This window comes from Eptesicus fuscus, chromosome 9, assembly GCF_027574615.1.
Source record: "Eptesicus fuscus isolate TK198812 chromosome 9, DD_ASM_mEF_20220401, whole genome shotgun sequence".
NCBI classification, from domain to species: Eukaryota; Metazoa; Chordata; class Mammalia; order Chiroptera; family Vespertilionidae; genus Eptesicus; species Eptesicus fuscus.
The window spans coordinates 81,332,589-81,476,767 of record NC_072481.1 but is presented as its reverse complement, the minus strand read 5'-3'; the positions used below and the strand labels follow the sequence as shown (position 1 = coordinate 81,476,767).

Genomic DNA, 144,179 nt, shown 5'->3' with positions numbered 1-144,179 from the left:
GAAAACTGTCCAGTATTGATCAAGATAAGATAATGGAAGTGAATTTGTATGGCAGTAGTTTCCCCTTATCCACAGTTGCACTTTCCAAGCTTTTAGTTTTCCACAGTCAACAATGGCCTGAAAATATAAAATGGAAAATTACAGAAAAAAGCAATTCATAAGTTTTAAATTGCAAGCCATTCTGAGTAGTGTGATGAAATCCTGCCCAGGATGAGAATCATCCCTTTGTTCTGTGTAGTCACACTGTACCGCTCCCCCATCCATTAGTCACTGAGTGGCCATCTCAGTTATCGAACACAGAGAGAGACCATATTCACATAACTTCTATTACAGTATATTGTTATAATTATTCTATTTTACTAGTAGTTATTATCATTAATCTCTTACTGTGCCTAATTCATAAATTAAACTTTATCATAGGTATGTGTATATAGGAAAAAACACAGTACATATAGGGTTCGGCATTATCTGTAGTTTCAGGCATTCACTAGGGGTCTTGGAAAGTATCTCTCACAGATAAGGGGGACGACTATAGCTGGACTTTCCAATGAGAGCTCTGACTTCCCACTCCTAAAAGGTAGATTCCTATTAGAGCAATTCCTACACTAAGGTTGTGAATTAGGCTAACACATAGATGATACTACATTGTCTGTGCTAAAGTACTTTAAAGCAAATTATAGACATCGTAACAGTTTATAAGGTGACCTGATCTATATTTGATTTCTGACATGCATGAATAATTTATTTCATCAGTATGTCTTCAAAATTGTGTTCTGTTAATTGGATGGAGGGTTTTTTGACAAAGCACAAATTGTTGGGGTGGGTGGTCTGTGAAGTTATAGAACATAAAAGGGCTTTTTATCCCCCCAGCAGATGGAGTCCCCCAAGGATAAAAGAGACTTGAGAGCCACTTAAATGGGCCTCGGGGCCATTTAGATTGAAGCTAAGTGCTAGCTGTGATTAAATTTATGTAAAGTATCTAACACAGTGCCTGGCCCAGAGTAGCTGCCAGAAAACTGTTAGATGTTTTATCCTCTAGAGTTGAGTGTGAGTAGTTAAGGAAATCACTACACTAAGATACCTGGTACCATCTCCAAGCAGATGTGAGCTTTGTTAAGTGACTCTTCCTGAATTTGTATTGATAAATCATTGATGAAGCTAAGAATAGAATCCAGGGTCTCTGTGTTTAATTTCCAATCAATGCCTCTCTTTCTGTGATGCCTGCCCTCCTTCTTCACAAGCACATTTGCCAAAGAGAATGAGATTCTTAAAACCACTCAAGTTCTCCGGTAGTTTTCAAACAGCCACTTCTTCTTGCCTCCTCTCTAAATATACTTTGCTTTCATATTTGCAGTGTCAAAGTTCCCTTCTTTTTTTCCTTCCTTTCTTCCTTCCTTCCATCCTTCCTTCCTTTTAAGCCTATCACCTCCATTATCACTCTGGGGTGATAAAAAAGGAAAGACAGCCTTAGCTGGTTTGGCTCAGTGTATAGAGCGTTGGCCTATGGACTCAAGGGTCCCGGGTTCGACTCCAGGTCAAGGGCACATGCTCGGATTGTGGGCTCGGTCCCCAGTAGGGGGCGTGCAGGAGGCAGCTAATCAATGATTCCTTCTCATCATTGATGTTTCTATCTCTGTCTTCCTCTCCCTTCCTCTCTGAAATCAATAAAAATACTTTTTATGTTTTTTAAAAAAGGAAAAACAGTAGAGGGGAGAAAAAAAATTACTTTTCCTCTACCCTTCTAATATCTTAGCTGAGGCCCCTGTAATAGAAGACAGATTAACAAGAGAAAAACAAACAGAAGTTTATTAACATGGATAACTCATGTAATATGGGAGATACCAAGGGGAAAATGAGTATTTCTTTTAATGGCTTAGAATTCAGGCTTGAATACCATTTAAATAGGGAAATGGGAGGAGGACTGGAGGCCTCTTAAGGAAGAGTAAATGACTTTCAGGAAAGATGAATGGGTGAGGTATGAGCGTTTGTGACAGTTTGTCTGGGTGTGGTGTTGACTTCTAGCCTCCCTGGTTGATTTTCCCTGCTTAATGGAACTGCTAGGAGGGGAGGAATGGAGACTTAAGACAATTGATTCCATTTGGAGGCTCCATCTTTAGGCAGATAAGGGGAGTTCAGAGAAAGCCTCTCCCTGCCGTTGCTGTTTTTCAAGTGCCAGCATCTGAAATCATCATTATACCAAAGCAGCACATTTGGGGGTGGCTTGTCCTGAACTCCCACAGTCACATTTTGGGGTGGCATGTTCTGCTCACCTTCGAAAAAAAAGGTAAAAAAAACCCTGCCCACTGTTTTGCATTACGTGTGTTGGAGCCACAAAGGTGGAATGAGTTGGGGCCTATAGCAGGAGGGGCTCCGACTCATCTGGTGCTAAAATAATAGAAAACTCTGAAAAATGATGGCAGGGCATTGTTCTCCTTTCTTAGGAAGTCACTGTAGGGGAGGAAAAAAATTTTCCTTGACTTTAAAAAAATATATATTTTTATTGATTTCAGAGAGGAAGAGAGAGATAGAAACATCAATGATGAGAGAGAATTGTTTATCGGTTGCCTGCTGCACATCCCACACTGGGGATGGAGCCAGCAACTTGGGCATGTTCCTTGACCGGGAATCGAACCATGACCTCCTGGTTCATAGGTTGATGCTCAACCACTGAGCCAAGCCGGCCCGGCTTCCTTGACTCTTTTAAGGTCCTTGGCTGGGTCTGAGAATTAAACTGACAAAGAGAAATTAATAGGAGCAAAGCATAAACATTCATTTATATAAGTTTTATATGATGCAGGAGACTTTATAAGGAGATGAAGACCAGAAGAAACAGTTAGACCTGAATATCGTTATATGAAATTGGATGGAGAGTGAGCAGTGGTGGATAAGTGGTGGGACAGAGGGTCAGAGGTGCGCACAGTGGGCTGGGGGAGAGATACAAGGCCCATGTGTCTGGGGACAAGGGTGATCCTCTCCTCCAGGTATGGGGAGGGTCTCATGACCTCTTTCAGGGGAGAAGGGTATGAGAAGGTCAGAGTGACCTTCTGCCTCTGCTGTTTCTTGAAGCTCCTTCAGCTTAAAATATTCAACACGGCAAGTTGCCATACTTTGAGATAGCACATCCCGAACCCCAACTGCACCCTTATTTGACCAGATGATTAAGAGACCTGATGACTTTGCTTTCTCTGGCCACACTCTCCTGAATTGTCAAGACAAGAACCATGGTGGAGATAGGCTTTACATTCACAAATCCAGTTTTCCCAGTAGGTCAAGGCCAACGCTGCTTTCTAACAGCTGCCAGACCCACAGCTAACATTTCCTCATGCTTTGCCTTGGCCCACAGCCTAAAATGTTAAGAGTAACATTGCCCTTTCTCCCAGCTCCTGTTCCCTCCTTTGCTTCACAGCTTCCCTCCCTAAAGAAAGGAAACTTCTGGTTTGCTCAGAAGTCTCTCCAAAGCTACAGTGCAAATCACCCTAATTGTTTGCTAGTCGAACAATGATCACTCTAACCTCCTAATTAACATTGTTAAAATCTGCTAACAAAGGACATTCAACAATATCTTAATTAAGAAGGATTTCCAATTTGTGATATAGAGCATGTTAGACAATCAGGGCACAATTCTCCCTTTGTTCCTGGGCTCAGCAGCCAGAGAGATCACTTGATATGACACAACATGTTCTGCGTTTGCCATTTATCATTCTATATCCTTTACACATTTACGCTTTGTAATTAGTGCCTTGGCTAATTGTACCTGTGTTATTGTTTGCACTGTAATTTGGATAGAATAGAGTGGGTGATGCTGGGTGATTGAGAATGGGGCAGGCATCTGGCTCTCTCTCTGAATGACATGGCTCCCAAACACCTTCAGGAAAAGACCCCGACTAGCAAACAGACAAATGTGGAGGGGCCTCCAGTTATGGGTAATGGGGTACAAGATGCAGTCTTTTTCAGTTGTTCCAAATAAATATGTGAATGACTAACCGTAGTAGTCTCCATTCCTTTTCCAAGCTCTTACAGCTTTTTTAATAAACACACACACACACACACACACACACACACACACACACACGCACACACACACACACTCCTAGTATCTATAATTTAATTATTAAAAAGTGTCTACTCTGTTTTTATAAATTATCTATGTGTTAGAGATATTGGCATATGAGAGAAAGTCATGGGGAAAAGGGAGTCTCCAAAGCCAGTTTATCCCAGCTAGGAATATTTTAGAATATAATGGGACCCTTAAATTATTCCATACTGGACCTTTAAAAATGTGTGTGTGTGCGTGTGTTTGGTCAGGGGTGGGAGAAGGAAGGGTTAGAATTGCTAATGATCCCTATTTCATTATTCTCATCTATTTGCAAGGACATTCTTGTTGTTGGGTTCCTTTCCATGTATCTTAACTTCTTTATCCTGAAGACAGGAGAAATGCTTGGAAGAAATTATTAACACCAAATGTTATTTGGAATTACCATTTATATAAACTACATCATCTAAACTAAATGAGAAAACATAAAATAAAAGCTTAATAGCATGCCTGGCACGTAGTTAATACTCAATAAATTTTAGCTGCAATAAATTATGTCATATTATAAAGCTGTATATAATAAAGAACAACACTTAGGTGCATTACACAGTTGATGGTGCTGTATATAATACATAATGTATTGCATAGAATATGTAATCAAATGTTGGGAGCTCTTTCTAGATTCTTGTCTGAGTCACTACATGGTCTCCTCCATGAAAATACATCAGAGAATAGGTCAGAGGTGCAGCTGTCCTCCTCCCAACTTGTTGGATACAACTACCAAGAATTGTTCAGTGAGATAGAAAACAAAATTAAACAAAGAAAAAAATTCTTTATAATTAAACTAGAGGCCTGGTGCATGAAATTAGTGCATGGGTAGGGTCCCTAGGCCTGGCTGGCTAACAGGGCCGATTTGGATCTTCCGGCTGCCGGCCAGGACCTTCCTTCTCCAGCTGCCGGCTGTTCGCCGGGGCCTTTCCTTTGTTCTGCGCTGCCCCCTGGTGGTCAGTGCACATCATAATGAGCGATTGATCTCCTGGTCGAACTACTGTGGGGACAATTTGCATATTAGGCTTTTATATATATATACTAGTGAGCCGGCATGCGAAATTGTGCGGCCCCACCCACCCGCACATGTGCCGCCCTGCCTTGACACCCTAACCTCTCCACTCAGAGCTCAAGTGCGCCTGGCCCTGCCCCGACCCTTCCAGCCTTCTCTGTTCACTTCAAGCCCAACCCTCGGTCCCACGAGTCGCCTCTGGCTGGTCCCACCTCCTCCAGGCACCTCCCTGCTTCTGCCCTGTCTCCACAGCAACGCAGCGGCCCTGCCCCATCATGGCACCAGAGGAGAGCATGGAAGCCTTCTGCCTGCTGCTCCTTCCCCTGGCAGGTGGGTGGTGGGGCACTCTGAGTGCGAGCGGTGGGAGGTGAAGGACTGGTGAGGGGGGCGCTACAGGCTCTCACCCCCGCCCTCCCTGCCATGGTCCCTTCTCCTCCTGGCGCCTCCCCACTTCTGCCCCGTCTCTGGAGCAACGTGGTGGCTCCGCCCTACCACACACACACACACGTGCACACACACACACACACGCATGCAGCCTCCTGCTGATTGGTTATCATGGCATGCGGGCATCATGACCATTAGCATATTAGGTCTTTATTATATATATAGATAGCTGTGGCCTGAGTCTGTACTGAAATATTGCTGCTCTTGAATTGCCATGAATTCCTCTCTCCCTCTTCACCTCTCAACCCCCCTCAAAAAACTAGCCCATGCCGTGCTTCCACACTTACTGGAGGACAGAAGGGCTATACTTTCAAGGATGCTGTGGAAAGATTCCCGATGGAGATAACAACCATGCTGAGTGAGCCTTCTCTCACTGAGCTCCCTCATAAAAATGATTGTTTAAAGAAAAATACTACTCCTAGCTTAATCCCCTTTCCCACTTCTGTAACCTACACGCACACACAAATGTCAAGAAGAAAAAACAAACAAAACGTTTTCCTCTCCCCTCATGTTCTATTATTAGGGCTCTGCCAATTAAACCATCAAGACAGATCAACAAGGGGAAAGACAGATTTTTATTCACATACATACATACATGGGAGTTTACAGAAGAATGTGACTCAAAGAGGTGATTAGAATTTGGAGGTTATGTATTATTTTAATAGGAGAAGGAAGGGGAAAGGGTGCTTATGAGAAAACAAATAATTATTTGGAAAAGTAAATGGGCCCTTAGGAGAACAGATGTGGTATATAGTAGCTATGTGACTGAGTCTGTCTGAGTGTGGTGCCCACTTTACATCTTCTAGAAAAGAATATTAGAATCACCCCCAGCAAGGGGATTTATGACAACTGAGTTCTTTTGGGAGGAACTGAAATGCCTTCTACTTAAAATAATGGGCCAAAGTGGCACATTTTGGGCTGACATTTCCCCTTCAACAGCATGCACCAACTTGGCCTAATATAGTACCGCTGGGCCATATATGGGATATGTTAACATTTTTGAGTTGGAAGAGGCCTTAGAAACCATCCTCTGTTTTATTTTATAAATTAAGAGAAAGAAGGGAGGCTCCCAGAGGAAAAGTAACTGCCTAAGATCTCATGTCAGTAGGGAGCCAAGTCGGAAACCCATAGAGCCCGAAGATCCCTGGGGTCTGCTCCCCTGAAGGCAACCGCTGAACACACGTCGTTTTCAAAGAGAGACCAGGAAAAAAGATACTGAAAGAAGAAGCATAAAGATCTAACTCCTAAGGCTCATCAAGCTTCGTTGGTTGCTGCTCACTTCTGAAAGGGTAGAAAACCTGAGATGATAGCAGTTCTCCTGTAAAAGGGGGAGAGGGGGGAGGAGAGAGGAAACGAAAGGAATTATTTAAATTGGCATGCTCTCTTGTGATTGCTTGCAAAAACAATCACTTTTTGATGATACAGCAGCCTTATCAGGAGAAGAGATTTATAGATGCCATTTCAAAGGCGGGGGGTGGGGTGGGAGGGTGGGAGGGTGGGAGGACCCTACAAAACCTAACAGCACAGAAATGCAGACAGAAATATTGCTTAGAAAAAATAAAACAATAAACTTGTCCTGGGCTTTATATGTTGAAAAGGTTTGACTGTAAATCCTGACTTTGACATTCATCCCAGATCCATTTTAGAGGCAGGCCACAGACTCAACAGGGCGAGAGAAAACACTAAATCATAATTACCCCATAAAGCCAAGCCTGTTTCTCCAAATGCTTGAGAACTGGCAGAGCTTCTCAAAATATCATAAATCTATTGTGTTCTCTCCTGTTTTACTTAACAGCCAATTAATGTTACTGTTTAAAAGAATTAAAGCCAGGGCCTAGAAGAGGGTGAGAGTAGGGGGAAAATAAAGGTCTTTAAACTTTGACTAGCACACAGATACGTGTGCACATCTAGCCCTCATTACAGAACAGCTCATTAGAAGACAGCCACAGAAAAATCCTGCCACGACTCACATCCATTTGATATCATCTTGTTCTTATTAGCATACTGGAAAGGAAAACATTTTTCAACACAATCTTGAATCAGTTTTAATATCCTACACGGTGACATCGGACATGATGGCAGGAGACCTTGCTCCTCTCTGGGAAGTCCTCCTGCAAGTGAAGGGTTTGGGCCACCCACGTGCCAGTGCAGTTAGTGAGGGCAGTAGGATGGATCAAAACAAAGCAGACGCACCGCCCCTAAAGGGGTCCTGATGTCATCGGTGACTCTGGATCCCGCACGGCATTATGACTATGGCACATATTTCTGAATAAAGACAATCAAATTCTCATTTGTTCTCACAGGATTCGCCTGCAACTGATCATTCTCACAAAGAGAGTTTCATCAGTTGTCACCCTAAATTCTCAGCAAAGACCGAGGCAGCTGGCTGTGGGAACTCCAGGACTGTGCATAGAAATCAGCATAAGGCAATGCAGTCAGGAGCATTCAGGTCCGGACCTTACCTCCTTATGGCCGTGGGCAAGGCATGCCCTTTGGACCTCAGTTCATGGCTCTGGAAAATGAAGATATCAGTGACTGCCAATGGCTCATGTAGCAAAAACATTGTAAAATTACTTAGAATATTGCTTCTGTCATATATGGATTTCTCTACAGTCTTGTGAGAGGTATGGCCAGAGTAATATTCAAAATATATAACAGTCAGTAAAGTGTAGGTACCAGGAGGGATGTCTGACCAATTGAAATGGCGGTGCAGTCATGGAGTAAGTGAAAGCCCAAAATAACCAGAATGGCAGTACCTGTGTGGGCTACTGAACATGCCCTGGTCCCTGGTGATTGTCAAAATAGTTCTGAACTGAGGCTTTAGAGACAAAGAAGAGAGATGATGCAGACAGCCAGGAGATGACCACAGGGTAAATGACCATTTGAAACTGAGACTCAAGGAGAGAACTGAGCTGGATTTGGGCAGAGTAGGAAGAACATGTGCTGTGGAACCAAGACTGACTTGGCTCAGATCTCATCTCAGTCTGAGATGCCTGGCCTGAGGCAAGTTACTTAACTTCTTCAAACCTCAATTTTCCCCTCTGTAAAATGGAGGTAGAGTCTCACATATCACACAAAATGAAACACATGAGGCAGCATATAGCACATATCAAAATTTATTCTTGATAATGCTGCAAAATGCCTGCAAAGTTTCTCTCCCAAATTATCTCTCAGTGGGTCTAACACAGCCAGATTTTTCTCCAACCGTAAAACAGATGAAATTCTTGGCCTCAGTTTATGGACCATTTTGGATGGGGGAAAAATTGTGTTGTAAATTTAATCACCAGAATCATTTTCAGTGCTAATATGATGGGAGGTACGATGGGAACAGAGATAGCTTGAGGGAGCTTATAACTCCTGTGTATTCTGGGGTATAAGTTTACTGAGTGGAATTGGGAGCAAAATCATTGTACCCATTATATTAAATTTATTCTCTCTCTTTCTCCTGTACCCCTCCCTCTGTGAAGTATACATTGATTGAATGAGTCAAATGCATGCATCATGCAACTCCATTGCAATTGCATACACACCTCACATGATTGTTGTAAGGAGTGAGAGGGTTAGTGCTTTTCTAGGGCCCAGGATAAGATGTGGTATGCATGCAATCAGTATAAAACACTATTTTTCTTCCTCACATTTGAAGAAGCCCAATTTATGACTATTTTTTTAAAAAATCAGACAAATCACACTGTCTGGAAACCCTACCCTCATCCAACATCTTTATCCTTGAATGACCTTGAAGGTGATTGCTACAGACTGTTTGTGTCCCACAGAATTTATATGTTGAAAGTCTAACCCCAATGTGTTATTAGAAGATGGGCTCTTTGGAGGCGATTAGGTCGTGAGGGTGGAGCCCTTATGAATGGGACCAATTCCCTTGTAAAAGAGACTTCAGAGAGCTCCCTTACCTCATCCATCAAGCGAGGACACAATGAAAGACAGCTGTCCACGAACCAAGCAGACTCTCACAGACAGGGAATCTGCCGGTGTCTTGATGTTGGACTTCCCAGTCTCCAGAACTGTGAGAAATAATTTCTATTGTTTAAAAAACATCCAGTCTATGGTAGTTTATTATAGCAGTGTGATTGGATTAAGACAGTGACAAAAAGTTAGAAAAGAGGGAAGAAGGGAGTAAGGGAGGGAGGAAAGAAGGAAAAAGGGAGACACAGAAGAACATCTGTCAGTGGAGAAGGTTTCAATAATGATGATATTGATGGCTGGCATAGCTGGGGAGATGTTACCGGCTGATTCTATGTGTCTATCAGCTAATATTAATAAATGTTTGCCCTGTGTTTCTCAGTGGTTAGAGCTTTGGCCCTCACATCGAAGGGTCTAAGTTTGATTCCCAAGCTAGGTCACCTAGCACGGTTGCAGGCTCCATCCCCAGTGCATGCAGGAGGCAACCAGTCAATGTGTCTCTCTCACACTAATGTTTCTCTCTCCCCCTCCCTTCCACTCTCTCTAAAAAATGTCAATGGAAAAAATATTCTCACGTTCGGATTTAAATCAATCAATCAATCAATCAATAAATAAATATATTTTAAAATAAATCACCTTCCTTACTCTGGACCAGGCACTGTACTAGGCCTTTTCATGTATGACAGAAAAAAAAATAAGCAGTAATTATTCATAGCCTCGTCCCTTTTCCATCTGTCCAAAAGGATTTTGTGCTGCTCCTTTGGCCCATGAGTCTGTGCAGAATCGGGATGTGGGGCAGAACTGAGAGAAACCAAGACTGGCTGGAGCGATGTGTGTGTTAGGAAGGGCCTTTCTAGTGCGATAGAATTTAGCAAGGAGGTGAGAAAAGGAGTGAGGTAGCAGGCCTAGGCTGAGCAGTAACTGAGCTTGAGCTATTTGAGGACTTGGGGAAAAGAGAAGCTATATGGGTTGGTTGTGAGGGAGTCTTATTGGGAGAGTGAGAGAGAAAAATAGTTTGCCACATATTAGGAATGAAATCCCACTTGAAGGGAGTGAAGTTTTAATTAGCCTTTAAATAAATTTTAACCAACATTCTTCCTTACCTTAGTATCTTACTTAAAAAATATTTTTGTACTATTATAATTCTTTTGTTCACCATCATGATTTCTGCTCCATCTTTAACCTAAGATCTTGTCACCCTTTTCTCCCTTTTTGTTTCACATTAATAACCAGTGAAATAATTGCTCAGGTCACTCTCTAAAATGTCAATTTTTTAAAATCCATAGAAAATTGCTGTAATTAATCAGACCCTTCAAATTTAGCCGTATACAGAACGTCTCTTAATCCTTTTCCACACGCCAAAGTGGGAGAACATATAGATGCTTCCGGATGACTCCTCCAAGTAAATCTGAAGAAGCTGTCATTTTCCCAGCCTGAGTTATTTTGGGCACGGCTGCTCTCAACAGAGAACTTGTGACAGAAAACCAGTCAAAGCAGGCTTATTCAACAATTTACACTCAAAGGGGCCTGTGCTGCCTCCTGGGTGTGTCATACTTCTAGAGGCGTGAAGACAGAGGTGTGTCTAATAGCCCTGAAGGAGCATGTGAGACCCTGGAAGGGACAAGTGGGACAGGGCACAGTCAGAGAAATGGGGCTGGGCTGCAAATGAAACAGCCAGTCTGCAGAGACCTGAGTCACCACCAGGCATTGAAATCATTAATACCCACTCCTGCTACATCCCTGGAATTTGCAAGACAGTGCCTCACCAGCCAAAACTGAGTTTTCCAGCTAATGACTTTACCAGGACTGAGAAAGGTGTGAATAACAAGAGAATCAGTCAGGGTCTGTCCCAGGGAGCCCGTCTCAGCTGCTCATTGCCTTCTTTTTGAAAGTGAGTGTGACACCTGACACCAAGTCATCCAAGAATCTTAGGACATCTGGCAAGCTAGTGAGTTGAAATTTCATTGTCAAGTCAGCTTGTTTGGTTGTTTTCATAATTAATAACTTGCAAATGCACCTTTATGAAATCTTGGATTTAACTTTCTTATTATGCCAATGTCTTCGGGTTGAGTGAAAATCTTTCTCCAATCATAAATAACCCTTTTATTTTATAGGATTTTAATACATCTTCTGGGTCCATTAAAATTAACATGAAATATAACTGTATTTCTGATTTTTTTTCTCTTTACAAATATTTACTACCACTGGGACCTGGGACTGCAAGGCTAGACACAGATATGATATATCAACATGACACCTGAACTCAGAGGAAAAGGAACTTGGAAAATGGACAAGCAGACAGTGGATCAGGTCCTGTTCTCCTGTTAGGGACACTGTCCAAGTACTAAGGATTAGGCTAGGAATGCCTATTAGTACCATCTCAGTCACTTTGCATATGAGTATGTATCTTATCACAACCCCATCACAGGAGTTTCCACTTCCTATATCACTTCCCCACTGCCACCAGCTTCAAATTCCTTCTCTAATAAGACAAAAAGGTGAAACAGGGGGTGGCATTAATTATCATGTTTCAGATATTTATTGAAGCATATTAAGAGATTAGGACATTATATGAACCCAAAGTCTTTTTATTAATTAACTAGAGGCCCGGTGCATGAAATTTGTGTATGGGGGGGGGGGTGTCCCTCAGCCCAGCCTGCACCCTCTCCAATCTGGGACCCCTCGAGGGATGTCTGACTGCCCGTTTAGGCCCGATGAGGATCGGGCCTAAACGGGCAGTCAGACATCCCTCTCACAATCCAGGACTGCTGGCTCCCAATCGCTCGCCTGCCTGCTTGATTGCCCCTAACCACTTTTGCCTGCCAGCCTGATCACCCCCTAACCACTCCCCTGCCAGCCTGATCGATGCCTAACTGCTCCCCTGCCAGCCCAATTGCTCCTAACTGCCCTCCCCTGCCGACCTGATCCCCCCCAACTGCCCTCCCCTGCAGGCCTGGTTGCCCCAAACTGCCCTTCCCTGCAAGCTGGTCCCCCCTACTGCCCTCCCCTGCAGGCCATCTTGTGGTGGCCATCTTGTGTCCACATGGGGGCCATTTTGACCACATGGGGGCAGCCATCTTGTGCGTTGGAGTGATGATCAATTTGCATATTTCCTCTTTATTATATAGGATTTTTACCATGAAATTCTTTTTATAAAAATGTGTGTTTTTTTGTCACAGCAAAAATTATGTATTTACTAGTATAAGACTGTCAGAAGGAATAGGCTATTTTCAACATTATGCCGTTTTTTTTTTATGGAGCCTCCAGAAGAGAAATTTATCACCCAAGATTTCATTCCACTGAAAGGTTCGTAAGAAAATTGTTGCCTCTACAGAGTACTGTAAGTTTCCGGCAGACTTTTCTAGAGCTGGTAGCTGTCTAACTCCAGGTGTTTGAATAAAGACAATAGCATCTTACTGTTCCTTTTATATCTGTGCTCTTAGAAACAGGGTACCCCTCTCCCTGGAGTAAAATGTTGCTTCTTAGGTCTACAAGAATCCAGGTTGTACAAGGGCCACTTTCCTGAATTCTTTTGTGTGGGTCTTAGGGCACTGCATCTCACACCAGCTGATGGGATCCATCTGGACACCTGATTCACCGTGGCCACCACCACCCCTTGTTCATTTTTGGCAGTGGTTAGGAGGTAGTTGTACTGTGTTTCACCTAGAGAGGTCACTTTGCCTAAGACAATGTCACCTATGCGAAAATCCTTATAAATTTCAACCTTGTCTTTTTCAGTAGCTCGGATATCTTCCTTGAGGCTAGTTCCTTGAAAAGAGTTCTTAAGTTGTGTGGATCCCACAGAGAGGGTGTGTACTTTGGCAAAGCATGATTGATGCTACAGACCTTGCAGGTGATAGTAGGCCCCACATCTGTCAGTTATTGGGACTTTGTTTTCCTCATCACAGACACAATAGGAAGCGCCCATTCTTGCTGTGAGGAAAAGATGTAGCCCTGCTGGGTGCAGGTCCAGCTACCTGGGCTGCCCTCCTCCACGTTACACGGATGTTTGCCAGGGATGCAGGTCCTTACAGGTTGGCGCCATGATTGCCACTGTCCCAAGCCTCTTAATTTTTAAATTATAATTGACATACTTATATTAGTTTCAGGTGTACAGCATAGTGATTTGACGTTTATATACCTACTAGAGGCCCATTGCACAATATTTGTGCAAGAATAGGCCTTCCTTCCCCTGGCTTTGCTCCCGGCTGCCCGGGAGCCTACAAGTCCTTGCTCCCGGATTGTCCGGGAGCCTGCAAGTCCTCGCTCCCGGCTGGAGCACTGCTCTTGTAGCTCCCTCCGCCACCCTCCTCCCCCTCATAGCAGGCACCCTGCCCCTCCCAGCAGCTCTGTGCCTGCATATGCAAATTAACCCGCTAAAGATGGGTTAAATTGCATACTCACTCCTGATTGGCTGTGGGTGTAGCAGAGGTACAGTCAATTTACATGTTTGTCTATTATTAGGTAAGATGAAGTGCTCACCACAATAAGCTTAGTAACTATCTGTCACCATATAAAGTTATGAGGATATTATTGACTACTAGTATATTCCCTGTGCTATATATGACATCCCTGTGACTCATTTTTTAACTGGCAGCTTGTGCTTCTCATTCCCCTTCACCTTTTCTGCCCAACCTCCCACCCTTACCCTCTGGCAACCATTGATTTGTTCTCTGTATCCATGAGTGTGTTGCTGTTTTATTTTATTCATTTTTTAAAGTTCACATGTAAGTGAAGTCACACAGTATTTATTTTTCTCTGTCTGACTTATTGTTCACTTAGCGTAATACACATTGTCATGGCCAAAGTGACCTACCTCCTTAGGTGACACACAGTCCAACAACTTCCTGACCACTGCCGAAAATGAAGTAGGGGTGGTGGCAACCCACAGTGAATACATATTAAGTGAAATAGTTTTATACTAAGTGAAATAAGTTGGACACCCCAAAGTATTTTTATTTAAAAAATTTTTAATTTAATTTTTTAAATTAAATTTGACATTCAATATTACATTAGTTTCAGGTTGTACAGCATAGTGTTTAGACATTTATATAACTTATGAAGTGATCTGCCTAAGTCTAGCATCCACATTACATCGCACATAGTTATTATGATATTATTGACTATATTTCCTATGCTGAACTTTTCAACCCATGACTGATTTGTAACTGCCAATTTGTACTTTTTAATCTCTTCGCCTTTTTCACCCATCCCATAACCCCCCTACCCTATCTGAGAAGAGTTTGTTCTCTATTTATGAGTTTGTTTCTATTTTGTTTGTTCACTTATTTGTTTCTAAGGTGCCACATATATGAGAAATCATATAGTATTTGTCTTTGTCTGACTGATTTCACTTAGCATAATATACTCTGAGTCCATCCATGTTGTCACAAAGGGTAAGATTTCATTCTTTTTTATGGCTGAGTAATATTCCATTGTAGATATGGAACACATCTTCTTTATCCATTCATCTTTTGATTGGGACATTTAATCCATATGCATTTAAAATAATTGTTGATAGGTATGAAGTCATTGCTATTTTATCAGTCATTTCCTGATTGTTTTTATAGTTCTTTTTTGTTCCTTTCTTCTTTTCTTACTCTCTTCTTTTGTATGCTGGTAACTTTCTATAGCAGTGGTTCTCAACCTTTCTAATGCCACGACTCTTTAATACAGTTCCTTATGTTGTGGTGACCACCAACCATAAAATTATTTTCGTTGCTACTTCATAACTGTAATTTTGCTACTGTTATGAGTCATAATGTAAATATCTGTGTTTTCTGATGGTCTCAGGCTCTACAGAGAACCACTAGTAGGGTTGCCTAAGACCATCGGAAAACACAGATATTTACATTACGATTTATAACAGTAGCAAAATTACAGTTATGAAGTAGCAATAAAAATAATTTTATGGTTTGGGATCACCACAACATGAGGAACTGTATTAAAGGGTCATGGCATTAGAAAGGTTGAGAACCACTGTTCAATAGTGATGTTTTTGGATTCCTTTCTCTTTATTTCTTGTATATCTCTTGCAGATTTTTGGCTTGTGGTTACTATGTGCTTCATTTATACCAAGTCATGTTTATAACAGTCTATTTTAAGATGATGGTCATTTAAGTTTGAACACATTGTAAAATCCCCAGCATTTTTTTGACTCACCCCCTCCATGTTTAGGTTTTCGTTATAATTTTTTTTTTACTTTGTGTGTGTGTGTGTGTGTGTGTGTGTGTGTGTGTGTGTGTGTGTGTATCCCTTAATTTACTATTGTAATTGCACACAATCTTACTACTTTTGCCTTTTAATCTTTGTACTAACTTTAGTGTTGGTTGATCCACTTCTTTTATTATGTGTTTGCTTTTGTCAGTGAGACTTTTTTCTTTGTTATGTTTTCTTATGCATATTTTTTTCTTTTTCTTAAGGAAGTTCCTTTAACAATTCTTGTAATGCTGGTTTGATGATGATGCACTCCTTCAGGTCTCTCTTGTCTGGGAAACTCTTTATTGCTCCTTTGATCCTAAATTATAGTTTTACTGGGTAGAGGAATCTTGATTGTAGGTCCTGGCTTTTCATTACTTTGAATATTTTGTTCCAGTCCCTTCTAGCCTGAAAAGTTTCTGTTGAGAAATGAGCTGACAGTCTTTTGGGAGCCTCCTTGTAGGTAACTAACTACTTTTATTTTGCTGCTTTTAAGATTCTCTCTGTCTTTAACCACTAGCATTTTAATTATGATGTGTCTTGGTGTGAGCCTATTGTTTGAGACTCTCCACACTTCTTGGACTTGTGTGTCTTTTTTTCTTCACCAAGTAAGGGAAGTTTTCAGTCATTATTTCTTTAAATAGGTTTTCAATCCCCTGCTCGCTTTCTCTTCTCCTGGTACCGCTATGAAATGAAGGTTGTAATGCTTGATATTGTCCCAGAAGTCCCTTAAACCACCCTCATTTTTTTGGATTCTTTTTGCTGTTCCTATTGGGTGTTTTATCCTAACTTGTCTGCCAAATTGCTGATTCTATCCTCTGCTTCACCCAATCTGTTATTGATTCCCTCTAATGTAATGTAATCTTCATTTCAGTTATTGTACTCTTCATTTCTAATTGATTCTTTGTTATGGTTTCCATGTCTCTTTTTTTAAATTTCCTATTTCTGTGTTGAAGTTCTCACTGAAATAAACTATTCTTTCTCTAAGTTCCTTGAGCATCCTTATAATCAGTGTTTTTAATGCTGTGTCGGATACATTATTTACCTCCATTTTGTTTATTTCTTTTTCTGGAGTTTTGTTTTATTTTTCTGTTTGTGACATGCTCTTTGTTTCCATTTTGGATTAATCCCCATTTGTTTCTATGTATTAGGTAGACCTACTATATCTCCTGGTCTTGGCAGAGTGGCCTCATGTTGTAGGTGTCCTATGGGGCCCAATGGCACAGTCTTTCTGTTCACATGAGCTGGGTGCTTCAGGAGTGTCCGTTTGGTAGGTTGTGTGTGCTCTCCTGTTATAGTCAAACCTTGATTGTTCCTGGCACATCAGTGGATGAGATTGACTTTTGGGCTGACTGGCTGTGAGGACTGGCCATGACTGTAGCAGACCCCACAGAGAAGGATTGGCTTTAGCCAGGCTCTGGTGTCTGCCAAGGCAATCCTTTATTTTTGTCATTTGTGGTGCTAATTGTGTGGTGGTCTGAAACTGGCCACCAGGTGTGTTGGTTCTGTGGTCTCTTGGGAGGTAACTCAGTGCAGGCCAAGGTCAGCCACTACCTGTGTCTGGCCCAGGGCCACCTGGTAGGATCTACCAGATATCTGCAGTTGGTAGATGCCTGTGCTGAGCTTAGAGGTATCCTGGAGTGGTTTTCCTGTCAACTGAGGCTGATTGCCACTATTGCCAGGCTTGAGGCAAGATGTACAGGGCATGGTGAGGCCAGTCATTGCTTGTTTGGAGTTTGTGTGCCTTTGAGAGATTTTAGAAAAGTCCACAGTATAGACCCAGGCCAGCTGCCTGTGTGGATTAGCCTCTGAAAGGGGCTCAGGTTCGGTGTGTGACTTGACTGGTGCAGGGTCTCAGAGTATCACTTGGTTGGGGCAAGAGCAGTGTTAGCCAGGTTAATGGAGACTCAGATTTGGCACCCACCTGTGCCTGCAGACTGTGGAGGAGGAGGGCTCAGCAAAGGAACAATGGAACCTACCAGATGGATGGAGAGAGGACTCAATAAATGAAAAATGACAACTGCCAGCACTTCAGTCCCAGAGAGAGCTGTTTCTCCAGCCCTTGCTCTGAAGCCAGACAATTCAGTTCCTGCCACAATGTCCCTTTTTGAGCTGTATTTCTTTTCTGGAGCGTAATGAAAGTGTGAGTGAATGAGTCTATGATTGGGCCCTTTAAGAGGATGCATGAGTCCTCCATCTCACCCAGGCTGAGTCCCTGCTGATTTTCACAGCTAGCTGTTGTGGGGACTCCTCTTTCTGACACTGGTCCTCTGGGTTGGAGAGTCTGGTGTGGGTCTGTGTCCCCTAGCTCTTCAGGGAATCCCCCCACAGTCGAGATATCCCTCCTAATTCTTAGCTGTCACAGTGGTTATGTGACTAGCCCATTTTATTTTTCTGTCCCTCCTACTAGTCTCAATGTGGTTTCTTTTTTATATCTTTAGTTACAGAAATTCTGTTCACCTAGTCTTCAAGAGGTTCTTAAGGGTGGTTTTCTATAATTTAGTTGTACTTTAAAAAAATATGTTTTTATTGATATTTTAGAGGGAGAGAAAAGGAGAGGGATAGAGAGATAGAAATATTAATGAGAGAGGAACATTATCGATTAGCTGCCTCCTGCACACCTCCCACCGGGAATCTAGCCACCAACCTGAGCATGACTGGGAAGCAACCTGCGACCTCTTGGTTCCTGCATCAAAGTTCAACTGCTGAGCCACAACTACATTCAAATTAATTGTAATGTGATTGTGGAAGGCCTGTTCTGCCATTTTGACTGGAAGTCCTAACGTTTTTTGTTGTGTTTTTTTTTAAGTGTTTTATCTTACTTCTAATTTCATGGACTTCAGTCACGGGACCATCCAGAAGCTGGGAATCTAATTGGATAGCAGGAGGGGCAGGAGCAGAGTACAGAAGAACACTCAGACCTGGTCAGGGAGCCAGCTGTGCAGTGTGAGCAGGTATTCCAAGTGACCATCATAGCACACATGTGGAAAGTGGTGTCCTCAGACTCCTCCCTACCCATATTCCTCCTTGATAAATTACCTTTAGCTTTCAACATATGGTGACACTTGATATTTTCTGAAATAATAACAGTGACCAGTAGTCATTTAGCCACCATTTTCTTCCTGGACTGTTCACTTAACATCTACTACCTCTGAGCTTTACAACTCTGCAAGGCCTAGAGAACCTCAAAGGTGTGTATCACCATTTCAGTTCTATTGACTCTACCACCTCACTCTCCCATGGTGTTTCTAAAGAGCTGCGGTTATTCTATCTTCCTTGTCAGGGAGAAAAGTAGTTCATCTCAGCTAAGAGATTCTTTACATCCCTGGAAATGATTTAGCCTTTTTTTTTTTTTCTCTTCTTCAGTGAATAATTCTATTCTCTCAACATTTACTCATGAACTTCTGGAACTTTCTTGTCATCATTTTGCTCTCCTTCTGTGCTTAAAAAATTGGACCATTGTTTTTCAAAGCCCATTCTGAAACACAATGATCTCATTTTGTTCTACATTTCTGATTAGTACAACATGTCTAGTAGACTCTAAATTCAACTTTAAAGTTGAATATAAAATTGTATTAACTGTGGTCATTTGATACAAAATTGTATTAATTTAATCTACATTACTGCCCCCATAGCTAATATTTTTCTGCTATAAAATTATAGCTAAAAGAATTAAAGATCTAATAAGCCAGTTCTCAAACCTCTAACCATTTAAAACTGAGAAACACACAGAGTTCTGTACAATATCCAGACTTCATTGTTCTAGTGTATATACTTTCTCTGTATGGTATAATAGGAAAATAAAATAAAACAAAATATTGGACTTGAGCCATTAATCCATTACTGTTGTCTTTACAACCTCAGGCAAGTCATTTGAGAACTCTGTTCCCATTTTCTCATTTGGTTGGATTATATCAAGTGAGTTTTCAAAAAAATTAAAAAAAAATTTTTTTTAGCATGGTAACCTTTCCTAATAAAAATTGTAGGCAGCAGCACAAAGCATATAACATGTGAAAGCAGACTTCTCTGGGTGAAGCCAGATATCAAGACCCTAATACTCACCCATTTAGACCCCCTCACACAACTGCTACCCGCCCCCACCTGGTTTTAACAATTTATAATGCATATACAAGCACCGCCTTGATACATATGAGCATTTACATCCATAGCACATCTTTGATAGGATATACATGTCAGTATATGCGTTTATGTGTGTTTGTATGAATATATAGAAGAAATTCAAATTTCCTCAAATGCCTTCAAATCCATGACTAAGAATGAGAGCAAATGTCCCTAGTTCTTCCAGTCATAAGCCTCACACAGAATGGCAGCCCCCAAGGCTTTCCTCCCCACCTCCCTACCCTACCTCTTCCCCCACCCCTTCCCAGCCCCCACCTTTACAACCCCTCCCCAGAGGGGGCCAGTAGGTGGTCTTATTTATATTCGTGCAGATACTACTGCGCTTCCCCTGCTGCTTCATTTGGCTCCATTGTCGCCTGCTGACACCAAAATCCCTGTTGCTGGCCATCACGTCTGCTGCTCCACCAGGCCATGTTGTCTCTTGCTGGTTGATGGTCCCACACCATCACTGTTCTGCCCAGCAGGTGGGTGGTACGGCTACTCCATTGTAAACAGCACTCCTGGAATTAGTGCTACTGCTCATGCCTGGGCAGCAGCATCCCCAGCACCATGAGCACTTGCCGAACCGAAGCCTTGCAGTTTGACAAAAAGAATGTCTTCTTCTATTTATAAACAGTGACACTTGGGTTTTAAGATTTTAAGAATTTCAAGAAACAGCTCTTTTTATTTTTACTTACACATATCCCCATTGCCACCTTCTCATAGGATGCAAACAAGTGGCCAGTAGGTATTGGAGCAGGAGACACATCTACATGACAGAGATCACATTACTGAGAGAACTGCCCCTTGCCTAGAATGATTAAGACTTTTTACTGAGTCAAATTCATTGTGCCTGGTTTATTTCTGCCTTAATGCTCTCCCAGGAGGCTACTCAGCCCCTGTGCAAATAAACTTCAGTTGTCTGGATGTGTCCCAGCAGGCCTGAACCCCAGCTGACCCATCCTGGGCTCATTCTGAGACTCTCTATACACTAGTGTGGATGAACCAGTGCCTGGTTACAGTATAAATCAAGAGCAGCTCCTTGTGAAGGGACTCGACAACTGAAGGATTCGGATCTTCTCCCACAGGTTTTCATTTCAGAGTGGAAACTCTGCAAATGTGAGAGGTAGATAGGAAACAGTTAATTCTTTAGCTGAAATTGAAGTGGGGACCTTGAGAACAATCACACTATGCGTAAGAGGAGGAGGGGTCTTCAGATCTGGGTAGGAAAAGTCTTACTTCACTCTGCAGTAATACTGCTGTGGTTTTTGGCAACTGGTTTCAGAAATAACACAAATAAGGCCTTTGACAAAAAAGAAAAAGATTCACAATTTAATGGAAGATCCAGAGCTACAAAAAGGCAATGAGACAATTTCAGTGACACTGAGGCCTCCTCACTAGCTCTCAGTTGCACACACCTCCTTCCTGCCTATCCCTTTGCAGGACTGATGCTGTAGCTCTCTGGCTGCTTATGGCTTTGTGAGCAGACATGATGCCCTCTGCCTTTCTCACTTCTATGGCACCGAATATGGTGACTGTGGACACAGTACATTCTCATCAAGTGTCTGATGACCGATTTTTGAGCCATGAATAGAAAACATAAATAAGATAGAGAATAAACACTGCAGTGTTTTGCAGTTTTAACAGTGGATGCTTTGTTTCTTCATGACCCAGATTTTTGTGCTGCGGGTGACCTGTAGGGGCAGAAAGCAGCAGTGGGGTATGTACCTGCTCTGGGTGGTGCAGGATAGGTAGCAGGGCAGCAGCAAACAGGCAAGTGTAGGAAGAGATTATCAGTTCCCCTGATGCCCCACCCTCCCTCTCAGGACACAGGCCAGTGTGTTTGATGGACCCTCAGCTACTGTGGACCTCAGAAGACTCACTTTCTAGGCACACATTCATCCCAGCAGGAGGGCTCCTCCAGACTAGATCCTGTTGAGGATGGCAAGGGGGGAGGTGGTAACACTTCTGTTTCTATAGGAATTTTTAACATAACAAGCACCAGCACTTGCTATTGTGCCTACCAACCATATGACAACCTGGCCACATAGTCAACTTGGGAATGCTGGTACTCATGGCTTGGTTTCACATAGAGAGGTGGTGGAGGCTACTGATTAGGCTTTGAGCTAAAAATACAATTGACCCTTGAACAACGGGGTGGGGGGGGGGGGTTAGGGGCACCAACCCCTGCACAGTCGAAAATCCACATATAACTTTTGATTCCCCAAAAAACTTAACTACCAATAGCCTACTGTTGACTAGAAGCCTTACCAGTAACATAACAGTCCATTAACACATTTTGTACGTTATATGTATTATATACTCTATTTTTACAATAAAGTGAGCTAGAAAAATAAACTGTTATTAAGCAAATCATAAGAAAGAGAAAATACTTTTACAGTAGTGTACCGTATTTATTGATACTGTAAGCTTACATTGTCTGTTTTAGGCTATGTGATTTGTTGACTGAAATAATTATAAGTGGACCCATGCAGTTCAAACCTGTGTTGTTCAAGGGTCAGCTAATCATTGGTTTAATATCTTTCTCTTGTTATCTGGGACAAATTACTTTATCCTTCTAGGCCTTAGTGTTTGCATCTATAAAATGCTATTAATTATGAGGATTGCAGTAGAGAATGTGTGTAAAGGGCCAGGCACCAACGAACGCTTCACAAATGGTAGCTGGTATTATTACCCTTTTCCCACGTGGGTTGTTTGCAGGGCCACGTTCCCTCTGGCCCACTGCACCACGTGGGCCTCTCAACTTCTGGAGGCTCCTGTGCTGACTAGAGTGAATCGGCTGGACTCCTTATGATGTCACCCTCAGGCGGTTAGGTCTGACTTTCCGTAGATCTACTAAGTGCCTTACCATTCCTCCATCTGTTTCTCATCTTCATATACTGTGGTTCCAGATTACAGATGTCTCCTGTCCTTAAAGAATACAGGGTTTGTGTTTTTGCTTCGTGTGTTCTCTTTGTTGTTTTGGAGTGATTCTTGAAAAAAGGAGGGTGGAAACAGCTTTGCTCTGCCATCTAAAAACCTGGTTATCTTTTCAGATAGATCAATAAGCACAACACATAACAGATATCTAAGAAATCAAAAGTTAAAACAGGTCATCCCCCTCTCTACTCCCTATTCCCTTAAATATAATAAAGTACACAATAGCACGCTTATTCCATTTCCCTGCCATCAGCACATTCCTCCAGCGCGTCCCACAGGCCCTGCTCACAGATGAAGCAGTCAAGGCTAGGCTTTGACTGACTTGTAGGAATGGAGGATGTACTGGGAGGGAGAAGAACATTACAACAAACCAGCTGCTCTTCAGAGGTTGATTTTCATTTTGGAAAATAGCAGGAGCAATTACCATCACTCATTAGAAGGCCTAACACACGGGCTGCAGAACTATATTTGGAAAACTGTATTCACTTAGCTCCACAGTGGTGAGAGGGTGTGAAAGGGTGGAAGGGAGGGCAAAAGACCGACCAGGGCCTGCCTGTTTTTAGACTTGAATTGACAAACAGGAGATTTGAACTGAATTCTGAGAATAAGAAACGAATGCAGCTGGGACCCCAGGACAAGCATGGGCCTGTGTCTTGATGCAGTGAACATTGGGAAGGTACAACCCTTCATAAAAACTGAGCTTCCTCATGAAAAGCCCTTTCTATGAAGTGAGAAGTGGGTAAAGAGGTAGTCTGTTGAACATGCCCTTCTGAGAAAGCTCAGCAACTACTTCACACTTCCATGGAGCTTTGTGTGCTTCTGTGGCCTCCCCTGAAGTTTGCCTTTAATTACATCAGGGCCCACGGGCTTTTGGAACAAGTGTCCATCATTATCTTTTCTGCTGTTGGTTCTACCTGGGAAGTTTTGACACCACAGGCTATTAACTCATGTCTTGTATTTGCTCACAACCAAAGGAAGCGTTCTGGGATGGGAAGGACATCCTTTGGGCAAGAAAGGCAAGGTTTAGGAAGTTGATGGGTTGGGACTATCCCAGAAAGAACTTGAAAAAAACCACCTCTGCTCTCTTTGGATGAATGAGAGCATGTGCAGCCCTTTATCCCAGTAACATTTCTGAGAGGAAGGGAGAGGGAGAGAGAGATAGAAACATCAATGATGAGAGAGAACCACTGATTGGCCACCTCCTGCATAGCCCCACAGGGGATGGAGCCTGCAACCCGGGCACATTCCCTGATCAGGAATCAAATAGATTGATGCTCAAGCACTGAGCCACGCCAGGTTGGCCCAGTAACATTTCTTATATAATTTGTGTGGTGGAGCTATTTAATTTGTAATTAACCCCCAATGTTGGTATGATGCTTTATATTTTATAAAGTACCTTTACCAGGGCTGTTAAGAGCTCCTTACTGGGGGAAAAAAAGGAAAAAAAGATTACGATTGTCCCAGCAAGGAGAGAGGTGGAGAAAACAGTCTTTATATTGCTTGTGTATTTATATTCAACACAGGATCCAGGTCCCTTGGGATTCCAGTCTCAGTAATTTGTATTAGCTTCCTCTTTCCTATTGATGGCCCTTGGCTTTCTCATAAACTATCTCATTTAAATATATTATTGTTTCTGTTTTACAGAGTTATAAAATGATGTTTAAGAAGTTTTTATGACTTTCCCAGGGTTACCCATCTGCATAATAACATGGCTGAGACATGAACTCAGGTTATTTTCATGTCATTTCTTCTTCACAAATGGCATTAGCCAGAAATGTTCCACCCTTAAAAGAAAACTTCAGTGACAATAATTGAAACACCTATGATTTATTTATCTAGAGTCTAAGGAATTTGCCCCAAGGAAGCAGGTTTCTACTGTCTTCTTGGTCTACCATCCTTACTTAGAATATGGCTTAGGTCCTCATAAGATGTCTGCTATTCCTCAAGGCAACGTAGCCTCATTCTAGGAAGTAAAAAGAGGGAGTTTCCTGGGGTTGCCATAACAAAGTACCACAAACTGGGAGGCTGAAAACAATATACATTTTTTCTCTCACAGTTCTGGAGGCTGGAAATCCAAAATCCAAGTGTGGGCAGGGCCATCCTCCCTCTGAAGTTTATAAAAAGTAATCCTTTCTTGCCTCTTCTAGCTTTTGGTCTTTCCAGCAATCCTTGGCATTCCTGAAGTAGATACATCACTCCAATCTTTGCCTCCATCTTCAAATGGCCTTCTCTCCTCTGTGTCTGCACTTCTGTGTCCAAATTTCCCTCTTCTTATAAGGACATTAATGATTTAGTGCCCATCCGAATCCAGTAGGATCTCATTTTATCTTAATTATATCTGCAAAGATCTTATTTCTAAATAAGGTCACATTTACAGGTAGACATGAATTATTTTGGGACACTCTTTAACATAGTACAAAAGGGTAGAGAAAAATACCAGCAGACTTCTCCTGTTTCATGTGGCCATCCTAGCTGCAAGGTAACCTGGAAAATCAAGGAGAGGTAAGGCAAAGGAGAAGGAAGTTGGACTGAAGGCTAGGCAAGTCTGATACAGACCGTTAGTGTTTAATCAACTTATTTGTCTAAGGTAAAAGGGAACTAGCATCTATTGAGATTATACAGTAGTCTTGGCACATATTATATTCATTTAAAAATATATTTTTATTGATTTCAGAGAGAGAAAGAGATAGAAACATCAACGATGAGAAAGAATCACTGATTGGCTGCCTCCTGCATGCCCCCTACTGGGGATGGAGCCTTCAACCTGGGCATATGTCCTGACTGGGAATTGAATTGTGACTTCCTGGTTCATAGGTCAATGCTCAATCACTGAGCCACTTTGGCTGGGCTATATTCTTAATATATATATTATCATATTTAATATTGTAGATCCTTTCCATGTGTATCCCTTATTGGATGCTCAGTTCAGTGAAAGGTTGTATCTTCTATTTCTTTTATACATTATACAAATTGGAGCTCAGGAAACATTATGTTGGATAAATAACTGCCCAGTCTTCCTCACTTCCTGTAGCCCATCCTTTCCCAAGAACCTCCAAATGTCAGCCATGGAAATTAGCCTGTCTGATGTTGTTTTTCTCCACTTCCTCCTGTTTTTCTTTTCCTTTCTCTCCTTCTCCTTCTTCATCTTTATTTTCCTTGGCTTTTTTTTTTTTATAAAGGAAATGAACAGCCGTTTTATTTCATAAGTCATTCAGTAAGCTGCTCTCATGTGACCCAGAAAAGAATAAATTCCTTTCTAGGTACAACTGCCTTGGAGGTAGTGTGATTGAGAAAGACTGTAGAATAAAGAATTATTATTTTGAGAAGCTAAATTCTAATCCTGAGATGAAATCTAGAATTACATGCTCTATGTTCTTTGTTACCACAGCTGGAATGTACCTCCTCAGTTTCCAGTTTTTAGAAACACTGTTACTTGTGGTGATGCGTAGTATGTCTGTAGATAGCAGAAAAGATAGACAGATTGATGGAAAGGTAGATAGGGCATCTAAAAGGATTCTATGGAATTCTGAGTGCTTGCCATGCTTTGCACCCAGGAATCTACTTCCCAGGAAGAGTGGATTGTAGTCATGAAGAAACTTTATTTCTTTAACCTGACCTTTTTTCTTTCTTTCCTTTTGATTCAAACTGGCCTTGTCTAGCGAGGAGCACCCTGACTCATTCACATCTCCTTTGCATGGCCACTCCTTTAATCATTAAGCCCTCTGAACAATGAGGTCTTGGTCAGCATCAAATAATCTTGGGAACAAAGCCCTGGTCTATTGACCACAGAAACAAAGTTTTACTCAAACTAAATATAACATCTAGGCCTCAGTTGTGTTTCAGCTCCAGACCCAGAAAAACAAATCACCCCACTGACCATGTCCTTGTGAAACCAGACAGAGCGATACCATGGCTGACATCAGGACCAGATGCAATGATCAACTACTCCCTACCCTAGTGCTAACCAATCAATAGAGACCATGAATCTAACCCCACCATGATGAATACTTTTCCCCTAGAAGCCATCAGAGAACCAGCTCTCCTATGACTCCTGGTTTGGTGCCATTTCCTTAAATAAACCTTTACTTTCTTTGCTGCAAACTCCTATTTGCGTTTCATTAGACAAACCCCTTTAGCTCGATAACATGATTGGATCAAGGCTGAGCACCTGGCCCAAAAGCAGTGTCTCTGGTCCAGAGGTGCACAGTAGAATCACTTGGGGAGTCTTTTCAAAAGACCAGATGCCCAATGCAACACCAGATGGAGGTTCTAATTAATTTCCTATCAATGGGTCCCTAGGAAGTCTACTTTGAAAACGCTATACAGTTGATTCTGATATGCTCCCTTTGTACTGGTATCAGGGCAATTTTGCCCTGAAGGGGTTCTGTATACTGGATAGTGATTAGGTAAACCAATCTAGCCTTTTTGGAGAAGTTTGACCTCAGACCCCACCTTGAGTGGTGATGCTGGGGAGTCCGACCAGGGCAAGTGGTGAGCAAGGGACTGTCTCACTGAAATGGCAGAGCCTGGAGCAGAGAGCAAGGTTACTTGATCAGAGTAACAGGAAGAGTAAATGCTGCATTGACAGAGGGGCTGCCAGGGTATAAAACTCTAACTGGATCCTCAGTGGTAATAGTCACCCTCCATTTCCCAGGAGAGCCTGCTTGTGGGCTTGGAAGAGTTTCCCAATCCCTTTCTTGCTTGTGTATTCCTTACAAATGCCCACTCTCTGAGGGCAGTATGTGTCTATTGCTTGCAAACAGAAAACACTCAACATAGAAAAATAGCTGGATAAAGTCGTTCAATACTCCGCAAACATTTGTTTTATAGAGAATATAAATGACATAAAGAATATAAATGACATAAAGAATATATATATTCTTCCCTAAAGAAGAAATTGTGTATAAGGTAGACTCTGTTCCTACTTGCATGAAGCTTGCATCCTAGTCAGTTAATGAAATAGCTATAAAGAAATCAACAAAATGTTTCAGATGATGGCAAGTCAGCTCAGGAAAGATGACTGAGGAGGTGGCACTAGGGCTACCTACTTACCTATCTATGTACTTACCACGATAATTGTGATTTTTGATGCTCAAAGGCCCCTAGAGATATTCTTTTGAATTATTTCTTTACAGGTTAGGAAACAGGCCAGAGAGGGACAGTGACTTGTCCATGATCACACAGCAAGTCTGTAGCAGTACGAAGGATTCCTGTCTTTTATTCAGTGCTCTGCCCACCATTCCTAGCTCACCCTCAGCAGAGGTGTCTTTGCATATCATAATTGCTCTTGCCATGGATTATATTTGTTACTTTAAGAATGAATGGCTTGAGGGGAGGGAGGTAGCAGAGGGCATAATGCTACTTCTCTTCTAATTATTGACAGCCTTCGTTCTTTTCATCACTCTGGGCCAGTTTCTTTCTTACCTGAAGGGCTTGCAGGATTGCGGCAAATGGTAAAGGGCCAGGCAAGTTTTGCAAATTACAAGGGATTCCTTGATGCAGAAGCATCCTGTACCAGTTGACAGCTGTCTGAATATCTATCTTCCCCTGAGATTGCAGGGGAGAGAAGGGAGAGAAAGGGGGAGGGAACATGGAGGAAAGAAAGGCAATTCTCCCCAATCAATTAGAATTGCTCCCAAATGAAAATAATGCTCTACTAAAGGCAGGTTCCTCTTGAGTCACCCTTAGATGCTTTTGATATTTCACTGTTTAATAGTCCTTTCCCCTTCTCCCTTTCTCTGACTGGGTTTCTCTCTTTCCTCTACCGCACCTCCTCCCCTAATTCTAGTTCCTTTCTTCCCTCCCTCTCCCTCACACCATGTTACCATTATTGTCAGTGGAATGAGCTGCATGCATGCCAAATCAGGTCATTGACAAATATAGAACAAACGTCTGTCACTACAGATTTACCACTATGACTAACGCATGGCCCTTCTGTCTGGGAAAAGTGTGCCCATTAGTTACGTGGGATCACAGCCCCCACAGCCTCTTAACCCTCTGCCTTAGCTTAACTGAGGGGGACTTCTTCTAATAAACATCCATGTGAGTATCTTTGAATGATGTTTTACAGTGGCTCCGTTTGTGTTTCTAAAGTCAAGACAAAGCCAGCCTTTCCATTTAACCACTCCCCCCGGACCCCCACCCCACCGGCACCATACATACAAAGCCATTTTCCAGAGTTTAGGACTTAACTATAAATATTTGTTTTGACTGAGAACTTCTAAAGGATACTTGCTAAAATGAGAGTACTGACAACACTCCAGGAAAGAAAATGAGCATGAACTTGAGAAAACTTTGCAAGAAAAAGAGCTAACTAAACATTAAACTCTATTTACATTGCTCAGAATTCTCTTTTGGACAAGCTGAATTCATATATACTTTTACATGGCTAGAATCAGATCAACTCTCCTTTCATCAGATATTACAATAGACTTGACCACAACTAAGAAAAATAAAAAAATAAAATATGACATGAGAAAAATAGTAAAGAGGGATACAAAAAGGTAAAATGAATTTTTAAAATACCTTTTTATCTTTGAAATGATCTTGCTTCTGAATGGTTTGGTCCATGTGAAAGCACAATCCACCCTGAGTTTTGCAGGTAACTAAAGCAATGTCAATGATGTGTAAGTATGAATGAGAAAACTGGGAATGATGATGATAATTCAAAACCAAACATAGCCCTAACCAGTTTGGCTCAGTGGATAGAGTGTCAGCCTGCATACTGAAGGGTTCCAGGTTTGATTCCAGTCAAGGGCATGTACCTTGGTTGTGGGCACATCCCCTATAGGGGGTGTGCAGGAGGCAGCTGATCGATGTTTCTCTCTCATCGATGTTTCTACCTCTCTATCCCTCTCCCTTCCTCTCTGTAAAAAATCAATAAAGTATATTAAAAAAAACAAACATAAAATTCCAAAAAGCAGGAGTCTTTTCTGGTCTAATAACTTCTGCAAAACACTCCAGACAAAGTTTAAAGGGCCTCCAAAACCCAATATGAAAAACATAAATAAAAACACAAACTACTATCTATTCAATTTTTTCTATTTTCATTGCGGAAATGTTTTTAAATGAAGGCAGAAACCAAAAATGTTAAAATGAGAATGTCAGATCTGTTATAACTGCCCCAGACAACTATATTAGCCAATTGACCCCTGTTACAAATGCGTTGCCAGTTAATTATTACACTATCATTATTGTTATCACCATTGTTATTATTTTGTTCTTTTCTTCGATCATTTGTTTGCTGGTTCAACCATCATACATGGTTATAATAAAAATTCATTACCTTGTGATGACTGTTGGGCTGCCTATGGGAAATGACTTGATCGTCTTGCAAACACTGAATCATGCAGTAAATTAACACTCATTTTCATGCACGTTTGCTTGCATGTTGATGACCTGGAAACACATGCTTACACTCCATATTTTTTCTTGTTACTCCTGATTTGTTTTTTCTGTGGTAGGAATAGAACAATATGGGCTTCCTCCAGGGGACAAAACAACACCTCACTCTGCAGCATGGAAGGGCGAGAGGAGCAGATGGATGCAAACTACACTTAGAGAGGGCCAACACGGCACACAGAGAGGAAAGGCAGCTACCTGGCATCACACCTGGGCACTGCCAACCATCTTGGCAGTCAGCTGTCTGGGAATGAAGGGGCCAGGAGGAGAGTAGGATCCAACAATGGCGCATAGAAAATAGTCCCTTAAGAGAAAATATTCTAGGTATCTTGCTTCTGGGGGACCTTAGGGCTCACCCGCCCCACATTAAAGAAGGGGGATGGGTATAAATAGATGCCATTTCTTCATCAAACAAATCCTGGCTTGCTACAGTCTTTTTTCCTTTAGTTGGCAATAAGACCAAAGAAAATAGTCTTATTCACTAGACATCTTTCATGGTCTTTAGAGTGAGACCAGTAACAACTATTTTCTACCATGCATGGGTTTTTGGCAGGTTATCAACACTTCCTCAGCAGTGCTAATAGAACTTTCTGTGGTGATGAAAATGTTCTATATCTACACTGTCCTACTGGAATAGCCACTAGCCATGTGTGCCTGTTGAGTACTTAAAATGAGATATTTTAACGGAGGAACTAAATTTCTAATTTTATATTATTTTAATAAATTTAAAATTCAATTCAATTCAAGTTTTGTTTTCCATATATATATATATATATATATATATATATATATACACACATACACACACACACACACACACACACACACACACACACACACTGAGTGGCCAGATTATTATGATCTCTGAATGCATAATAATCTGGCCACTCAATGTATATCCTATATAATAAAAGGCTAATATGCAAATTATTCCCTCGACCAGGAGTTCGACCAGCAGGCAGGCCGGCCAACCGCCCATGTCCCCTCCCCCTGGCCAGGCTGGCTGGACCCCACCCATGCACGAATTCATGCACTGGGCCTCCAATATATATATATATATATATATGCTAATATTAGACTAGGGCCGTCATGACCAGACAGATGACCGGTCCAGGTGGCAGCTCTGCATAGGCACACTGGGCCCACTGCCGGGCACAGGAAAATGGAGTCCAGGAGGGAGTGGCCTGAGCACGTGTGACCGGGCAGCCTTGGGGGCTGTGTAGATGGACGGACCACGCTGGACATACCACACTGGACGGTGCCAGCGGGCTGTGCAGAGGGCCACAGAGGTACAGAGCTGTTAGGGCAGTGGCCCGTGGGGTCAGCGAGGCTGGGGTGCCAGGTAGACCCCAGGTCCTCGGGTGCCGCTGGGCGAGCATGGCCCTCCAGAGTGGGAGAAAAAGCCCTTCTTTCTGGAAGAACATGGATGGTTTAAACGTGCATAGAGAAACTGCAGTGGTACCAACATGACTATGTCAGTTCCCTGAGCCTCCTGTTGGTGCCTGACCACAGGCTTCAGTGTGGGGCGTAGGCCCAGATGTGGGCCAGGACATGGCCTTGGCAGCCAAACTCACCCCCAGCATCACCTCAGAGTCACAACTGCACGATGTCACCTGCAAGTGGCCATCGCTGCTGGTCTGTGGGCCCCGGTGAGCCGGCACCGTGCGTGCTCAGGGCAGCACTCTCTGTGTTTCCATTGAAAGGACACCATATGTGATGGGTGCTGTTGATTCCTTAAGGTTGAAACGGGGCAGCCTGAACTTGCTTATGACATGATCTTTTCTCCGTATTTTATCACACAATCTTCTCGGGCTCAGGGAACCGGCAGCCATTGGAGTGTCAGCTTGGCCATCCCACACAGCCAGACACCACCAGGAAGCACAGAAATGCCAAAGCCCCCATGGAACCCGTCGCGAAACAGACCCCAGTTCACATACTGGAGCAGAAACAAGAAAACAGTGGCACCTGTTGGGCCTCAGCTGGGACTGTGCCCGCAGGCCTGTCTGCAGGGTTCCTGCACCCTGACCATGGCCCAATGGCCGAGGAAGCTCTGCAAGCCTTTATTCTGGAGTTACTGATCTTAGCAAGTAGGCAGGTGCACAGAGGTGGGGTCGAAAATAGCAAGGTTAGACTGTGTGTGAGTGTGTGCATTTATACACATATATGCCCATTTCCCCCAGTCTTTTTCTGAGCTGTTTGAGAGCATTGCTGTACACATGACAGGGTGCCTGGATACTCCCCTGTGTATTTCCCAATAGCAGGCACTCCTACATAACAATTCTCCACCCAACCACGTGAGGAAATCTCCATTCAAATGGTATTAACCTTTTGCACTTGGATGTTGAGTGTGACTCGACACGGTTAGCATCGGTAGCAGCTCTTTTTATACTCTTTGAATGTATCAATAATTTGAAATATAAAAAAATCCAAATAAATAAGTTTGTATGAAAAGAAACTCCAGTTTTTTATTCTACTGCTGCACTTTGTAAAATCTGGGGTATTTAAAAAATTAAATCCCGAGTAGAAAAAAGGAATCGAGAAAAAAGCAAGTGAGTACAAAGGGTTAAGGTTCAATCCACAGACCCCATTTGAATTCTGACAACTGAGTCAACAATGTTCTCCACTCCTCACCCCCAGGATCCCATCCACCTAGGATGGGTCCTCTGTCATTCCTGTCACTGACAGTTTTTCAGTTTTAATTAAAAATCATAGACTTTTGCCCTAAAAAATAATTAAATAAATAAAAATAAAGAAAGACTCCTGGCACTTCAAGTTAGGAGCCAGTGGTCCCAGATTGTGAGAGGGATGTCTGACTGCCAGTTTAGGCCAGATCGGGATTGGGCCTAAACTGGCAGTTGGACATCCCTGAGGGCAGTCCCAGATTGGAGAGGGTGCAGGCTGGGGGCTGAGCGACATCCCCCTCCCCATGCACGAATTTTGTGCACCAGGCCACTAGTATATATATATTTTAGAGAAAGAGGAAGGGAGAGAGGGAGAGAGAAATACCAATGTGAGAGAAACATGGATGGGCCGGCTGTCTCCTGGATGTGCCCTGACTAGGAATAGAACCCAGGATCCCTTGGTCTATGGTACCATGCTCCAATAAACTGAACTACACTGGCCAGGACCTTAAACTAAAAAAAAAAAAAATACTTGAGAACTTAGAGAAGTATATCCTAAAAGTATTAACTATTGCTTCTTTCTTTCAAGCTGAATCACGTGTGGCCATCGACCACATATTGGACAGCATAGATCTGAAGTACAACTCTCAGAGTTGGCTGCAGACTTCTCTGGCTGTTCCTGTGTCAACTCTCTCAGAGCAATGTACATGTTGAATTGCCTTAACCTATGCACAAAAGACAAGGATTCAGAACAATGCTATCACATGCAAGTATATGATTACTATCTATTATCTGATGACACACAAATTGACTTTCCTCCCCTGAGCTGATCTTTTAGATTCATGTAACACTTTATCTACCTGGCAGTGGGCCAAAACCTCACCCAATCTCTGAAGGGTCAGCTTAGCTTAGAAACGTACAGTTTTTATAGTCTTCTTAGGTGATTGTTATGCAAACAGTAAAACATTGAATCTTACCACTTCTGCATCCATTTCAGACTGGATGCATCACCACCAATTATGACAAAGTCTGAATATGACAAAGATCAAACTTCTCTATTTCCTTCTGGCTACTCCTACCCTTCCTAATTTGTCCAAATCCAGGAGGCAATGTCTTAATTTCAATGACATCTTGTATACCTTAGAGTCAACATCTGATTAAATGTACCATCTTCATTAATCCAATAATGTTTATAACTTAATCAAATTCATCCTGCAATAGTGCAGCCATCATCATCATCTTCAAGTTTCTCTTTGTATTAATACACAAATGAACTCTATCAAACAGAAATTATAATTCCCGTTTTATGGAAGATTAAATTTAAGGAAATTTACCCAGTATCATTCAGCTAGTAATTGTCAGATATGTGCATTTTTACCAAAGCTTATAAATTTTTTTACTAAGTGGAGCTAACTACTGGCTCTAGGCTCCCACTGTACCCTTTGGCAATCTTTATTTTCCTGAACCAAAGTAATCTTCTTTGTTCATCTTGTTGACCATGCCATGCCCATTGTGAGATAACAAAACCATCCATGATGCTAACATCACCAGGTAAAAGACTACCTAGAAAATTCACACAATCTCAGAATATGACACCACAGATGACTTACCAATAACCAAGGGGGAAGGTGGCAGGCACCACATTAACCAAATGGGAATAATGGGACAAACTGACATCATGTGTCCCCTCAGGTGATATTCTGAAAAACCACATCACCTGAATAGTATATCTGTCAGAAATGTTAAACTTGAATTTAATCATGAGGAAAATCAGACAAATCTAAATTGGGGTAGATTATGCAAAAAATGGCCTGGACTCCTCAAAAATGCCAATGTAATAAAAGACAAAAAAAGCTTAGTGAATGGTTCTAGATTAAAGAGGCTAAAAAGATATGACAATTAAATGTAACACCCAATTCTTGACTGGATTATGGTTTTTTTTTTAAAGCTAAAGGACATTTTTGGGACAATTGGGGAGAACTGAATATGAACCACTTATTAGAAAATAGAATTGTATCAGTATTAAATTTCATGAGTATGGTAATTTGTTATGACTATGTGGGACATTATATAGAGAAGTGTGTAGGGGTGAAGGTATAACTAATACTGAAATGATCCAGTAACAAAGAAACAAACCAATCACTCAGAGGGAGATAGAGTAAATGTGGTATATGTTAACAGCTGGTCAATTTAGGTAAAGAGTATATAATGTTCATTGTACTATTTTTTTGCAACTTTTAGATAGGTTTAAAATTTATTCAAAATAAAAAATTGGTTAAAAATGAATAATAGTAGCTAATGCTTATGTAGCACTTACTGTGTTCTACAGATAATCTTCTAAGCACTTTACACACATTCAATCCTCACAACACCCTATACAGTATATTATTATTAGTCAGATTTTACCTGTGAAACAATGGAAGCCCAGAGAGGTTAATGTCAATAGCTACCAAGGATTGGAGTTGAAATTCTAACCAGAGCCAATGCAATTCACTTCTCTGTTAAACAGTTTATTGGGGGGAGATGCTAGTTCTCATCACCTTTTGAGGGGTTTGAACAAGTTGTTCATTACACTTTATTGGTTCTAACACTTTAAAGTTCTTCATTGTATTCATTTAAAATTTATCCCCTGATGACTTTTATTCATTTGTTCTATTTCTACAGTGAATCCATCCAGAGAAAATCGGTTCCCCCCCTAACCCCCCACCCCCCGGCTAGATATAAGCTCCATAGAATTGGGAATCGATCATGTTTACTACTCTGTCCACAGGCTGGAAGAATGTTTCCTAGCACATGGCAGAACTCACATGGATGAATAAATAAGTGAACATCAGCTTTTCAAATATTTGAAGTCAACTTCTGGAAATTTCCTTCTCTCTTGAATACATTCCCATTCCCTTCAATTGTTCTATTAGTATTCTAGTCACTGTCCTGTAAAATAATTCCAGTTCTGCTAGTTTGAAAAGTTGTGGCCAGAACTGAAAATAGTCCTCCAGACTTCACTCACCACCATCATTTTCCTTATTTCAGATGGTTTCCTTCTGTTAATGGAGCCTAACAATCACAATTTCTTAAATGGCATTGCAGAAACTATAGAAGAGACTTACTGGCAAAGATGTTGGGCTGGACATACACATTAACTCTTGCTCTAGCCTAAACCCCACTAAAATAACAGTAAAGGGTATTTGTTGCTTGCATAAACCCAGAAAGACAAAGATAGTGAGAGAAGAAAACAGTAATAACATTTTGGAAGCTGGAAAGCATATGCACAAATGGTAACTGAGTTACCAGACCTAAGAAAGTGGAAATCTTTTTTTTTTCCTTAAAACTGCATCTTCTTTATTTTGCGTACTGTAATTTCAGAACAAAATGAACAACAACAACAACAAAAGACACCACAATACACAACATCCAAACCCAATGTCAAATGTGGGAAGAGAAGACTTGAAGCCCTTGCATCCTGCCTCAGGCAGAAAGGCAGGAGAGAAAAGACACACGACATCAGCAGAGGAAACCAGGTGGGCTAGGACCACTCAAGGTTACTGGGGGAGCCATGAAGATAATATACAGAGGGCACAAGATAAGAAATTCCTAATCTACTTCTTCCTTGTGAAAGGCATCCTCATCATGCTCAAGGAGGGTATCTCATCAGGAACAGTAAGTAGCACTGGGTCCTCCTGCTGTCACTTCATTGTCATCAGTGCCTGGGCCTGGCTGGATCATGAGGCAGATGTGGTTGGAGTGTGTCTGGGGAAACTCAAGTGAAAAGCCAGAAGAGAGCAGCACAGTCTCAAACAGCAGTACCACATGGTCCTTAACAGCATTGTCATTCTTGTCTACCTCTGCCTTTTGCCACAGAGACCCCACAACAGAGTGGACAGGGTTGATCTTCAGGTGCTTTTTGGCCATCATGTAGCCCATAGTAGACACAAGCCTATTGGAGATCATCACCTTAGTAACCTCCTTATCCAAGATTTCTTTCATGAGTTTGCAGAGGTTCTCCAACTTGACTTTGCTCTCCCATTTTCTTCTTCTCTTCATTCTCAAGTACCTCCAGGCCCTTCTTGGTAACTGAGACAAAGCTCTTCCCATCAAACCCCTTGAGCTGCTGCACTCAGTACTCATTGATATTCTCTGCCATAGGAACTACCTCGAAGCAACACCTCCACACTGGTTCCACAAAAGCAGAGTTGGCAACTTGCCCTTTGCTCTCACCAGTGATGTAATAGATGGACTTCTGGGCCTCCTTCATGGGAGAGAAGTCATCTCCAGACTGGGAGGTGTGATAGCTCAGAAGGGTGTTGCCAATTAGCAATCCTCATGGATTCCAAGCTTTAGGTTTTTAGAAAATGCCTCATGGAATTTCCTATGGTTCCTTGTCTTCCGCCAGTTCACAGAAGAGCTCAAGGCGCTTCTTAACAATGCTTTTATGAGTGACCTTCAAGATTTTGCTCTGCTGGAACATTTCTCAGGAGATGTTCAGGGGCAGGTCCTCAGAGTCAATCACACTACACATGACGTTGAAATACTCTGGTGTCAACTCATCACAGCTGTCCATGATGAACACAGGGCAGACCTAGAGTTTGAAGTTGTTGTTGTTCTTGTTCTCAAAGAAGTCAAAAGGAGCCACTGGGGATGAGCAGCAATACCCTGAATTCCAACTGGTCTTAGAGAAGTGCTTGATTGCCAAATGTTCTTCCTAGTCATTGGTAAGGATCTTAAAGAACTATCTGTCTTTGCCGGGTCGTCACATTTGGGATCAGCTCTCCCCGCCCCTGGACTGTGCCACAGTGCTGAGGTGGGAAGGAGATGGAGCCTCTCTGTTCACATAGTGTATCCCCGAGTACCACTGTCTGTCTCCATACAACCACTTGTATAGGGTGCATTGGCATTCTGCTGCTTTTGTATATGCTTGGGATGGAAACATCTTGGCAAATTTACCTTGGATCTCATATGCTGCATAGACAATTGGTGCATCCATTTCTCTCTGCAGTCTCTCCACTGTTGCAGCAGGGTGCTGGGGAGTCAGGTCTGGGTTGGTTCTTCTGAGACTCACAGACCTCAGTTTCTTCCCCCTCCCCCCACCTCCTCCCTGCAATATGAGGATGGTTCTTGTCTTGTAGAGAGAGGATAGGGAGGAAAAGCATTTACCTTTTAGCTCAAACCTCCCTCTGACCATCAATATTTGTCTATAATATTCTCCCCCTTTGGGGCTTAGGCTTATGAAAACAAAAGCCAGGAGGTATATCAGCCTATTTCCACTTTCAACCAGAGGGTGTTAACCTAAAGCAGTGATGGCGAACCTATGACACGCGTGTCAGCACTGACACGTGTAGCCATTTCTGATGACACGTGGCCGCTGAGGCGGCCGCATGCCGAGGATGAAACATTTGCTGCTCCTGAAACATTTGCGAAATAATGTTTTTGCTCAAAGTGACACACTACCCGAGTTATGCTCAGTTTTTTGGCGAAGTTTGACACACCAAGCTCAAAAGGTTGCCCATCACTGACCTAAAACATGTTCAATGGAGGGGGAGCCAAGAGAAGTAATCAAAATAATATCCTGCTTTACTTGTAAACCAATCAGCATCACACACACAGTAGAGTGTTTCTTGGTATTGTGAACTTGCTGGAGGCAGGGTAATGGCAGAGTTTCCTTTGTATTCTCTGAATCCTGAGTAGCACCTAATGTTTGGTAAATAATGACCACTTACTGAATGAATGGGTGGATAAGTGAATTGAGGCATCAGCAAGAGCTCTCCCTTGTTTAAAATGTTCAATGGCTTATCATCACTATATGATAAAATTACAACTGTTTAGCATGACAGTTAAGGGCTTCCGTTACTGCTCTTGGACCTGTTTTCTAGTCCCATCTAAACACTAATCTCTTTATTTGTGGTTTGACTTCTTCACTAAGTTGGGAAGCCCATGAAGACAGAGATAATATCATATTCCAATCCAAATGTAAATATAGCAAAATGTGCTCAGTAATGTTGCATTAATGCATTGTTTAAGCCAAACTCAGAGTATCCAATTAAAGTTTGGTCAAGATTCTAGTGTTCAGAGCAGGCAGACCTGGTAGGCATTAGCTCAAATAAAATGGTGCCTACCCAAGGCATAGATCTTTCTAAAACTTTCAAACACATCCATATGGTATTTAGTTTTGCCTGTTGGGTGAACATAAAAGGAAAGGAATCACAGTGTGAAACTGAGGATGAGTATACACCAAACTGAGCTGCTTCAGGCCAAGGGTAATAGTTATTTTTCTGTTTTCCCAGTAAGAGCACATTGAAAACAATATTTGCAAGACAATAAGCACATTATGATTTTTGAAATTAGTGTCAGTCTGTCAACTTTATAGTTTCTGGGTTTGTTTTCTTTGACTTTCCATATAAATTTTAGAACATTTTTATGCTTTTGTCATAATTAGCTAGTTATTAACATTAATCAAAGAAAAAAAGCAAAGGGAAGTCAGATATTGTAAGCATGGTCACCTTCGAAGCTTCACCAGGAAAATATAACTTCACATAGCATTGTTCCTCCAAGGGGATTAACACCCCTCCCTTCCCCCATCAGGTACTGAATTGTTGGGGGGCAACGAGGGGATAAAAGGGAAGATCAGCACAGGTGCAGTAGAAGTCAGGGTGGCACAGGGGAGGTGCTTGCCTCTCCGTCTAGCCTGGGGAACAATGGAAATCTTGGAAAGTAAATTCGTTAGTTTGAAGAAGATCCTGGTTAAAATCCCCAGACAAAGAGTTCCCTCTCTCTTGTTCTCTCTTGCTCTGTGACCCCTGTTGGCTCCTGTCTTCTCTCCTCATAGCCATGTGGCCTTAGCAGCTGCATGGCCCATGGCTCTGTGAACTACACACACAGGATGCTGGACTGGACTGGACTTTAATATGGAGCTGAAACTATGGGCAGTGGCTTTTATTCTGGCCATGCTGAAGACAGGGTTGGATTTTATCCATGACAAGATGAAGGGGAATGGGGCATTGGAAACCCAGGGATTTATTTCCATCCAAATAAATATCATTCATCCTCCCATGGGAGTCTGAGGAAATTCTTTTCCTTGAGACATCACAAGAATGCCACTTCCACCAATAACACTTTCAAACAAAATAAAACAAAATCTGCTGGAGATTACATTAATTCTAGATTAAGTGTGGAGGATTGACAGTTTACCTACATTGAGTCTTCTGTCCCATGAACATAGCATGGAAAAAGCCCTTTATAAAGTTAAGAAAGTTCTCTTCCTTTACTTCTTTGTTGAGAATTTTTGGATGTTGAGTTTTTTTCAAATAACTCTTCTACATAATCAATATGACAGTGTGGCTGTTCTTTGTTTTTTTCTTTTTTATCTATTGAATATAATTGATTGCATTGATTGGCTTCATAATATTATACAAGTCTTGGTTTACTCAGATAATCTATTTGAATATGTTGATTATGATTTATATGTATATTTAGGTTTGATTTGCTAGCATTTTTTGAGAATTTTTAAAATCCATGTTAATGAGGGATAGTCTTCCCCAGTGTCTTTTTTTTATTTTTTTAAACTGTCTTTATCTGTTTGTTTGGTATTTTTAACAGTAGGATATTGGTGACCTAAAAGAAAGGTTTGGAAATTAGGCTGCACTCTTTAATTTTCAGGAAAATTTATATAGAATTGGCATAATTTCATTTTTAAATGTTTGGTAGAATTAATGAGTAAAATCATATGGGTCTGGATATTTCTTTTATTGGAAAAATTTAAACTATGAACTCAATTTCTTTAATAAGTATAAAGCCATTGTGGGGGCTACAAAAATATTAATACTTTCCCTCCCACCTTCTAAGTTCTTCTGACTCAGCCAATAACCAAATTGACAGAGACAGATTAACAGGAGAAAATCAAAATTTAGCACATGTGCATGGAAATTCACAAAGGTACGATCATTCCATGAAAATTCCGAAGAGATTGAGGCAACATTGAGTATATAAGACATTTTGGACAAAAGAGAAAGGGTGGAGAATGGGGTCTTAGATCTCAGAAATGAGAATGGGAGGTTTACAGGTAGTTGAGGGAATGGAAGAACACACGTGGCAGGAAAGTCCTTGCTAGGTGACTCAGAAAACAATGGTCCACAGGGGCTATCTAGTAGCAGACAGCAGCCTGAAGCCCTTTTGTTTACCATCTTAGTTCAAATTAGGCTAAGGCAGCATCCTGAGATCTCCTTTTTGAAGCAGGTTTCTCTGAATCTTTTGGGCAGGAAAAGTGGGGCGGGGGGGGGGGGGAGAAGAGGGGGAGTTCAAAGGTTTTTTTCTGAGTTCTTTGTTTCTTAATAAACAACTTAAGATCAATATCCAAAAATGAAAAAAAAAAAAAAGCAACTTCAGGGGACAGAATTTTGGTCCCTTCATCCTTTAAGTTTCCTTTTCTTCTTGGGTGAGTTTGGTAGTTTGTGTATTTCAAATATTTGGTCCCTTTTATCAGAGTTGTTGAATTTAGTTTGTAAAGTTCTTTGTAATACCTCTTTATCTTTCTAATGTCTCTGGGGTTTGTAACTGTGTACCCTATTGTATTCCTGATAGCAGCAATTTGTGACTTCTCTCTTTCCTTTGTCATATTGGTTAGAAGGGTATTGATTTTATTGATTGTTTCAAAAAAATTTTATTTCATTAATTTTCTTTTTTAAATATATGAATTCCATCAATTTCTATTCTTATCCTTACCTTTATTGTATTTTTCTTTGTGTTTCCTTTAGATTTCTTTTCCTAGTTTTTGTTAGTTTGTTTGTTTTTACTTTTTTACTGAATTTATTGGGGTGACATTGGTCAATAAAATTATAGAGGTTTCAGGTGTACATTATGTGAGAATAAACAAGTAATCTTTTCTGTCAAAAAAGGGAGTTTAGGCAGCCTCCATTTTGGCTCATGTGACTTGCAGTTCCCCTGGGGGCCGCCATTTTGAAACAGCAAAGGTCAACCCCTCCCTTGTTCCTTTAAATTAGCCAATTGTGCAAGACTGTGAGCCTAAGCTCTTCCAATCAAGAGTGGGGGACATTTGACTGCATCAGGGATAAAGCCCCGAGCAGACCTCGGCTCAGTGCACATGCTGCCAGAAGCTGTGTGCGTGCGCACCCTCCTGCAGGAGTAAAGATATTTCCCTTGCTGTCTGGCTCCTGAGTATACTTTGTGTTCTGCCAGGAACCCTGGTTTTGGAGCTCGCCTTATTTCGCCTTATTTCTAACAATTCTATAACATATCATCTGTGTATTGTATTGTATGTTTACCACCCCAAATTGTTTCCTTCTAGTTTGTTAACAAAAGAAGTTAAATTTTTTTAATTGAAGTCTTTCTTCTTTTCTAATAAATAATTTAATGTCATGAATATTTCTCCAAGCATTGCTTCATCTTTATTCAACAAGTTTAGAAATGTTACATTTTTATTTTTGTTTAATTAAAAATATTTTCTAATTTTCCTAGAGACTGTAGCTAACAAGGTGAGCTGAGTTATCTAATCATAAATCTGAGTGGTCTTTAGGTATGGCTAACTGAGTAAAGTTAACCTTGCTTTCCTTCTCATTATAAATGAAGTAAGGTATTGTAAGAAAGATTTTAGGAAATAAAGCATGGCATAAACTGCTTACCTTGAATGGCTTAAATATAATTTAAACTTTAGCAATTTAATATAATAATTTCTCTGCAACTTAATTCTGGGAGTAATCTAGAACCAAAATCTTGAAATCTCAGAATCAGAAAACTTAGTTATACCCATAGCAACTCATCTTCCAGAAATATGCTATACATTGTTTTCCAAACTCTAGTTTGCATAAAGATCATTTTGTAAGTTTATTCAACAGAGATTTCTTGGCCCCCACCTCAAAAGATTCTGACTTAGTAGATCAGGAATTTGCACAAGAACATGCATTTCTAGCAATTTCCCAGGTGATACTTATACTGCTGGTCTAAGGACCACACTATGAATTTTATTATTCTATTGCACTAGGAAATATTGTCAAACAAGTTCTCTTGGACATGTCTTCATACATGATTCTCTATCCTTTTTCCTTTTTCACTTCTTTGAAATCTTCTTTGAAATCCTCTTCCTGCCCTCTGATATGGATATTTTCCAATATTACAACTTTGATTGTTATCTCTTCATCTTTCCTTCCATTTTACATTCGACAACTACTTATTGAGAATTTACTAATTGTTAAACTTGGCTCTAGGTACTATGTAAGGCAAAACTATGCCCTTTGCTTCAATATTATCTTGTCTGTGAAAGTTTTCTCAGAACTTTCTCACAAACATGATCATCTCTTCCTTTGCATTCCCATAGCTCTGTATTTGTTTCACTCATCTGGCTTTTATTTCATGCTATCTTGGTTGGGAATTCTCTAAAACAATATGCCAAAATCTTGATTGAAAACAGGATTTGGACTGGGCAAATGTATCTCAACCACCAATTTTAATTTTTGTCACCCATCTGTATTTACTCTTTCAAATTCAATATTTATATCAGCCTTGGAATTGATCAGAAAACTGTGACCACCTTTTTAACGCGATACCACTTTATACCAATACAAAATATATGTTGAAGTTATACAAATTTGGATTCATACTTGGAGATGTTGCAAGATGACAGAGAAAATGAAACAAAATTCTACTTCTAAAGCATATTGGCAGGAGAAAAATATGTATAACATTTATTTTTATCTAATTCAGTTCAATCAACATTATTGACAAATCACAATAAGCAAAACATATTGTACTTGCACGTATTTTTTTTTTTTGTCTACACTACATTATATCTCCCCAGATTTTGTGGGAGAGCTATAGATTGGCCTTGCTGTCTCTTTATGTGTGTGGCAACAGTCAATGAAAATAATGTTCATCTCTCTGAATGTCTATGTGTTTAAAAGGGAAGAAGAAAGAGCAGGGGGGAATATTTTCACATAAAGTCTGAGTAAACATTGGCCGAGACCTCTCTGAGATGTCTCTGTCCTGTCCTCCAGACTTCCTCCTCTGTGACATAAAGTGCCCATATAGGAAGTCCCAGGGTTGTAATGGAAATCCAAGCCTGACCTGCTTGACCAGGTTCTCAAATGTTGACTTTTCCTGGGCCAATAATTAGAATGGGATGCCATTTGGATAAGAGAAGTAATGGAGAGCCACAAGTAAACCCGTAGATCTTTGGAATCAAACTGATTTAACATAGAATGAATACCAGGCATTTCCTGGGGAAGGAGGAAAGTGTAATTCTGTCTGTCAACTAACCTTGTGACCATAAGAAAAATAACTTAGAATATCACAAATATTCTGCTTGGGTTCTCCAGGACCAGGAGAGACAGCTCCCATACCTTTTTGCATTACAGTGGAGATGTACCAAACTCACATTCAACTTACATACATCCAACACACATTCAACAACCACCACAACCATATTTATTGCACAGCATGGCCCTTATATGCACACCAACTACTTTATCTGGTGCTTAAGGAGAGAAATAGAGATGTGCTACAAAAATGGAAAAAAACTGTCTGTATTGGCTCCATTGAAAGATGGTTTGATACATGCAAAGCATAGATATAGTGGTATTTGTGGGTGGATTAAGGGATCTTCCTTGATAGAAGAAAGCTGATAGTTTGGTGCCCCTGGGGCTTTAATGGGCAGCTGTGGAATTAGGTCAGTGCATCCTAGTCACTGCTCTTCTAGATCAACAGCAGATGAGAGCATAAGGAGATCTGGGTATTTAAAGAAACCACCTTCCCCACCCTTTCGATCCTCCTGCAAACCCCTTCTTCTTTCTTCTTTTCCAATTCTCTTATCAGAGACTTTCCTCATTTCACAAGATGAGGCAGTAGAGATGGTTCAGTGAAGACTTCCTTGAAGGAAGAAGTTGGTGCTGTGCACCTTTGGTGAGAACTTTCACCCCAGATAAATTGTGTGAATCACCCATGGCTCATGGGTTTCAGTGGAATAAATAGCTACATCCAGCTAAGCATCACCACAGCTGGGTGGTTTTCTAAGCGTGTGAGTCCTTGGGTCGTCCTCACTATGAGATCAACTTTGGGATTATTGCTAGGCACGACACCGTATGGAGACCATTTCAACTTATACCAAGCTGTAGCTCTTCTTCTAGTCAACTGGTTATCAGGTTTTAAGAGGAAGGACATTAATTTTTCATTGCTACTATGAAGAATTATGAAGGAAATGTGTAATGAGAAGAAAAAAATCTGGATATACTGAAAGAAAATGGAAGGCAAAGCTAAGTGGGAACTTATGGTACCAGGATAAGTTGCTAATCCATCAGTGGGCAGTGTGATTGCTCCAGAGAAAGAAAGTTAGCAGGAAAACCTTTACTTAGAAACTAAATTAAGAATAAGGTCCCCATTGTTTGTCTTCCAGTGGCCAGAGTTCATGAGTGTCTTGCATTGTCCCGAGGGGCTCTGTTTCTGTACTCTAGGCTCTGATTGAGAGGAAGCCATATATCTTCTAAGTATATTTCTGTCATGTGCTGAACTCAGGAACATTAACAGAGGGAAATGAGGTTATGTGAACTTCCCATGGATATTTTGATGTGAGTGATTCAGCTGATACAAAGGATTCCCTGTGAAATACATCCAAATGAATAGAGTCAACTTGATTCTAATGATTCCCCTAGGTTTCACTAGCTCAGGAAAGGTGAAAGAATATCCTGAGAGACAGTGACTCCATAACTATATGCAGATGGCCAAAACACATGATAAGAAGTGCCCCCCCCAATCAAATAAATAAATGCAAAAAATTTCCACTACAAATGGATTACTTGTGGAATATATTTTAATGACTAAGTCAATTCTGATACAAGTAGCCATTATTTCATTTTCCAAATAAAAGATTTTTGTTGAGTAAGTAGTTCAAAACTTAGCTTATCTTCAAAATCTTCTAAAAAAGAATACTGAGGAAAATAAACTCTTAGGTAAAATAGTTTAGATTCATTCAGAATTAGCAAATGTGAAAATTATTACATAAGAAAAGAAACTTTGCAATTTAATTCTAGAAATACGCTTCCTACACTCCCCCATAAACACACACACACACACACACACACACACACACTTAGATTTTTGTTTTTGTTTTTCGGGAGGTGTTAATCATAGTCCCAAAGACAATGTTGAACCTTAGCATGGGATAAAAGCAAAACAAACTAACAAACAAAAAACTCACCTACCTAAACAGAGAATTCGAATAGAATACATGTTCCCATTTTTGGTGCTAAGGAAAAATCAATTTTCGTTTCCTCTCTGAAATATAAGTGAAACTTGAGTCTCTAGGGGGCAAGGTAGAACCATGTTGGAGCTGGATGGGAAGAAAGGAGAACAGCTGTCATTGAAATTGATCTGCACAGTCTATCTGCCTTTGGAACCACCTGAGACACAGAATCCTTCACTTCTCATCAGTCCTTATTCAAACAGTTACCTTTTTTTTTTATTCATCTACTTTTTAATAATTTTTTATTCATTGCCAGTGTAGTGAACCGATGCCTTTAAAATAGTAGGTATTCAGTAAATAATCCATGGATAAATGGATTTTTCTTATTCACTCCTAAATTTCAAATGCTTGTTTGGCTCTATCTCTCAAGAGATATCAGTGTGCATGCAATTCAGAAATAACACTATGGCAATTACCATAAGAATTACTTCTACTTCATTAACAGCCTGGGATTATATGCTGTAGTGGGTTACCAAAACCTGAAATTATTTACCTTAAAAATGTGAATTAAGATCAAATATGGATGGAAGAAGGGAAGATTTTAATTTCTGGACCAATCACAGAAATACTTTAGGCATCTTCCATGTCTTTCCCTCTTTCTTTCACAATTAGTGGCCAGTAAGTGTAAGGATAATTCAGACACAAAAGGAGGTAAAACTCTCAAAAAGACAATTAGAAGCTTTAGACAGGAAGCATGACTGTGAGGCAACTCTCTTGAGAGCATCTGCCACTTCTTTCAAAAAGCCACCAGCTTTTGTTTTCATCAATAATTGCTACAATGAGGTCTCTTGATACTAAAATAATTATGAATACAGAATTGGTAACAAAGGTACCATAGCACCTCTGGATCTGGTAAAATGAAAGGAAATTACCTTCCTTGATAGAAATGTTCCCACTAACAAAAGTAAAAGGAGAAAAAAAAATGCCTTGATACTATTTCCCCTGAATTTTCTACTTCCTGGCCTTGAAAGCAATCTATTGAAAATGTTCACAAAATGAAGGTTCTTCTCAACGTTTGGGAGAATGCAGGACCTAAGTTTATATTCTACAATAAACTGAGTTGACAATATCAATAAATACATTATATAAAAACAAACAAAAAATTGTTCAAGGATAGAATAAAAATAAAATCTCTGCTATTGAGAGATAAGACTAACGCACAATGTGGAACTCATCTGAATCTCCAAACTTGAGAGTAACAGCAAGTGGAGGGGATTGCAGGCCTGGGAGACTTACTTGACCAAAATGAGAAAGTAGCAAGTGTTGGATTACAAACTGAATAGACTTCAGAGCATTTGAAAGAAGACCAAGTGTAGTGATGCTGAGGCACCATGTATCAGCCTTGCCCAGTCAGATAAGTCCCAGGGCTTGTGTCATTGTTACATCACCTGAAGGTGTCCAAAATCAGCTTTGGGGACTTGTTCACAAACAATTTTCTCAGATGTTCCCAGTTCTCTTTTGTCTTATAGGGCCACTTCATCCCTTTCAACACATGGCAACAAAGAAATATGTCATGGCCTTCTTGAGTATTTCTTTTTATATTTTAATGACAAAAGACTTATTGTCATTATTGAATCTTTTCTTCTTCCATACAACATGTACCTAATATTCACTGTTCTGGACAAATCATTTTGTAAAGCACATCACAAGTGTATTCAGATGATGGGTAATATGGGTGTTTTTGAACCACTAGTTAGAGATGTGCATGCAATTCAGAAATACCCCTAGCTTTTGCTCTGTGAAGCAGCTATGCAGCCAGAATGTAGAATAAGTATTTTGGGACCATTGGACCCAGCCATGCTCATAAAACTCATCTCAGAAAATCCTTATAAGGCATGGAAATGGAGAAAAAGACTTGAAATATCCAGCCAAGATCTTAATCCTCAATATTGACTACAAAAAACAGCCATTAATTTTTATAAATTAGAAACTGACCATGGGACAAGTGGTGTAAAAGAGACTAGACCAGCTTGACTATTTGGGAAAGACAAATTAAAACCAGAACATAGTAGCTTGTGCTTTGGGCTCCCCTGTGGCTGGGTGGAGCCCTATGACTAGTTCTGGCTATTGAGTTGTGAGCAGAAATGACACATATCATGGCTAGAGTATATATAAGATCAATGATAAGTCATAATAATCCATAAGTCAAAGAAGACATTCCAATGGAATACAGAAAAACTTCAAATAAAGTAATAATACTATATGTCAAAACTTAATCATTATATTACAAATACAACATGTCAAATCTATAGCCATGCTTAAAAGAAAATGCATAGCTTCAAATACATATTAGGAAAGAAGAAAAGCTGGGATATCAATAAACTTTGAATCTTAGTTTAGATTTCACAGACATAGATCCCAAACCGAGGATTCAAGGGCAAACAGTTTATTAGGAGTGAATTAGCTTTTAAGGACTGTTCTAACAAAGTACCATAAACTGGATGGGTTAAACAACAGACATTTATTTCTTCATAGTTCTGGAGACTAGAAGTCTGAGATCAAGGTGTCAGCAGTGTTGGTTTCTTCTGAGACCTCTCTCCTTGCATTGTTGCTAATAGCCTTTTCCGTGTCCTCACATGATCTTCCTTCTGTGTGTGTGTGTCCTAATCTCCTCTTTTTGTAATGACAAGAATCATATTGGATTAAGGCACATCCCAACTACCTCATTTTAACATAATCACCTCCTTAAAAGCCCTATCTTCAAAAATACTTTCACCTTTTAAGGGTTAAGACTTCAACATATGAATGTTGCAGGGGGGGGGGAGGCACAATTTAGCTTATAACTGGAAGTTTCTGGGTAAAGAGATAGAAACTAAGACAGGGAAAGAAAGGGAGCTGATAAAAGATATGTTATTAAGGTGCCACAACATCAGGTGACTGCAGTTAGATTGCCAAGGAAAACTCTAGAAAACTATGTAAAATATGCTTCAGAATTATCTTGGACAAAGGACAAGAAGGTGTGTTGTTTATACCCTGACAGCCATTGATCTTTGGTTAAGGATTTCCCCAGAGATATGTTACTTCCTAGGCACATCTAGTCCACTGTGTTTATAAACTGAGTGTGTTCAGGCAGTTTGAGGGCAGCCCTCTGACAAAGAATCCCATGCTGGTCCTTGGAAGTCAGGCTGGTGTGCATAGGACCAGCAAGGGGATCCAGGGCCTATGGGCAGAGCATCAGCCTAACAGCCCTCTCTTGAAGTTACAGAAAGGGAATACAAACCCAAAGGGAATACAATAATTGAAAAAATGCAAATGTATAAATAGATAAGATCCCGAAAATGATAGATTGGTTCATTAAAATACTAATAAAATTTAGAATTACTGGTAAGGCTTATCAGTTAAAACAGAGAAGAAGCACAAGTAAACAATGCCAGGAATTTTAAAACAGGACATCATTATAGGTCCTGTAGACATGGATCACTGAGAGAAGAATTAGAAATAAAAGAGAGAGTAGCAACTCTACTCTTAGATATATATTGAAAAGAATTGAAAACAGGGGCTTACTTAAACAAATTCATGTACATACATGTTCATAGCAGCACTATTCATAAAGGCTGAAATGTGAAAACAACCCAAAATTTCATCAATGGACAAATGATGATATATCCATACAACAGAATATTATTCAGCCATGAAAAGGAATTAAGTACTGATACATGAAACAACATGCATGAACCTCAAAACATTATGCTGAGTGAAAGGAGCCAGATACAAAAGACTATGTATTGTATGATTTGATTTGTATGAAATATCCAGAGTAGATAAATTTGTGGCAGCAGAGAGAAGGTCATTGTTTGCAAGAGGAAAGAGGGAATGGAGAGTGTCTGCTTAGTGGGTACAGGCTTTCCTTTTGTTTTGTTTTGAATATATTTTTATTGATTTCAGAGAGAAAAGGAGAGAGAAATAGAAACATCAATGATGAAAGAGAATCACTGATGGGCTGCTTCCTGCACGCCCCCACCGGGGATCAAATCTGCAACCCTAGCATGTGCCCTGACCGGGAATCAAACCATGACTTCCGGGTTCATTGGTCGATGCTCAACTACTGAGCCATGCTGGCCAGGTGAGGCTTTCCTTTCGTAATGATAGAAATATTTTGGAACTAGACAGGGATATTATTGTACAATGTTGTAAAAGTACTAAATACTACTGAACTGTTTACTTTGAAATGGTTGTATTTATATTATGTGACTTCTACTTCAATTTAAAAGAAATAGAGAGAGGTTGAGAAAAGGAGTAGAAATACCTAGCAGTATCTAAGTGTGGAATGCAGACCATGTGCCAGATCTTCAATCACCACGCTCTGCCCATTTTTAATATTTGATGATCTCATTAAATATTCACTGTTGTCCCATAAGGTAGGGATTACTAATAATATTCATTTTTGCAGAAGAGAAAGGAGTCAAGGGAAAGAAACTGATCATTTCTCTGTCTTTGTGTCACTTGTGTTTTGCAGAGTTGATACGAACTGTCTCTCTCTCCTTTTTTTAAATAAATATATTTTTTATTGATTTCAGAGAGGAATGGAGAGGGAGAGAGATAGAAACATCAATGATGAGAGAGAGAATCATTGATTGGCTGCCTCCTGCATGCCCCCTACTGGGGATCAAGCCCAGAAACCCAGGCATGTGCCCTTGACCAGAATGGAGCCTGAGGCCCTTCAGTCCATAGGCTGATGCTCTATTCACTGAGCCAAATCAGCTAGGGTCGGAGCTGTCTCTTAAAAAGTAGAACCAAAAAACATAGATGAGGTTTCTTTAAGATTTGAAGATATCTCAGCTCAAGGAAGTGGGCCAGGGAGGAGTAAAGTGCTCTGACTTTCCAAATATAGCCTGTGGCTGGCCACTTAGGAGGATAGATTTGTTGCTAGCAACAAGTACTTAGGAGGCGTGTGATTTGGCATGTCTTGAGCTGTGAAGTAGATGTAGACGAAATGCAGGCAAAAATCGATGATATTATGGGGAGGGCTGTGTAGCGTGCTAATTGCCATCTGCAGTGCCTGCAGGTGGATGGAGAGGAGTGAAGAATCTCTTTTTAATAGATTTTCGGGATGGGAAAATCATATTGTGACCCTCAAGCATTTGGAAAAGATTGTACCTAAGACAGAAAGCACACCTAACATGAAGCTGGAAAAAGTGCACTTCCTGCAAACTCACTTTGCAGATTCCTGTTTGTCAGAAAGAAAAGTAAGAGGATTTCAATTGCCAGTGGCTCTCTTACTCTTTCCAGTCCTGTCTACTGAACCCCAAAGAGACAACAGACTAGCAAGTACCAATGCCTTTGGGACTTAAACCACAATCCGGGATTACCCCTGTGAGCTCTGGAAAAATAGGCAAAAGGAAAATGCTGGGTGAGATGGGAGCAGAGGGGAGATTTCAGCCTGAACCGCAACGTATGGGCATGTGGTGAAGCTAGTTCTTTGGCACAGTTTAGAATTTACATTAGAAGGTACACGTGTGAAATTTCTGAGAGCCATGTTTGTTATTCTCTACATCTATACTTGGAGAAGTAGGTTAATATTGAATCTTTATATTTTAATTTCGCCAAGAAGAAAATTATACTACAAATGTTAAAATAGAAGTGCACATTAGCATAGAATCATAAGACCAAACTACTGAAAAGAGAGAGAGAAGGGGAAGAAACATGAATGTAAAATTAAAAGCAGAAAACCTTAGGCTCACATTTACTTCTTAAAAGTCTAAAACTTTTGAGTTTTTACTCTCATCCAGCCAACAAATTGATTAGCATTTTCTATTGATTTAAACTCTGAATTCGAGGTGTTTCTGCCACCTATACACCTTATTCGGGCCTGGGTTACTTCTTTTCTTTTTTTATAATTATGTTTTATCATTGTGGTAAACATACATAACATAAAATTCACTATTTTAGCTTATTTTTAACTGTACATCTCAATGGCACAACGTTGTGCAACCATCACCACTACTGAGAGTGGTTCTAGAGGAACAGAATTTTAAGGATGAGTTTTCTGAATTGGTTCTGGGAATTGACTCTCTAATTTGATTAGATTTAAAGATGCTAGTGACTCTATTTTTAGTAGTAAAGACAGTACTGATACAGTCCATTACCTGATCTGGCAATAGAGATATGTAAAGTATCTCCATTGTATCCTCATAATCAACCATGTGTGAGAAGCAAGAAGATGGATGAGCAGGCATATGATATCTTTCAGCATTTTTGGTGAACTGCCAAACATAGTCAGGTACCATTCTGACAGATGTGTCACTAGGCACTAAAACCAAACTATTGAAACATTTATTTCTCACAGTTCTGGAGGTTGGGAGGTCCAATATCAAGGTGATGGCAGATTTGGTTGCTGGCACAAGCTCTCTTCTTTACTTATAGGTGGCTGCCTTCTTTCTGTGTCCTTACATGGCCTTTCCTGGATACATTCCCATGGAGAGAGCAAGATCTCTGTTTTCCTCTTCTTATAAGGGAATGAATCCCATCATAAGGGTTCCACCCTCATAACCTCATCTAAAGCTAATTATTTCTCAAAGGCCCCACCTCCAAATGCCATCCCACTGGGACTTCAACACACACATTTGGGGGCTATACAAACATTCAGTTCATAACAGTAAGCAATGTTAAATACTTATTTAAAAACATTAAAACGTGTAAACCTTTGTCAACACCCTCTAGGCACTGATCATCAGTATTTGACCATGTTGAGTTTAATGTTCATGGGAACCATGGAAAGGCATAGTAAGAGTTTCAGATACATCTTAGAATAGGATTTTGGCCTGTGGTTGGTGTTTGGGGGAGGATTTAAGAAAGTGAGGCTTTGCTTTGGATTGGATGTTGTTGGGAAGTAAGGGCAATTTATGAATAAATCTCATCTAGAAGGAGGAAAGAATAGAGTGAGGCTAAAGCTAGAATTGGTAAAGAAGCAACAGGTACTCATATTAACCAGGACAGGAACGTGTTTGATCAATATTGTGGTTTGGACAATGTTCCAATTTTGTCTGGGTACAGGCATGATTATGGAGTCATCTTGCTTTTGTCCTGATCCATTATGGACTCAGAGTGGCCTTGTCTGGTGTTCGGTGCTATAAAATTGTTTATGTTCCACTGGAGAACTGTAAGCACGAGGCCAGCTCCAGGATGTCCAGGACTGCTTTTCTCTTTCTTATCTTTCAACCTAAACACAATGCAAACTAGTCAGCTGGAGCTGCCATAATAAAATACCACAGACTGGGGGCCTTAAACAATAGACATTTATTTCTCATAGTTCTGGAGGCTGGAAGTCCAAGATCAAGATGTCAGCAGGGTTGGTTTCTGGTGAGACCTCTCTCCTTGGTTTGCAGATGGCTCCTTTCTTGCTGTGTCCTCACATGGCCTTTTCTCTGTGTGTGTGGGAGAGAGCGAGTGATATCTCTGGCATCTCTACCTCTTCTTATAAGGATACCAGTCCTATCAGATTAAGGGTTCTTCCATGCTATGATGGGCCACGCTAGGCTCATAGGTCCACCATGAACATTATAGCATGGAAGAACCCTCAGCTCCCTTATGATCTCATTTAACTTAATCACCCCCTATCTCCAAATGCAGTAACATTGGGGGCTGTGACTATACCATGAATCTGGGGGTGACATAATTCAGTCAATAACATTATGCATCAGAGTCCAAAATTTCTAGGCAGATCTTTCATAAAAGCTAAAAATAATGTATATGTTGTCGAGGTATTATCTTTAATAACAAAACTTAGAAATAGGCAAATTTCTAACAATGCAGGATAGAAAAGTCAGGCATAGCTCAGAGGACAAACAGGCTCAAGTCTGGCTCAGATAGTATTAGGGTGGTGGATTAATTGGTAACTGTTTTTAATTATTAATTGTTTCATGTTTCTATAATGTTGTTTTTTGCGACAATTAAGAAAAGTTGTTAAATAGGTTTAGACTTTTTCACCCTGTGGAGCAAGTGCTCTGTCAGCACATTTTGGTGTGCTTATGGGTAATATCATCACAAGAGGGAATCAACAGGACACTGAGGGGACCCCATGAAGCAGGGGACTTGGCAAAAGACCAGGGAGGACAACGAGGGAAAACCTGGAAAATCTACCACCTTCCTGCTGTGCCTATTGTCAGTCCTGCTGTATCATCAGCCATAAGGACCCAAATCATTTCTGCTTTCAGAACTGAGCCAGCTCCTGGGTGTCCCTGCTGCCACCCTCACAAGCAGATGGTAAAGAGGACAATGGAAAGAGCAATCCCCACCACATAACAGCCGCCCCCACCTGAAACACCCCTCCTCACAGCTAACATTTTCTTAGGTGTAGGATGATGCATGAGTCTTTTTGGTCTGTTATTGTTGTTGCTCTTATAGCTGTTCTTTTCATTTTTTACCTAAAAGAACTGCCCCCAACAGAAGGGATAGGTGGAGTGGAGACCTTTAGACTGCAGGTAGTGCTCAGGAGCGTGGAGACCACACTTAGTTCTGGGACTGATCATTTGGAAGAGAACATATTGTAACTTTCATTCTCAAAGTAGAATCCAATGCCACTATCTGGGCCAAATCTATTTTTAGGATAAAGGCTCCAAAATCTCCTAAGGACTGATTTCCACTAATCTTTATGGTGTATCCCAGAACACTCCTCGACTCAGTCCTACCCACTGACACCACCACACCGCATCCCACTCTTTCACACAGGGTCTCCTGGAGGTTAAAAGAGTTTATTTTGAAACGAAATGGCAATTGGGAAAAGCTTTTTAAAGCATTTCTCTCTCTTGATTAGTGTTCACGACAGCAGCCCGGAATGCTTTCTCCAGCCAATTTGTAGTTGATCTTATAAAACAGACCTCTCCCCTTGATCTGATTTCCTCCCCCTCCCTGTGCATTTGTTCTGCTTAAACATTTCAGCACATTTGTTAACTTGAGTGACATTGACAAAAATCGCCACCCCATTAACGTGGAGTCATGCAATCCCTGGGATGCGCATGATTCATTTAATTGGGATGGCTTGGTTCCCTCCCAGATGTTCCCTTTCAGCAGATACCATTGTGTTTTAAAACTTGGGATAATTATAGCTCTGTAAACCTAGAGTACAAGATTTGTTGGCTCCAGCCAGCTCCCCGCTCCTTATGTAATAGCTTCATTGTTTAGTAATTGCCCTATTCACAAAGCGAAGGGATCCGTGTCAGCCAAGACATCTATTCAAAGCGCTTCCCCGTGCTGGATAAACAGTAGCAGGAGCAGTCTACCAAGAAAACCAAAACACTAGCAAGAGACTTGGCCACAAGTGTGACCAGAGCAGCTTTTCCCTTCCCAAATTGAACCGTTCTTCAGAACTTTCTTCACCTTTCTTCAGTAACAAATCAGCCTCCAGGCAGAGTTGTTCCCTTTGCTGGTGAAATCCCTGCTAAATGCTGGGTCCCCTGAGTGGCTGCGGCTGGCCATGAGATGGTGTGGAAAATGCTATGGGACTGAGCAATGAGATAAGGAACTTGGGGCCAGAGGCAGAGCTCAAGGGGGTGGTCCACACATGCTGTCCCCAAGGAGGAGAGAAAGAAGAGAGAAATGTCCCTACACTAATTCCTGGAAATATATGCCCTAGCTGGTTTGGCTCAGTGGATAGAGCGTTGGCCTGCGGACTGAAGGCTCCCGGGTTCGATTCCGGTCAAGGGTATGTACCTTGGTTGTGGGCACATCCCCAGTAGGGGGTGTGCTGGAGGCAGCTGATCGATGTTTCTCTCTCATCGATGTTTCTAAATCTCTATCCCTCTCTGTAAAAAATCAATAAAATAATAATAAAAAAAGAAATATCCAGAACCATCTCTGGGAGCAGTAGGGGGGCCTGATGCAGGAAAGGGAGAGTTCTGAGATCCTGTGGGGATCTGCACCAGGGCGCCTGTACCCTGAGTTTGTAGTCTGTGGAGCCCCAGTGAATGCCTGAGCTCTTCATGCCTGCATCTTCACAGCTGTTTATGAAAAAGTGTCTCCTTCCATGCTGGCATTCCGAGATTCTCTGGGAAATTGGCTTGGATGGCAAAGGCCTGGAGCCACTTGTAATTGATTTCCTCTAATGTTCATGGTGGACCTATGAGCCTAGCGTGGCCCATCATAGCATGGAAGAACCCTCAGCCAATCACCCCAACTCATACCTGCTCTCCCCCCGCCCTCAGCTGTCCCTCAGTCCTGGTCCCACAGGCCCCAGAGATTGGGATAGCATCTCCAGAGAGGCAGAAGAGACAGAGAAAAAAAAGAGGGAGATTTTAAAAATTGTCGTCAAAAGTGATCTAGAGCATTCATCTGAGACTGATTCAATACGGACCTGGAAGGTCTAGAAATGCTATAACCCACCCACCTGAATCAATGTGCTCATGATTGACCAATAGAAACCTTTATTTCTTTCTTAAATCTATCTATCTATCTATCTATCTATCTATCTATCTATCTATCTATCCATCCATCTACCTTTACACACATATATATTTATGTAGTGTACATTTATATGTGTACACATACATGTGTATATACACTGAGTGGCCAGATTATCATGATCTGTGAACACATAATAATCTGGCCACTCAGTGTATATCCTATATAATAAAAGGCTAATATGCAAATTGTCCCCTTGACCAGGAGTTTGACCAGCAGGCAGGCTGGCCAACCGCTCATGTCCCCTCCCTCTGGCCAGGCTAGCTGGCTAGCTGGACCCCACCCATGCACGAATTCATGCACCGGGCCTCTGTTGGAGTGACAGTCAATTTACATATTACTCTAATAAAAGAGTAATATGTAAATTGACTGTCACTCCAACACACAAGATGGCTGCCCCCATGTGGTCAAAGATGACTGCCCCCATGTAGACACAAGATGGCCACCACAAGATGGCCAGCAGGGGAGGGCAGTTGGGAGAGACCAGGCCTGCAAGGGAGGGCAGTTGTGAACGATCAGGCCATCAGGGGAGGGCATTTGGGAGCGACCAGGCTTGCAAGGGAAGGCAGTTGGGGGCGATCGAGCCTGCAGGGGAGGGCAGTTGGGGGTGACCAGGCCTGCAGGGGAGAACAGTTGGGGGGAACCAGGCTTGCAGGGGAGAGCAGTTGAGGGGGACCAGGCTTGCAGGAGAGGGCAGTTAGGGGTGACCAGGCCTGCAGGGGAGGGCAGTTAAGGGCAATCAGACTGACAGGGGAGTAGTTAGGCATCAATCAGGCTGGCAGGGGAGTAGTTATGGGGTGATCAGGCTGACAGGCAGAAGTGGTTAGGGGCAATCAGGAAGGCAGGCAGGCAAGCAGTTGGGAGACAGCAGTCCTGGATTGTGAGAGGGATTCCAGATTGGAGAGAAGGTGCAGGCTGGGCTGAGGGCCCCCCATCCCCCCGTGCACGAATTTCATGCACTGGGCCTCTAATATAGAGGCCAGATTATATTAGAGGCCAGATTATTATGCATTCAGAGATCATAATAATCTGACCACTCAGCAGTGTATATATGTATGTGTGTGTGTGTATGTATGTATATATATATATATATATATGTATGTATATATATATATATATCTCATATAATAAAAGTCTGATATTATTATATAATAAAAGTTCTACCAGAGGGTGGGGCTGACTGGCCAACTGCCTGTGGGCTCTCCCTCTGGCCAGCTCCGCCCCCATCAGCCCCCCCACCCCAATCAGGGGAGGAGTCAGCCAGCTAACCACCCACAGCCCCTCCCCCCTGCTGGCCCAGTATGATTGGCCCTGATCAGGGAGGGTTGGCCGGACCCCAGCTGTGCACAAATTCATGCACTGGGCCTCTAGTATACATACACACACACACACACACACACACACATGTATATGTATATGTATATGTATATGTATATGTATATGTATAAAAGGCATCACAGTTTGGCATAATGATTATTTTAAAGTGAATATATTTGAAACCGTATCTGAACTTCCTTTATCTGATGAAAGCAGAGCTTTCTGAAAAATACAGCTGCCACCTATCCCCCTCCAAGAGGGTTTCCTGTCATTTCCAGGAAGGAGACAGACCATCCATCCCCATTAGCATCAAGAAAAACCCAACAGACTTTCCCTACTTCTTCACTGAACCTCTAAATATCCCTCATGCACTTTTGATTAAGTTGGTATATGAACCTTTACCTCTGAGGATTTACTGCATTACTCGTTACTGAGAAGCAAACAGACCTTTCTTTCCTCCTATGAATTTGGATTGGCAGGAAATTTGCAGTCCCTGACCACTCAAACCTAAGTGGGTAGAGAGAAAGTCTTCTCCCAAGAGTTTATATCTATACAAATAAAAGAGTAATATGCTAATCAGACTGGGAGACCTTCCGGACGTTTTTCTGGACAAAGCCATGGTGGCGGGACTGAGGCAGAGGCGGTTAGGGGCGATCAGGCTGGCAGAGGGGGGCAGTTGGGGGCAATCAGGCCAGCAAGGGGGGGGCAGTTGGGGGCGAGAAGGCCGGCAGTGGGGGGAGTAGGTGGCAAGCAGGCCAGCAGGCAGAGTGGTTAGGGGTGATCAGGCAGGCAGGCAGGTGAGTGGTTAGGATCCAGTGGTCCTTGATTGCGAGAGGGATGTCTGACTCCCTGTGGGATTGGGCCTAAACCGGCAGTCGGACATCCCCCGAGGAGTCCCAGATTGGAGAGAGTACAGGCTGGGTTGAGGGACAACCCCCACTCCCCTGTGCTTGAATTTTGTGCACCAGGCCACTAGTATACACATATACACAAATATACACATATAAATTTATATATATAAATAAGCATTTATATGTAAACAGTTTAGATGTATAACTACACGTACACACACACACACACACACACACACATACACACATTCTGTTAACTGACAGTACCTACAGGCCCTCTCAGACTTGAAAATATTCTAGTACCCATCCCACAATGCCTCTTTGTCATCCCCACCCTGACACTCACATTTGTGCACACATCGCTAGAATTGGGTCTCCTCCATGCGGGTCTACTTCTGTCTGGCATCAGCTGCGCCCTGCCTGGTCTGCCAGGCACTCACATCTCCAACCACAGCTGATGCCCTGGCCCTCAGGATATGAGAACCACTGAACCTTCTATTGTTGACAGGATGGAGGAATCTGACTTTTCTGTGTGATTTTCTGTCGGAGACTTTTAAAAACATTTTATTTATTGTTTTTTAGAGAGAGAAAAGCAGGAGAGAGAGAGAGAGATGGATTTGTTTATGCATTCATTGGTTGCTTCTTGCTTGTTGTGCACTGAATGGAGACCTATCAGACTAATCTCTAACCAACTGAGCTACCTGACCAGGGCTCTGTTGGAGACTTATTTTTATTTTTTAAATAATATATATATTATTTCAGAGAGGAAGGGAGAGGGGGAGAGAGAGAGATGAAAGAGAATCATTGATTGGCTGCCTCATGTATATCCCCTACTAGGGATCAAGCCGACAACCGGGGCATGTGCCCTGACGGTGACCTCCTGGTTCATAGGTCGATGCTCAACCACTGAGCATGCTGGCTGGGCTGGAGACTTTTTAAAGGCACTCAAGCTTACGCTACACTGTTTTATAAGACTTTTAATGGAACACTGTTTCTATTATTTTGTTTTGTTTTCTTCTCTTTAAAATCTGCCTTCTTCCTGTGGGGCTTAAACCTATATCTGATGTGGCCCGGCTAGGAAACCATTCCCCATTCAGACCCTCCAGCTCCTTCAGGAGCCTGGTCCATGTTTCCCCAGCACTTCAAATGCCACCTGGCACCTGGCCCAGGTCCACAGTCCCGTGTCCATAATTCTGAAGTCCCAAAGTCTCTGAAAACAGAAATATTTTTATTACAGCGTTGGTTATAAAAATAACCACGTGAAGTGCTATAAGGCTCCATTTATACCACTTAGTGTGAATATTCATACATTTTACTGATATGGGACTGTGGAAATATTGTGTTTGATTCACATGGTGTTGCCTCAGACCCCTCTGGGATGTTATATAATATTTGGTGTATGTACACCGTATTGTCTCCTAAAATCTGAAACATTCTGAATTCTGAAATTCATCTGGCCTCAAGGGCTTCAGAAATGTAATTGTGGATTTAGGCATGTTTCAGTAAATATGTGCTGAATCAATGTCTGCATTGCTCCTTCCTTCCCACACCAGGCGTCGTTACAGGTCAAGTTCTCAGCATTTGGCTTCTTCTTGTGCAGGAGGAACTGCCCCAGGCTTCCTGCAAACAGGCCTGGGTCATCAGCCCAGGTTTACTATGACCAGTGGGGAAGGATCCACAAGTGGAGCCCTGACCACACGAAGGAGTTTTATCACATCAAACCCACCCTTAGTATCACCTTATAAAAGAAATAAATAGATAGACAAAATATTTTTAGCTTGAGCAGGCATTTAGTTCTAGTCAGTTAGCAGGAAACAAACAAACAAGGAATGTAATCTTGCTAGTAGTCACAAGTACTTGAATGCAGACACTTAGTGACGCTCCGGTTACACTGAATCAGCTTTAGAAGGCTGTCCTTTTTGTTAATTATTTTCATTGCTCTTCTTTTCCCTTCTCTTTCCATGGCCCAAAGTCCTGGCACTATTCTCCTGGTGTCCCGAATGGACACTGGTTGGATTCATCCTTTCAAGGCCCTGTGCCTACTTCAGTATTTGTAGTTAGGATTTCTACTCCTTCAAAAGAGCCCCTAACTTGATTAAGCTCAGGGCCCCACAAAACATGGATGCTCTTCTGGATGGCCACAGGCATTCTAGGCCTCAGGAGACCAGCGGTGGGTCCCACAGTCTAAAGTGTTTCATATTCATCAGAGTGGAGCATCTGTAAGGCAAACCATCTTCATGTGATAATGATGGGTTCTCGTGGCAGAATTAGAATATTTCATACGAAAAATTATTTGGGTAATTTCAAAATACCCACTCCATTCCAGGAGCCAGAGGCCTGAGAGAATAGGTAACTTAAAGGAAAAGTTTGTACATCTCAAAGTTAGGTTTTTTTTGCTTTCATTTATAATTTTTTTTTTAAAAAGATGATGCTTAATGAGTTTTATGAGTCATTTATTTATCTTTGATCACTAGCTGGTTGGAGACCCAACCAGAATGTGAACGTAGGTCCTGAACGCCTGAACTGGTGCTTTTGCCCTGTTCCATGTTCCTAATTTATTATAAGCATTCACTCGAAGAGAAAACAAACTGGGTCTTCCTTTTCAGAGCTAGTTCATTTAAGAAGCACCTGGGCCTTTTTGAGTAACTTGTACCTAAAGTTGCCAGCATTTTCAGTAAAGACAAGAATAACTTTTGAGGCTGTGTTCTCTCCTTTCACTATTTTTACACTAATGTGTGTTTCAGTAGGAATGTGATCCTTATATCTCAGATGCTAATGCCCATAAGCCACTAACACTTTTTGTCTTAATTTTGTAAGAGTGCTTGCCAGAGCAATCCCCGTGTGGCTGCATCCTATGCATGTTGATATTTGTGCTAGTGGCAGGGTGGAGAATCCACGGGGCAAGAGACGTGGGGCTGAGAGGCAGGCCTACCCTTGTACTACCAACAGGTGACTTGAACAACAGAATCTGTCTTGCAGTTCTGGAGTGCGGGGGCCTGATGCGGCGGGGATCTCCGTTTTCCGTGGCCAGCACGGAAAAGAGAGATGATATGGGTTCTTGGTAGAGGCGATCGGGGATTGAAAAATAATGAAATAAAGAGAGTTGACACAGAGATAGATTCAAGCTGGGTCCCGGGTGGGTCGCTGACCTCTTCTGCTGGAGAGACAGACGACTGCCCTGAGCCACGCAGCACATTTATTTATCCTCTAATCTACAAGGGGGTTTCTCCAGAAAACTTAAGATTAAAGGAGCTTGGGAGGGCCCAGGTCCATTTCATTTCTTCTTTTCCGGTGCTAGACTGGTTCCACATCTCAAAGCCCTCTTCTGGAACCTGGACAAAGGTAAGCCAGGAACTGACAACACCCCCGCAACTCCTGGGGTGGGGTGCAACTGACATGACTCCGCCAATGTCTCGGACTTAGTCAACAGCAATCTAAAGAATGTCCATGTGTCTTTCCAGAGGGCCCTCTACACTGGAGATTAGAAGTCTGAGATCAAGGTCTTGGCAGGGCCATGTTCCCTCTGACAGCACGAGGGGAGAATCTGCCCCAGACCTCTCGTCTACCTTCCAGCAGTTCCTTGGGTTGTGGCAGCATAGCTCCAATCTTCAAATGTTTGCACGCACACGTGTGTGTGTGTGTGTGTGTGTGTGTGTGTGTGTGTGTGTGTGTGAAAATTACCTCTTTTTATAAGGACACCATGTTCCAGTATGACCTCCTCAACTAATTGTATCTGCAATGACTCTACTTCCAAATACAGCCAAATTCTGAGATTAGACCATCAACACATGAATTCAGGGGGATACATTTCAATCCATAACAGTCCACCCTCTGGTTCTCCAAATTCATATCCTTCTCACATGCAAAATTATACTCACCCAACAGTCCCCAAAGTCTTAACCTATTTCAGCATCAACTCTAAGTCCTAAATCTCATCTACATCAGCTATGGGTGAGACTCATAGTATGATTCACCCAGAAGCAAAATTCTTCTTCATCTGTGATCTGGCGAAACAGACATCAAGTTACCTGCTTCCAAAATATAATACAGTTGTGGGATAGACATCCCTATTCCAAAAGAGAGAGATCAGAAGGAAAAAGGATTGTGGGTCCCAAGCAAGTTTGAAAACTAGCAGAATAAATTCCACTACATTTTAAGGCTTGAGAAGAATCCTCTTTAGCTCCATGCAGTGTCCTCCGAGTCCGTACATATTATCAAGAGCAGTCTGCTTCTCTCAAAGTGTACTGATTTATATGTTAACCACATCTACAGAACACACAGCCTAGCCAAGTTGACACATTAAGTTAACCATCACAGATACTTTTTGAATAAGTATTATAATGTGTCCAGGATGGGGGAAAGTCAGAAAGAGGCACTTATAAGAGAAGGTGGAGAAGTCTTCCTGGCTGTTTGTCCTCGAGCTATGATGTATCAATGCGTCAAGACACACAGGGATCATCAACTGATGATTGGGTAAAGAGTAGTCTTAATCTGTCACAGTGGTTTTGGGTCAGAGGAATGGACAGAAAGAATGGGTGGTCAGCAATCTGGAAGCAAGGAAATTTGCTCTGGCATCTAGGGCAGGAAACAGGGGTGACTAGAAAGTTGGCTCTGACTGACACAAGGAGGAACCCTAAAAGAGAACTGGCTGATCTGGGGTTGGGTAGGTACACTAGTGGTACAGGGCAAATGTTTTTATGCCCCTCCCCAAACTCATACATTGAAGCCCTAACCCCCAGGGTCGTGGTGGGACCTCTGGGAGGTAATTAGGTTTAGATGTGGTCATTGAGGGTGGAGCCCCATGATGGGATTAGTGCCCTTGTGAGAAGAAGAATAGACACCAGATCTCTCTCTCTCTCTCTCTCTCTCTCTCTCTCTCTCTCTCTCTCTCTCTCTCTCTCTCTCTGCCACATGAGTGAGAAGGCAGCCTAGAACTGAATCTCACCAAGAACTGAATATGTTGGCATCTTGTTCTTGGACTTCCAGCCTCCAGAACTGTGAGAATTAAGTGTCTGTTGTTTACACCACCCAGACTGTGGTATTTAGTTATAGAAGCCTGAGCTAAGACACAGAGGAAGCCCTCGTGGCCTCCTGAACATGCCTCACAGAGCAATATTCTACTGCACTGTACTCTCTGCCTCTCTGTGTCCCCACAAGACTTCAAGGTCCATAGGCTGGTCTTTTTGACAGATGTCTCCTCAGCAACCAGCATAGGACCTGGTGCCAGCAGGTGCTCAAGCAACAGTTGTTGAATAAAAACATAAAACATCAGTGGATAGTGAACTGCACCCAACTTCCTAAAGCCCAGTGGTTACAACAAAATTGTATAGTGTGTAAGGGGGGGGAGGATATAATTTAGTTTGTGTGGTGTGCAGCAAACTTATCTTGACATTATGTTTGCCAAGCAAGCATGCTGCTCTTACCTAGATTATGTGGTTGTTTGAGTTGGCTTGGGTAAGTCTGATGGCTGAGAAGAGGGAGATGTTAACCATGCCCCCCCCCCCGCCACGCCCTGTGGCAGTTACACAAGCCTGACGATTCTATGAGCCTGCGTTGAGATAAAGTGCCTTTATGGAGACCAAACTGCAAATGCCTTTCTCTTCTTAGTGTGTAACCACAGATCTTAATCTCTACACAAAGTTGAGATTCATCTCTAGACATGCTTTATTCCAAAGGGCACGGAGGGAGAAGGAAGGAGGGGGAGAGAGAAGGTAGGTAAACGCTCTTGCTCCTAAAGAGAAATGCTTTCCTATTGGGTGAGAGCAGCAGCGAGCTACCCACTTCCATCCTCCTTGGAGCCTTCTGCTTGTCCATCTGTCTTGGGCCCATCTTGTTTCTGCACAGGAGAGAGGGAGTCAAAGTGGGCAGCTGGGTTTATGGTGCTATTTCCATATCAGCCTATTCGGCACCCACACACTACACAAAACATATGACCTGGTATTTTATTCCCTTGTATTGCTAACTTGCAATCTATGTTGCTCTGGGGCCTCCTGCCTTTGAATGAGATCTGGGACAGAACCAGACGGCAATCTGTGCCTCTAGCTTCCCATTGACAACGAGGCAGCTAGCTTCAAACTGCGATTACTGATTTCCATTTCAAAACTGCGATCAATTTACTTGATTTAAACGACTTGACTTTCCTCTGTGAAATGACTGTGGCATGTGAGCTCAGCCAGTCGCTCTTTGAAAGGCATAAACACGCTCCCTGCAGGGACCAATGGAGCTCTGCCACCCATTGTTTATCTAAAAACAGCGTTTTATTATTGTCGCTCAATTAGTCCAGACAGCGGACACAAATGACTTTCAATAGCAACATCCTAACACTGCGTGTCACGCATAAAACGCCAAAGACTGCTCTAATAGCTAGCTAATAAAATCCAAATGTGCTTGCATTGACTTCGAGATTACTCAAATCGTCACCCTTTCTTCTGAAGTCTCTTCTTAACCTAATTACATACAATATTTTCACTTTAGTAAAAGAACATTAACCTCAGTAATCAACAGTTCTGCTCTCAATTTATTTATGAGCAAGCAACCAAGGTTCTTCTGAATGTAAACTTTGGAGCGAAATTTATTTTCTATAAACAAACTAGCATATTTTCCCCCTCAAGGTCAAAATATTATTGCCTGTAGGATTTTTTTCCTACACACATTTCCCCCCTAAAAATTGCACAATCTGTCATTTCACAGACACCCACCAAAAGCCACTCCTAATCACTTGCAGAAGATAAGTTTATACTAACTGCTGTGGAAATGCTATTATACGCAAATGTTTCATCTGTTTTGCAAACATATGCTTTCACACACACATACTCACTGCAGAGGCAGTTGCCTGAAATGGGAAGCATCCTTTGAAAAAGACAGAAATGAAATGCATTGAGCCATTCAACATTTCCCATTTTTCAAATCCATCTTGGAAGCATGGGCAGCTGATATTTAGGAATCACATGCTCTGTTGACTGCTCTGGAACTGAACTCCTTGAATGGGAATATGCCTGCTCTCTGACTCAGACCTCTAATTTACAATCAGAGAAGTTGAGGGTCAGGGAAGTAAAGAGATAAGGAAGGTGAGTAACCTGGAGCTCAGGTGTTCCAGTCACACTCCTGGATTGGTGTGCGATTGAAACACAACATCAGAGAATGGGTGGTAAAGATCCCTCCTCTTAATGGGGACCCCGAGCACCCGGATGCTCTGAGCGCCATCGTAGTTAAGGTGTAGTTGTTTAGCTGTATCGCAGCTGCTCCCCTCTCCCCCTGCCGTCGATCCGTTTTTATCATTACTCCCCCAAAACATACACAGGCACACTTTGGCAATGTAAAATTTATAAAGTTTTCATTTGAGTTTAATTTGTATTTGGAATACATCCAGACCAAACATAATGAAATCTTAAAGCCTGCACTCTCCTCTCTCATGGCCCCTGCCAAGCTCCCCTTGGTTGCAGCCATGGATGGGGAACCAACATTACCTCACGTCTCAAAACTCCATCTCTGGGCAGCCCAGGCCTGGTCGCACCTCCTCCTTGCTCTCTCTTTGAGGTGAGAAAAAAGGGGGGGTGATGTTGGCACTGTGCAAGGAATTCCTCTTTGACTCACAAAGAAATTACCTTCTTGGGGCTGAAGGTCCAAAGTGGGGGAACCACTCAAACAGAGGTGGGAGGCTGAGAAGGGACTTGGAATTGGGAGGTCAGAGCATGTCCTCCTGAGCATGCTTCTTGCTTATTTCGCTGGACTGAGCTTCCACCATTTCATCAGAACAGGAAGCGTTAGGTCATCACCAAAGCAACCCCGAAGAGTCAAGCAACCTAAACTTTGGTGCCCAGCAAAATGCCTGGGCCACTTAACTAGCTCTGAGCCCTTTGCCTTTGTGCACATGTCTTAGCTCCTGTCTGTCTCTGTTTCTTTATCCCATACGTTTTTATAATTATTCCTATCCTTGCCTCCTGGGGGTGTGGACCATGCAGGCACACAATGTCCTCTCATTGCAAATCCTTATTTGAGCCACTCTCTTCCTTTCATGGAATGATGATAAGTGTCAAGAAGAGGGAAGAGGTATCTGACGTCTGATCAGTGAGTTAGAAAAAGCCTACCTCGGCAGGAACACAGTGGTATTTTATTAGATAGAAGCTGTCCTTTAGGGATCATCTGCCATGGGTACGCCTTTAAAAGAAATACATTTTTTATGTCAAATTCTTTCAGATCGGTGTCAGTTGGTCAGTTCCTCTTCCATCTCTGCCTGCCCTCAAAGGGGGACATACTGTCCCCACCTGGAAGCAGCCAGACAGCGAGGGGCAGGCTGAGTGATGGGCCTCCTGTGCTTCTGCTGGCGAACGTTTTAACGGAATGGTGCTCTGGTGGGTGAAACTTTCCCCAGGAAACCACACAAATGACCCTCACAGTACGTGGGTCTGTGGGAGCTAGTCACCCTACATTTTTAAGCTCTCAACCCTCTCTTAGGTCTGGCCTCTCTTGCCTTCTGAAACCACAAAGCAGTTAGAGATTCTAATCCCCAACCCAAAGTCACTTTCGCACCCACAATTAGATGTCAGCTGAGGTCACAATTGCCCGTCTGTGGTGGAAAGTTCCAAGCAGTTGCATTTGCTTTTGTGATCTGCCAGTTGACTTGCAGAGAGCCTTGAACCTCAACGGGAAGGTGGTTTTCTGAGGCAGGTTTAAATATACTTAGGTTTGTGTATATGTGAGCGATTATTTTTAGTCTGAGGAAGAGGTTTGAGGAGGATCGAGAGGCTCCATGGTGGCCTGGCAGAACCAGCAGGATTCGCACCTGCACAGAACCAACAGCTTGGGCGCTTCTGCTTCTGGGCTGTTGCCTCGCTTCTCTCACTCCCTTATAATCGCCAAATGCTGCACAAAACGGACCCCAGACCTGCCTTTTCATCTGACGCCTCTGCTCCTGTCCAGGCTGACAGGCCACCACCACGAGGCATGCCACCACTGAGAGGCCAAAGCTGAGCTGCAGGCTTCAAGAAGCTCTTTCTTGCTGTAAAGTGACAATGTCCGTGACTTCAGAAGTCTCAGCTGCAGTGCTAATGACTGTGAGCTCAAGTCGCACCTTCGGGTCATGTGCACAGGCTGGCTGGACATCTCTAGTTCAGATGTTTCCTACTCCGCTGTAGAGACTCCAGACTGAGGGATGGCCAGAAAGTTTAGAAAGATACACTGGTTCTTTGGTATCTGGCTTTATGCTATCTTTCCGTGTAGGGAAGAGAAAACAGAGATATATGTTGCTGTCCTCCACCTAGCGTGACCCCACAGTCAAACAGGTGTGTGTGTGTGTGTGTGTGTGTGTGTGGCCCAGAACATGTTGAGGTAAGATGAAGGGCATGCACCCAGGGGACCACTGGCTGGCACTGACTCTGGGATCAATGACAGGGTCTGGGCACTCATGGTGGCCACCTGGTTCCTTCCATCCCTATGGCCCCATGTACTGCTTCAGCAGAGTTTCTCTTACAGATAATTGTACCTACTCTGTGTACACCTGATCCCAAGGGATGACCTCTCAGCCTAGGCTATTGGGTCGAGACAAGAGATAGCCGATGCAATTGGTGCTCTGTCCACATCCTTTGGGAACCTTTATCGTTTTCTCATACACCAGCTCCAGCTGTGTCTCTTGGTCAGAGGGTTGCCCTGAGGGATCTGGAGTGACTTTGCCTGCTTATAGAAAGCAACAATGGGGATTTGCATTCTTCCAGGGATGACAGCCCTCAACCAGTTAATGACAGGTGGGAGGGGGTCATAATACTCCAGCTTCCCTGGCCCCTCATCAGGGCCTCAGTGAGGGTCACAGGAAGCTCTGAAGAGAGTGTTAAAGTCACACTTCACCACTTCCTTCCCAGGCGCTATGCATGATGCTTTACCTTACCTGGCATTCTTCCTTTCAGCAGCCAACTACCCAAACCATCTAGCGGGTTTTCCTGGGAACGTTCCTTAAATGGATCCCTCAGGGCTGCTTTTGGGAATCCAATCTAGGACATAAGACAAGGCACAGGAGGCAATATTTGTTCTGAGACCCAGAATCCATCCAGCTTCCCTTCGGCACAGATGGCTTCTCATCTCTTTAAAGTTCAGGCTTCCTAGGTCATCTCATAAAGATTCTCAGTGTGAAAGAACCTATCAACCTGTTGCACAAGCATAACAGACAACTGCTTTCCCTCTCCACAGAGCCTTCTGCCAGAGCTCAACTCAAAGTCAGCTCCAGGGCCCTGGGGGAGATTCTGTGTCCCAATTTCTCCTTCAGGGACGTAAGCACAGGTGACCAAGGGTGCCTCAGCCAGTCTCTAAACTGACACGTGCGACCCAAGGTACTTACTTAATATTGAGCGAGCATAAATTACACAGGAGACAGACATGCAATGCACGAATCACACACGGTTTATTTACAGAGTCCTGGTGGTTTCCAGACATCGGCAGGTCACCCGGGGATCTGCGCCGACAGACACACACACTGGACGTTGGACGTTGCAGCTGCAGCTCGGTGTCTTGTTTGAGGCCTCAGTTTCCGGCTCACTGTTTGGACTTACAGTCCACGACAGAGCTTAGGCAGATTGCAGGAAGGGAGGTGGAGAGTGACCGTCTGTGGAGGAGCAGAGCAGCCTCTCTGATCTTCCTCTGGTGCTTCCTCTTTTTATGTGCTTAGATGGGTGTCTTCAGTGTGTCTTATCAGCGGGTCCTAGGAGCCTTGCATATCTGGTTTTACATATGGGGAACAGATCACTTTACTTTTTTTTTCTACATACAGGCCACTCAGGGGTGTTTAATCAACCTGTTTACATTACATTCAATACTTTTTAACATCATATTTTAATATCACACTGTAATTCCACATTTTGATACTTATTCTATATTATTCTTATAATTATTACTATAACATTCTGCCTCTGTAGCTTTAATTCAGACTAACTAGTCTTGGCCAAAGCTTCTAACCACTCAGTCACCTCATGCTCTCCCTCCCTCTAGTCCAAGAAAAATCAAAGCCAATGGGGACCTTATATGGCATTTACCAACTTTGGAAAACTTTTCAAATATGGTTTTTGTTCCTTTCTTACTGTGTCCCCAGAGTCTGCTATTTCCTGGAAGGAGGACTGCAGATTCCCTAACACTTGGGGAGACCAGCAGAAAATCAATCTTGTAGCTCAAGAAAGCTGTGCAGAAACCCCTCGGACTCCTGCTGGGAGCTGTCACCTCTCTCCTGCCTCCCAGCCCTTCGAGCCTTGGAACTAACTCCTTTGCCCTGGAATTAACCCCTTTGCTCCACAAAGCAAACAGCAGTGGACAGGGTGCAATGAGGGAAGCAAATGGTGCAGATTGGGGAACTACAGTTCTCCCTTTACATAAACTCTAAGAGCATCTAGTTTAGAAGAAATACCAACATTTATTTCAACATCACATGCACCCCAGGAAACTGCCCACAGATCACTAAGCAGTTTGGGTTTATTGTAATCACTGTTGCTCTTGGCCCATCGCTGGAAAAATTCTGCAGATATAAGCTTGACTGGAAAGCCTATAGGCAAATACTCAGAAGTCCTTTGAGTTATTCCATCTCGGTACACACCACTTACATTAGGGCTTGCGGGGGTGCGGGGTGGGGGGGGGGGGGGCGGGGGCGGGTAGCGGTTGCAGTAAGACAGGAAGAGAGGTGTGGAGAAAGCTCTCCAAGTCCCAGTTATTATATTGAGTGTCATCTGTCAAAACCTGGTGGCCTCGTAAAGGTGGACTGGAACCTGGATGGTCACGAAAAATTCTATTTCTAGGGAGGTTTCCTAGGTTTGTCAGGGAAAGAAGTAATGTGGGAAGGAGAAATATGCAGTGAAGGAGAGGAAAGAAGGCTGTGAGCAGCAACAACATTTGCCTTGTGCTTGTAGTAAGTTATTAAAGTTGTGCCAGGGATACCCTCAGAGCCTGGCCTTTTCCCTTGACCTGTAGACCTTCCGGAACTCAGAGGCACCTATGCCCTCACGGGGAGTGTTTGGGTTGGAGGAGGGAATGTCTTGAATTCCAACCTCAGCAAAACTCCCCAGGACTCTGCCAATCCACGTATGGCAAATGATGGGCTGTGCTTTTACTTCTTTTTCTCTTTCCATTCTTGCCAATCAGAGTGAGTGGATTCTGTGCTTGCAGTGGTGTTTTATTTAATTTTTGATGGAAAAGAAAAAGAGGATGGGGGTTAACATGAAAGCCTGTTACACAAAAGCAAAGCAATTTCTGGAAGGTCAGGAGTTGTGGCTGGCAAATGTGTCCAGGAGTTAGGAACAATGTGCTTGCTTGTTTCGAGAGCAAACCAGCAAAGCAATTCCAGGCTGGTGAAGGCTCTCTTGACATAACTCAGGGTTGGGTTGGTCTGGATTCACACAAGCCTCTCTGAGAGCTGAGTGAGGAGGCAGGGCTGTCTGCAGTGGTCCGTCAATAGTCCAAAGCTGATTCTTCAGTCTTTACAACACAGCGCTTCCATGTGATCTGGAGAGAGTGGGGCGAGTGGGGAAGCAGCTAAGTGACCCCTTGTTTCCCTATCACGTAGCACAGTGTTTGGCATGTAGTAGGTGGTCATTGTGTGCTTGTTAATAAAAGGGGAGCTAGCCAGAGCTCTCTATAATTTTTCACTGAGGAGGAGAAAACAAGATACAGAAGCTGTTAAATGGAGGAAAATAGGTAGGAATCTCCTTTACTTCTCTCTTTTTAACTATAAAAATTGATTATATGCCATTAAGATTTGTGAGATAGATGTAACCCATGTTTATTGCCTCCACTTTTGGGGGCAAGAAACCAGTTTGGTGTTGTGGATAAGAACATGGTCTCACTGGCCAGACTGTCTGGGTCAGCGTCCCCATTCTGCCATGTTCAAGCTGTCTGACCTTGGGCAAGTTAGCTAACCTTTCTGTGCTCTGGCTCCCCATTTATAAATTGGTAATATTAACAAGACCTATCTCAGGGGCTTTTTTTGGACAAGTAAATGAATTAACATGCATATAGCACATATAACAATGCCTGGTGCATAGTAAATACTACTTAAGCATTGTTATTATTAGTAGTAGTTGTTATTACTCTGAGTCAGTCATCATATTTGGAACTTTATGTAGATTGTCTTATGTTTTATATACAGGGCCTGTGTAAAGTAAATACTATTTTGTTTATTTTACTGGTATAACTGAGGAAACTGAATCTGAGAAATTAAATAATTTGTCCATGGTCAAGCATCTAGTGATTCTGGACCTTGTATTTGAGTTTAAATCTGTCTGACTCCAAAGCCTGTGGTTTTTCTATTAAGCTACACTAGAGGGACAAGTTTGAAGCTGCCCCTGCTTGCCATCCTGTTGGCATTCTCTGAGGCCGTGAAGTTTATGAAAACAAGGCATGGGGGTTAGCTTCCCTTGGACACTGACAGAAGAGCAACTGTACCTCCGTCAAAAACGTGATCAACACCAATATGGTTCTAGCTCATGTGGAATACCTAACAGGAAGTGAATTTAGGAGATCTCACTTAGGTTTTAGAGCTCCTAAGACTTTAAGCACATGAAAGAAATGGAATAATTCTTCTTCTCCTATGCTTGGAGAGATAAAAACTCCCTTTATTTATCTTATAAAGAGTAAAGTTCCAGGACTCACTCAGGAATAGAGTTCTCAGCTATTGTATATTAAAATACAACAGAGCACTAAATATATTCAATCAGTCCATCCCATCTCTAGGGAAAGTAAGACTAAGCTGCCTGGTGTAGAGAGCCATTTGTCCTGTGAGTAAAACCACTTCCTGCAAGACTTAACCATGGATAGCAGCAGGAAAGAGGGAGATCAGTTGCTAGAAGAACAGAATTGTGTGACAGTTCTGACTTCATGACCTTGTTCTCTTGACCAGATAGTGCTGAGATGAATCCCTCTGGATGTTTCCAGAAACGATTCCTTTGGTGTGGTAGCCACTAGACCAGATGACCTTTAAAGTGTAATATATTGGAGGCATCTGGGTCTTTGCTATGTGGGAATTTCCAAGTCATATTTATTTATTTAGTTAGTGATTTAGTTAGTTAGTTAGATTTCATTTATTGATTTGAGAAAGAGAGGGAGAAAGAGAGGAAGAAAGAGAGAGAGAGAGAGGGAGAGAGACCAAGAGAGAAATTTATTGTTCTACTTATTGATGCATTCATTGGTTGATTCCTGTATGTGCTCTAACCAGGATCAAATCCACAACATTCGTGCATTGGGAGGATGCTCCAACCAATCGAGTTACCCGGTCAGGGCCCAAGTCACATTTCTTTGTCCAGCTTCTTTTCAATCTCACTTAAGCATTTGTACAGCTACTGTGTCTTACCCAACTATTGGAGTTGAAACACAGAGTTGGAAAATACTAGTAAGTAGTTAGTTGTTGGTCTTTTCTTTCCTCCAATAGATTTTAAAACCTTTTAATTATTTGATACATACAGAAAAGCACACAAATCTGTGTATAGCACAATGACCTGTCACAAAGTGAAAATGCCCATGTAAGTACCAATCAGGTCAAAGAATAGAGCATTACTAGTACCCCCAATATTCCCTGTGGGCATTCTCCCTTCAATTATCATCTTCTCTCTGTCTCCTGACTTATAACACCATAGGTTAATTTTGTCTGTGTTTGGGCCACATACAAGTAGAATTATATGTTATATATTCTTTCTGATTTGGCTACTTCTACTTAGCATTATATTTGAAAGTTTTCATGTATTTGTATGTATTAGGAGTTTATTTCTTTTCATTGCTATATAATATTCCATTCTCTAAATATACCATAGTATATTTATCTTATTGTTCATTTAATAGACATTTAGGTTGTTTACAGTTTGAGGCTATAATGAATAATTCTGCCATGATATTCTTATACATGTTTTTGGCACACATTTCTGGGGAGGAATAGACAAGGAGTGAAATTTCTGAGGCAGAGATAATTCATACATTCAGCTTAGAGAAACTTGCCAATGAGTTTTCCAAAATGAGTGTGCCAATTTACACTTCCACCATAGTGTGAATGCTCAAAATCCTTGCTAACATTTGGTATTGTCAGTCTTTTAAATTATGATCATTCTGGTGGGTATATGGTAGTATCTCATTGCGGTTTTGATGTTCATTTCCCTGACGATTAATGAGGTTGGATATGTTCTAAAATGTTTATTGTGAATCTGGCTACCTTCTTTTGTGAAGTGTCTGATTATATCATCTGATATTTGTCTTGTTCTTATTGATTTGTAGTTATATATTCCTGATATGTGTCATATGTATTGCAAATAGCTTCTTCCACTCTGCAGATTGTTTCTTCATTCTTTTAGTGGTACTTTTTATGAAGCGAAGATCCCAAATTTAGAGGAATACAATGTATCTTTTTCTTCATGATTAGTAGTTTTTATGTTTATTTAAGAATCTTCTTAATGTTACCTTCTAGGAGAAGGGTTGACAAACTACAGACGATGGTCCAATCCTGTTTTATTGGAACAAAGTCACTCACTTATTTACATATTTTCTACAACTGTTTTTGCTCTATAATGGCAGTCAGTATGGCCTGCAAAGCCCAAAATGTTTACTAACTGGCTCTTCACATAAAATATTTGCCAAACCTTGTTCTAGAAGTTTTATTATTTTGCCTTTCACATTTGGTATTGGCATTTTTGTGTGGTATGTGGTACAGACCAAGATTCGTTTTTTCTATATGTATATTCAATTAAGCCAGTACCATGTATTGAAAAGATTATCTATTCCCCAGGCCCTGTAGTGTCATATATCAAATATATGGTCATGCATGTATCTGTTTCTGGATTTTCTATTTTGTGTCATTTTTCTTTCTGTTTTGGTCCATTTTTCTAGCCATGACCAATGCCACTCTGTTTAAGTTGGTGCATTTTTCCAGCAAGTCATGGTATCCTCTCACTTTATTTTTCTTCCTGAAACTTGGCATCTTCATGTAAATTTTGTGGTCAACTTGACAATTTCCTCAAAACAGCTTCCTGGGACTTGAATTGGCTGACTCTGTAAATCAATTTGGAGAGATTTTACTTATTTACAATAAGTCTTCCCATTCATAATCATCATGCATTTTTATATTTATTTAGGTCGTTTTAAATTTCTTTCAATAATATTTACATTTTCTGACTTTGATACCTTGTATATATTTGATACGTTTATTTCTAGGTATTTTTATGCTGTTATAAATTTTTGTCAGCACTAGTTTTGTAGGGAGAAAATGAACCAACTACTGACTACTCACCCACCAAATACCATGCCCTAATAAAAATTTGTGGGAACCTAAATTGATATTTCATGTTCCAAGAAATAAAAAGATTCAAATGGGAAAGGGAAATGCAAGCATGACCAAAAAGAAAAGAAAAAAGCACACATAGTATATGTATAAATGTATTTACTTAAGTATCTCTTCCATGGGGGTTGAATGTCTGCTGGTATTGGCTCACATGCCCGTGTGCTCTTAAGGCTGCATCATAGCATGAAAAGAACACCAGTGGAGTCTCATTGTTACCAGACCAGTTCTGAGCCAGGGTCCCTCCAGGATCTTGACTTGTACAGGAAAGAACTCAAGAATGAGTCTGAGTGAGAGCAAAGCAAGTTTTATTCAGGTAGAGAAAAAGAGGCTGTGGTGTGGATTCCTGAAGTCAGAATCAAGGGTTTATCCCAGGACTGGTTGCCCCTCCCACTGCCCCACCCTGGTCGCAGGTCTCATGTGAAAGTGCATAGCCGAGTGTATGTGGCCAAACTCAAGAGTGGAGAAGTAGTATTTGTCACTCTGAGCCCAGGCAATTGAGAAGTAACTATAGCTTCTTCACCCTCATTTTCTCTCTCTGTGTTTATTTTTTAAACTTTTATGTTATTATTTTTTAATAAAGGGGAGCTATTCTTTTATAAAAAAATATTTTTATTGATTTCAGAGAGGAAGGAAGAGGAAGAGGGAGATAGAAACATCAATGAAAATCATCAATGGGTTGCCTCCTGCACGCCCCACATTGGAGAAAGAGCCCACAACCTGGACATATGCCCTGATTGGGAATTACCGTACTTTTCCGTGTATAAGATGCCCTCCACTTTTCCAACCCCAAATTAAGAAATCAATCTTTTAAACATTTTGCTGGTTTTCCTCTTAAGGCCTTCTTCTTTTTTTGGCATTTTAAGGAGATGTTCTTCCTGTTTTCTCCACTATCTGATCATACACTCAGTGGGAGGAGGTCCAAATTGTCTCTCTGCAGCTATATTTCCATGCTCTTTTGCATAGATGATAACATTCCGTTTGAATTTTACAGAGTAAGACAATCACTTACCAGTATTTATCTTTTTTTTTTTTTGACATCTTTATCGGCTCAGAACGCTCTGGTCCCTGTTGCATCTGCGCACTCTCCACCTCTACCTCCAATTAAGGCATCAGCTGACGTCAGTAACAATAAGGCTCCTGATTGGAGGAATCCTGTTTGACAAGGTATGGGCAGCTACCAACCACATGGCTGACTTCCATGTATAAGACACCCCTCACCACGTGCCCCTGGGTCTGGGAGAGGCCAAGCACCCCTGGGTCCAGGTGAGGCCATGTGTCCCTGGATCCGGGTGAGGCTGGGTCCCGGGTCTGGGTGAGGCCATGCGCCCCTGGGTCTGGGAGAGGCCACGCGCCCCCGGGTCCAGGTGAGGCCATGTGTCCCTGGATCCGGGTGAGGCTGGGTCCCGGGTCAGGGTGAGGCCACACGCCCCTGGGTCTGGGAGAAGCCACGCGCCCCTGGGTCCGGGTGAGGCCATGTGTCCCTGGATCCGGGTGAGGCCTCGCGCACCTAGGTCCGGGTGAGGCCATGTGTCCCTGGATCCGGGTGAGGCCTCGCGCACCTAGGTCCGGGTGAAGCCACGCGCCCCTGGGTCTGGGAGAGGCCACGTGCCCTTGGGTCCAGGTGAGGCCATGTGTCCCCGGATCCGGGTGAGGCCTCCCGCACCTAGGTCCGGGTGAGGCCACGCGCCCCTGGGTCTGTGAGAGGCCCCGCGCCCCTGGGTCCAGGTGAGGCCATGTGTCCCTGGATCCGGGTGAGGCTGGGTCCCGGGTCCGGGTGAGGCCACGCACCCCTGGGTCTGGGAGAGGCCACGTGCCCCTGAGTCCGGGTGAAGCCATGCCCCTGGGTCAGGCCGAGACCAAACCAGAGGGAGTTGGACCTACGTTACCACCATTTGTCCACCATCCAGAGCTGAGGGGTCAGTGCTGACATGTACACATAAGGAACTGGTGGACATTGAAATTGGGTCTCTAAAGAACTGTTCGTCCAGAAAGAAACTCACTACAGACTGATTCATTTGCCTGTCAGCATAACTATTATTGCTCGTCTCACATTCAGTTCTTATAAGTATATCTCTAGGCACACATGATCTCGTTCATCTAGGGGAAATGATGAACAATATAGACTGATGAACAAGAACAGAACCAGAAACAAGGAGGCATCGATCGGACTAGCGGGCCTCAGAGGGCGGATAGGGGAGGTTGGGGGGAGGGGGGAGAGATCAACCAAAGGACTTGTGTGCATGCATATGAGCCTATCCAATGGTTAAGTTCAACAGGGGGTTGGGGCATCTGTGGGGAGGGGTGTGGGATGGGAATGGGGGGATGAGGACAAATATGTGACACCTTAATCAATAAAGAAATTTAAAATAATAAAATAAAATAAAATAATAATAAAAAAATAAAATAAAAAAAAGAGACACCCCTCAAGTTTTAGTCTAACGATTTTAGAAAAAAATAGTTTTATACATGGAAAAATACAGTAAACCATGACCTCCTGGTTCATAGATTGAAACTCAACCACTGAGCCATGCCAGCCATGCTCTCTCTGTATTTAGATGCCAAGGACATCCTGTTCCTATGAGATAGTAAAGCTGTGAGATGTCAGGTGCCTCAACCCTTGAGTTATCTCATCAAGGAAAGTTGTGTGCTCACCAGGAACACCTGCATTGGACTGTTCTGTGAATGAGGAAATAAACTTCTGTTGTGTAAGTCACTAGAGTTTGGGTTTATTTTTTACCGCAGCTACAGTTACCCCAACTAATGCAGTTGGTTTCTGAAATAATTCACAGAATTGGCAGAAAGGAATAAAGCACCATGTTATTCTATTACTGCCATTTCATTTGAGAAAAGATAAAAACTGAGAAGGGAGGATAACTCAAAAGAAGTTTCCCCAAGCTTTCTTAAGTCATTGGAGGATATTCACAATTAGTATAAAAAATGAAACAATAATAATGCCACTACATAGTAACTGTGCCTAATAGATTTTCACTCCCCAAATTTGCATTTTAATTTCCTTAAATTGGCTCATGACACATTCTTATGTGGGATTCAACATTTAGCAACAAATAAGACTTCCTTCTCTCTGAGCTCTTCTTACTCCTCCCTTTTCCCCCGACACATCCATATCCCTGTTGCCTTCTCCTTCCCACAGAGCTCATTTTTGGCAAAATGGCTTTTATAAACCACACATTTTAATGAATTAAGTGTAGTCCCACAGTCACACTTGCATTCTCCCACAGTCCCCTGACTTCCACACTCCTCCAGCTATGGGAATTCTCCCTTACACCTCCAGAAAAGAAGAAATGCATTAAAAATTCTGTCTATAAATAGAGAAGTTATGCATAGGATGTGGTAGCTCTTCCATTTTTTTCTTTTTTGAAAATGGAAAAAGGAAGATGATTTTCAAACATTGCATGTCCTCTGAGAAACTAAGAAAAACATTGCTGCTTTTCTTTTGGCAGTCACAAAACTGGTTATGATCATAAATCCATAGTTCACCCTGCATCCTTTTTAGTGGGAGCTTCATAGACCGGCTTCTACCTGCCAAAGAAGAAAACTGAAGTGCTTAACAGCAGGAAAATTTAAGAGAATTTCAGAGAAAAAAGGACATTATAAGTCATAGTTTCTAAACTCCTCATTTTACCTCTGAGTTTCATATAGGTGGTTTAATTTGTCCAAAGTCATACAATCGCTTCTGGGGGAAATTTTTTATTGATTTTCAATAGGAAAGAATGGGGGGGAGATTGATCAGCTGCTTCCTGCACGTCACCTACTGGGGACTGAGCCTACAACCAGGCATGTGCCCTGACCAGGAATTGAACCTGTGACTCTTTGGTGCATGGGAAAATGCTCAACCAACTAAGCCACATTGGCCAGGGTGGCTCCTGGAAAATTAAGCTATATCCAACCTTTGCAGTTCATGTCCCATGGAGTTTCAAGCACATGATCTTCCAGAATCATCACAGCCACATGACAGTGAGAAATCACCTCTGTTAGAGCTGGCGGGGGCGGGGGGGGGGGCATTGGAGCACTTAGAAGAATGCCAGGTCTTAGGATCTAGCCCCTCATCACTAAATTCATGACCTAAAGCCCACCCAGTAGTTTCTTCTTTCTTTGGGCACCAACTATGCGTCAGACACTTGACTGGGGTCTGATGTTACCCAGACAGAATACATGATCTCTGCCCTCTAAAAGCACACACTTCTCACCCTAGCCAGTTTGGCTCAGTGGATAGAGTGTCAGCCTGTGGACTGAATGGTCCCAGGATTGATTCCGGTTGGGGGTATGTACCTCGGTTGCAGGTTCCATCAGGTGGGAGGCAACCAATCAATGTGTCTCTCTCACATCAATGTTTCTCTCTCTCTCTCTCTCTCTCTCTCTCTCTCTCTCTCTCTCTCTTTCTCTCTCTCTCTGTGTGTGTGTGTGTGTGTGTGTGTGTGTGTGTGTGTGTGTGTCTCCCCTCCCTTCCACTCTCTAAAAATCAATGGAAAAATATCCTCTGGTGAGGATTAACAAGTAAAGTAAAATAAAATATAAAATAAAAAGTAAAAGCCCACAGTTCTCTGAGGGCAGATAAATAAACAGATGATTCTAATCCAGTATAATAAATGCGCCCATCTTATGTTCCTGGCATGCAATCACTTCCAAAGCAGTGGCTGCTTTTCCCAGGAGGGAAACATCAGCGGCAGTAGCAGCAACAGCACTAGCCAATCACTGAATCATCATGTGAGGAGGCACCAACAGCTCTGCCTCTCAACTAGGGAACATCTCACCCAATCTCCCTCCCACCCACCATCACCACCTGTAGGTTTGGAATCAAGAAAGGCTTTGGAAACTCAAGATAATGTGCTAACAGGATGTTAAAGCAAAACCACCCTCACCACCCACCCCCAGAGGTAGTTTGTATAAACGCGTTATTCCTGAGCCCTGCTTCATTTCTCAACTCCAGCTCCTGGCACCTTGCTAGGTTTGAAAGTGTCGATTATCCAGCGAGCTCCAAGATTGCTTTTGGCAAAGGGCTCAAAGCAGGCAGATCCAACCCTTCTCACTGTCTCTATCTTGTTGCCAAAACATAAGAATCTTAGTTTTATGAAAAACTCATGTGATTTTTTCCTTCCTATAAATAGCCTGAGATTGCAGTTAAAATCAACTAGTAGAGGAAGACTGGGAATTGGGAGAAGTAGTATTTGGTCCTGAATTTACTACTTATTAATTGCAACCCTTGGATAAGTCCATTTACCTCTGAGTTTTCTTTCTTTTTTCTTTTTTTCATTCTCTTTTCTATTTTTGTTTTTGGTCCAAATTAATTTAATTTTATCTTATTTTTCATCTTTGAAATTAGAAGAGTGGACTAAACTATTTCTAAGGTTTCTAACAATTCTGGCACTGTATACATTCAAAATTTTGTTACTTCATTTCAGAGAATAGCTATTGAATGTGTATTACATGCCAGTCACTGTGGTAGGCACTGGGGTAAAGAGATGAAAGTCCCAACTCCCTTCCAACAGACTCACTAGATTCAAGTAGTTAAACAATGAGTTCAGCAGGGGGTGTGGGATTGCAGATGTGTGCATGAGAGGCTGTGGGAAGCACAAGAAGTATTAGGTAGGAGGTTAGAAATAAGTGGCTGGATTGGGGCCTGCCCTGGGGTCCTGAACAGGGTTTGGACCAACACTGCCTTCAGACCACCTCTCTATGGGTGGCGCAGCAGACAGGTTGGGAGCCAGCTGGTTCCTGGCACAAGCTCAGAGGAAAACAACATGACCTCAATGACAATGTGACCTTACTATGGTCCTAGACTAATTATAATAAAATTTGCATTTCAGTTTTAACTCCGCTCCCATGGGTTTTTCTGTATATATTATGGGTAAGGGCATGCCCAGAGGAAAGATAGTTTTTGTCAATCATCCCTGAATACAAATGAAAGGCTCCACCCAGAAAATCCCTCTTTTAAGTCCAAGAGTTGGAGGCCATGCACTTTCTCACATGCTCTACCTCCAAGGAGCACCGCCATGCCACTCCCTTTCCCCTTCCATTCCCTCACAGGCACACATCCCCCAACTTCTGAGGGACCTCATGAGACTTGCAACCAGGGAGAAATGGGCAGCAGCAGCTCACCCTAGGCTAACCCCCTGAACCTGTCTCCAAGACCCCTTTTTTCTGACCTCCCAGTGAGCTAAAGCAGTCCAACCATTTTGTCGCTCTCTCAATTAGTCCACTCCTTGTTTGCAATGTATCTTCAATAAACCTCATTTTGCTTTACTTTTATTTTTGTTGATTTTAAAATCTTTTCTGCATTGGCAAAAAGAACTGGGGTCCCAGCTGGTAACTCCAAGCAGTCACAGAGGGATGCTGTGTCCCTCCTGATCCACTCCTGACCTTTCTCCACTGAAGGGGATTGGAACATACTATTGTCGGTAGAAATCAGTGTCTTCCTCAGGATCTCAAGGAAAGCATTCCAAGGACCCATGCTCCAGGAGATTGTGGGGTGGCAAGATGTATTTGTGATGCAAAGTCACAGGAGTTCTCCTGGGTACCCAATGCCCCATCTTCCTCTGTCCCACCATGGAAAAGTCTAACTTGTCTTAATTGAGGCTAAAACAAAGGCCAGGGTCCAGAGTTTCTGTTTCATATTAAAGCTTAGCCCTTTGGAACCCTAGAGGTCTGCCAAGGGCCCTTGTAGCTGCTAGACCTGTGTGGTCATGTTCCTGGGCGAGAGAGTGAAGGAACAAACAGATGAGTGTGTTATTGGGTGGGAGAGAGCACTTCTTTGTTCCCCTGGGGTTAAAACCAATAGCTTTCTCAAAATAATCAATCAGCTTCCCAAGCTTTCCCAGGCTTCTGATGGGTCCATTTCCTAGCCAACAACCCCTTTCTCAGGTTAAACTGACTGGCCTCTATGGCCCAGCACATCCTCTTGTGCCATTTTGACTTCTATTGCTCATGTCCTTACCTCCCCTGTTCCCTGCTCCTTCAATCCAGTATTAGGGGGAATAGAGAGGTGTTAATTCCTGGTGGGGCAATGCTTTGATCCACTGGAATGTGTGTGAAGCTCTAGCTTTCTGGCAAAGCAAGCAGGCTAGCTACCTTAAGCTTTGGCATATCAATTGTTTTCATCTTCTACCTTAAAAGTAGGATACAAATTTCCCATGAGAAAAGTGCCTTCCCTACACAAAAGGATGTGAATACTTTCATCACCCCAAATGTGATGACACCAAGATGCATCTGTACAAGCAAACCTACTAAAATAACCCCTTTCTTCCACTTGTTTCCCCCATATATTTTCTAGTCACTTTCCCATAATTTACCACCCCAGCCCAAATCCTTTTTTCCCTTGTATTGTCATATATCCTCAATTGATTGTTCTTTGTGAATATAGTATTTAAGCTCTCAGAACTATCCACTTTTTTGGGTCTTCATTTCTTTTTTATGAACATTCCTGTGTTATGTAAAGATATTAACATCAAATAGAATGTGCATGTTTTTCTCCTCTTTTTTTTTTCTCAACTTTTTTTTTTATTAAGGTATTATATGTGTACATATTGTTTTTCTCCTCTTAATCTGTCTTTTGTCAGTATAATTCTCAGGGCCAGCCACAGAATTTGTATGGTGATTGCCAGAGAGAAGGGGGTGGGGAGGTAGAAGAGGGTAAAGGAAGGATAAATGGTGAAGGAAGGAGACTTGACTTGAGGTAGTAAACACACGATACAATATGCAGATGATGTAGTGTAGAATTGTATACTGAAACCTATATAAGTTATTAACCATTATCACCCCTATAAATTCAATTTTTAAAAAAGGTGGAAGAGTGGGATAAAAAAGAGTAGAAGAAATGTCTTTCCTCCTCCCTACTATCTTTTGGTCTTCCCTAGGAGGCTGGTCTACATGGACCATGGCAACAAGGCTCCTGGGCCCTCTAGCTTCTTGTTGGCTTCCATCAATAAGGACCATTTCAGAAGATCAGTGGGAGAGAGGATGGGAGCTCAGAGTATTAAATAAATACCCTCACTGGGAGGATAACTCAATCAAAGTTATCGCTCATCCTGAATGACCTACTGTCTCCCTCACCTACTCCTTTCTGACCCAGATATGGTGGCAGCTTTGTGGCTGTTACTGGCCTAGTTTCTACATCAACTCCTGTGGTTCCACTTATACCCACCCACAATTTCCTAAGTAGTCCCTTATAAATAAGTCCTCTTCAAATTTAGACTGATCAGAGTGTGCCATCTGTTTCCTGTTGGGACCCTGGCTAATGCATGCATAAAACCCACTTTTGAGATATGTGTACATTAGAGGTAGTCAGGGCAATAGTGAGATGAAGAGAGGGAAAGGGCAAGACAGATGAACAACAACAAAAAAATGTCTCAGAGAAAAACAAAGCTAAGTCTTGAAAGATGTCTTGCAACCAGCCTGCTAAAGAAATGATGAGAAGGGAGAGATAATTTAAGAGAATAATATATGGATGTTCAGAGACACGCTGGTTTTCTGGGGAAGGTGCAATATTCAAGATGACTGGAGGAAAGAACTGGTGTGCAGGGAGGATGGTAAACTACAAAGCTGGGGGAGGGCGAAAGGAAAGGACAAGATCATGAAGGATTCTGTATATTGTGTTTGTGGACCCTAAGAAGAAAGATTCATTTGATGTGAACCTGAGAAGGAGTGTATCTGCTGAGATAGTCAACTGAGGGCCCATATTTTATGAATGATTAGAGTCTAGCAGTAATTTCTGACAGGGGCTCATGTACTCTGTACACCAGGAAGAAGGTCAGACTGAACTCTTGGCTTCTCACACTATGCCCTGCTCATTTACTCCATCTGAGGAAAGACCTGGTTTCATTTTTTTGACCAATGGACTAAGACCTGTGCCATCCAATCAGAACTACTCCATAACAACCAATCAGAATGCATTAATACCAATCAATTAATTAGACTGCACAATTCAGACCAATCAGAAGAGTATGAATTTGAATACCTCATTTACATAAAATGGATCTAATTGAGTTCCTGGGCAGGAACATTTTATTTAAAAGATGACTTCTTTGTCTCAGTGGAGTGCACTTTCGGTTTCCACTAGAGGCTGCATTTCCCCCATTTGCAAACAGTTTCACCAAATAGTCTCCTTTTCTATACCTCTTTGGAATTTTGGTATTACATGTTAGTGAGTTTGGATTCTACCCTGAAGACAATAGGAAATATTGAAAAAAAAATTTAAACAGAAGAGTAACATGATCGGGTTTGTATTTTATTTTGTTTTGTTTTTAAAATATATTTTATTGATTTTTACTGAGAGGAAAGGAGAGGGATAGAGAGTTAGAAACATCGATGAGAGAGAAACATCGATAAGCTGCCTCCTGCACACCTCCTACTGGGGATGTGCCCACAACCAAGGTACATGCCCTTGACTGGAATCGAACCTGGGACCTTTCAGTTCGTAGGCCGATGCTCTATCCACTGAGCCAAATCAGTTAGGGCCAGGTTTGTATTTTAGAAGATTACTCTGGGTGAGCAGTGTGAAAGAAAGCAGGCTTGAAGTAGGAAGATTGGTTGGCAAGTTTATTCAATGATCAAGGCAAGGATAAATGAAAATTTGTTATTTGTCTGAGGTAGTGGGGTATGAGTGGATGCATATGAGAACCAGGAGGAATAGTGGAAATTTAATGGGGAACTGCTTATGGTAGTAGTGAGTCTAGAATGATTCTCAGGTTTAGAGGTGAGGCAAGTTGATAGATGGTGAAATAGTTTTATCAACAGGAAATCTTAAAGGGGAATCCAAATTCAATTCACTCTTCATTCATTCTTTTCAGTGTACTAATGAATTCCCTCTGATTATTAGCTTTCATCAAACATTTGGCTTGTATATTGCTCTTCCCTCAGTGACTTCTGTTTTTATTACTCAGCTAATGGGGATAATATCACTTCCTTCCTCATATTTAAGAATTACTGAGTAAATTCATGCACGGTTATAGGCACAAAATAAATATTCAATAAAGGTTATTATCAAAACCAATGTGTGTAAATTCAATAAAAAAGTAGTCATAAAACTTATTTTCTCATTTAACAAATACTTTTTGAGTGCCTACTTGTGCCTACCATTGTTTATTATTTATGTGGACAACTCTCAAAAAGCTGTGAAAAAAAATCTTATACTATTAAAATACTTTCTACTTTTTTCCCCTTAGTATTCCTCTCTCTCTCTCCCCCTCCCTCCTCTCTCTGTTTTCTTTTTCAAATATTTTATAGCTTCCAATTCCAGAAGGAAAAAAGTCCAGAAGGCTAAATTTTTAGAGAGGATAAAAGAACTTGGCTGAATTATTGATTCATAGCTATATAATGCACCCAGGATAGTGAGGACATTTATAGATTTCATGAGCTGTTTAATATCTATTTGTGGAGCACCACCATGTGCAATCATCTTGGACTCATTATGTTTTTTCGGCTGCCCAATGAGTCATAATGAGCCTGTGAAAATGTAAAATAATGGGTTAGAACTAGAGGGAATGAAGTAACAGCCAAAGTCTGATATAAAATTATTCTTACATGCAGTCTATAAGAGCGATCAAGACAAGGAAGGGATGGAGGGCCTATTATTACACACACACATGTGCACACAAACTTTAAAGGGAGTTTGCAGTAAAGGGGAGGTAAGTGGGAAGCCCTAAGAACAAGATCCTTAAAAAGGGGTGGGTTACAGATCTATTTTCCATTAAGATTCAAGCAAGTGGAGGTGGGGAGCTCAAATAATGGGGAAGAAATAGAAATGCCAGTGGAGACCCTTTTGAGAAGATGGAGCCCTGTACTGAGAAGATAAAAGAGACTTTATATTTCAGCACTTAAAATGAAGAGAAAGAGATCATTTCTGAACCAGGCTCAAGAAATAGCTTCATTTCTCCCTATTAACCTCTGTTTCCCCAAAGAAAATCAGTGGAAGCAAGCAGGACAAAAGAATTCTATAGGAACACAATGAAGAATGCCTTCTGGAATTGGAGCCATATTTTGAACAAATATTAATATAATTTTCTGTTTCAGTTTGCAAGTATAGGTCCTTCCTCTTAATTGGTCTCAGGGTCATCTGCTCAGAAGTCTGTGTCATATATGATATGCAAAGAGAAAAAACTATTGACATTCAGCTTTTGATATTCAACATAAAATTTTAAGCAAGCTAATGGTCTTGCAAGAAGACTAGTTTTTATCTGAGGTAATTTCCTCCTTTGGCCTATTAAGCACCGACCAGAGGCACCCAGGATCTTAGAAGTTATTCCTGCAGGTAGAAAAGTTATTACTCTGAAGGCATACATAAGCCTTGAGGCTTGCTACTCCATGGAAGGAGGAGATGCTATGGGGAAGGCAGGAAAGTCCTGCCCTTCTTGTCCCAGGAAATGATGAGAAGAAGAATGAGGAGAGGAGAGGGGAGGAGTTGATTTAAGAATATCCAAAAGGAGTTGATGCATATGTCAAGAGCCAGGGGGCACTGAGAGGAAATAGAAGAGCCCCCCCCCCTCCTTGTTAAGGGGATGGGGTGGGTCTAAGGATAGGCTCTAGTGTGCACTTTTGGGAGATTATGTCAGCCCCTAGTGAGAGATAGAATACACAATTAGACAATGGACAGAGTATATTTAAAAATAGAACTCTGACTGACCATCTGCAGCAGTCTGCCCAGAAAACCAACCCCTTATCCATAATAATCAGTCTAGAAAGTCAGCCTGCTATGAGTCAGTCTTGTAGGAAGCTAGATTGCTATCTCTAGTAATAATCCAGGAAGCTAAACAATAAACTTCTATAACAATCAGCCCCAAATGGCCAAGAACTGATTAATTACTGACAGTTTCTCTAATTTTTCTTTCTGTTTTCCAACTTAGACCCAACCAGAGAAAGCTAAGTATGCACCTCTAACCAGTCACATAGCAAACCTTACCTCTAGCTAGCCAGCCTACAGCTTCTCCATGCCAACCGCCTCCTCCAATCAGGACACCCCTGAAGCCTTCCCCTTTGCCCCACTCCCCTGCCTGTCTTTGAGTCTCTGCTAAAATGCAAGTGATAGCCGAAACCGGTTTGGCTCAGTGGATAGAGCGTCGGTCTGCAGACTGAAAGGTCCCAGGTTCGATCCCGGTCAAGGGCATGTACATTGGTTGCGGGCACATCCCCAGCAAGGGGTGTGCAGGAGGCAACTGATCAATGTTTCTCTCTCATCGATGTTTCTAGCTCTCTGTCCCTCTCCCTTCCTTTCTGTAAAAAAATCAATAAAATATATTTAAAAAAAATAAATAAATAAAATGCAAGTGATAGTGGCTGGCTCCCTTGCTACAACAAGCTCAGAATAAATAGGCTTTGCTTTACTCATTTGGTTGGGCTTTTATTTCTAAGGTAGAGATGCTTAAAATGGAGCAGTTGGTCTCATCTGGGGCCCTATGTCAGGGTGCCTTGGACTGAATGTGTGTGACCTCCCCCTAAAATGCATATGTTTAAATCCTAATGGGCAATGCAATGGTATTAGCAGGTGGGGCTTTTGAGAGGTGCTTAGGTCATGAGGTGGATCCCTCATAAATGTGATTGGTCTTATAAAAAAGACCCCACAGAGATCCCTTGCCCTTTCCACCACGTGAGGACACAGCGAGAAGTCGGCAGTCCGCAACCCAGGAGAGAGCTTTCATCAGAATGCAACTATGCTGGCACCCTGACCTTGGACTTTCAACCTCTAGAGCTGTCATAAATAAACTTCTGTGTACAAGCCACCCAGTCTGTGGTATTTTACAGTAGACCCAACAGACTAAGACGAAGGGTATAGGCCATCATTCCTGGGAAACAATGAAGAATAAGCGTTATAAGTGTTAGGAATGGCCAACGCTGAGAGGAGACTAATTCACCCAGAGAGAGCCCCCAGGCCTGAACCAAGTGAGAGGATCAGAACAAGTGCTATCCTGGCCCATCAACCTTAGCTGTAAGTCCAGCAGGGCAGGGAGCAAGCAGGTGGCCAAGGGTCATTGTTCTGGAGGCCGCAGGAACCAGCCTTAGCTGTCTAAGACAATACCCAAGTCACATCGCTTCCTCATACACCCAGACACAATCTTGAAGCAGAGTTGGAGAGAAGAGTGGAAGTGTGACAATTAAAGAGATTGGGCATTTTTACTTAGAGAGGCTGAGTATTAGCTAAAGGGCTGTTTAAATGACTGCATCACTGATTTTATTTTCCCACTAACCAGCACACCCAGAAGAGCAGACCAGTTGTGAGCAAAATATTAAAACCGCGTTTTTTCTGCATGTATACATTATATTATAAGCAAATTTTGCAAACCCATAAGCACTGAAACTAACATATTTTCCTGTTCCTGTGCTAAACAATTCTGGGATAAAGTATAGTTTCCTGGTTTTGAGTTGAACAATGCTGGGTTCAGGCAAAAATAACTTAGCTACTTGTTCTAACAAATACTTGCTCCTGAAAAATTAGACTGTGGAACTACTAAAATAGCTACCTTAGGAAGACTAACAGGTCACTCATCTTAGCTCACTTTTAGATTCTCACCTCCTGCGTGCTACCAATCCACAGCCATTGTGTCATACATTCTGTCCAATCCCAATCAGTTCTCTGCCTTGCAAGACCCACTTTAAAATCTCCCAGCACAGGCTCTGAACCCTGAATAATCCACACCTGACCTCTCCCTTCTGAGATGTTTCTAAATTCTATCAAAGTGATATTCCCCTTATTGCAATATGTAAAAACAAACAAACAAAAACAAAACAAACAAACAAAAAAACCCTAGCTTTGTTTAGCCAGCAATTATTTTTTCTAGCAGTCTTTTGGATACTCCATAGCCAATGACCGTGACACTTAAACTGTGTGGTCTGGCTGCGGAATGCTAGGGGAAACATCCGTGAGCAGCAAGTTAAGCACGTGGCAAAGAGAAATGGATAGGTCCTCCTGAGCAAGAGTGGCTACAATTCAGGAGACCAAAGGCCAGAAGTATATACATAAGAGGATCTTAAACACATATCCTACTAGCAAACGCAGGGTAGTTTATGTATGTGGGAGAGACTAATCCCACCACGATCATTTTCAGTCATCCCCTGCATATAGGAAGAGCAACAATTAAACTGAAGGAGAAACAGTATAAAAAGGAACATACCAAACATCTACATAAATAAAATGGGTAACTGGGAACACACAATTTAAGAACTCTTTTCCCCTGTTTTTTATACCTTGTATTAAATTGACCCAGTGCTTTGAAAAGAAGGAGGAAGGGGAGAAGAACAAGAAGATGGCCCTGGTTTTCCCCAGGCTCTCGTGGAGCAGGTAACTTCATGCTCTCCTTTGCAAGCCCGGGCATAGAGAGGCTAAGACAGGTCCTGGCTGAGTACTTTCCCTTTGCAGACCCACGTGGCCAGTCCCTTCTCTGGCTCCAGGGCCCTACTGCAGGGCCCCAGGTATTGGCAAAAGGCCCAAAAGCAGACTGCATATTGTCCACACAAGCATTTAGGCTGTATTTATACCCGAGGAATTAATTCCATGGGTACCCCATTCTATACACTTAAATCCGTGTCACCCCCAAAACTGAATGCTTTGTCCCATCTCCTGGGCTGTCCAGTGAGAACTGCAGCCACTTGCTTCTCTTTTTAGCCCCCAGAAAAGTGGCTGAGTGGCTGCCGAGTCACGCGCCCATCTCCACCTCACTTGAGTGGTCATCTCCCCACTGTCGGTTCTGATTACGCCTGCCTAGGTTCTTGGGCTTCTACTGCCTCGCATCAGGCCTCCAGGAAGACATCTGCCTGGACAGCAGCTGATCCCTTGCTTTCTCTCCACCTCATGTCTCCACCTGGGAGGCCCAGGGCCACCAAACCCCCACTGAGAGTCACTTGATTCCTTTTGCTGGCAGACACCAGCCTGTTTCTGTTTTTCTCCTTATATGGCTCCCAACTAGACCAGAGAGTCACTTCCTGTCCCCAAACATCTGTTCTCCAAACATCTCTTTGCCTAAATGAGTCTTCTGCCCTGTACATTTCCTTACTACATCTTGTCATAGCAAAATTGATCGAAAGAAGTAAGATTACATAACTGAAAGGAAAAACTTACGGGGAGTCAGATATTTAACTTCAAATGCTTAAACGTAAGAAAATATTGCATTTATTTTGTGAAACTCTATAGTGCTCAAACAGTTGGTGGAAATCAGAGGAAGGGAGCTTTTGGCTAAAATAAGGAAGACTCATCTAACAATTAGTGAATTAAAGTTAGCAAGTCTACTTGTCAAGTTTCTAAATTTGGGTGCATGTTATTTGGGTGTGTTCTGTTTGTGAAAAATAACCTGTTATGTATAGTGTTCTTTATAAGTAAATGGTTTTAAAAAATGAACAGGTCCACGTTCCTGTTGTGAGCTGTGGAAGAGCCCCAGAGGCATCTTATTTGACCAATCATGGGAGATTCATACCTAAGACAGAGAGCCGGGCAGCATCTCAGTTTCCTTGGACTCGATGATTCTACTTTCTGATTCTTCCTAAGATAGTGAAAGCTCCCACCACCAAAATCAATCCTCAAGAAACCACAGACACGAAGGGCAAGATGGATTCTGGGAACTGAGAACAGTAATAACCACACAAAACCTTAAGTAGTCACTGGGTGACGAAGCTCATCTTCATTTGCTGTGCATGTGGGAGGCAGGGGACTGAAGTCTGGGTGCTGGGGAGACTGACCAGAAGTGGCAGTGGGGAAAGAGGTTGAAAGAAAGCTTTGGAATTCTGCTCCACTCCACCCCACCCCACCCCACCCCCACCTCTAGTAGACTGACTGCCCTTACATTACAGATTGGCCGCATTGACTCAGTGCTAGCAGAAGAAACCCCAATGGAAGGGGGAGTAATGATGTCTGAGCAGCCACCCCCAGGTTCTCACTCCCCTATCCCGAGCCCCTCAGGGTTCCCCCGTCTGAAGACTGTTGCCTGGTGCAGATTCACTCTAAGTGGTCAAAGTCAAAGCTAAGCAGAGAGGTTCTTGTGGAATGACAGACAGTGGTCCTGGGGTGATTGGGGGCTCCCCATGGATTATGTGATGCCTTCTTGACCTCACACAGCATTGGAGAACTGCAGCTGCTATTCCCAGGGGTCTGTGAGCTCGCCCCAGCACAGCTAGACCTCGGAGGAGTCCTACTGCCGAAAAAGACTGTAAAGACAATAAATACTCTCTGTTGCAGAAGTATTAGAAGGGCTGGGATTCAAACTGATCATGATAAATGTAAGTGGTGAAATACAGGAAGGCAGTATCAATATAAAACAGTGTGAAGAAAGATAAGAAAAGTTGAAGCACTAGGTATGAAAATAACATGGGTTCAGATATACCACTGTCCTAAGAGCTCCACACACATTACTCATTTATTTCTCACAACAACATGAGATAGGTGCTATTCTTTTTTAATTGTTCAAATTTTTATTGATTTCAGAGAGGAAGGGAGAGGAAGAGAGAGAGATACATCAATGATGAGAGAGAATCATCGATCAGCTGCCTCTTGCACACCCCCTACTGAGGATGGAGCCTGAAACCTGGGCATGTGCCTTGACCTGGAATCCAACAGTGACCTTCTGGTTCCTAGGTTCATGTTCAATCACTGAGCAACACCGGCTGGGCAGATAGGTACTATGAGGTTATTGGGACAAAGAGAGGTTAAGTAACGCCTGTAATTACAGACAGAGGTAGAATTTGAAGACGAACAGTCTATTTCTGAGTCGAGCCCTGACCACTATTCCTATTCTCATGTTGGATTAAAGATCACAGTGGAAGGAGAAAGTGGTGGAATGGAGGCAGCTAAAGAAGGAACCATGGGTTGGAATATTAGGCTGAAGAGAAATGTGTAAAGTGATAGAAAATATAAAAGAAAAGCTAATAGATAGGGTAACGTCAGTATCAACACTGAGATTATAAAAGAACTGGAAAGAGAAAAAGAGGTGGAAAATAAGAGAATTCTATGATTCTAATTGTTTAAGGAATATCCTTACACCTCTTCTGAATTGACAAGGGGTGGGGTGAGTTTCAGCACCTATAATATCTACCTGTCTGGTTCCTGCAAGTGGTGGGAAATTTATCAACAAAATCATGACCCCTGGAGTCAGCACCCTGCTGGCTTTCATTTAGGAGGCCACCCTGTGGCCCTGTGAAGGTAAATGGCCAGTTCCAGCCCTGGGGTTTGTGCTGAAGGAGCAGGGTGGAGAAAGCAGAGTCACAGAAAGGTTTGGGGAGCAGGGAGGCAACCTGGTCTCCTCTGCCTGATATGGCCAGCTAAATAGAACCATGGAAAGGGCCAAAGGGAAGGGGCATTCTTCTAGGTCTGAGCTCAGAAGACTGCAGCCCACAGACCAAATCCGCTGGCTGCCTGTTGTAAACCATCTTTTATTGGAACACAGACACACCCATTTGTTTACCAATTGTCTGTGGCCGATTTTGTCCTACAAGGGCAGAGTTGAGTAGTTGCGACAGAGACCGACTGGCTCACAAAGAGAACAAATTATTTACTATCTGGCCCTTTACAGAAAAAGTTTGCTGAACCCTGACCTAGGTTACTGCTTCTCAAAACCTGGCAGGACACTTTAACCCCTGCTTCTTGCCCATCCCTTCATCCCACCACACCCACACATGACCCTTCCTCTCCCTTCCCCCTTGACATACTCCTACCCAAACAATGGGTTAAGTAACTGAAATTCATCTCTCATGAGTGGGCTCTCAGTAGGAAGTTTAGATCCTTTGTTTGTGCCTGAGCATTGAGAGGGTGGTTTCTATTCCTCTGTGGTCCAACGTGGGGCACACCTGTAAATTTAAATGAGGCTCGACCTCCTTGATGGTGTGTGGAATTAAGGAGGGAAAAGCCATTACAACCAGAGGGTAGTCTTCAGCCACAAGCAGCATTCCTAGTTCACTGAATTTACACAAAGAATAAAGAGAGAACTTGACTTACTGTTTAAGAGAAAAAAAATACAGCTGGAGCTGGAGCTGGGAGGGACAGAAGGGGGGCTCTCCTTTGGACAGCCTGTTGTTTGCATTGTGTTGAGCGAGTCCCTGCCTGGCCCTCCATCCCCCTGCTGTGATAACATTTCACAATGAGGAAGGAGGAGGTGGCTCCCTCCTGCAGAGGTTCATGACTTGGCTGGATTGCTTTGCTGACATACTTTTTCTCTTCTCAAGTTAGCTGAGCACACAGATCACCCCACGCTTATTTGCAAAGTCCATATGTGAGATAAAAGGCGAGACAGTTGGACTACAGACAGAAGACGAGGGTGAAGGGAAGGAGGAAATGTAGGGGCTGAGATGCCTGAGCCGTCTTCAAATTAGCACACTGTTTATATAAAGAGTTAAAATTAAACCAAGGACTATTTTCCAAGATTTCTGACATTGAACATGGCTCAGTACACCATCCCTGAAATGCAGTGCAATAAACATCACAGAGCACCTTACATCATGTCCAGAGAAACATGAATCACAAAATCACGCTGAGGGAGAAGCAATGAATTCCAGACTACAGAATTATGCTGGAAGTGAACAGCATACTTGTTCTCTCTCTTTCCTCTAAGTTTCCTGACTGTTTTTTTTTTCTTCTTCTAATTCCCACATTTTTATCCATGGGCAACCCCTGAGAGCCACCACACATAGGGTTTCTATCCCCATTTGGTCTACAGCATGGAGCCTGTCTCCCGCTCCAGCAAACTGTTACTACTTGACATTGCCTCACTGACTCCTCAATAGGATCCCTCAGGGTCTGTATTGTTATTACTGATTTGCAGATGGAAAAGGAGAGTTTTAGGGGTTTGTCCAAGGTCACAGAGCAGGTGAGCTGCCGAGAGACGCTCCAAGACAGTTTCTGTAGCTTCTCACTACACCACCGCTCACCTCTGACCTCCCTGTGCTCTGCGCACCGCCGTACCTTCCACATGTTCCATGGCAATTAGAATGGATGTTCCCTAAGAGCAGGAAATCTGTCGGTGACCCTCCTCAATGTGTCCCTAAAATCCAGCACAGTGTCTGCCTCATAATAGGCACTCAATAAGTTCTCGTCAGTGAAGGTCCTTCTATTGCCTGTTAGCTGTGTGTTTGACTTGCTTCCCTAGTACCCCCGAAGGCCCATGAAGGGCTGGATTGTGATTGTTCTTTAATGTGGGGCTAAGCCAATAACCTCAACCTCTGTCTTGGAAAGATTGGAATGGAAATAAAATACTGAGTATAAGGTGAACCCACCCAATCCCAGCACTGTTCTTTCTATGGCTTCCCTGCATGCCTCCTTTCGTGCCCAGCCGGGCATTGTTGACTCCATCGCTGACACCCGGCAGCTCCATCTGGTCCTCAGATTTCTCCTCCCTGCTTGAATTCCATATCTCTGTGTTTAAATAAGCTGGAAAACACCCACTTCAGCAGCTCCAAGTGAGTTCTTCCTTTCATGCCGGCTCTGTTTCCTGGCTCAATGCCAGAATCGCCCTCCCTGCGAATTAGGACATGGCACTCAGAGTCACATGTCTTCTCCTAGTTAGCTCCTCTCTTCTGGGACAGTTTCTCTCGTGGCGGCTCACACAGGTGCCCGGCTTTCCAGCTGGTAATCCCCAGGTTGTTAGTGTCGGGGGCAGGGACGAGGGTGTGTGAATCTGAGCTCTGGCTTTCTGCGCTGGGGAGGGTGAGGGAGGGGCCATTGCATGGGCACATGAGGCGTTCGTTCTCTCACTGAGGGACTGAAGGAAACAGTTTCTTGGCCACACGTCCAGGATGTGTTTTAAGGAAGCCAGGAAGGATTGCTCATATCTTGTGAAGAGCTGTTTTTGAAATCTTTATATAAATAACAGAATCTTGTCTCTCCTCCTTGTTTGCCTCTCCAGGTATTTTTGTTTTTATTTTTTATACTGAGTTTCCATAAAGACACCTGGAATTAAATCACCCCAAGTCAGGGCTTCATAGAAGTCCTTAGCCAACGAGATCTTTCCCTCTGGGATTGCCTGTCTTGAGAAGTTGCCTCCGCTCTGCCCTTCCTCCCCATCCTCCCCCATGGCTGTGTATGGTCCTTCACAGCACTTACCACACTGCACCTGATAACTGGCTTCCTTGTCTCTTCCTCCCCACCCCCCTCTCCTCCATTCACATGGAGCCTGGCATGTAATAGAAGGTCAACAGGAGACTGTTGAGTGAACAAATAAGTGAATGAAATTTTCATGACATCTAGTTTTCTTCCCCCAAGATTTCAACAAAGGACAACATTGTACAAGTATCAGAAATGACCTGAGGGAAATCTCCTCGCTTGTGATAATTTAATTCCTTTTTCTATTTTAAAATATACTGCTCTTGCATTCCTCCTGTTGTGGTTACCCGTTACTTTGTAACAACCTCCCCGCGCCCCCCTACAACCCCCGCATTAGTTTCTTAGTTTCTTGTGAGTCTGTAGTTGTCAAGGTTCAGTAGGTGGTTTTTCAGCACCAAGTGCAACACCTGAGAGGTGGGGCTGGAACATCCTGGGTGGCCTCATCCTCTGAGGTCCTTCTCCATGGCGTTGCTCATCAATCAGTGATTTGGCCCAAGCTTCTTTAGAGCATGGCAGATGGATTCTAAGAAGAAGAATTTCAAGAGGACAAGCCCCAATGTGCAAGTGCTTATCTAGCCTCAGTTCCATCACATCTCTGCTGTTCTATTAGCCAAAACAAGTCACATGGCCAAGTCCAGAGTCACACAAGGGCAAGTGACAGTCCATGCACCTCCCATCCTTCATAAAATTTCCTTGCCTCATATCCTGATGGCTCTAATGCACCTTAGAGATTGACTCCCTTATCTGGAATTGATCAACAACATATACTGAACACTGACCAGATGCCAGGTGCTCTGGAGTTATAGAAAATAGGATACTTGCTGCAAGGACTACATATTTCATTTGGGGACACACAATATACAACTTTGAAAAGATTTTAAGCCATCCATCAGCATCATTTATGCACACGATGAAAATATTAGAAGAGCCACTGAAGGAAGCACAATGAACAATTTAGTTATCAGCATTACTACGTGATCCAGATTGACACCTATAATTTCTGTGCAGCAAAGTTTGTTGTCTGTTTATGCCAATTCTAAGTATGAGAACTCCAATAATTCTCTTGGCGTGGGGGGGAATGTCCTATGAATAAACATAGTTGTAGTTCTATGCCATAATTATCACAATCTACATAGTTGTTTTGTTTATTGTTCAGCTTCCTTGCTCTTAAACATTCATCTAATGATCATCAAAGCTGCTCTAAGGGAGGTGAGTGAGAGGCAACATCACCTAAGGTGGTGGTTCTCACAGTGTGGTCCTTACGCAGCAGCACCTTGGGAATGCATATATGCAGGCCCCACAGAGAACCAATGAATCAGACACTCTCAGGGGAGGGCCCAGTGATCTGTGTCAACAGCCCTCAGTGATTCTGATGCACACTGAAAAGTCTCAGATCCACCGCTTTTAGGACTACAACCTTTTTTTTCATTGTTGTTGTTGTTTTTAAATATGTTTTTATTGATTTCAGAGAGAAGAAGGGAGAGGGAGAGAGAGATAGAAACATCAATGATAAGAATCATTGATCAAATGCCTCCTGCACAACCACAACTGGGGATCCAGCCCGCAACCTGGGCATGTGTCCTGACTGGGAATCGAACCGTGACATCCTGGTTCTTGTCGACGCTCAACCATTGAACCACACTGGCTGGGCAGGACCACAATGTTTTTAATATGATGATGCTACAGGATGAATGCTTGTATTCTCCCAAATTCACATGTTGAAACCTAATTCCCAGTTCGATGACATTAGGAGGTGAGGCCTTTGGGAGGTGATTAGATCAGGAGGGCAGAGCCCTCATGGACGAGATAAGTGTTTTTATAAAAGATACCCAGAGATCTCCCTTGTCCCTTCTGAAGTTATAGTGAAAAAACAGACATCTTTGAAGCAGCAAGTAGGCTCTAAACAGAAACCAAGCCTGCCAGAGCCTTAACCTTGAACTCCCCAGCCTCCAGAGCTATGGGAAGTCTATGGTATTCTGCCACAGCAGTCCAAATGGACTAAGACAGGTGAATTAGCTAGAGCAGGTAATTCTAATATTAGGATGATGTCTCTCGTACCTGTCCTCTGATCAGTGTTGCAGCATCTACCCTAATGAGCAATGAGGGATGAAATGTGATGCTTTCGGTAAAATCATACAATTTTCAGAGGTAAGAAAATTCCCCAGAGAATTAGTACAGTATAGGTTTGGTGCATTGTATATACCAGTTATACATACCTATCAAAAAGTTTTTGTTTATTTTCTACAGAAATTTTGCACAGATTATCTAGAATTTCAAGTTTAAGTTACTGCTAGAGAAACTCTCTGTGGAGTGTCTACTTTTACTCGATTTGTTTTTTTCATTCTCCTACTATATCCCAGGCAAAAATGGCAGAGGAGAAATCTGAAAATGGGGTTATAAAGAAAGTAATCACATTTCTTTGGAAAAAGTTTATCCCAGACCCCAGATGAATATTATAAAGAAATTCATCTTTCCAGAATTGTCAAGCCACCTCGCAAAAGAGCTGATTGACTACATTTTCTGTTTTACCCACCACATTCTCATATCACATTCTCTATTCCTCATAAGTGTGGATATTTTCCAGTTAAATCTGCAGGGTCAGTGGTGGTGGTATGAGTGGTTCTTCACTGAAGCGCTGTTGATTTTTCCTTTTAAAATTAAGTGGAGGCAATTTAGAATTATGCATTAAAATCCTTACACATTTACATCTTTGATTCAACAATAACATATCGAGAAATTTATACCAATAAAATAACTAAGAATGAGTATAAAAATAGCCATAAAGTATTCACATTTGTCTCAATTAATAATATGAAAAAGTCAAAAATTCGACAATAGATAATTGTTTTTAAAAAGTATGTATGTGCATGCATACAACCGAATGCACCCATTAAAATGACAATTGAAATGGATTATAGAAGAATATTAACTGACATGAAAAGATGTTCAGGATATACCACTAACAGGAAAAAGCAAATTTCAAAATAGTGTGTATAGCTACTTCGTACCCATTAGGATAACGGTTGTTAAAAACAAAACAGAAAATAACAAGTATTGGTGAGGATGTGGGAAAATCCGAACCCTTATGAATCACTGGAAATGCGCAATGGTACGGCCACTATGGAAAATAGTTTGGTAGCTCCTCAAAAAGTTAAACAAATTATCATGTGATCCAGCAATTCCACTCCTAGGTATATACCTAAAAGACTTGAAAACAGGAATTCAAACAGATACTGTACATCAATGTTCATAGCAGCATTATTCACAATTGTCAAAAAGTGGAATTAACCCAAGTGCCCACAACAGATAAACAAAATGTGGTATATTATTCAACTGTAAAAAGGAATGAATTTGTAACACATGTTACACCATGGATGAAATTTGAAAACATTATGCTAAGTAAAATAAGCCAGACACATAAAAGGCAAACATTGTGTTATTCCACTTATATGAGGTACCCAGAATAGGCAAATTCATTGAGAGAGAAAGCAGCATAGAGGTTATCAGGGCCTAGGAGGAGGGAGAAGAGGCAGTTATTATTTAACGCATATAGAGTTTCTGTTTGTGATGGTGAAAAGTTCAGAAAATAGACATTGGTGATAATTACACAGCATTGTGAATGTTCTTAATTCCATTGAGTTATACACTTAAAATGATTAAAACGATCAGTTTTATGTTTGTTATGTACTACACTTTACCACAATGAAAAAGAAAAAAGAAAAAATTAGTATGTACAATATATTTTCTACAAATATATGACCCACATATTTCTTTGGTTTTAAGATGCCATCATTTGTAGGAAACAACATCCTATCTAATAAAGAGGGAATATGCTAATTGACCCTCATGCCGTCGCAAAGATGGCAGCTCCCAAAGACAATAAGGAGGGAATATGCTAATTGACTGCCCTGCCCTCAAAGATGGTGGTGCTCACAGCCAATAAGGAGGGAATATGCTAATTGCTGCCATGCCCTTAAAGATGGTGGCACCCACAGCCACAAGATGGTGGTGCCCACAGCCACAAGATGGTGGCGCCCAGTCCCCTCAGCCCCCCAGCTGCCCAGGGCCAGCCTGAGGTGCAGGCAAGCCTCAGATGGTGGCTGCTCAGCCGCCCAGGGCCAGCCAAGGCTCAGGTAACCAGGACTGGCCAAGGCTTGCACTTCCAGCAGTGGCAGCAGCAGAGGTGTGATGGGGGCGTTGCCTTCCCCTGATGGCTGGGTCACCTCCCACCCCTGAGGGCTCCCAGACTGTGAAAGGGGGCAGGCCGGGCTGAGGGAGCCCCACTCCAGTGCATGAATTTTCATGCACCAGGCTTCTAGTTAACTTAATAATAGCCTTTTTGGACAAAAGGGAATGCTGCCTCAGTACATGTACTCATATATTCTACTTATTTTCAGGAATACCAAACTTTGAAAAACTTGCCTCTTAGAAATTAGGAATGTATACCTAAGCATGGAGAAAAATTCTGGAAAATGCTCAGAGCTAGTATTTTGGGTGATGGAGTTGTATCTCTTATTATTCTAATTATTCCAGTATATATTTAAATTTTTCTGTGTACAGTACTATTTTTGTAATAGTAATTTTTATCCAATTAAAACATGTTTTTTTCTAGAGAGATATTTTGGAATCTGAGAACTTACGGCTTAGCCCAGCACGCACTCCCACCCTGGAAATACTGCTGGAGAACTAAGTGGATGTGACGAGACCTCTCCGCACTCAGTCTGGGCACAGGAACTTGCAGTCACTAAGTCTCTTCTGCTTCATCAAACTTCCCTGCGCCCAGCGTCCACATCAATATTTACACACTCCGTCATTCCTCGGCTTATTTATTTTCCTTGGTCCATTTTGCACAGTGACTAAGTTTTGCAGCATGGAAGTTGACAGAATTTGTAGCTGATATCAATCTTTATTAAGTTTACCGCTGAGAGTTCAGTAAATGGCCCTTCTGATGCAAGGCACGAGGTGGGAGCTGGGTGAAGCACTGGGCAATGAGAGAATTGAGGTTCCTTTTTTTAACAAGTTTGTCATTGTTGCTCCAACCTTAACTGACCTATGTTTACACTTCTCTGTGATGTTTTTAATTTTTTTCCACAAACAAACAAAATCTACAACTCTGCTAACCAGCCACTATCCCCAAGAGATAAAAAAGGGACCGCCCTGCCCTCCCTGTCCCTCACTGTCCCAGACCTGAGGACTGAATCACGGGGCTTCCTTCTGTTGCACAGCCAATCTCTCACACAGAGCCGGTGCTGCAGAGAAATCTCCACACTGCAGGTGCCCTTCTAGACCTTCCAAAACTGAAGATGCCAAGACTGTGTGTGACATGACATTTGTTGTTTGTGTCTTGTCTAATGTTTGTGTGTAAAGGCAGGGCTCTGGAAAGAGCCCTACTTGCTGGCATCCCTGTTTGTGTGATTTTTGTCAGAAAACTCAACTGTTCTCTGCCTGTTTTCTCATCAGTAGCGTGGGGCAGATAACATTTTCTGCCTGTTGGGGCTGCTATAAGAAAATACAATAGAGTGGGTGGTTTAAACAATAGACATTTATTTCTCACAGTTCTGGAGGCTGGAAGTGTGAGATCAGAGTGCCCGCAGGGTTGGGTTCTTGTGAGAGACTCTGCCTGGGTTGGAGATGCCTTCTTGCTGTGTCCTCTCCTGGCTGAGAGCAGAGAGAAAGGAAACAGGATCTCTGGGTCTCTTAGGCAAGGGCACTAATCTTACCAAGAGGGCTCTGCCTCATGACCTAACCACCTCCCAAAGGCCCACCTCCTAATCCCATCACACTGTGGTGTAGGGTTTGAACACAGGAATTAGGGACACACAAACATTCAACCCATAACACTACCTCATACAATTATTATGTTATCAAAAAAGTTAATACATTTCAAGTACTTAGAACAATACCTGGAGCACAGGTGAACACAACAAAAATTGGTTTTTATTATTGTAAGTTGGAATAGGGTCCCATGAAAGTCAGAAATACTACTGGTGATTTCCTTTTCCCCTATACCGAGATGATCTGTGTTAAGAATGGTAGCTCTTTCCCACTGCTGGGTGTACAAGAGAGAAGTGACAGTTTTAAGCTGGTTTTTGTGCTATATTTTATGTGTTGCTTGACAGCCTCAAGCTGCTGAAGCTAAACTAAAGAATGCCTGGGACCAAAATTAATCCAAAAATTTGCCTAGTGTGCAGCTGCAGGGTAGTTGGAGCAAGGTAGTTTTAACAGAGTCGAGAGTCGTAAACAGAGTTAGGGTTTCAAGCTCTCAGCCACTGTCTCAAAATAGCATCATTTTACATGCAGATGAACATGTAATAAATGGTTGGGTCATGTCAAACTCTTTAGCCATATCTGCAGGTGGAACATCTTTTGCTCCAGGGGAGAAGTAACAGACTTTTGCTTAAAGACTATGGCCCTCAAACTATAGAACTGGGTTGCCCAAGAAGCCATTGGCAGAGAGAGAGAGAGAGAGAGAGAGAGAGAGAGAGAGAGAGAGAGAGAGACCTGAAACTGGGCTGTTGAGTGGGTAGAAAAAACTTAGTCCCCATTCTGCTACAGGGAGGCAGCTAATCCTCTGGTGGGAATGGCCTGTGGATTTGGGGGGACTGTATTGTTGAGGTACAGTTCCACATGAGGGTCCACCTGGACTGAGCTTGGCTTAGGCGACCACTCTGTAACATGCACAGAGTACACACAGGTGTACAGCTGGTGACAGAAGACCAGCACAGGATAGAGCATCAAAGAGCAGAAGAATGAATTGGTGAGGGAGGGTCATAGTTATAGACTAAGAATCATGCTACTGCCCCATTCACATTTCATAATAATCATCATCAAAGTTATTATCAGAATGATACTTTCTGAACACTTGATATAAGACAATCATTGTTCTAAGCACTTACACATATGGTTTAATTCAATCTTCCACAACAACCTTCTAGAGACAAGAGAGGCAGTAATACCCTCATTTTACTAATGAAGAGGCTGAACACAGAATGGTTCAGCAACTTGCCAACGTCCAGTGGTGATTTAGCAATGCAGCCCAGAGCCCAGCAGACCTGCATTGGATGGTCCTGGACCTCCCTCTGGGTGGGAGCCTGGAGCCACATGTAATTTGATTTTAAAGACTAAATAACTGTTATGCTTCCTACTCCCTGATGAAAGGTTGGAGCTTTATTTGTAGAATTGAAGTGAGTTTGAGCAGAGCTATGCTTATGATAGGACCGCTCATACTCCTCAGTGTCAATGGAAAAACCTCCCAATTCCCTTCGTTGAGAAGATATGGAAAAAGGAGGAAATCTTCTCCCAGAAGCAGTAGAAATGCCTTCATTAGTCTGGAAGGTCTGGAAGATAATTACACGAGAAAAACAACAACAGCAACAACATAAACAACAACAGCAAAGCCCCCTTTTCTTTGGCTTTTCTTCTTTGCATGTTTTGTTATTTTGATTGTTTGTTTTGAATCTTGAATTTCTCCTTTTGGGTGGGCACAAATTCAACTGTTTTCCTATTCAACTTAAAATTTCAGTAGGAACCTCAATATAACTAGCAGCTTTTCAACTAAATATCTATTATTTCTATAATTTATACTACTTGGTCCAAGTTAAATTTCCCCAAATGTTTTGATCAGCATTTTTAAGAGGCAGAGAATCAGGCAGACAATAGAACAAACTAAATGCAATTATCAATTACAAAATAATTAGAAAACTCAGGCTCTTAACTTCAAAAAGCTTACTCTAAATAGACATACCAGAAAAAGCACATCAAAGGGCTTAATACAATGCCCCAAACAAATCATTGCTGTGCACAATATGTGCACTCATACGAATGATAGCTATGGTTGTCATAATTTGTTGAGTATTTACTATGTGTAGGTACGTACTAGTAGGTAGTTTATATATACTATGGCATTTAATTTTCACTTTCGGCTGAGAAAATTAAGACCAGAGAGGTTAAGTGACTTGTGCATAACCACACAGCTAGCCAATGACAGGACGAGGTCTTAAGGCCAAGTCTATCTGACTTCATCACCCCTGCTCTTACCACTGCCCTTCTAAAGACACACCGAGTAGTGGATTCTTAGGTGCCAATTGAAAATGGTAACATACAAATCCAAGACAGCTAAATTTGAGATCAGCTTAGCTGGGAAGACCTTGCATAGATTGCACATTTGATCATTTAAAAAATAAAATACCGTCACATGATAGTAGAGTCAATAAAAAAAAAAAAGCTTAAAATTAAAAAATAGCAATAATAAAGAAAAACCAGGTTGAAAAGAAAGAGGGCATGTTGACCCCTGTTTCAACTTCCCGGGTATCTTCCTCACAAAACCATTTAGGGAATAGAGAGACAATAATGGGAGGGCAGAGGCACTTAATCAGAGATTTTACAAACCACTAAATCAAAAGAGACTGTGAAATTCCCGTCTGGGGAAGCTAACAGTGGGATTAAGTGGATTAGTCTACTGTACAGGAATCCGGGGAATGCGGCTGCATGTGCTTTTGTTGTGATTACTCAGCAGCAACAGGATGGTTTTCCATCTCCCAGGAACATATGGGCACGTGCCCTTCCGCAGACCAGCAGGAAAGAGCAGCGCCTGGCCTGCTGCTTCCCTGCACCAGGCGGTCTGGCTGCAAGAGGTGGCCGAGACTGGCATTAACCGAGTTGGTGCAGGAAACATGTTGGAGACGAAAAGGCAAGGCAACCCGGCTAATCACACCCATCATGTCTGCGCTCAGTTCTTGCAAAGAAAGGGGAGACGGCAGCGTGGCTCCCAAACTTCAGATGAAATTGCCACCTAATGATGGTCGGGAAGGTTCTTTCTAAGCTCCTTTCCTTTGCCGTTACATGCACCAGCAGCACGTGGAATTAAACTGTACAAATGGCTCCTTTTCAGAAATCCACATTCAAACTCCAAAAACTCGAGTGCCAGATAGATACATGAACAAATCGTGACCTGCCGGAGCTAACAGTTTACATCAGCAGTCTATAATAAATAATTAATATAGCCCTAGGAGATGTAAAGCCAGTGACATGGTATCTCTCCCTCGGCTCTAAATGGAACTCCAGATAACCTACTTTGAACAGTAATGTGTTCACAGTATGTGGGAATTAACTGCTCAATATAATAAGTGCTATTGAATTTCCCATCTCCATGCAGATAAAGGGCAGCCGCCACCAAAAACATCGTAATAACAGTAGCCGAGTGATGGAAAACACACACACACACACACACACACACACACACACACACACCCTTTCTTTATTACGACCTTAAAATGTTATAGGTTAAAATAATCTTAAAGGGTTTAAAAAACAGCAATTAAATCTTTCCATTTCTGTTTTCCAAGATTGCAGCTGAGAAAAGGAGGGCCGGAGAGCCATACGGTGTGAGCCTTGCTAATAACGCTCTGTGAAATATCTCATTAATTCAGTCTGGCTCTTCAGATCAGCCGCTAAATCCTTGTATTGTCACTCATCCTCTGGCCTTTTCAGGATTTCCATAGCCTAACTAGCAGTATCTCCATGGAAACCAAGCAGTCCTGCTTTGCACATCTCGGAACTTTTTGTTCCTGACAAAGCTTGACAAATCACATGCAGCATGGAGAGTTTAACACAGCGAACTAAACCCTGACCCACACTTAGAAACGATAAACCCGAGCATCCCAGCTTTATTATAAATGATTTCCTTACAAGAGACTTAACCAAGCCGGTGAAATGTTGAACCAGACAAGTTTCAAGAACAAGGTGCTTGGGGGGGAGAAGGAAATAAAAAAAGGCAAATAAGTAAATACATAACTAGGTAAACAAGAACCCCTGGCATGTTCAGCTATAGGCTCTGCAATCTTATTTTCTGTCTAATTGACTTAAATTGAAAGCAACCAAGAGAAAAAGAGCGGGAAGGGTGCTATTTCCATGTCACTCCTGAGCCTGAGAAATGGCCTTCCTTTTCCGTTCTGAGTCAGAAAGGGAAATCCCAAGTCCATTCCCTTGTTTTCCCTAACTCCTGCAGAGGATGGGCTTGGGAATCTAGCAGGTCTCTACGCCTGGCGACCACTTTCTGGCTGTTCAGTCTTGCTCTTTGGAGCTGAGGCTCATAGTACTGGGAGGTATGAAGGCCCTAGAAAGTGGGGCTGGCCTAACTGGGGCAACAAAAATACCAAAGAGGGCGGGGACTGGGTTTTCTAGGGTCATATTTGCATCTGAAGTGCCAGCAGCTCCATTCATTCCTATGGTTTACCTGGCAAGCTTCCCTTCCCATCCTCCTCTCCCTCAGAACCAGATGATGGAGCCAGGTTGGAGGTCCTCTCCACAGAGAAAGGAGAGCGCTGACAAAAAGGAAGGTGTGTAGGTGGGACAGGGCAGCCGAAGCTGACAAGGACCCTGCAGAGAATACACACCTGTGTTCTTGCCTGTAGCTTTCACTTCTTCACAGAGTGGGTGTCATAGGCCCATGTGAAGGTGGTATCATGACTTATAAACCTATCCCTCCGCCAGTCAACAGCACGGCATGGGGCAGGGTGAGGCAGCTGTGCATGCTTAAAGAGGAAGGGCCCTTCGTGGCCTCCTCTGTCTTATTGCTGCATTACCTGCCACTAACGAGGGTTCCTGAGCGCAGACAGATCCTTAGTTATGGATGACACAGGAGCGTGAGGATCACCATCATCGTTAGCCCCTTCAGTCTCCTGCCTTCGTTTTGTCATCTATGCAATACAACAGAACGTCATTGTGACAGGAAAAGGCATGGGGGTGGGAGAGAGAGGCCCAGGAAATATCACAGTCTCAACTTGATTTTGTCTCCTTGTGCCAGGCCTTGGCTACACTTGCAATCAGGGGTGCTCAGGGCCGTGGCTACACTTTGAGTTAGGGGTGTGCAAAAGTCCAAGACTAGGTTTTCCTTATTTTGTTCTTGGTTTTGAGACTGGTGATGTTTTAGAGACAACACGATACTTGTACATCGGGAACACTTTGCCTTGGCAAGCAACACAGGACTAGATTGAACTCTGTGTTGGCAGCAATGTTGACAACTTCATTAGTCAGCAACTTGCCAGCACAGTGTTATTGGATGTTTACAACAATGACTAGTTCTGGACACGTTGTACATGTTCTACAAATATTTGCTGATGACCTGAACTGGTACCTGGAAGATCCCACAGTTCCCTCTGCTTCCTCAAAGCAAGAGTAAATGAGGCTTAGTCTCATTTCAGCCTTCGGGGAACTTCACTGCATTCTTTTCTTTGAAAGTTGAGAATCTATATAATAATAATAATAATAACAACAACAACAACAACAACAGCAACTTGCTCTTATCAAGTTCCTACTCTGTAATATCAGGCATTCTTCTGTTTCACATATATTAGCTCCTTTAATCTTCCTAACTATTGTTTGGAGAAGGTACTATTAATATACCCATATTATTAATTTCATTTTGTCAATGAAAATATTGAGACAAGGAGAGCTTATCTGTAACTTGCTTAAGTTCACATAACTGGTTAGGGGTAGAAGTGGGCTTTGATCCTGGCAAACACATTTCACTGCTGTCTTTTGCTGTCTCATTACACTAATGCCAAGTGCCTCAAATCAGAATAATCAGTTAATTATACTAACCAACAGTTACTGTTTGCTATATGCCAGGCAGTATTCTAATATCACATGCATCACCTCATTTACCCTCCACAACAACCCTACGGGTTGTACTGCAAGGCAGGTACCATTATTTGCATCATTTTACAAATTAGAAAACTAAGACACTGAGAGGTTAAGTAACTCACCCAAAGTCATATAACTAATATAATGACAGAACCAGATTCTAACCCAAGCAGCATGATTCCAGAAGCTTCTGTCAGCCAGGCCCCTGTTTCTCTAATTATTGAGGCAAAATGGAGAATAATGTTCCATGGAACTGTTATTCCCGGAAAACATTCTCTCTCTGAATGTCCCCACTCAGCCCACCAGACAAGCCCGGTATTGTGTATTTTTTCTAAGACTCCCTTTCGGACTGCTTTCGCAGAGGTATCCAAAACAAGTTGAGGCCCGGGAGCCGGCCTGTGAGAAGAGCTGTCTTTTCCCTGGTGTTAAGACATCACACCTGAGCGGGCTAGCCTCCTGTCCTGTCCCAGGGAACTCAGGCTCAGAAAAGGGCCACCCCACCACTTGCCCACGGGACTGTCAGTGCATGCAGCTGAGTCCAGCTCTTGGCACAGCCTCCGGGAGATCACACAGAGCTCACTGGATAGAGGGACACTGCCAATGCTTAGGGACCTAAAATTAGAGCCACCAGCTGTGTTTTGGTTTTGCAGGCACGTGCTTGTCTGCTCCATTCTTGAGGACACCGGGTGTTGAAATATATATGAAGCCTGCTCTCTGAAGTACAGGGAAAGCATGAAATTATTGCACCTTTTCTTTTATTTAGTGTTTTTCTTCTGAGGCCCCAACTTCGTTGCAACCTAGAGAATGGCATTTCCTCCCCGTCAATTTCCCTCTATGGGCTGCTGCCTCCTGCTTGTTAATACCCACCCTTAAGAACCCAGCCAGTATCCCTGGAGCCTGAGCGCCAGCATGGGATTCCCACTCAGTCCAGGCTCTCTGCTTCCTGATCACAGCCTCTTCTGGAATGTGCAGCCTGCTGGACTTGCAAATGGGGCTCACCGCTGAGCCCAGGAGATGCAAGAGGTGATTCTTGGCCTGGGAATAGACAGGACTTGTGTGTGATTGTGGGACTTCGAATAAAGAGGATGAGGTCCACATCCCTGAAGAGGGCAAGCCAGGCACTAAATATGGTCAAGGATGGGCGGCTTAGGAAAGCAGGCAGGACACCTGTATGAGCTCATACAGACTGCTGTAACAAATACCACTGCTGGATGGGTAATAAACAATAGAAATTTATTTATCAACTCTGAAAGCTGGCAGTCCCAGATCAAGGCAGGCCCTGGCAGATTTGGTGTCTTGTGAGATTCCACTTTCTGATTCATAGAAGGGGCGAGGAAGGCCTCTGAGGTCTCTTTTATGAGGGCTCCACCCTCATGGCCTAATCACCCAAAGCCCCACCGCCTAATGTCATCACCTTGGAAGTTGGGATCTCAACATATGAATTCAGACCACACCAGCTTCCAAAACAAAAAGGTCAGCGACAGAACTGATAAGATGAAGCTGGGATTATCAGGTAGTGCCTAGAAATATTCCCGGAGATATTTGATCTAAGAAAATGAGAACTGTCTATGGCCGCACTGTCCAATAGAACTTCCTTAATTATGGAAACATTCTGCAGCAATGCTAACCAATGAGTGGCCACTATCCACATGTGGCACTTAAAGACTTGAAATGTGGCTAGCATGACTGAAGACCTGAATTTTTCATTTAATTTAACAATCTTAGATTTCAATAGCCACATGTCGTTAGTGAATGTCCATATGGGACAACACAGTGGGAAGGAGCTCAGCCAGTGTACACATAAAATACCACAGATTGGAATGAATGCCCAGGGCAACTTCAGGGTTTTCGTTCCTGCTCCCTTTCTCCTCGCAGGGCCACCCTAAATTGTTCAACATGTGACTGACTTTCTAGCCCCTTTCCTGTGCCCTCGTGGAAGACATGCACATTTTCTCTCTGTAGTCTCCTAACTCACTCCTCTGATCAGCGTTTACCTCAGACAGTCATTTGTCCACACAGCAGTCCAAATGATTTTTGAAAATGGGAAATGAAGCTTCTCACTCTTATGTGTTAAAGCATCCTGGGTTCCCATTGCATGATTCAGTTCTGCTCACTTCTCCATCTCATCATACTGTTCTCCCTGTCACCTCCCCTCCCTATCATGTCACCCTGGGCACTTAACACTATAAATCCCCTAGGGAGAGGCCTGTCTATTGTGTTCATGGCTGGGGATGCAGTGTCTGGTATACAGAAGTTACTTAATGTAATTTATTTAATGAATGATTGAGGGGTGAATACTCGATTGGTAATCACTCCTCACTTGAGACCATATATTTCAAGTCTGTGACTCTCCTCCAAAATACTATCTTGGACTTGGGTCTCAAATGTACCATTGAACCCTGTCCCAGCCATAGCTACACATGAGCATGTGCCACTTTGGAACTAAGGTTTTCATAGAGAAAAGAGAGTTTAGGATTTGGGTACCAAGTAAACCTACTTAACTGTATACAGGTTTTTTTGTGTTTGTTTTTCTTTTTTCAATAAAATAAAACAGTAATGGTAGCATAATAAATCAGTAGGTTGGAGTTGGCATTTATCAGTCCTTAAATGAGAATATAGTCCACGTACAGTTTTTTTCTTTTTGTTTTGTTTTGTTTTTTACCATTCCTCATTCACTTCAAACCCTTCCAATAGTTTCAAGGACACTAGGGCCATGAAGAGGTCTGCATGTTCTGTATCTGCCCAAACACTTTATGCCTTTCTGGTCCTGAGTCTCAAGGTTGTGGATATCCACTAGTCAGTTCCTGTCCTTCAGGGCTTCCCGTGGTCACAAAGGGAGAGTCATGTGTTTGATCAAGGATGAGAAATCTTTGGGAAGCCTTTACTTAAGAAAAATCCATGATTCCACAGGGATTTCCTGAACCCTTTCTTGAACATAAGAGTTATGCACTTTTAGTTCTGCCCATGATCACATGGCGAGGCAGGCAGAGTGGAGGATGGCGGAACACTCCCCCAGCTCAGCCCACCGCTGAACCCACGCAGGCCTCCTCAGCCCAGCAGACCTTAGGGTCTCACATAAAGGCCCTTCCCTACTTTCACCTCTCTTTGACCATCCCAAGCCAGTGTTATGGGCTGGATTGTGTTCCCTCGAGTTCATATGTTCAAGTTCTAGCCCCCAGAACCTCCAAATGTAACTGTATTTGGAGATAGATCCTTTTAAAAGGTAATTAAGTAAAAATAAAGTCAAATGTGTCAGCCCTAATCCAATTGGTGTCCTTATAAGAAGAGGACACACAGAGGAAAGGCTATGTAAAGATACAGAGAAAAGATGGCCATCTATCAGCCAAGAGAGAAACTTACTCTGCTGCCACCTGGATCTTGGACTTCTAGCCTCTGGGACTATAAGAAAATAAAATGCTGTTGTTTAAGACTCCCAGTGTGTGATATTTTCTTATGACAACCCTAGCAAACTAATATAATCAGGTTCCAAAGCCTCTCTCTCCCTGACTCTGCTCTTCACTCACTTGTCTTTGCCCTTCCCACTACAAGCTCCTTCTTCTAATCAATTTTATCAGATACAAGCAGCCATTTGTGAGTAATTAAATTAAAATTCTCAGACCTGAAAAACATGTACTAGAAAAAAAAATACCACTACACCTGTGAGAATTGCTCATTAGGGCGATTTGCTGCTAGGGCTGCAAACTTAAAAGGCCCTATCGGCATATCCACACTACTTTATGAACTTAGCAGGGGTTTCCAGGTAAGACTAGAATGAAATCAAAATCATCCTGTGAGATGCCCTGATGGGCCACTAGACTGTGGAAATCTTAGATTGTCTAAGGGAAAGGATGCCTATGAGAAGGATAATTTGTGTGTGGTTATCTGTGGGAAGAGAGAAAAACCACAGGAAGAGTAGATGGAGTCTGACACCAAACTCATCTGAGCCCCTGAAGAAAGAGAGGCTTGGGAGGGGCTCCCTGAGAGGCTGTGCTTCATAGCCCAGGTGACAAAGTGGCAGGCAGAGTAAGGGAGGGGCATTTTCCCTATCTGCTTCGACAGGACTGAAATAAACACTGTATCACATTGGCAGCAGGTGGATTTACAGCTGGGAGATGCTGGGAGACATTACCGTAGGCAAGGCATCTGGGAGAAATGTTTACAGGTCCGTATGAGAGGCTTCTGGGGTGGCACGGTATAGGCAGGGAGGCTGGACGTCTTGAGGACATCACACAGGCAGCTGTGACATGCCATTGAAATTTCAGGTGCTGCTGCTGGCGGGACCTTGTCCACACACAGGTGTTGGTGAAACCTGAGGAGATGTGGGCCATAAGTTCAGGTCATTGAACATCCAGATGAATACTGTCTTTTATGAGTAAGGATGTTCCTATGTCACTCTCCAGATGACATCTTTCAAAGGCTTGTAGTAATAGAAATATAAAATTATTTCTGACTTGAGAAAACTGTTTCGATTACTCAAAAAGGCCGAGAAAAATCAGAGAACTACATTCCACTTGGAGAGTAGACTGTTTCTTCTGTTTTGTTCTGAAATTAATTCTAATAAACCCCAATAGATGTAAATGAGCTTCACAAAATTTTATTTAGGTGCACCTGTCCATGAACAGGCTTCCATATACTGACCTCAAAATATCTACTGTTAGAGCTCTCTTCTGAGGCCATGATGTTCCCCTCATACTTCACTCACTTTCCTGTCCAACCTAGAATCTAACGTCTGTGATTCCAACCCCTCTCTGCTTTGAGCATCCTTCAATGTCCTCTCCCCTAGCCTTTCCATAAATCCTATTCAGCAAATCCAACTCCTAAACCCACCTAGTCATCCGCCACTTCTGTGCCTGTAGCTGCACTGCTGAGCTCTGCTTGAGCCCACTGAAGAAAGTAGCTCCTTTAGTTATCTGTATTTTCAACCCTCCCCTCTCCCCTACCTCTTTCCCTACAGCCTGCAAACATGCTCAATGCCTCTCCCTTTTTTAAAAATACATTTTATTGATTTTTACTGAGAGGAAGGGAGAGGGATAGAGAATCAGAAACATTGATGAGAGAGAAACATCGATCAGCTGCCTCCTGCACACCCCCAACTGAGGATATGCCTGCAACCAAGATACATGCCCTTGACCGAAATCGAACCTGGGACCCTTCAGTCCGCAGGCTGACGCCCTATCCACTGAGCCAAACCGGTTTGGGCTGCCTCTCCTTTTTAAAGAAAACAGTCAACTTTTTATTAGCTACATCCTATGTCTGTCCTTCTCTTAACACCAAGCCCATAGGAAAATGAGTCTATATTTCATCTCCTCGTCTTCCACCATGACATTCTATCATCCTGGCTCATTCCCAACTACAGAACCTACCTTGTGCTGACAAAGGATATCACTGATAAACTTGATATTATAAATCCAACCAAATTTTTTTCAGGGCTTATTTTACTTTCCCTTTCTGAACCCTTTGACTCTGCTAACTATCCCCCGCCCCCAAACCACACACACATACCACCACCATCCACTTTTTAAAAAATTAAATTCCCCCTTTCTTTATATTAGTTTTAAAAGTTGACTTCCATAATAATACTATTCCTGAAATGTACTCCAGACTCTTGCTTCCAGGCAAACCCAGCCTCATCTTCTTACATTCAATTCAAGTATCATACCTTGAAGAATTCTTTCATGATCTTTCCAGATAAACATGGCCACTTCCTCCTTTCTCTCTCTGAGCAGAGACTATCTTTTAGTCCCTATAACATATGAGTGACTGTCCCTGTAGCCTGGAGAGCACTTGCACAGCCTAAATGTTCTCAAATGCACAAGAACGAAAATGATTGTGCTCAAGCCAACAACACACATCTCAGGGCTGGCTTTCTCCTACGGGCTGCTGCTTTGCGTCCCCTGATCTAGAAGAATGTCTGAATAACAGTTTGGAGTGGCATCATGGTGTCATTCAAAAGGTGGAGTCCCGGAGTCAAAGAGATTAGTTCCAAGTTTCTAATTGTTTTCCTGGCAGGTCCTGTGAGCAGAAGACTCTAGTTTATTTCCCAGTGTATGCCATGAAGAAAAATAGTGCCATGTATATAAACAAGTGTAATTTTTAAAAAGGTGGTTGTGATCAAATATTTCAGAACACATTGGGTGAACCAAATTACAGAGGTAAATCCCCACACCAGTGTGACTTGAGACACAAGGTTTGGAACTGAATGAATTACAGTAAAATTCAGGTTCAGTTTGGAGGTGATCTTGATATGCTAGATTTAGTTGTTTTGGAAAAACTTGTTAAAGAAAATCAGTTGATACAGTTCCAGTTTGAACTGGTTCCATGGTTTGTTTGTATGTGTATGCGTGTGCTCATGCACGTATGCAGTTTGTTTATTGAGGAAATCTAGGTTGTATTTTTTTAAATATATTTTATTGATTTTTTACAGAGAGGAAGGGAGAGGGATAAAGAGTTAGAAACATCGATGAGAGACAAGCATCGATCAGCTGCCTCCTGCACAACCCCCACTGGGGATGTGCCCGCAACCAAGGTACATGCCCTTGACCAGAATCGAACCCGGGACCCTTCAGTCTGCAGGCCGACGCTCTATCCACTGAGCCAAACCGGTTAGGGCTAGGTTGTATTTTATAATTCAAATGGATGCATGAGTAGAGAGGAGAATTTGAGCATATTAAATCCATATATTTTCATCTTTAATAGCCAAGTTCTTCACGGCACTGAAGCTCCCAAATCAAGAGCACAGCCCGCAGGCCCATTCCTACTGTTCGTCTGCAGGATGGAGAGGTGATTCCTGCCCAGGACTGCCAGGCCCCGAGGTTTGCTGCCCAACGGAAGAAGGTGGAGATAGCAGGAAAGGAGTAGCAGACAGAAGCTGAAATCCTGCCCTATCCCTTGAGAAGGGTAAGAGGAGAGGCAGTCGTGCTGAAGCCAATGATGCGGAATCTGTGTCTTGACTTTCCAGCAAGCCAGAGCTGATGGGAAAGCCCAAAGCAGGGGGCTGAGCTCCCTGCCCCCTCTTTGGGACACCATAGGGGACTGTCCCATGGAATGAGCCTGCTGAACAAAAATTGAAAAGACGGTGTGGTGACGTGAGAGTGAAAGCCTGAGGCAGCACTCCGGTTATTTATTTCTGTGTAACCAATTACTCCAAAATCTTGAGGCTTAAAAAACTATACATTTTTATTCTCTCACACAGTTTCTTTGAGTCAGGAATGTGAGAGTGAGTTAGCTGCATGGTTCTGGCTTGGGGTCTCTCCTGTGGTTGCAGTCACGATGTGGGCCAGGGTAACAGCTGGCTGGGAGCTTGACTGGGGTTGGAGCATCCACTTTGAAGATGGCTCTTTCACTTGTTCGGCCGGTCAGCACTGGCCGTCCACAGGAAGCCATAGTTCCTTGGGCTGCTTAAGTATCTTCATGACATGGCAGCCGGCTTCCTCCAGAAAAAGTGATCCGAAACAGCCAGACGGAAGCAGCGGTGCTTTAAGTGGCTTAACCTCAGAGGTCGCATGCCAGGACTTGCGCCATATTCTATGGGTCACAGAGAGCAGCCCTGATGGAATGAGGAAGGGGACTACACAGGAGTGTGACTCCCAGGAGGTGGGAATCCTTGGGGGCCATCTCGAAGGCTGGCATTTTTGAGTTTATATTTGAGTTGACTTAATAAACATCAGAAAGTAATTAATTTAACCAGAAGAGCCTGGGAAGTTCAGATAGGACTGAAGTTCAGATGAAGAGACTATTATACCTTTAACTAGGAAAATTTCAATTTTTCCTAGTCAACCCATAAGTGCTTGAGAAGCAAAGTTGATATCAGCTATTTGAAAAATCAAAAACAAAGTTTAGGTTTGTCCAGTGCTGAGCTGTAACTACATAAGCAAACCTGTTGCAGTGTGTCTCAGGTTAAGCTCCACCTTGGACAAATGAGTGTAGTTCTTTCTAGTTTGGGATTCGTAGTTTCTTCCACTTCATGTCTCTCGGGCTTAGTCTCTTTATTACTTAAAAATGCATGAAGTATTTTATCTCTCCCTTAAGGAATTTATACTATGGATAAGAAGAGAAAAAAACAAAGACAAAAGTCTAATTTCCCAAAGCCGCACCCCAGAGCAGCACACTCATTGGTGGGAGGTGAAGTGTCAGGTGGCAGCCAGGTGAAGCAGGTTCTCTGATGTTCGAGGCTCCAAGCACCAGGAGGGAATATCAAGTTCCTGGCGCTTCCCAACCACCAGGCAGCCCTGACCCCATCAGATGGGCATTCTGCTCCTCCCCAGAAAAGGGGCAAACAAACCACCCTCATGAGTGTCTCAGAGAACGGTCCTGCCAGTGGCTCCTGGAGACCAGAAAAATCTCCGTAGGACCTGGGGGCTCGGGAATGCATTTTCCTGAACAGGATTCTAATAACACCCCAGAGCTCAGGTTTCCAGGATAATTGAAACCTTTAGTATTAATTGGAGAAGGGGATGGGGTGGAGAGGCAGAGAATGGGAAACCTTTTCCTGCCATTGCTGGAAAAGTTCATGCTGTGGTTTTGGGGAAACAAATAGCCCAGTGTTATGCCTTGGACCTGAAGTGGGGGAAAGGAGGAGGGGGAGTGCTGCATGGGGAGGGGGATGTACTCTGTCTGCTTTTAGGTTGGCAAGAGACAGATGGCTCAGCATGGTGCACTGGGAAAGGAATTCCAAAATACTTATTTCAAAACTTGCGGCTTTGTACCAGGCACCCAGGGCCCAGCCTCATGCACATGTTATGAATTCGTCAATCAGCAGATACCCTGATTTCCCACGACAACTGGTACGTCCACATAGACATTTAATACAGTGTTCAGTGACGATGAACGGAAATTATACAGTCTTTTTTTATATATAATATTGCCATTGCTACCTCAGGGACAGTAGAGCAGTCCAGCAGGCAGAAGTGAGAACTAAAAATAAAATTTCTCATTTAGTATTCATTTGTCTTAGACTTGGATCTACTTAATAAGCACCCTGTCTCTGGGTTATAAAGTTAATCCTCCCTCCCCTCTTACTTTCCTTCCTTACTTTCAAATAATGCACAGAGGCCTGAGGGTTCACATTGGAAGATTCCAAGACTATTGGTTCCCAGAAACTTCCAGAAGAATACCCAGGGGGAACCTGGAAGATCCAAGGCACCTTAGCCTAGCACTGACATTCCAAAAAAACTGATGTTGTGGCCTTGGTCTTCAAATCCAGTACTTAGAAACCCTTCTCCTTGGCTTTCACTAAATAGACAACTTTTTGCTTTATTCCTAAACAGGACTGCTGCCTCAGTTTTCTTGTCTATAAAGAAGATATAATTTGGCATATGTTATAGAGCTGTGGGATTTTAATGAAAAAACATCTAAAGCATTCAGCACAGTACCTGGAATGAAAAATGTAACTCTGTTCCCTAGCCTAGGGGTGGGGAACCTTTTTTCTGTCAAAGGCCATTTGAATATTTATAACATCATTCGAGACCACACAAAATTATCAATTTAAAAATTAGTCTGCTATATTTGGTCAAACTCATCCCTAATGCCCTGGCAGGGCTATACGAAATGATTTCAAGGGCCTTATATGGCCTGTGGGCTGGACGTTCCCCACCCCTAACCTAGCCTAATCCATAACAGAGGGAAGTATTTCCTCACAAAGTTATGAGGTCTCCATGAAAAACATATAAAAGCATCAAGTATTATATCTGATATATGGAAGATTTCATAGAATGAACTTGATAAATAATAATAATACATTTACATAATAATTATTATTATGGATCGTCACCTCTACAATTTCAATAAGGAATATAAATATATTTTTTGCTATTATTTCTACAGTCCACCCTGCCCCACCCCTGACCTTGCACACAGTTGTGAATCTTTGTGAGTCTTTTGAGACCTTGTCTGGGCTGCCTTGCTCCAAGAGGAGTCAATGGATTTTCATGTGTTTCAGGAGCTGTGTTTAAAGATAACTGGCAGCAGACTTTTGCCTAGCAAGGCAAGGCTCAGCTGGGGAAATTCATCTTTGTGTTGAATAGCAGACAGGACTGACCCTAAAGATGAATATCTGGAGGCTGGGAAGAGAATGGAGAATGGAAGGGGAAAGGCAATCATGTCTACGGTGGCATACTGGGCTTTGCTGAGACAACACCTGGGAGGTGGCAGGCCTTTGCATGGCTCCAGTTGGGTGGCTACCCAGGAGGACAGGTCTTTATTCTTCATGGGTCCAGGGAGCTGCAGTGAAGGTCTCTATGGTATCACGCATTGCCCCCTTGATGTGAAGATGAATCATTACACTTTAGCCAACAGCACTGAAGGGAGTGACCAACACAGACAAAGAAGCAAGACTCCCTGCTCCCTGCCTTCCCTTTTGGTCTATTTCTACCCCCTCCTGGAATCCTGAGACCATAAGAACACATAATCCAGCAGTCTGAAAACTTCCATAAAAAATGAGTCTTTCATGATAGAAGAGCTTTGATATTTCTGGTGGGCACAGAGGCATAGGGGTGGGTAGAATGATTTCTTGCTCACTAATACCTCCAGATAGACAACAGTCTTCCCAATTTATCCTGCCATTGGTTATGTTCCCAGGGTGTCTCAGATAAACAAGACACAGAGCATGATCCCTGGGGCCTAATTTCACATCACCCCCTGTGAAAGTTCATTTTATATTTCAGCTTGACGGGGTCACTGGGTACTCAGATAGTTCATCAGACATTTTTCTGTATGTTTCTATTACAGTGTTTTGTAATGAGCTTAGCCTTTGAATTGGTAGACTCTGGGTAAAGCAAATCGTTTGGCCTGATTGGGTAAGCCTTGTCCAATCAGTTAACGGCCTGAATGGAACAAAAAGGTAGACCCTCCCCTAAGCAAGAGAAAATTATTTTTGCCTGCCTGACTGCCTTCAGGACTGGGACATTGACTTTGTTTCTGCCTTTGAATTCAAATAGAAATATTGGCTCTTCCTGAGTCCTGAGCCTGCTGGCCTTCCAACTGGAACTCGGCGCCCCAGCTGGCCAGCTCACCTTGTGGAGCTTGGGGCTTGCCCACCTAATTTCTGAGCCACTTTTTTTAAAAAATATATTTTATTGATTTTTTTTTTTTTTTTTTTTTTTTTTTTTACAGAGAGGAAGGGAGAGGGATAGAGAGTTAGAAACATCGATGAGAAAGAAACATCGATCAGCTGCCTCCTCCACACTCCCTACTGGGTATGTGCCCGCAACCAAGGTACATGCACTTGACCAGAATCGAACCTGGGACCCTTGAGTCTGCAGGCCGACGCTCTATCTACTGAGCCAGACCGGTTAGGGCTGAGCCACTTTTTTAATTCTCTTTCTCTCTCTCTCTCTCTCTCTCTCTCTGTCTCTCTCTCTCTCTCTCTCTTTCTTCTTCTTCTTCTTCTTCTTCTTCTTCTTCTTCTTCTTCTTCTTCTTCTTCTCTCTTTCTCTCTCTCTCTCTCTCTCTCTCTCTCTCTCTCTCTCTCTCTCTCTCCTCTTCTGTTTCGCTAGAAAACCCTGACTAACACATCCCCTCTCCCCCAGTTCCCAAAGTCCTCTTCATCCAACATTTGCCTTCCATGGGGACTATACATCTTTCAGTAATACAACACTGGGAAATGCTTCAGAGAGTAGCCTGAAATTGCAACTCTGGTTCCAGGCCTGTGTTTTTGTGCCAAATCCTAAGAAAAAGATAAATGAGAGCAGGAGGAGGAAGAAAATGGTATGTGAGGCCATGATTGATGTGGAACATCTGAAGGAGCTCCTGTGTGGGTCATGCTTTTGGCCAAAACTGCTGGCCATTGTGTGGTTTTGCACTTCAGGGCTGCTTCTATTTATATCTGCTATGTTTTCAAAAAATCAAAGGGAAGATCCATCATTAGGAACACACAGATCATTACAAAGCTGGACAGTTTAGCAAGAGAGCAAGCTGAAGTTTCCATCATTACACGTAAAATAAAACGCTCGCAGCAGCGATGGGTGCCGGCTTCCCCAGAGAAAGGTGCATCTGCTTTTGAGTTCTTGGGGTTGGGGGAAGCACTTAGAATGTTTTCGAAGCCTCGGTAGCTCTGTTACACGATTTGTCTCGAGCTTGTTAGAAAGTATTTACTTGAGGCCTTCTTGATCCTTCGTCTGTCTGATATGTCATAACTTTCATGATACAGGAATCACCAAACTGAAGAAGCAGAGACAACTCAGATTATCTGCCAGTTCTCCCAAGCCCACCGGCCATTAGACGAAGAGCACGCTGCATAGTTTACGAGAGCAGAATGCGTCTGCGGGAGTGAAATAAAGCCTGCGCTCTGCGGTGGTCGTAATGAACAAAATAAATTCCATCCTTATGCAGATGTTCCTCGGAGTCTGTCAGCACGTGGGGGAAATTTACTCTCTGTCTCTGATGCTGGAGACAAACAACTCCACGCGATGAAAAACAGCACAGCGGAGAAAGTAGAACCTGGCTCTCGGTCTTCCCCAGGAAGTTTACTCCAGGCGGGGAGGGCGCACTTCCATGGCATTAATGCTCATGAGCCGGTGTCCTCCTGCAACAATAGACAGGGACACGTTTTTAGCCGGGTATTTTCACCGGGAAACGTTTGCTGGGAAATAAGGAAAGACTATCCACTGGGGTTGTTTTGAGGGAAAGGTGCTATGTTGCTTTGTGGAAACCAGAGATTATTTACAGTCCCCTCAGCCTGCGTGACCTGCCTTCCCTTTAAAGAAATCCAGAAATGATTCTCTCCAGTGTCCAGTGGCCCGGTGGCCATCTACTCGGCCAGCTACAGCAAACATGGCCCCAAGTCTCCGATTCCTGACAGTCTCCATGAGGAGCAATCTCCCCTCACCTCTGTGTCTGGTTTGTTAACATTTAGAAACTGCTGTGGTTCCTTAAATGGTGCCAAGGAGTTATGTAGTCAGGTCTCCGAGCCACCTACTATTACTTGTCTTGGCTATGATCTGTACTGTACCCAGTCCCAGTGGTCACCATAAATCAAATCTCTCTCCTTTCATTTTATTTGGAGGGAGGGACTCCTCAATAGGAACGACTTTCTCATTACATGGCTTCGTTAAAATCGCCAACGTGCTTGGCAGCAGAAACCTTTTTATGAATCAAAGGAGGTTGAGCTATGGCTATTCAGCCCTGAGGATTTCCCCCTGGCGAGGCCATTAGCCAGGTTCCCGCCATCTGGAATGCACCTGATTTGGCCCCCAAATTGTATGTATTGGCACCTTTTTTGGCGTCCTTTTTTTAAGTAAAAAAAAGCAAAAGTGAATATTAATTTCTCTATGAAACATTCCTGAAGACATGAAGGAGAAGACAGCTTGCTTTTCCTTCTCTGGATTTCCAGAAAAGCATACCAACCAGTAGGTAGACAGAGCTCAGAAAAACAAAATTTATGCTGGAACCCTTCCCCCCAAATCATCCAACCTCAGTTGCTAAGAGGGCAAGTCAAAAGTCTTCCCTTCTCACATTTGCTAAAACAAAGAGAATCACCCAAACCATGAGTCTACAGTGGGCCTAAACTGGTGACCTTGTTTCAGGAGCCAAATAACTGCAACCCAGCAGTTTTATTTAGCTTGGGCTTCTCTCACAGTTTCTGCATAAATTTACTCTAAAATCATAAAGCAAAACATAAAAGGAAAATAGCAACAGTAAAGTAGCTATGCCACAAACTCGACAACAATTATATATTCTATCTAGGGCACACTTAACTCTCTAATTGCTAATTGTAATTTAAATGAAAACATGTGTTTCTTGTTAAATTCATCAACTATACTTTTAAGTGCTACTGAGGAGAACTGTGATTAAGGTTGAACGCACACCTCGGGGTTTTGACGAGCACAGAGCTCAGACCGTTCCTGGGATGCCATCTGAAGTTGGAGGTCCTTCACGGGATTGCTGCTTTCCAGACCAGATAGCTGGGCAGGATGGAAAGGGAGCATCTGGGAGAAATCGCTTGGCCAGGATTCTTTGCACGGTATGCGCTGCTCTTTCCCACGTGTCCAATTGTTAATGTCCTTAGAAGTTCATCTGAATCCAGCCCTATTTGGAATCTAGCCCTTAGTCTGCTAAAGATATTCTGTGGGGTTATAAAGTTCTGACCAACTGGAGCAGCCTCCAGATTAAGGATCTGGTTCACCCTGCTACTCTCTGCTCTCATAGATGCCATCAAGAAAGACAGCAAGCAAGGTGATGCTTGTGAAGATCACAAGACAGATAACATGTAAGGACTGAATGAAACTGTCTGGCACTAAGTAGTTGCTCAGCAAATGTCAGTCTCATCCTCCTGTCAAGCACAGATTTGATATTGAAAATTAAAATGTAAGAAGCTTCTTCATTCAGCTTTGTTTAGGAAAAAGCCAACCTTACATCATAAAAGTTGGAACTAGAGAACAGTTTTTAAGAGCAACTTTGTTATTTTCTTTTTTTTTTCTTTTTTTAAATATATATATTTTTTTATTGATTTCTTACAGAGAGGAAGGGAGAGGGATAGAGAGTTAGAAACATCAATGAGAGAGAAACATTGATCAGTTGCCTCCTGCACACCCCCTACTGGGGATGTGCCCGCAACCAATGTACATGCCCTTGACTGGAATCGAACCTAGGACCCTTCAGTCCGCAGGCCGACGCTCTATCCTCTGAGCCAAACTGGCCAGGGCACAACTTTGTTATTTTCAATTAGATTTAGTAAGTAGAAGTAGCTAATTAAATTACATTTTGTTTAATTTTTTATCGGGCTGGCAAGAATAATTTGTAAATAGCTTATCAACCTATCTATGTGGGAAAATGTTTGTAAAGTGTTTAGGAGTCAGTATTAGTCTAGATTTCCCAGGGAAATAAAACCAAAATTATATATATATATATATATATATATATATATATATATATATCCCCCACCCAATATATTTTTTTTTTGTTTTATTTCTCTGGGAAAATATATATGAATTGGCCCATGTTATAAAGGGTGAGATGTCCCAGCTCCAAGACAGGCAGAGAGAGAATTCTCAGCCTTTTTGTTCTATTCAGGCTTTCATTGGATTGGATGAGGTCCACTCACATGAGGGAGGGCAATCTGCTTTACTCCGTCTACTGATTAAATGTTTGTCTCATCCCGAAACCTCTGCGCCTACACCCAGAATAACATTTAAACAAATATCTGAGGACCTGTGACCAGTCAAGATGACATAAAATTCACCATCACAGAGTCTAAGGTTATCTCTGGAGTATTTAAAGCAATATCTCGCTGCATGCCACGAAATGTGCATGGGTTTGGGAATCAGGCTGTTATGCACTGAATTCGGGTTCCTTCACTTACTAGGTCTGGGTCTCTGGGAATTTACATGATCTCTCTGAGTCTCACTTATCTTAATGACCCACCGTGGACCATAATCACTATGTGCCCAGTTCACTATGTTTGTCACTTGTGTGCTTCAAGGTGCAGCTGGCATGCCCCCCGGCCCATGGAACTGCCTAGTACTAGAACCACCAGTCTCTGTCCAGGTGGGCCTAGGATTAGGGTTTGTTTTCCGTTACTGTGACTATGATGGGAGCATTGGTGGTAAAGGATTAGTGAACTGGGGAGCTGGTCCAGTTGGCTGGTTGCTTCATTCCAGACACTTCTTGTTCCCATATTCACTCACTCTTGTTCACCCTCTGGGTTGCATGCTGATCCTTAAGGACTTGGTCAGAACTTCCTGGTATTTGCTAACTCACAGACACAGGGCACCCCAAATCTCCTTTCTTCTCAGTCTCCTCCTGGGGTCCGGATGCTTCTCCTTCAGATTGGTTATGGGTTGAATTGTGTCTATCCAAAATTCAAATGTTGAAACCCTAACCCCTAGCACCTCAGAATGTCACTGTTTTGGGAAATAGGATCTTTAAAAATGATTAAGTTAAAATGAGGCCAGTAGAGTGGGTCCTAATCCAATCTGACTTGTGTCCTTATAAGAAAAGGAAATTTAAACACAGAGAGAAACTCTAGGAGTGTGCACACACAGAGAAAAACTATGCGAGGACAGAGATAAGGTGCCATTGGCAAGCTGAAGTGAGAGGCCTCGGGAGAAATAACTCTTCCAACACCTTGACCTTGGATTTCCAGCCTCAGGAAGTGTGAGAAATAAATTTTTGTTGTTTAAGTCATCAAGTCTATGACACTTTTTTATGAAAGCCCTAGCAAACTGATATAGGATCCTTAAACCACAAAAGTCTGTTTACATACCCTTTCCTGGACAATAGTGGGCTCCCATCAACAGCTCTATTCACTGCTTTGGTGACAACTTTCCTTCTGAACAGTGATGATGGTCACTTTTGGATAAATCACTACTCTGAACAGAGGAGGAAATACAAGTTTACCCTCCAGTACAGCATCCTGCTACACTGCAAAACACTACCACCCTGCTTGTCATAGAGCAGTCACTCGGCACATGTCTATTTTCTTCTCTGGCTCTACCCTGTATGTTTATTTTTCCTCCTCACTGCAGCTATGGAGTCTCTACCACTCTCCCCTGGTCTGATGGGAGGAACTTATTTTCTTTCTTGAATTTTCTTTTTGAGTCTCAAATGCACAGAATTGGATTTATCATAATTCTTGGTTCTTGAAACACTCTGACCATTGGCCCATGCATGACCCTCTTTTAAAAGAATTAAATAACTAATTAGAATATAGACTCTCTTGACCCCCTCATCCAACTTGAGAAACACTGACAGGAATTTACATTTATTTATGTCTTCCTCTCCTATCCTGTTCCTTGACCTCCCTCACTACAGGTAACTGCTTGTGTTTATTATTGCTTTGCTTTTTAAAAATACAGTCTTTATCCCACTTATCTGTATTCCTAAAAGGTATATTTAGCCCACTTTATTTCCATTTTCCATTTTTTTAGTATAAACTTGTTGATGATATTCTCCACTTCTCCACTTTCTGGATTCTACTTACCTGTCCGTGTGTCCCTGTTCATGTATGGATTTAATACTTGTACTTCCTGTTTTTTTGTTTTTTTGTTTTTCTTGATCGGGCTCATCAGAGATTAATCTATTTGCTCATCTTTCCAAAGAATTAACTTTAAGCTTTGTTACTCTTCTCTATTGAATTACATTTTCTACTTCATTGCTTCCTACTCTCATTTTTGTAATTTTATTCCTTCTACTCTCTTTGGGTTTATGCTTTTGTTGTAGGTTTTTAAGCTAGACAACATAGGGCATTTATTTTCAGCCTTTCTATTCTACTAGAAGCATTGAATGCTTTGACTTTACTGAGATTCCACATTCATTTCATACACAAGTTTTAATATTTAGTGTTTTTATTATCACGCAGTCCTGAGTATTTTTAAATCTTCCATATGATTTCTTCTTTCACCCATGAGTTATTTGGAGCTTTTTAAGCAAAATGCTAATTTTAGAAAATTTATCTTTTCATTAATAAATTTTATTTCCTTGTTTCCCTCTGTCTTCCTTTCTGTTTCTCCAGTACTGATCTTGGAAAGGGAGCCTGCAGTTTGTGCTAAATCACAGTTGGAGGGAACTAGAGCTCCCTTGACCTTTCTTTCTCCTTTCCCATCAAAGCAAAGTCCATTTCCTGCCCACCCCTGTACCCCTGCCCAGGCCCTGCAGAGGACTCTGTACCCACAGCTCAGTGGACATGGTGTTTTAATATGGATCTCATGCCCCTGCCTCTGCTTCAGACTTTCCTTTCTGATGATCTCTTCTCTCTTTCAGTCTCTCCCCCTTTACAAATTCCTTTCTTCAGAACACAAAAATGTAAATATTTTCCCAACCTTAAAAATAAACTAATAGCAATGAGAATAAACCCTTCCTATAGTCCTGCCTCCAGTTCAAACTACCATCTTATCTCTCTCATTCCTTGTACCATGAGATCCCATTAAAGTACCTACTCATATTCTCTCCTCTTTGCAATTTACTCCAGCTTCCATGGCACAGATTGCTTGTCTAAAGGCCAGAGGCTCCCAATTCACAAATTCGACACCTTGTTTTGGTCTTCATGGCATGACCTCTCTGGGGACAGGACCCCATTGTCTCCTTCACTGTCTCATCTTCTCTGCCTATTCTTGTATATGTGTGCTACCAAGGGTTCTCATTTTGACCTTCTCCACTAGACATTCTTCATCTTGCCATGCCGTGTCTTGATGGGTTCCTGTCCATCCTAAGAAGACTCATGGCTTAGCCACCTAAGCTTCCTCAACCTACCCTGCTCTCACCTGTTACCTGGCCTTTGGGCTCAGTGAATGATACATACTGTAGCACCTTGACAGATTCCAGGTGGAGGGAGCCTCAGTTGCTCAGAGGTCATTGTGTCAGAGCAACTTCAGTTGGGCAGGAATAATGCACAAGATTCTGGTGATCAAAGCCCTGCAAACAGACAAGCAGAAAGAAGTGCCTGCCCATCAACCCTCATTGGTATGCTCTGGTCAGTGTTTAATATGATTTTAAAACAGAATTTGGTCAAACTTATTATGAACATAGACATAATTCTTATGGATAAACCTTGTGGAACAGGTAAAATTTCATACAGTGCATTAGTTTCCTAGGGCTACATTGAGAAAGCACCATAAACATGGTGGCTTAAAGAACAGAAATTTATTTTCTCAGAGTTCTGGATACAAGAAGCCTTCAATCAAGGTGTCAGGAGGAAGACTAATGGAAGGTCTTACAGCATCCAGGTGATCACCCTGCCCCATTCTTGTAGAAGTAAAAAGGTTTAGTCCTTTGAGAAATTCAAGCAAAGGAGCCTTGGCCTTGGGGAAAGCAGACCAAAGGAGGATGGGATGAGATGCTGGACAGAAACAACAGAATCAGAGCACTCTGAAGGCCCCCAAAGCTTTTTGAAGCAAGTTATAAAGGATCAGGATTCAGGATCCCTAGTGGACTTCTCCACAGCAATGCTGGGAGCAGGACAACGGTGCAGCAGTGGGTGCAGCAGTGCCTTCGAAATGATGAGAGGAAAAAACTCCAAGGAAAAATTCAATTCCAGCCAAATGATCAAACAAGTGGAAGTGTTAAAATAAAGACACTTTCAAATATGCAATGCCTGAAACTTTACCCTCAATGCCTTGCTGAATACGTTCTCCCAAAACAAGAGAATAAACTGAATAAGGAAGATATGGGGTCTGGAAACAGGGAGTCCCCAAAAGGAGAGGGGCAAATGAAAGTCTCTACAAGGGGATAAAGACAGATACCAGCGTGACAGCTGTGCATCAAATCAGAGAGGGTAGAAGGCTCGGGGGGATATTTCTAAGAAAATCAAAGGGTCTTTTCTGTTGAGTAGTCTGAAAGGTGTATTAGTTATAGGAACATATAAAATTAACTAATAAAGAAATTAATTATTAATGCCAGGAAAAACAAATTTGTAGAAGAAAGGAAATATAACCAAAATGTGTTACGATTACATATCTCCACTGTGAACAAAATTTCTAGTCATAATAATGTAAACACCTAATCTGACCATGTATTATCATAGAGCTGTTTTGGGAGGATGGCGGGACAGAACAGGTACAGGTGTGTGTGACTATGGGTATCTATGAGATTTTCCATATATGATTTCCCATATATCTTTTATACAAGAAGTCAATAGATAATATCCCAGTTAGAAAAGTAAAGAAATAATAAGCATGTTAATTAGAAAAGTGGAGGAAAATACCAGAAATAACACTAAAGGAATTAAAATTGTTGGAATTAAAATCCCTTGCGGGTAGGGATTGAGAAGTGTGGAAGGCAAAAGAAACGGATACTTTTTTAAAATGCCGTGTGGTACTCTTTGACCTTGTAAATCATGCATATATATTACTTACATGAAAATTAAAATATGGTCAAATCTCTTTTAGAGAAGTTTTGAGTATTCTCTTTTAATTTATTCTCTACCTCAGCCCTGGTAGCCTGTGCCCCAAGCTGTTCAGAACTACACAGGTACTTGGGGTTGACATTTCTTCAACCTGATCTGAGATCAGGGGTGACAAGGTAACATATTGATGGGTAAAGGATTTTAATTAAGTTTCTAAGTGAGCACCGCTAAGCAGTGAATGGGAAGAGTTCACAACTCTCTCAATGTCCTATGTCTCACCTCCCTGATTGAATGGTAGGAAATTTATAGCTAAGGATGTCTTTGTAGACCTAAAGGTGAGAGATTTGGGGGTTGTTTATTTCAAACTCGGTTTACAAACCCATAAGCTTTTAAAGCAAATAATATTACGTAGCCCAGATCATCCAGATGGGTGGAAATCACCTACTTTAGAAATAAAATGTCTAGCAGGCTACAAGATGATTCCATGCTCCCATGACTGTGTCCACCCAAGGAAGACCAAAGTCAGCATTTAGACAAGCCCCCCACGCTCAAGGCCTCTGGCTCTCCAGCCTCCCTCCTAAGCTCCTGCTAAACACTTTTCATTGGTAGACATAGTGGGAAAAGGGCAGCCTGGAGAATTTTCTTTTGATGTGAAAGTGAGTTGCAGGGGGCGAACCAGGGTCTTTCCTTTTCTGTTCAAACTCTGATAGAAAGCATCATCAAAACCCTTCAAACACACACATTCCCCAACCACAGGGAGGAATCCAAGAGTGCAGTCAGAACTGGGTGCATGATTTCAGAACCCAGTTTCCACAAGGTGATAATGCAGGGCCCCTTGCTAAAGAAATAGTGAGGATTTCAAGACGGAGACAGCAACACATGAAACCAAGCAGAGTCCTGTGTGGCTGCACAGGGTCTCAGGCCCAGGGAGCTGGCCCGGAGTTAACACCAACTCCCAACAAAAACAAGGCTGGTGGCTGCACCCTGGTGAGAACGTGGTCTGGATGGGAGTGGAGGCCCAGGCTTTTTATTGTGCATTTGAAGTTCACATCACAGTCACTTCCATAGGGACAACCGCTCTATGTATCTAAAACCTAGACAAGCTCTCTCCTTTGACCCCACTGCCATAGCGATGGGCTCTGACCAAGGAGGAAGTGAAATCAGAGCAGACACCAGGCAGTCTGCCCGGCAGCTGTCTGCATCCCTATTGATCTGGAGGTTTAGGCTGCTTCCTGGCCTTATTAGCTGGTGACATCAGCGCTTCCATCGTTTCCCTCTTTTGCTGCCAATACAGAAAGCACTTATGAGGGCAACAAGTGCCTATTAGCAAAGATTCCGAACCCCCAAATAAACAGCACCTCTGCAAGGGACTAGAAGCCTTGTGCCTTTGAAGGGAGTGTCTCAATAGCTCCTCCACATAAGGCAAAAAATATAAAGGAGAAAATTAAAAGCATCTATGTATACATGCTATTTGCCCTATGGAGCAGGGAAAATAGTCCATGTCTTAGGAAAATTATCATTTACTAATTTTCCACTTCTCCGAGGTGGGTCAGCTGTGGTTTTTATGTTGCTTGTTTCTTTGTTTCAGTTCAGATTCACAAGGTTCTAGGGAACAACCATATTGAGTAAGTGAAGATGAGGCAAAAGAAATCTGATCTGAGATCCTGTTCAAATTACCTGACACTCTTCCAGGAGTTCCTGAAGTTGCTTCTATCCCTTCAAAGTCTGGCTCAAACTTAACCTGTCTTCCTGAAGCCAATTCTGAATATCTTACACCCTGGAAATGAAATCTCCACCTTTCCTACCCTTTTCTCTTACATTTTCAGACAGGATTATATTTGTTTGCCCGTAGTCATCCTGTGGTTTATAAGAATCTTTGCATTTATCCTGTGGTTTATAAGAATCTGCATTTATCCTGTGGTTTATAAGAACCTTTGCATTTTTCTCTCAGGTGTGCACACCATTCACCCTTGCTGGAAGGCAGTCTTTGAGAAGAGCCTGGGTCTCCCCCAGAGCTCCTAGGCAGGACTCTGCCCACATTTGCCCCCAGCACTCCTATTGTCTCCCTCTCTCACTCTGAATGTTTGCACTAGCCACCAAAATGAATGTATCCTTTGATCTGCTACAGGAAATTCATGATTAAAAATCATGTGAAAATTTTATGCTTGGAAAAACAAATTATGTAAGGATTTTTTTTTTTTTTCGTAATACCTGAAATCTGATGTAAAGGGCATGCTTATTTTACAAAATATATGAAATAAATACATTATAAGCCACAGTGGTTGTTAAATAAGCAAAATTATGATTAAGATAACAGCTGTGATAAATGGCTTAAAATAAATGGTGAAATTCTCAGAAGTTTAAAAGGAACAAGAGAAATGGAAAGAGTATAAGATCAGGAATCAGAACATTGATGTTCTTGATTCAGATTGGGACTTCAGTTTCCTTGTCTTAAACAGACTGGGTATGATCTTCATGAATTCTGTAAGATTTAACATTCCTTGTTTACTTTTCTTTGTAAAAGTTGTTCCTAAGCTTACAAGGTACCATATGACCCTTATAAAAATGACCATTCCTTATTACTTCTCCCTGCCAGACCCCTGTGCATTTCTATATACCACGTGTGTGTGCATGTGAACACACAGGGAGTTTTTAGTAATAAATGACATCATAACATACATATTATTGTGCCATGCCATTGTGGCTCAGTGGTTGAGCATTGACCTATGAACCAGGAGGTCACAGTTCAATTCCCGGTCAGGACACATGCCTCAGTTTCAGGCTCGATCCCCAGTAGGGAGCATGCAGGAGAAGGACAATCAATTATTCTCTCTCATCATTAATGTTTCTCTCTCTCCCTCTCTCTTCCTCTCTGAAATCAATAAAAATATATTAAAAAAATAATAATATAAATATTGTTCAAAGCTTTACTCTTTTCACTTAATACATCTTTTCTTATTGGCACAGTCAGATCTGTTTTATCCCACTAATGGGGTACATAATCTATATATATAAAAGCCCAGTGACTATTATAACAGAATGACCAGAATGACCAGACGTCCCTTCGGCCAGTCACTATGATGTGCACTGACCACCAGGGGGCAGACACTCAATGCAGGAGCTGACCTCTGGTGGTCAGTGTGCTCCCACGGGAGGAGCACCGCTCAGCCAGAAGCCGGGCTCATGGCTGGCGACCCTCAGCAGTACCAAGTGGTGGCAGCAGGCACTGTGGCCGAGATGAGCATGAGCCGCGTGGCACCCAGCCCGGGTTCAGGCTCCTCCCTGGCCGCCTGCTGCTTGGTGCACTGCTACATCTCTCAAGAGGTCCCAGATTGTGAGAGGGCACAGGCCGGGCTGACACTCAATGCAGGAGGAGGGGGAGAGGGATGCAGTGAGGCCTTGGGGGTGCATGCGATGTCCCAGGGATCCCAGGAACCACAAGCCCAGAGCTTGCTTTCCAATAAAAAAATTTTGGGAAAAAAAAAAAAGTGGCTAGACGCTACCCTGGGAAGAGTGGCTCCAGGAGGGAAAAGCTTCCCCAGGCCCTGCCCGGCCCGGCTGACATGCTGTGAAGGACCACGCATCAACCATGGTAGTGGCCCCCACCCTGCTGCCCCTTAGTCACATGGCTCGTGGTGACTCACTGGTGACGTGCAGGAAGCGCAGCCCCTCTGACTCCAAACACAGTGCTGCCCGGCTGCACTGCGTCAGCTCTGGCTTCTGGCTTCCTGCCTGCCCCTTTGTATACTACGTGTGTTCTGGGGCATGGCTTCAGCCTCCCTAGCCAATAGCGAGACTGCACAGCCAGAGAGTGGAAGGATATAGCCACCATGGCTGGCTAGGCATTGATTTGGCCATGTGACTGACATCCATGTCCAGTTACACTGTTTATATTTGTAGGGAAACAGGGCAGCCCACTCCTGCCACCCATGTCACGTTCTAGGCTAAGAAAGGCCCACTGATCTCCATGTTTCTCCTCCTGTCTGGAATCAAAACCTCTTGGGGATGAAAGATCCCAGCAATGGTCCCAACACATGCTCAGTATCACTGTCACAGACATTTCCAATCATCACAGCCCATTCCTCAGCCTGCAGTGCCCTGCTCCACCCACTGCCACTCCTCACTTGTCAGCCCCTGAAGACCACCTTATGTTATCCTATCTGAAATATAAGCAGGATCTCAAATGCCCCCCGTCCTTTTTTTTTTTTTTTTCAATAGCTCCCTTGCCCTACATTTCTTCCTCTAAAAACCTTGCATTTTAAAAATATATATTTGATTGATTTTGGAGAGGGAAATAGACTTAGAAACATAAATGATGATAGAGAATCATTGATGGGCTGCCTCTTGCATGTTCCAAACTGGGATCAAAACCTCCTGTGGCCTTTCCCCCTGGCTGGCAGGCCCTGATTGGTGATAAAGGAAGGAAAGTGGGGAAGGCAGGGAAGTGGGGAACCTGATTGGCCCTGATTGCCGGCCAGGCCTAGGGACCCTACCTTTGCACGAATTTCATGCACCGGGCCTCTAGTATTCTATATAAGCATTTTATCATCATGTTCCTCTGGTGAAAGCCACTTGAATTGTGCCTTATTTTTTTTTTAATATATTTTTATTGATTTCAGAGAGGGACAGGGAGAGAAAAACATCAATGAGAAGAGAGAATCATTGATCAGCTGTGTCCTGCATGCCCCACCCTGGGGAATGAGCCTGCAACATGGCATGTGCCCTGATCAGGAATCAAAATGTGACCTCCTGGTTCATAGGTTGATGCTCAACCACTGAGTCATGCCGGCTGGGCTATTTATTTTAATATTATATGTAGTGCTTCAGTGAACATTCTTACACATATATCTTTGAGTGTGCATATGAATATTTCTGTAGGAAAGTTTTTAGAAGAATTTCTGAGTCCAAAATTTTGTATACTTTTATTTTTGATGGGTATTTTCAAATTAACTTCCTATCACTGACAGTATATGAGTGTCCATTTCCTCACAGCTTTACCAACACTGGATGTTATTATCCTTTTTATTTTTTGCCTCTCTAATAGGTAAAAATTAGATACTTTAATTTGCATTTACCTGATATTACTAGTGGAAAGTATTTTTATTAGTATTGAATTTTGTTTGTCTTCTCTTTTATACCTGTTGATTTTGTCCAATGTCTGCTAACCTTTGTTGATCATTCCTCTTTATGAACGAATTAATAAGTACAGCAGTGTCAGCAGTTGGGTTGCATCTCTTCTGCAGCCATAAGCTTCTTTTTCTCAATAAGCCTTTCCACTGTGGAGGGCTCTGGTGGGGGTGAGCAGTCCATAGTGGGAGGCTGGCCCAAAGGCTACAGGCTGCACCTTTTCTAAGGAAAGAAGGCTTTGTGCTGGGGTCTTCATTTTCCTTTTAGGCAGAGCTAGCCTTCTGGCTTTTTCCCTTCCATGCTGTTGTTAACATTTCAGTCTCTACTTCTCTCTCCATCCTCAGTATCTAAACTAGAAGCTCTTCCTCCCAGATCCTTCAGTTTATTTCAGTGGTAGCTCTATGAGCTTTGGTTTGGAAGCAAAGCTCTTGTAGCTAGTCCATCTCTGTGGGCCAGGAGGGAGAAGGCTGTGACTGTCCCAGCTGTTCTACAGACAGGTCTTCTATTAGTAACTTTGCATGTCACCTCCACAGCCCACTCCTGCGGGGGCCTGAATGCGGAGGGGGCCAGACATGGTGGGCATCTCCCTTTTCCGCGTCCCACGCGGAAAGAGAGATGAACGAACCAGTTCTAAATGGAGGCGGCCAGGGATTGAGAAATATTAGAAATAAAGAAAACAAGACGCAGAAATAGATTCATGAAGCTGGGAGCCTGGGTGGATCTTTCTGTGCCTGGCTGAGGCCACAGAACAGATCCAGACTGCAAAGCTGAGGCTTTATTTATAATCAGGGACAAACAAGGCAATTGACAATGTTCTTGTAAGTTTCACTTGTTTTGGCAGCACTTGCTGCCCCTCCCACAGCCCACTAGCTACCCAGCAAAGATTTAGGGATCAGTTACAGGATCAAGCTTAATTATGCTTAGAGGACTGTGCCCTTCCAAGCTTGGGACTTGTTTGTGACTTTGCCAGCAGGTCAGTCCGAGGCTTAACCCTGTAACCGCTTCCTACACACTCCTGCTCCATCTGTACCTGACTGACATTTCTCTTACTCCCAATTCCCCCAATCCACCAAAGCAAGTGGTTCTCCACTGGGGGCCATTTGCTCCCCATGGGGCATTTGGAAATGTTTGGAGATAGTTGTCATGACTTAGGGGTGCTGTCACTGGTACCTAGTAAGTAAAGCTCATGTTAATAAACATCCTACAATGTACAGGACAGTCCCCACAACAAAGAAAGATCTAATCCAAATTGTTAATAGTGCTGAGTTGAAGCAACTCAGATATAATCCTACCTACTTCCTATTTGAGTGTTCCCTTTTCTGTTTCCCAATGCTTGTTCTTTTAAAACTTTTTTTTTTTGTAATTTTAATGAGAGAGGACAAGTATATGCATGAGTTTAATCTGCTATCATTAACAAAACAATATGTTCTATGATTTTGTTACTACACTTGGGTGCAGGGTGTTGTGCAAGCATTTCCTAAACACACAGGTTCAACTTTCATTCTTTAACTCTTGTCTTGCTGATGGTTTTACACTAGTGTCATCTAACTAAAATGAATGCATTGTGTAATAAAAAATGATAATATGTATAAAAGGCTGTGTATCACAGGGGAAAAATCATGCCTATTTTGTCATCCTGGTGATAGGAGGGAATTTGTAGGTTGCTTGTGCTATAGAAGTGTGTTCCATTCCTATGAATTAATCCTACTGAAAATTTAGAACTAGTGTTTGATATGATAGATAGATAGATAGATAGATATAGATAGATAGATGATAGATACAAAGGGAGAGTCAGAGAGGTCATAAAAACATTTTATAATAGCAAAAAATGATGAACAAGCTATATGTCTACTGAAAAGACACTGGTTAAATAAATAAGAATAGGATATCTTTATATTATACAATTATTTAAAATAATGTTACATGTTTTAACTGTTGAGGTGAAACAATATCTTATGGGGTATGATCATAAACAATCTATATTACTCTCTTATACTTTTTCTAAAGCTTAGATTTTTTTTTTTACAATCATCACCTATTATGTTTACAAGTATATAAAACAATAAACCTACACAAATTGTAGTACAAAATAAAAATTCAACTCATGGTTTCAGTGCAGTACTTCTTCAATGCTCACAGTTCACTGACCTGCCTTCCCAGGAGACCTAGTGACAGGAAAATACAGTGAGGGTGATGTCAGGTGTGACAAGTTCACAGAAGTAAGGCAGGATGGCAGAGGGCAAATTAGACAGGGTTATTTGGAGCTAACTCTCCACCCAGACCACGTACTTCTCATCTCTGCAGCCAAGTGCTGGGCTCCATTCTGCTCTAGAAGGAAGAACACCCATACCTGTGCTGAGACTTGAACTCAAAGTGAATGTTCTGAGTCCATGAGCCATCCTCTCTGGCCAACTGTTAAAACAGAGTTATGATCTAACTAGAACAGAACATGCCACACACACGGTTTTGGCTTATAGCTTTCAGAAACTGCAAGGCATCTGAGATTTAACTCTCCCTGCAAGCTAACCAGGTAGTCTGCAACTGCTCCCTGTATGCTGGGAGAAGACATGAGACCCTCAAGTCAGATAAAGAACAGTTTTTTTTCTCATAGCACTACCAGTACTCAGAGGATCATCATTATCTTGCTCTGGTTTCCTGAGCCCCAATTCCCACAGGATAGTGTGTAAAAGGCCAGGGGATGCCTACATACACAGTGGTTGTACTAAGAGGAACTTCAACCTAGGAAATATGAATCTTTCATAATAGGCTGCCAACAACCTGCCCTCTGCCCTGGAAAAAGACATTGTCTTTATTATACTGGACAGCTCTGCCCTTTGTTTTGGAATAAGACACCGTCTCTCCATCTTCTAAGGCTGTCTGCTACGCAAATATCTTTGAAATGATGAGAGCACCATGGAGAATTGGCTCCCAGTAGCAGTCTGTTAACTTTTCACCTTTTTCACATAGAGAGAGGAGTGGGCTCAAAGGCCAGCATTCAGCAGTGACCAAATGTGTTTATTTGACTCTTTATGAAAGAGTCCAGCTGAGGGATTATTGCTGAATGAACCCAGGAAGAGAAAAGTGGTGTCCTCCTAAGTTCCTAATAGGTCAATTTTATGAGTTACCTTCCTGAGAGGAAAGGTCTAGCAACACTTGGTGAAACTTTCATTCAGAATGTCTAAATCTGATCAAACAAACAAAAACACACTACCTTAGGGCCACGTTAAGTGTCCAGGATATTTCTTGATTCATATATAAAGGCATTTTAGAAATCTTAAAAATAAACATGGGGTGGGTGTTGATTGAGAAGGGGCACACAAAAATTTCTGGGGTGACAGAAGTGTTCTATAGCTTGACAGGGGTGTGGATTACATGGGTGTGTCATTTGTCAGAGCTCACATCATTCTACCCTTAAGATCTGTACATTTCATTATATGTAAATTATGCATCAATTAAAAGAAAAAACACAGTCAACTCTCACTCTCACTTACTCAGGGGCCCATGAACTTATCACAGGTAATCCAGGTTTTTGTTTATTTTTACATAACTATTTTTTCTCTACATTTTATTAACTAATACCGACCTCTCTGTCATGTTGAACATATTAATGCTCTGCTGCATAGAATGTGATGAAGCAAATGGTGGAAAAACGCAGCTTAGTTAAATAAATTGCTTGTTAAAAAACCCAGCTTATCATAGTTCCTGGCATCCAGCAGGTGTTCACTGTGTGTTTCCTGAAATGAATAACTTGAAAGTTAATAGTAGAATTGGTGTGGATGGAGGTTGAATACAAGATTACAAAACTATAGGTCAAGCACGTTTTGGATATATTCGTATATTTTTATTACCTACAGCATTTTAAAGCCATTTTGTAGATAACTCAAAAGGCTGGAAGTAAATGAATAAGAGCTCTGTGTCTCATTTTGATCAGGTAAAAAGCTGGTCCTAATTGGTAGTTAGAGTCCCTCCTCTTTACCTTTGATATGTCCTTTTTTCTAATTATGGGGGGGGGGCAATTAGAAAGAACAATGGATGCTGAAGGTCAGGGTCACAGAGACACAGACAAAGAAGCACTTGTGAATCTCATTCTTGGGGTAATGAACTAAGCAGCTAGCAGACCCTTCCTCCTTTCTTCTTATTTGAGATTCAGTCATAGCAGCCACTCTATCCTGGATATATTTCTAATGTGGATTTGAAGGGAGAAGATTATGCCATTAGAAATACATGTAACTCAAGTATCTTTAGGATTCCATAGCTTCTAAGTTCAAATACGTATGTCATGTTAAGTTTTGCTAACCAAAATCTCCAACCTGCTTAGTCAGGAATGCCAGACCTGCAGGGTTTTATCCACGATTCCTTCTTGCTCTCCATATATCACTAGGAGCCCCTTACAAACCTGCCTGTCTGCTCTGCTCACCTCCCAGGCTCTCCACAACTGTGCCTCACAAAGTATCCTGAGGGACAGTCCCTACCCTCACTACACTGTGGCCATCATCAGATGATCACTGTCCTGTCAAGGCTTCAGTCTTCTCACATTCTCTTAGCTGGTCATCTTTGAGCAGCCATTGCAATAGGGGGTCTATGCAAAAGCATTGAGAAGGGTTTCCTTCCCAACTGCTGGCTGTTTCTTGGCCCAAAGTATAAAGTCTTGCATGAAAACGGTTCCTTCAGCTTCTATCCCGCCTCCTGATCACATACCCCAATCAGTCAATGCACTGTAGTAAGGGACAGATGCCATGCTTCTCCTCAGTGGTCCTGTCTACAAATCACAAGCCACACAACTCTTCCTTCCTCCTTCCATCCCTCCCACTCCCACCAAATGCCACTGGGTAGATCAGTCATGCAAACAAATCCCCAGAGGATTCCTGACTTACCCATTCAGCAAATAACTCAATTCAGTCTCAGAGGAGTGCAGCTATGCTCCGCAGTACCTGGGCTCCCAGTGTGTCCTGAATGCAGAGTTGGTCTGAAATCACGGGAGAAAAGGGATGCCTAATTTGCTTTTATTGAAGGCAAATAAATAGAACATGACATTAGAGAACTTTGAATGCTGCTCTTTTTCTGACATCATCCCCAAACATTCCAATTATGATTTGTTTTAAAGTCATTGAGATCCAGGAGTTCCTGATGCTATTTTAACTTTAACAGCAATAAGAACACATAGAATACATGCTTGATTTCAGGCCCTAGTCTAGGTCCTTACACAGAGTTGACTCTCATTATCTCCATTTTATAGATGAGTAAGTGAGGTTTAGGGAATGAATAAGGTCATATAATAAAGAAGTGCAGAATTAGGTGAACCTACCCAATATGAAAGAAAGTCTAAGTATTTAGCCATTCTGCTGCCCTGACTCACAGGAAGAGCCATGCTCCAGGGAGCCTGGGGCCCAGGGTGTGGAAAGAGTAGGGTGAGCAAGATGCTGAAGCTCATGGTCATCAGAGGCCTGTCGGCATAAGCTTCTCACCCAAAACAGAGTAGGTGGCATGTGAAAAGCATGGGCCAGGCATTCCCTGGGACACCAGGCCACTGATAATCTCAGAAGAATGAAAGGATTTAAATCTGTCCGATCCAACATCTAATTGAAAGTATAGCAGACAACTAGACAAGTGTGCTAAATTGGATTTAAGGCTTGTGTGGTTTTGGCTCTTAAAAGAAATTGGGAGCAGAAGAGTTTTACTCAGACTCCCAAGAAGAGCTGTGCCCAGGGGACATTGCCTAAGAACACACACAACACTATACATGTACTATAGCATGGTAATGAATCTTTATGTCTTTCCACTCACCAAGTGAGCTGTTTGTTACTAGGAGCAGGAAAGAGGGAATAGAGACAGGGGAAGAAACCTGAGTCTGCAGCACCCAATGACTTGTGTACCAGCACCATTTCTCCCAGGAGGAGATTCAAAGAATGTTTTTTAAACTACCTGGTTCTCTCTTTTCCTTCCATGATACTCCACAGTTTAAGAAGGCACAGGACATTTCTAGAAGAGGGAACAACCTGTGCAGAGAAATGTCAAAGGAGACCACATTTGAAGAGTGATGGGGGTCTGGTGAGGTTGCTGGGGCTGAGAGACATGGAAAGGGAGGCGAGGCTGCTGGCTTGATTTGTACAAATTGTGGGATGCATTAACCATCTCAGGGTAAAAAAAATAGATTTTTCAGACTCCATCTTGATCAAATTAATGATGTTTGTGTAATGGAATCTCTCTAACCCAATATTATATATAGTTACTAGGGGCCCAGTGCATGAATTCGTGCACCTTGAAAGGAACTTTGGGACGCTAGGCTGTGGTAGGCACAGGGGCAGATCTCGGCCCATCCTCCGCGCCCCTGCCCAGTCCCTCCCACTGCAGCCCCTGGTCCCCTGTCTGCTGGCAGCCCCGTTCCCACTGCCGCCACTCCCATGGGCTGATGGCACCGGCCCCACTTGCACCACTGGAGTGATTGGGGCTGGTGCCAGCAGTGGGTGCGAGCAGGGCCAGGGCAGTCAGCAGGTGCAAGTGGCGGCTGCTGCCCCGATTGCCCCTCAGGAGCAGGGGGAGGTGGAAAAGCCCTCAGGGGTGATCAGGGCCAGCAGTCACCACTAGCACCCACTGATGGCGCCAAGCGATTGGAACTGGTGCCTCACACCAGCTGTGGGTGCCAGCGGTGGCTCCTGCACTGGCTGTGAGTGTAAGTGGGGCCGGTGCTGGCAGTGGGTGTGAGCAGCGGCTGCTGGCCCCAATCTCCCCTCAGGAACAGGGGGAGGTGGAGAAGCCCTGAGGGGCGATTGGGACCAGCAGCCACCGCTCGCACTCGCTGATGGCTCTGAGCTATTGGGGCTGGCACCGGGTGCTGGCAGTGAGTGCGAGTGGTGGCTCCGGTGCCAGCAGTGGGTGCGAGAGGGGCTGGTGTTGGCAGCAGGTGCGAGTGCCAGGTGAGACCGTGGCATGCAGGAGCAAAGAATTTTCAGTAACCACCAGAGGCTTGCCCCAAAGACAGCGACCGGTGCCCTGCCTTGGTCTGGTGCTCCCGCTCACCTGCTCTACCATCCTGTTGTGGCTGACAACCGCCATGTTCCGCACACACCCTCCCCCTCCCCCCCGTTGGTGGTCAGCGCACATCATAGTGACCAGTTGTTCGGTTGTTCCTTTGTTGCAGTTGTTCCGCTGTTCGGTCTATTTGCTTATTAACCTTTTATTATATAGAATTGGTTTTCAAACTCTATTTTATATTCAACAAAGTAGGAATACACTAGTACCACCTATTGAAGGCCTTTCTTGAGAAGGTTCTGGTCCTTTGTATAGTTTATATCTCCTCAAAGTGCTAAAAGTCCTGATGTGAAACAAATAAACTGGCCAATAACAAGTCCATTTTTTAGGCAGAATTACCAAGGCATACTGTTATGGGCCGAATTGTGTTCCACCCCACCCTACCCCCTAATTCTTATTTTGGAAACCTAATTCCTAGTATCTCAGAATGTGACCAGAGTTAGAGATAGGGTGTTTGAAAACAATTAATCTGCTCATCTGCTGATGGGCACTTAGGCTGTTTCCAAATCTTAGCTATTGTAAATTGCTCTTCTAACATGCATATAAGCATAACCAATGGACACAGACAGTAGAGGGGCGAGGGCATATGCTGGGGGGCGGGAGTGGCAGGGGAGTGGTCAATAGGGGAAAAGGAGACATATGTAATACTTTCAACAATAAATAATTTAAATAAAAATAAATTAATTAATTCATTAAAATAAATAAATTAAAAAGACATAATTAAGTAAAATAAAATCAGTAGGATGGGCCCTAATCTTATATGAGTGCTATTCTTACATGAGGATCAGATTAGGACATATATTCACTCAGAGGAAAGGCCATGTGAAGACACATGGAGAAGACAGCTGTCTACAAGCCAAGATAAAGGCCTTAGAAGAAATCAACCCACCAGCACCTTAATTTCAGACTTCCAGCCTCCAAAACTGTGAGAAAGCACCTTGCTGTTGTTTAAGCTCCCAGTCTATGGCAGCCCTAGGACTAGGTGCCATTTCTCAACCACATGTTAGGAGTCCAAGCACTCAGCCTCATCTAGAGTCTGCATCAATGTCAAAATGATGTTACTTCCTCTCACTTGAGTTGATAGAGAAAAGCTGTCCTCTTCCCTATATTCTCTAATCAAAAATTATCACAAGGTTGCAGAAAGAAGCTGGACAGAAATCTGAGAAGACCATGGGCTAAACAAGGAGTCCTTTTAGGGGACAATAGGACACTGTTGGATGCAGGACCGAGTGGCCTCTGTGGGGTCTGTGCCCAGTCTTGCCCCACAGACACTATCAGGAGTATTTTGAAGGCAATGTGGGGTGAAGAAAGAAGCAGTAGTCCCTGGAAGGACCATCCTTCAGTTCAGATGGCCCCAGCGAATCCTGGCAGAGCAACTCAGCCAGAGGATGGTGGGCTTCTCACCTGCCCCTTGGCTACCAAGCCAATGGTCCCAGCAGCCAGCAGTGTGGCCCACTTCCAGTTTCCGAAAGAAACACTAACACAAGGAGGTAGCCCCATGTGTGAGAAGCCTCATTCTGGAGGTCACTCCATTTAACCCCTTTCTTCTGCCTTTCTCTTTGCTTTTAGGCCAGAAAGGTTGCCTGGTCATTATTTTTATTTTTTTAAATCACATCCTGCCTTTTGGTTTAGAGGAGCCTACAGAATTCACACCCAGCAGCAGGGTGGCCTTTAAGCCAGCTGATGCAATGGGATTAATTGGGCCAGAGCCTTGCAATCCCTAATCTCTGTGGGGATTTTTAGTGGATTTTCTTGCTCTCTCCCAGCAAGGCCAGTGTCTGTGGGATGTACCAAGTCTTTACTGAGCATGCATCTGAAAGGAGCGGATGAAAGCTGCTTCTCTGAGCCCGCCTAATTGGGGAGAATTGCGGTTATGAGGTAAGGGCTGGGCCTAATAAGCAAGAGGGGGAGCGGTACAGGCAGGAGGGGGCGGGCTAGAAGGACAGGGGATCTTTTTGATAAAAACATGGGCCTCTCCACAGTCATTCCTCTTCAGCTGCTGCCTCGCAGATGGACCCTTTAATTGAATTTTCCTATAGGCCTGGGGGAGGGAGCCATTTCAGGCCAGGAGAGCAATTGAAGTGAATCGGATGGCTTTGGTTTCTTTTCATTGGGAGCTGAAGGAGCAGGTGGGGTGGTTGTCAGTCTTGGTGTTTTCATCTGATGCCTCCCATCCTCTTCTACTTTTCAATTCACCTGCATTTTTTTACCTTTAAAAAAAAAATCCCCACTCAGGACTATTTGCTACATTCTGGCCCTAGTCATCAGGCTAAGCTCGAAGAAAGATGGGTTAGAAAGATAGTGGTTTATTTAACTCCACTGGATTCAGCAACACTTGATGGACACCTGCTGTTAGCCCCGGCCTGTATTCTACTCTGAAGAAGATGGACCGTTAAGTGTATGCCTCCTGAGAATGTATCCTCAATCAGGAAGAATGCTCTTAAAAAGAAAAACAAAAAATAAAATGAAACAGAGAACAAATAAACAAAACCAGTTGAGGAATAATTGAAGCCAGCATGCAGCTCTCAACTGAATAGGCGAGGGGCTGAAATGCATGGGCAAGGTAACTGTAACAAGTCCTTGGAGTTGGAGGCATTGTGGGACATTTCATTTGGATGACAGCCAGTAGATTGGCTAGGGAAGAAAAATACATCTATTTAAGGCAGAATGCCTGTCTGCCTAGGGAATACTCAGGAGAACAGAAGAAATATAAGGCCCAGTGCCCTAACCCCTGTGAAAATAGTGAGGTGTGCCTGTGATCAGCATGCTATTGAGTGGACTATAGATGCCAGAGGTTCCCAGAAATGCCGTGAGGAAGCCCAAATGTCCTCCTGTCCACATCTCCTGTGATCTTCATAAAACTTATGAGACGGAGAGTTTCATGGAGGAGAAGGGAGGAAAGTTTATCACAAAAACTACGCATGGGCTACATGTTCATCCATGCTTGCTAGGTTTGCCTGCTCTATTTCTGACTCTTTGTCAAAGTCTGGAGATTCAAAGCCAAATATCACATGGCCCCTGAGGCTTAGAGTAGGGAAGAGCTATGTAGTCACACTTCATTCTATTGAATAAATACTACATTTGACTCCTGAATAACACGGGGTTAGAGGCCCGCAGAGTTTGAAAATCTACGTATAACTTTGAACTCCCCCAAAACATAGCTGTCCTCAGTATCCACTGGGGATTAGTCCCAAGACACTACATGGAAGCAAAATCTGCAGATGCTCAAGTTCCCTATATAAAATGGTGTGGGTCAATGCATACATTCGCCTTCTACATCCACAACGCAGACTTGCAACCACTGTTGAAAACAATACAGGTACTTAGTGAGAAACATTCATAAATAAGTGAACCTGCATAGTTCAAATCTATGTTTTTCAAGTGTCATTGTGTTTTATAGCGAGAAAACTTTTGTGTTGAAATTTGGGCAAGGACTACTTAAAGGATATACAGTATTAGTAGTAGGTGAACTGTCTTTGCTTAATAGATATCCCTAGATACAAACATTCTAAACTAAGCAGGAAGTTTATAAATTCTACATCTTGGCCCTTCATGGCAGCCACACAGGCATATTGGTTCTACTTGGCAAAGAAGTCACTCTCTGGTCCTCAGGCAAACCTGATGGAGGCTGTTAGGGAAGATGGAATGACCGGGAAAGATGACACCAGAGCTGTGGTTCAAGAGAGGGAGAGAATTTGGATGGAGAGAGAAAGAAGGCTACTCTGAGTATCCCACTACTGGTAAAGGTGTAGAGGTGGCAATGAGAATGGATGTAGAAAGAGAAAGGGAGGTGGCTAGCCTATTTGGGCAGAAAGATCATGGCCATGAGTAAGGGGGAGGGAAGTATATTTAGTCAGGTTAAGTACAACCATGAAGGCAGATCCTCAGTTGCATAAAGAATTTTTTTTCCTTAAAGAAAAGTAAAATATATATATTAACTTTTATCAAGTTTCCACTATAGCCAGTTATATTCATATTAATTATGTAGCATCATCATCATCTACTGATAACAAAAATACCATGAAGTTATATGACCCATTTTAGAGGAAAGGAAATTGAAGTTCAAATCGTATAACAGACTCATACAGAGTCATGCAGCTCTTGTGTAGATGGAACTGAGAGTCATACACCATCTTCTGCACCATAGCTGCCTTCCTGGCCAGGTGGCAGGAGAACTGGGTCATGGTCAGCATTCTCCCATATGCTCCCTCAGGCCCTCGAGGTGTTTTAACAATCCTCAAGACATGCTTCAGCAAGGGCTGGCTCAAGTCTACTGCTGAGAACTCTCAGGCAGCGCTGGAGTGGCCATCTCAACTCATGACACCAAACTGCGTAGGCATGTGCCTGGGTGTGCGGGGACAAGCGGAAAGGTGAGTGAAGCTCTCCAATCAGCATTCAGCTCACTATTATAACAAATAGGCCACACTTCAGACAATCCTCCGAGGCCAGCCCATCCTAATCTTGTCCTAAGCATAGAACCATTTAAGTGTCTATTATGCCACCTGCTGCGTTAGGCACTTTACATTTATTATTTCAATTAGTTCTCACACCAACCCTTGAATGTACGAATTAGTACTCTAATTTTAGTACTCTAGTTTTACACTTTAGGAATGGTAACTCTGAGGAGGGGTTGAACTGTGATTCAAAAGCCAGTTCTGACCCCCACAATTGTGCTCTTTCCCCTTGGCTATACAGCCTTTAGAGCCTCCGACCCCTATGCCCACCCAAGTCTTGGAGTTCAGACTCAATTCATGTCACCCACTGCTAGTCACATCCCTTGTCTCCTCTAAAAAGCAAGGACAAAACCTCATCACTGAGTGTATCGATTTATAAGGCGTTACACAGGCTAATGAGAGAACTAGTGCTAGAGGTGCAGCTGGGCGGCCAGATTCCAGTGTGTGCTGGCTCTAGTGACTTACGCAGTCACGGAGAGGGGACAGCAACGAGTTCTTCCTCGCTCACCCCTGAGAGGGCCCCAAGGATCACCAACATGGTGATGCTGATGCTAAATAAGCTAACATTTGTTGTTGGCTGTGTGCCAGCCACTGTGCTAAGAACTTCCCACCCATGGCAGGATATGATTTCAAAGCAGAATTACCTAACACTGCTGACATTTTGTTCCAGCTCTTCCTTTCTGTGGGGCTGTTTGATGCATTCTAAGATGCTCAGCAGCACCCCTGGGTCCTACCCACTAGGTGCCAGCGGCATACCCACTCCCAGTTATGATAGCCAAAAATGCTTCCAGATGTCCAGATTGCCAAGTGTCTCCTGAATGACAAAACTGCCCCAGTTGAGGACCACTGTTTTAAAGTATTAACTGATGTGTCTCTAAATTAATGCAATGGTACCACTTGCCTGTAGTTCCGGCTAAGCACAAGGTCTGAAGGCAACCCTGTGAGTGTCTACTCAGGTCCCCCGAGGCCGTCTGCACATCTGCCTGGTGTTCTGGGTAACAGGATCATGCCTGCAGGTTGTCTCTCCATGGAGTCAATGCATAACAATATGAACTTGCTAATGAAAGACCCAACACAGAATAAATTGCCCCAAACACCTGGGCCTTGGGTTTCCAGAGTTGCTGAGCTTAGAAATAGCGGCCAGTGGACATAAAACCTTTGGAGAACTCTTTCAAATTCTTTCTGGCCACTAATTAGTAGTACAGTCTTACAAAGTGAATTTCACTCTCTTCTCTGTAAAATCTGATGACAGTAACCACACTTTCATTACATGGACTTTTGGGAGGATTAAACAGGATGTTAAATTGAAT

The 144,179-nt window shown here is 42.7% G+C and overlaps 2 pseudogenes; both read right to left on the bottom strand.

Moving 5' to 3' along the window:
- Positions 1-12,943: 12,943 nt before the first annotated feature.
- Positions 12,944-15,626, bottom strand: LOC103290222 (exosome complex component CSL4-like; annotated as a pseudogene).
- Positions 15,627-36,382: 20,756 nt separating this feature from the next.
- On the bottom strand, positions 36,383-138,439 carry LOC103290221 (heat shock protein HSP 90-beta-like; annotated as a pseudogene).
- Positions 138,440-144,179: the final 5,740 nt, after the last annotated feature.